The sequence below is a fragment of the Helianthus annuus genome, chromosome 17, assembly GCF_002127325.2.
Source record: "Helianthus annuus cultivar XRQ/B chromosome 17, HanXRQr2.0-SUNRISE, whole genome shotgun sequence".
NCBI classification, from domain to species: Eukaryota; Viridiplantae; Streptophyta; class Magnoliopsida; order Asterales; family Asteraceae; genus Helianthus; species Helianthus annuus.
The window spans coordinates 168,578,844-168,723,022 of NC_035449.2; positions in this window are offsets into that span (position 1 = coordinate 168,578,844).

Consider the following 144,179-nt stretch of genomic DNA (forward strand, 5'->3'; position numbering starts at 1 on the left):
CAAATCTGGTTTCTAACTCTCTTAAGCAACTCTAGGGGCAGCCCATAGATTCTAAAAAGTGGTTTAACACCTGTCCTAATCTGATTACATGTCCCCGACACTTGTCGCGATCATATGAAGTTCCGAAAAGCATAAATAGGTGAGGAGTTCACTTGTTACTTCACTTGCATTGCAAATTCTGAAGCTCTCTGATCAACCTCAGGCCTTCTAGTGATCTCTAATTGTAACTAGGACTCTTGTAAGTGTTTATAACCCTTTCGATTTCGTTTTAGCTTAGTTAATTAGCTATTAGTCAAACCGTCGTAATTTAAATTTGACTTTGCGATTAATTAAAATCCGCTCAGTCATTTCTTGAATTGAAAGTACCTACAAGTAGGTATTTATGTGGGTAACAAACCCTTAAAAGGGTATTTTCAGATCCCCACTCTAAGCATGATGATTGTCGAGTCAAAGCTTTTCTTAAAAAGTCAACAGAATGGGTTTTTACAAAATTTAGCATAATTAACAGTATAGATCACATGCAACCTGTTTGATCATCAAAATAACTTTGTAAATAATGTAAGAACATGTTTCATCATGATCAACTCGACAAATTTTCAGTTTGAACCCGGATCGGAACCGAAAGTCTCGTAAAATGACTTTTTCTTTGACTCTCAATTCGGATCCGTGCATGCATGTTTGAGATCTGCCTTAGAGCTTATTTTGGACCATTTTTATACATGTACAACTCTCTGAGTTTTTACAAACTTGGTTCAACACTTATCCGATTCATATGCATGTTACCGGTTTATGCTTAAATATGACTATTTTGCCCTTTTGACTATAAAACGTGATTTTTGAAACAGTGAAAGAATAGAAACCTTAATTATTGATTTATAAACTTGCACCTAAAATTTGACATCAGTTTGAGGTCTAGATTAGAAGTTATGCTCATTAGCGTAATTTTAAAGCTTTATGTTACTTAAACGGCGTAATTAGCGTATAACCTATTTAAACCCACTTTTTGATATCAAACTTTTTACCCACTGATGTTATATAATATTTTGGGATTTTTAAAGATTTTTATTTAATTTTTGGCTGAGCATAACATAGGTCTCTAAGTCTAATTCGGTTAATACCGATTTTGTCCTTTTCGGCCATAAAATGAGTTCTACAAGTCCTTTCGACCCCAAACCTTTTTCTACTGATTTTATTTGTTAAATAAAATATTTTGGGCCTTCTGGAATTATAAAAATATCTGCTTTCTTTTAAAAACCCGGAAATGGCTCCAAATCGGCTTTTTAAGCGTTTTTAACGCATAGTATGCACTATAATCACATTAGACACATAAGGTTAATACCTACTGATGTTTTTAGTATATTTTTATATAATAACAGTAAGCACAAGTTTTTGAACTCAGGTTTCCAATTTTGAGCATTTGAGCCCTTGTGAAATTACCAAAATACCCCTAAGGGGCATAGTTTGGTTTTAAATAATAAGTTTCACATACGGGTCATAACCTACTGTTATAACATGTCAAATTAAGTGTATTTACTGTATAAATCAGACCTGTAACTCAGATTACAAATTTAACTCTTTTATAATCTTTTAAATGACCAAAATGCCCTTATAAGGCATAAATTGAGTTTAAATTCATTCGGGGCGTAATAGAACATAACTTGCCGATATTATGACATATTTAGAGCATATTATCTCAGGGAACTTGCATATGACTCTTATGGTTACCCGTAACGCTCTTTTAGCGTTCGGTTCGGTTTATGTAACTAGTTTGCATAAATTGACCGAAACGGGTCAAACATCATCATTTTTGTCTCAAAATCCAGAATGTATTTAGCATACCCATATTATGCAAGTATCCAAACTTGTCGGGTCTAAATCACGTTCTATCCGGTCTTCGCTTAATCGTGCGCTTGAACCGTATCGTCCTTAAAACTAACCAGTCTAAGCTTAGGCTTAAATAGAGACCAGTTAGGAATCTAATAGGTTATTAAAAACCTTTGTTCTAGAATAAGAAGAACCAGTAAAAGCTATCTGTACTTGCTTGGTGGTATACGGCTGAGATTGAATTTATATTTAGCTCAGGTACTACACGTAATAGGCTAGCTGTCTTCTAGAGCGTCCACAATAAGTCTCGCAAGCTTGGATGACAATAAATCTGTTGAACAATATCTTATTTTACTTTTGATCCGCCTGTGGATCCTTTACATGCCGTTTGTAATACTTGATATTACTTTATATCGGTTTGTAATATATTTATCTTTTGCTTCCGCTGTGCAATTAAATATTGTGTTGTTTGACTATGATGATGTCAACTACGTCACTATACTCCCCACCGGGCCCACCGGTGACACGTGGAAAATTAGGGGTGTGACAGCTAGTGTCCTAGCTAGACGATAATTTCATCATCATCTATATTTTCATTAAAAGTATGCATACCGGTTTTATCAAATGTTTTTAAAGTTTCATTTTTGTTATTTAAACATGTGAACTCACCAACAATATATTAACGCTTTTAAGTATGTATTTCAGGTAAGTGAGCAATGTCTCACGACTTTTGGAACAAGGATAGTATGCATTGTGACGATTCCATTTTGTGGGTTTAACTTGTATTTCCTGACTTCTTATGGGATATACTTGTCAAAGCCTTGATTTTATAAACAATGTCTTTTGTTTAAGTGTTTTAAACTAGTTGTTTATTTGGGCCGATGTATGCCTAAACTTATTTACCTGGGTTAGTATCTTTAAAACACACTTTTTATCATTGATCATTTATATTCACGTAGACGTTTGCTAATCGAATGCTTGAAAACCTTTCATGGTCTCGTCTCACGTTTCTGCCTCCGGCGGGGTGTGAAACATATCTCATCAGACCATTTGGAGTTGTGTTGCTCAAAACATTTGTGTGATGGACCTAGACTTGTGTTTACAAACTCCTTTGAAGAGATGGATTGAATTTCACTTTGAGTTTTGGGAGTGGGATCACTTGGTCCTTGTGTGTGATTGTATTCTAAACCAAATTTAACATTGCTTTGTATTTGCTGGTTTAGCAAAATCTCAAAGCCTTTGCATGATTCTACCCATTTTTGGCAATTACATGGGTAGATTCAAGTTCCTTTTGACATGTCGTATATTTTAAAAGAAGTAACCCTAATTGAGCAGAGTGAACATTGGCTTCATGTTTAAATTTTGAATAATTTAGTTATTTTCTTTGAGAGCTTCTTTGTGAGAAATAAAGGCTTGACTCAAAAGTTTTTCAGATTTTTCTCTTAACATGATGTTCATAGCTTTCATATCCCCAAATACCTCAATGCATTGCTCATAACAAAGATCTTTTAGTATTTCTAGGGATATCAACTTTCTATAAAGGATTCACCGGTTGTTGATCCAGCTTATGGAACAATACAAAAACCAGCAGTTTCATTAGTGCTTTGGTCAGAAGTCTCATTAAGGTTTCTATTGCAACAAGTGCTTGGTTATTGTTACCCTGATCCACTACAATCATGCCAAAATGTTCATCATTCAAATCCTCATGCAAACTACTCCAATCTAAAAAACTTTGAGTGAAAAAGCTTTGTTGAGTAGTTTCTAGAGCATGAGAACCAGTAGTCTCAAACTACTGGTATATGAGTCTGGGATTGAACTTGAGATTCTGCAGGGGGTTGGACATGTGCTTGTGGCATATGAACATGTGCAAATTGATATAGTGGTGACCCATTCGCATATTGATATGCCATTTGAACTGGTCCATGTGCAAGATGTGTAGTGCATTGTGTGGATGGATCAAGGGCAATCTGGGAAGAATGCTGATATGCATTTGATAAATTTGATAGTTGTCTAGTAGTTGAGGCAAAATAATTCATTTGGCTAGGATATGTTATGATGTGGGATTCTGTGTAGAACCTCTACATTCCCTAGCAAAACGTCCTAGTTTATGACACTTCTAATATTTAACCGTGAACTTGTCCTTTTCAAATTTACCCCAACCCTCCAAACCAAGAAATCGTCTACCAGTTTTATTATATAATTTTTTTGTTCTAATACTTGGATCCGTGGGTTTTTGGTCATTCATCATTAATGCAAACTTCTGGTTTCCAAAAAAACGACGAGTTAGATTTGGAATTAAAACCAATAGTTATGTCAACAAAATGATCATAACTATGATAAATCATACTATTAGTTGATGATTATCTATCATGACTCATCCGGGTTGTGTTCACTAATAGTGTTATTATCAGCAATCTTGCTAGATGACATCAACTTCTGTTTTTGGTCTAGTTCTCTCTCAAATGTGAGGAGTTTGCCATAAAGTTGTGTCAGAGTCAACTCTTTGAAGCCAACATAATTTCTCAAAACTATTGCAAGTGTATTCCACTTGGTAGGGAGAGATCTAAAAAAATGTGACTTAGAGCAGCATTTGTATATGTTTGATCAGCAAGACTTAGCTCACTGATTTAGAAATTGAATTGCTCAAACTGTTGAGTCAGAGATTCCCGCTTGATATGAGTGAACGTTTCATAATGTTGGTTCAAAATTTCCTTGTTATTCTCATGTACTTCATCTGTACCACCAAACTGTTCATTCAAACCATCCCACAACTCTTTGGCATTCTCACAGTGTAGTAATCCAACATATATTTCATTGGATAAAGCCATGACCAATATTCCGAATGCCTTAGAATCGAGTTCCAGTTTCTGGAAATCTTATTCAGATTGTGGGGTTCTAAGGAATAATTGCGTTTGGTCTTTCAATACTTGGTACAGAAGAAATATAAGGACCATAAACCACCAACCTCCAGTAACCAGTTTTCCTGCTGAGATAGGTGATGACACATCCTTGGAAGCCAAATCTTGAATTCATGGTGAATGAGCTTCAGAGGCTTGTTTGCGGGTCCAGTATTATGAGGATCATGAGTGATTGACATATATCTAAATCCTATTGAGTTTTTCTCAGAAAAACAAAGTATCAGAAACACATTAATGTTTAGATTGGTCTAGTTCTTCTCAAGTCCTTTGATCACTCAATCAGTTATCAATATGAGTATAGTTTATCCACTGAATCAATGTTTAAGTCAACTCAACGTAACCAGCTCTGATACCAATTGTTGGATCTGAAAGTGTGTGTTTTTGATAAAGCAGTTGAACGAATTCGAAAATTCAATTAAATAGAGATAATAAATGCATCATCATAAACACAACTTGATTAGGGAGTGATTGCCGAATCTTCTGGTCTCTTGATTGAACTTCAACTTATTCCATCAGTCAGGGAAGATGGTTCACTTAGATTTTGGCTTTCATCACCAACATATCTTATATAACCCAACAACAGTGTCACACCCCTACCGCGTAAAACAACAAACCGCGACAGAAACATTGGAGAGTGGAGCGACAGAATTATTGTTTCACAACCATGGTAATTAAAGTTTTGTTTTATTAAGTAGGGTGTTTACATTGTCTTTGCATTAACGAAAAAACATAACATAATTAAACTGTCTTTTAAGTCACTAAGGCCTGAGTCCGCCTAAGTGTAGCATGATCAACCTCAAACATTAGCACCTAAAACACATGTGAAAATAGGTACGTTAGCATAAAAATGCCTGTGAGATACATAGGTTTTTGATGATGAAGGATTCATGACTTGTAGTTAAAAGAAATGTTTAACAAAAGTAGTCATGAACCTTTTAAAACTGTTTTCTTTTATAAAATCATATGAAAATCGAAGTGAAAATCAAATGATAATAAAAGAAAAATGCATGGTGAAATAAATAACCAAGTAGAAATGAATTTGTGTAAAACGTGTCGTTTGTAAAACAATGTCTTGTAAAAAATATGTTGTTTGCATAAAAATGTGTCATGTCTTTGATTCTGTCGAAGTGGTTTAGATAACGTTGCGATATGTAATATCATAAAAGCACGTATATATAAGAAGTACCAGCGGCGTATCCACCATGCTTTTATAATATTACACACGCCTCGTTATGTAAATCACTTATCAATAACCACAAAAAATGTCTTGTTTAAACAAATGTCAAAATGTTTATGTGTAAACCATGTCCAATGTCAAGTGTAAACTATGTCATGTATAATCAAATGTAATGTATGGCAAGTAAAAAGTATCTACTCAAACCATATGTGTAATGTTAATGTGTAACCAAATGTCAAGTATGGTGAATAAAAAGTATTTACTCAACCCCATATGTAAAATGTACAAAACAATGTTTTTGAATAAACCTAAGTTTAAATCAAAAGTTATGTTTTGCAGAAAACAATGCTTTATGATTACAAACATCTATGCAGTAATGTTTGTCGCATACATTCAAGCCTTGAGACTGTCGGATAAACCCTTAACAAGTTAAAAGTTCATCAATTATGTATATCGGATTCTGTCATTCCCTACTTCCAAACAAACCTAGGAAGTCGGGAACGGGATTTGTCAAGTCCTATGGTACCATTACATACTACCGAGCGGCGTGATCAATATTAATGAATGTATTATTGTCCCGTTAAACATACCAAATGTCATAACCAATGTAAGCATGCTATGTTAAAATCATGTACTAAGTGTGCTAAGTAAACACACAAAGTAGAAATGTCCATGAAATCAATTTGCTAGCATGCTCAGTAAACATACATAACAAAAATGTACTGTAAATCAATGTGTTCATATGCTGAGTAAACATATGCAACAAAGTGTCTTTGAAATCAATGTGCTAGCATGCTCAGTCAACATACATAACAAAACATAATTGAAATCATGTACTATATGTGTACTAAGTGAACATAGCATGTTTATGTCATAAAAAGCAATGAAAGCAATGAAAGCATGAAAGTAACAAGTATGCACATGTGTATCACCTCAAAATAATTGAAAGCGGTAAAAGAGGGGACTATGTACTCACTTGGGATTGCTTATTAGTCTTGAAATAAAGACCAAATAAAGCTTCAAGGATCACAGAATCAAACGACACCTAATATAGGTAACTACGTTAATAATCGGATCCTAAATCGGGAGATAGGATAGAATGAAGTTCTATAAATCAAATGAGTATTGGAACTCATATGGCATGATTTAACAGACTTAACATTCTTATTAGAAAGTTATCCTAAGTGCTTTTGACCCGTTTCGACCCGTTAAGGTAGTTTAAGCTACTTTAACGTGTCGTTTGCGTAAAACTAAGGTCGGATGGTTATATATGTCCTATGTTAAGTCTTACATGCCCAAACATGTTTAAATATGTTATTAAATCAGTTTAGATGTCAAAAATTTAATCACATATGCTAAATGTGAATTTATGCTCAAAAAGGGCATTTTGGTCATTTTTAATGGGCATGTAAGCGACTTAACGAATAACTAACCAACCTAAGTGATTATAAGGTATAACCTCAGTAGGTTATTCCCTATGCAACTATGATCACTAAATAAGTTTGGTCGGATCCTAATGATCGACCAAACGGGTCGGGTTCGAAAGTCTAAGCGGTTGTCAAGATCGCTTGACTTACGACCCTAAACAAGCACTAAAGTAGTAGTGACGAGTTAAACATGTTTAACTAAGTTAGAAAACTGATTTGGTATCAAAACAAAGTGTTTTGATACCCGAAAATAGTTCCGTCGCAAAATGCGCATAATTACCCATTTTGACCGAAATTTTGACTCGTCACTACGCCTAGTCAACGTGGTAATCAGTAGGTATAATCGCTAAGGATTATAACCATCGTGATTACAATCACGTTGCAAAGTTCAATTGAACTTTGATTTGACCAATTGATGGTCAAAACCGAAAGTCAAACTGTTAGTCAAACTGTTTGACTTTCAGCTTTAAATAGCTGAAAATAAAGACTAAGCCATGAAAGAACACTTACAAGGCTCTATGGCTGAAAGATTGAACTATAAGAACTCAGGTAGGTGGCTTCCAATGATGGTTGCCTCCACTTAGAGTCCAAGAAGTAAGAAAAGAATGGATGTGAGCAATGAAGGAGGTGAAATGGATGGGTATTTATAGTTGTGGAAGTGTTCTAAGATCATTACATGTGGTTATGTATTGCCCAAGCAATGAATCGTGACCCTACAAGTGTTATGGACAGCTAGCATTACTTGGAGAGGTGTTAACTTGGTGCCCAAAACAAGAAAAATTGCATAAAAGCCCCTAAAAATCAAGCTGACAGCTGAAAACCAAACTTTCTGTCGACAGGGGGCTGTCGCGCCCTGCCACAGATACCGCTTAGGCGGTCGCGGCCCGCGAGCGCAGTATAACAGTTTCAAAAATTACCATTTCAGTCCCTGCACACACATTCAAGCATGTTTGACGTATTTAACCCCCGTTAAGGCATTTTCAAGGCTCTATAAGGACGTCAAAGTATAGGGAACTTGAAATATGCTTGGAAATATCATGGATGTCGGTTCGTTTGGTCGTACGGTCGCGTTATTCGGTTAATTACAACGAAACTCGAACAGACGTGAAAACGATCCAAATTAAGCGACAAATGGTATTCTTGCATTCCTATCACTAAAATAAAATATTTTAGTGACTACAAAAATTTTTGGATGTCCGGATGTGGTCAGAACGTAAGATATGCGCGTAAATGCAAACTTATACATGTCTTGACGTTTTTAGTCCCTATGATCAAATAAGCGTATTTTCGCATACCGAACCACTCAAAGCTTATTTATAGGCTATGTTAAGGTTATTTATGGTATGTTTAGCTTATGATGTTGTTCCGGAATGTACGTTGCCATACGAAACGGCAGACTTTTGCAGTTTGACGCAAATAGTCCCTGTGAGCGAATAAACTTGTTTTTGCCATTCCAAACCCTTTAAAACTTATTTCTAAGTTATGTAAAGATTATTTAAGGTATGTTAAGCTAATGTTGCTGTTCTGGAATGTTTGTCGCGTTAAACTGATTACGTTTACGCATCAGTTTGCGTATAATATTCCAGAAAGCGATATAGAGTTTTAAATCGAACAAAAATCAAAACGTGCAAAATGTCAAACATAAATAAACAAATATTGGGATCAAAACACATTGTTTTATTGATATTTGAATTGTTCAGATTTGTACAATGATTACACAAGCACAGATGTCACAATCACATATTATTAGTTCTAATTTATGATTGGTCTTCATATTGGTATTCACATATTATTAGTTCTAATTCATCATTCATGATTGGTTTCATATATTATTGTTGTATTAAGATTTTGTTATTGTTTTATTAGACACATACTATTTTTGTGTTATTTTTAGTGTTAAAACCTCCTTGTTACAATACGTAATTAATAACATGCTTATTTTTATCAACATTTCTAGGTGAATTTTTTTCACATGGTTGATATTGATATATGATTACGATTTGTTTAAATTACAAGGTAGTTTTGCATCGTTACGTTTCGATGTTTAGAGCCCAGTCGTAGCTACAACGAACCAACACATATAGATATTATTTTTGTTAATGTTACGACTTTATTTGGTTTTCTTTATCTCTTATCATAGCGTGTGATACCGATTGTACTCTTACCATGTCCCTGTTGCAATGCCGTTTAAATTTAAGCTGTATGCATGATCTATATTAACTCCTCATACACCATGTAACAAATTTAAATATTCTTTTTAACCTGTTATAGTTAAAGCTAACTTTTAACTATATACATGTTTTCTTAACTATGTTGTTTGCTTATTGTCACACCCCGATTTCCACGTGTCTCACCGGTGGGCCCGGTGGGGGATTACCGTGACGATGTTGGTAACAATATAGTCAAACCACACAATTATATAATGCACAGCGGAAGCATAAGATAAATATATAAACTTCAACCTTTGGTTGTAATATCAAATGTATTACAGGGGTTGAATATATCCACAGTGGATCGTAAATAAACATAAAGTATTTGCTCCATCAGATACTGCAATCAAGCTTGCGAGACTTATCACGACGCTAGGGAGCTAATACCAGCCAATTTTCGTTTAGGTACCTGCACTTAATCTTTTTGGGGAAAATACGTCAGTTTACACTGGTAAATACATTCAACTGACACATTTGAAAATGTTTATTAAAATTGATTTGAATGCACAAGGCACAAACTCTTTTATAACTTGGGAAAATTATAATAAAATCTTGTGAACGTTTTACATGTTCTTTTATGCGTTCAGTAGCCCGGGTCGTGCCGGGTTAAAGATTTATAGACACACCACGTTTGCGTAAAACCGTAGTATAAAAACCAACGGCTACGTCTTTTAATTTAATGTCGACACTTTATACCGGGTGTACGCCTACACCGGGATGTCGATGGTCGTGGCCATTTCGTAAAATGATGCCAAGGATATCCGGGACAACGGTCATTAAACCCCCCAAAGGCTTATAAGCAACAAAACTGTTTAAATGAGCCGATCATATTAAATCAATTAACCACCTAAGCGATGGAATTATATAATGCTCAATCAAGCGGTATTAATATACCGTAACCCAAGCCCATATAGGGGAAATAAGTTAAAGTATTTACCTTTGCAAGTATATTTCCTTAATTGGATTAAATCACCGATAGCTTTTACTGGGGCTCCTAATCTGGAACGAAGGTTTTAATTAACCTCTTAGAATCCTAACGGGTCGTTATAATGGCCGTAGCCTAGACCGGTTGGTTCCGATATATATAGATATGGTTTAATCGCGCGAAAAGGCGAAAACCGAGAGTGGAGTGTGATTCTGACCCAACAAGTTCAGAGACTTGTTTTATATGGGTTAATGGTTCATACTCTGGATTTTGGGGTTCAAATGATAATATTTGACCCGTATCGGCTAAATTATGAAAACTAGTTTCATAAGCCGAACCGTGCGCTCAATAGGCGAAACGGTTAACCATGAGAGTCGTACGCTTATTTCCTAAGTCAATATGCCTTAAATAGGTTGTGGTATCAGTAGGATACCTTCCGTGACGCCCGTAACGAGTGTAGGTTGATATTATGCCCCGTAGGGGCTTTTCGGTCATTTTAAAGACTTTTAAAAGGGCTTTTCGAGTTCTACAGGAAATCTGAGTTTCCCGAACAGCTTATAAAGCTTAAAATACTTTATTTATTATTTAAAACCAGTAGCAACTGGAATCGGGTCAAAAGACCTTGTAGAACTCATGTTTTGGCCGAAAAGGGCATATTCGGTATTTACCGAACCGTAGCCATAACCGCAGGTTATGAGCGAGGTAAAAATTATTAAAAATCTTTAAAATTCCCAAAATATTATTTTAATACAGTGGGTAAAAGATTTGGTGACGAAATCTTGGTTTAGATAGGTGTTATGCTAATTGCGCCGTTTATTACAAAAGTTTATTTAAATTGCGCTAATTAGCATAACTCTCATTCTAGACCTCGGATTGACGTGAAACTTTAAGGACATGCTTATAATTTAATAAGCAAGGTTTTGGTCCGTTCACGTGTCCGAAATACTCGTTTTAATTTTGAAAGGCCGTTACGGTCAACTTTTAGGCGAATGACGGAATTGCGCAAAAGACTCGGATAACTCATGAACCGACCACAGAGGTTTATACCAACATGTGACCTGGTCCTAAGAGAGTCCTAAGGTATATTTATACCTCACTAAAACGGGTCAGAACTGAAGTCAAAGCAAAAGTCAAACTTTTGCGACTTTCGGCTCCGAACCGGTTCAATATAGCAAATGATCGATTCAAACGAGCGCAAACAAGTTTATTTACTTATTATCATGTTTTATGATTATCAAAACAGGTTCCATAACATATACATTACAGATTATGCATAAATCGCTAAAATAGCTTTCGTTGACTTTTTAACCGCACGTTTGACTCGACATTTGACATAGTTAGAGTGGTAATCAGAGGGAACCCTTTTAGGGGTTTATTACCTCCATTGATACCAACTTATAACCACCTTTGATTCGTCATAAGACAGAACCATCATGGACATGATTAAAAGTCAAACCGTTTTTACGACGGTTTGGTTTTTAGCTAAATACTAAGCATAAACTGAACTACGGATGATCAAGGTAACTTACAGAAGTTAGAACTTGAATATGGAGCAGAGAAGGATGCTTATTAGCTCTAGAGATGATCAGAGAATGTGTCTTTGAGTGTGATGAATGTTATGAACTTACTAGTGCTATTTATAGCAAATGTCATGGCTCAAGATCATTACACACAACTCTACAAGTGCCCTTGGATGAATGGAAGGTGTATTAGAGGGTTATGGGTCGAGTAGGGGGCACCCATGCCTCATTGATTGGTGTTTGGTCGTTCAAATGGTCCAAAGGTCAAGTAGTTACAATGTTTCTGCATCTGGGCGTCCCACGCGGCCCGCATGGGAGTTCCATGCCATTTTAATGCGGGCCGCCTGAGTTCAAGAACTCAGACGCGTAATTGAGGTGGCTCGCGGCCCGCCTCAACTTAAGTCTAAACCTCACGCGGGCCGCCTGAGGTTTATAATTCAGAAATTTTAAATCTTTTGTCATGATTACAGAATCTGGTAATTAATAACGAAATCTTTCGTAATGATTTACCTGACCTTTCGGGTTTGAAGGGGTAACTTTGCGGTTTGGCCCTCGGTTATTTACCGATAGGGGCCTCGTGTTATTTACCCGCGTTATAAAGTCCCCGGTTTATTTATAAATTATTTGGAAAGCCTTAACTTTCACTGTTGACGCTTTTAACCCTTCTTATACGAATTTGAGTATAACTCTTTCATTTTAAGACGGAACTTCGCGGAATTTATACAGTATATTCTAGTGAGCGTATAATACTGTTACGAAGTCTTGGGAACGTTAAAGGGTCACTCAGAGGTAATATTAAACATGTTGACACAGTTAACCCCTGTAGTTCGTAATCTCTCACTTTCTTCCGCGTTTCGCTTCCGTACGATTTATGATTTATTCGTTTGAAGGTACAAGCATTTATTTAGGGTTACTATACAGTATATTTACCCTTGTTGACGTTTACAACCCTCGAATTTATATACTTTCAAGGTTTGTCAAAATTAGTCCTTTATTTATTATAGATGCCACGTGTAAACAAACGACACGTGTTAACACATCATTGGACACAAAAATTCGAGGTGTTACATCCTCACCCCCTTAAAATAAATCTGGACCCGAGATTTACTCAAATAAATAGGGGTACTTTTCTTTCATTGTAGCTTCGACTTCCCACGTATATTCAGGACCTCTACGAGCATCCCATTTGACTTTTACGATCGGTACGTGTTTTCTGTGAAGCTTCTTCACCTGTCGATCTTCAATCGACAAAGGTTTTTCTATAAATTTTAAGCTCTCATCTATATGCACATCTGTGTGTGGAATCACCAATGATTCATCGGCGAAGCACGTTTTGAGATTGCAGATGTGGAACACATTGTGAATTCCATTGAGCTCTTCAGGCAAGTTCAGTTTATAGGCAACTGATCCGACTCGTTCAATGACCTCGAAAGGTCCTATGTATCTCGGACTCAGTTTGCCTTTCTTGCCGAAACGCATCACCCCCTTCCAGGGTGATACCTTAAGTAATACCTTTTCACCCACTTCGAAGTGAAAATCCTTACGCTTTGGATCAGCGTAGCTCTTCTGCCTATCGCGGGCAGCCTTGAGACGTTCCCGGATCTGGACAATCTTGTCCGTCGTCTGGAAAACAATCTCTGGTCCTGATAGTTGGACCTCTCCTACTTCCGCCCAACAAACAGGCGATCTACATTTCCTACCATATAATGCCTCAAAAGGCGCAACCTTTATGCTGGTGTGGTAGCTATTATTGTAGGAGAATTCGATCAGGGGTAGGTTTTTATCCCAGTTACCACCTAAATCGATCGCACATGCACGAAGCATGTCTTCTAGCGTTTGGATAGTACGCTCACTTTGACCGTCCGTCTGCGGATGGTAAGCCGTACTAAAGTTTAAACGCGTGCCCAAAGATTGCTGGAAACTCTTCCAGAAGTGAGATGTGTATCTAGTATCCCTGTTGGAGATAATAGACACAGGTATGCCGTGTAAGGCTACAATCTTATCAACATAAAGTTGGGCTAACATATCGGAGCTATACGTCTCCTTGATGGGTAGAAAATGAGCTGATTTAGTCAGCCTATCGACTATGACCCATATTGTATCGTTTCCTTTCCTGGTTTTGGGTAACTTGGTTATGAAGTCCATAGTTACGCATTCCCACTTCCACTCGGGAAGTTCAGGCTGTTGTAGCAAGCCAGATGGCTTTTGGTGCTCGGCCTTGACTTGAGCACAAGTCAAGCACTTTGCTACGTGGGCGGCTACAGACTTTTTCAAGCCTATCCACCAATAATTTGCCTTTAAGTCTTGGTACATTTTGTCTGCACCCGGATGGACTGAGTATTTGGAACTATGGGCTTCCTGGAGAACAATATCTCGTAGTCCTCCATAAATCGGAACCCATATACGTCCGTTCAGCCTAAGAATTCCATCCTTGCTAAGAGTCAACTGCTCCTCAGTTACTCCCAGCTTTTCATTAGGATAATTAGCTTCCAACACAGCCTCACACTGCGCAGCTAATATCCTTTCCATCAAATTATTCTTAACCTCAATGCTCTTGGCATTGATTCGAATGGGTTTTACCCTTTCCTTCCTGCTCAAGGCATCGGCGACCACATTCGCCTTGCCGGGATGGTACCTGATTTCACAGTCATAATCATTCAGGGTCTCCATCCAACGGCGCTGTCTCATGTTCAACTCTTTCTGGTTGAACAGGTGCTGGAGGCTTTTGTGATCAGAATAAATCACAAATTTAATGCCATAAAGGTAATGCCTCCACAACTTCAGTGCAAATACAACGGAACCCAACTCCAAATCATGGGTGGTGTAATTCTTTTCATGCACCTTTAGTTGCCTTGAAGCATAGGCAATCACCTTGCCTTTCTGCATAAGCACACACCCCATGCATGTGTGTGATGCATCGCAGTAAACTACGAATTCGTCTGTACCTTCTGGTAATGTTAGCACAGGTGCGTTGCTTAGCTTTTGCTTCAGTATTTCGAAGGACTCTTGCTGCTTTGGGCCCCAAATGTACTTTTCTTTCTTCTTGGTCAAGGAAGTCAAGGGCGCAGCAATCCTTGAAAAATTTTCAATAAACCTCTGGTAGTATCCTGCTAACCCCAGGAAACTACGAATTTCGGTAGGCGTCTTTGGCTCTTGCCAGTTCATGACCGCCTCTACCTTAGCGGGATCCACTTGGATACCACGCTGACTCAGAACGTGACCCAAAAACTGAACCTCTCGTAGCTAAAACTCACACTTCGAGAACTTGGCATAGAGTTTCTCACGCTGTAGTAATTCAAGAATGCAACGGAGGTGCTTCTCGTGGTCAGCTTGGTTCTTGGAATAGATAAGGATATCGTCGATGAAGACTATGACGAATTTGTCCAAGTATGGCTTGCAGACGCGATTCATGAGATCCATGAACGCAGCCGGTGCATTTGTGAGCCCGAAAGGCATCACTAGGAACTCGTAATGACCATAGCGAGTCCTAAATGCTGTCTTATGTACATCTTCATATCTGACCCTTAGCTGATGATAACCCGATCTCAAGTCGATCTTGGAGAAGTAGCTCGCTCCTTGCAGCTGATCGAATAGATCATCGATCCTTGGTAAAGGATATCTATTCTTTATGGTAACTTTGTTCAGCTCACGGTAATCAATGCACAACCGCATTGATCCGTCTTTCTTCTTTACAAACAGAACTGGTGCTCCCCAGGGAGATGAACTAGGTCTGATAAAACCTTTCGTCAGCAGTTCATCCAACTGGGTCCTCAGTTCTTTCATTTCCATCGGAGCTAATCTGTAAGGTGCTCTTGCTATCGGAGCTGCTCCAGGAATGATGTCTATTCTGAACTCCACTTGTCTATTTGGTGGCAAACCAGGTAGCTTTTCAGGAAAAACCTCGGGGTATTCAGAAATGACAGGAAGATTCTCGATCTTCGGCTTTGGTTCTTCAATTATCACCTGAGCCATGTAAATTACACAGCCTCTGTTCAAACACCTTGAAGCTTTCAGCATAGATACGTCTTCGGGCAATCCGTAATGCGTATCCCCCCGAATGGTAAGAGATTCACCACTCGGAGTCTTTAAGACTATCTGCCTTTTGCCGCAAATGATTTGGGCCTGGTTATGGGATAACCAGTCCATGCCTAGCACAATGTCAAAACCCGCCAATTTGAAGGGAAGTAGAGATAAAGGAAAAGAATGGTTCCTAATGGACATTTCACATCCTTCTAGAACAGTTGAGACGGTTTCTATCGTGCCGTCTGCTAACTCTACTTCGTATTTCACGTCAAGGGTTTTGATAGGCGTATTTAGTAGTTGGCAAAATTTCTGGTCTACAAAGGACTTATCAGCGCCAGAATCGAATAGTACTCTTGCAAATATATTATTTACGAGAAAAGTACCTGTAAGCACATTGTCGTCCTTAACCGCTTCCTTTGCATCCATGCGAAAAACTCTCGCATTTGACTTCTTAGTCTCCTCCGCCTTCTTGGCATACTTTGGGCAATTACTCTTTATCTGCCCTTTTCGTTACAACCATAGCAGGTTGCATCCTTTATCTTTTTGCACTCCACGGTCTTGTGATCCTTGGACTTGCATAGCCCACAGGATGGAGTCTTTTGTTGCGACTGTGAACCAGACGCAAACCTACACTTCCCGGAGTGAGGTTTCTTGCAGACCTTGCAGTGAGGTCTTCCATCAGCTTGCCCCTCCTTCTTTGCCTCCGACCCTCTCTTGCCTTCACCGTTTCCACGGTGCTTTTTCCCAGACTTTCGTGAGGTATCATCCTCACGTTTTCGCTTTTCAGCCTCCTTGTTCCTTAGTGCCCTCAGACGGACAGCATCAAGTGTAAGAGACAAGGAGAGGTCAGTAACTGACCTGAAGGTCGTCGGCCTAGAGGCCTTCACACTGGCCTTGATCGCCGGCTCTAAGCCCCCAATGAAACGGGCAATTCTTCTGGGTTCTGGTGTCACCAGGTATGGAACTAGACGAGACATGGTATTGAAACTCGTCAAATACGCCTGGCAGTCCAGGTTCGTCATCACCAAAGAGACAAAATCAGCCTCTATCTTCTCAACCTCGTGCTGAGGGCAGTAGTTTTCTTTAATGAGAGCAATAAATTCCTCCCATGTCATCTTGTACAAAGCAGACTTACCAGATGCCTGCACCAACGCCCTCCACCATGCCAGGGCCTCGCCCCTAAAAGACTGGGACACATACTTCACCACATCCCTCGCTGCACACCCGCTGATGTCCACAATCGTGTCCATCTCGTCTAGCCAGGTGATACAGTCAACCGCACCTTTCTCCCCTGTAAATTCCCGGGGCTTACATGATACAAAGTATTTGTAGGTGCAACCCTTAGCACTGGAGGCATCAGTATATTCTCTATCGCGATGAATGCTGTGCTCAGTGGACGAGTGTTTGTCGTCTTCTTTCTTGGGTTCAGAGGGTGGTTTGGAGTGTGTCTTTGGTTTAGAGGGTGGTTTTGACACAGTTCTGCCTTGGGACTCAGTATTTTGACGATCAATAGCTGCCTGAACAGCATTGTCAATCAGAGCCTTCAGTTGTGCGCCTGTCAAATGCACTGACGCATTGTCGTAGTCATCTTCATTTATGTGGCTGTTCTCTCCATTGGGATCCGCCATTGTAACTTGAATCTGTTACAGAAGATAACAAAATTTTATTCAGGAGATTATTATATAATTGTCTTTTATGACAATTTGTCAACCATGGTACAGAGACCATATTTGGTTAACTTATTATTTCTTTAAATATTAGGAATTGAATATATCCTATTTCAGCTATATAAATAGTATTGGCGGCATAAAGCCTAATCATGATGATGTTTTATAATATTAGCCGAGATTTCAGAGAATCAAAGGCATAGAGATTTGAACCGTAGTTCTTTTATCTCTTTCCGACAGAGAGTCATAGACTACCACTGCCTTTTGTCTTTATAAGACAATTATTATGGCCCATAGGCACTACACCTCTAATGGATGTTTTAATATGGTTGGCCCGTAGGCACTACATCTCAAACGGATGTTTTTAATAAGGTTGGCCCGTAGGCACCACATCACTAATGGATGTTTTTATAAGGTTGGCCCGTAGGCACTACATCTCTAATGGATGTTTTATTAATACTGGCCCGTAGGCACTACATCACTAATGGATGTTTTAATAATATTGGCCCGTAGGCACTACATCACTAATGGATGTTTTAATAATATTGGCCCGTAGGCACTACATCACTAATGGATGTTTTAATAATATTGGCCCGTAGGCACTACATCACTAATGGATGTTTTAATAATATTGGCCCGTAGGCACTACATCACTAATGGATGTTTTATTAAGATTAATCACCTTCATTGGTGATTTAACCCACGATTTATAAATCATTTAGTTGGGTTTTGAAATCCTTAAAGGATTATTGTATAAGAATGACGTGCGTGATTTTAACGAATCACATCTGCCATGATTGTTAACATGCGTACAGAGGTTAACAGGGAATCAGAATCTTTTCAATTAGGTCGTACCATCTTGACTGGATCTTAAAAGACACCAAGCTAGGTTTCACCTTTCAAGATTCTTTATTTAGGCAGATCAATATAAAAGGAATTGTTTTGATTTATTTTATACATATTAAAACAAAACTCATAACATACATTCCAAAATCTCAAATACAATTACATATTGCCCTAAACAGGTCTTTCAAATAGTACATACCTCCATAGAGGTTTTAAAATAAGTGACAAGTCCACGCAGGGACTAATACAAGATAGGTGTCCATGCAAGGACTAAGGATAAGTCCACGTAGGGACTGAAATACGATAAGTTGTCCACACAGGGACTTATTTTAAAGTAGAAATTACATTCGTACAACTATTAAGGGCTAATGGTCACGTTTCTTCTTTTTGCCCTTTAGTAGGTTCGCCAAGCCCTTGAGAAATCCTCGGTGGCTTTTCTTTTCTTCCTCGAACTCTCTCCACACGATCTAGTCGATGGAGTATTTCTTCCTGTTCAGGAGGAGAGAAACGTGGTTGTGGCGCTTGATGCGGAACTGGAGGTCTGGGAGGTATTGGATACCCATGAGCTGAGTAATCCGGTGGGCCCATGTTTCCATGTGCTCCGTCAGGGTAGCGCGCATTATATTTAGCCGACACCACATATGGGTCGCGCTCATAGCCGTAGTTGTATTGTGCTTGTGACGGTTCGAACGGGTTGTAAGCCGTCGGACCCGTATAAGCAGGTATGGGTTGGTCATACTCGAATGGTGGCGAATTTCGTGCAGCTGGTGCGGAGTTCGCCTCCTGTATAGGACTTGAAGGTCCTTCTTCTTGTAGTGGCGGATAGTGGCTACTACTAGAATGTCGAGGAGTGCTGAAGTGGATACCCCCACCTCCTCGTGTAGACATACGAGCATTTGTCCTTCTACGCCTTGGCGGATCAGGTATTACTGGTTGTGCCGGTGGCGGAGGTGGTGGCGTAACTGCCTCAAAGCGTGAATCCTCAGAGGGATCCCGTGGATGTCTCGGTTGTTGAGATGTCTGTTGAGGTGGTGTGTAATACCACTCATGTCGGTCAAACATTGCTTGGAAACTGTCTGGTCCTTGATAGGGCGTTCCATGGAAGGATGACCCATCAGAGACTTCTATCGGGTGCGTAGGCGTACCACGCGCTGGTTCAGTAGGATCCTCATCTTCCTCCATGGGATCTTCAGAAAAGTGGTCTTGTGGACCAAGCGGAACAAATCCTGAAGGTTCCTGTATGTAGTCAGCTGGATTAAACTGACCTATGTAGTATGGAGTAGGGTCGTCATAATTCCGGTGCGAAACCGAACGTTGTAGAGGTATGAAGGAAGGTTGTGGGTTGTTGGGATCATTTTCTGAGTCTGGCCCAAAGGAGTGCCGGTAGGATGGCGTCGAGCTGTGCGAAGTGGAATGCCTCGCTGGTTTGTAAAGATCTCTTCGTCGTTGTGGCTCTTCGCTCCTTGTCATCGAAGGATGTCTTGTACCAGATGGTCCAGCTTCGTTATCGTGATGTGTCACGATTTCTCCTCTGCCTCTTCGTCCCCTTCCTCTTCCTCGGAATATAACAGGTGGCATTTTCCTGCTCCAAAACTTATTAAAAATTGAATTGAAAATAAAGACAAAAAGGAGTAATAATCCGAATTTGTCCTAAGTTCTTGTCTAGACTCAAGTATGTGCAATTGTGTTATTGAGATTAAACACAATAGGATAGTGTTTAATTCACTCAATGTTGGCTCTGATACCAACCTGTCACACCCCGATTTCCACGTGTCTCACCGGTGGGCCCGGTGGGGGATTACCGTGACGATGTTGGTAACAATATAGTCAAACCACACAATTATATAATGCACAGCGGAAGCATAAGATAAATATATAAACTTCAACCTTTGGTTGTAATATCAAATGTATTACAGGGGTTGAATATATCCACAGTGGATCGTAAATAAACATAAAGTATTTGCTCCATCAGATACTGCAATCAAGCTTGCGAGACTTATCACGACGCTAGGGAGCTAATACCAGCCAATTTTCGTTTAGGTACCTGCACTTAATCTTTTTGGGGAAAATACGTCAGTTTACACTGGTAAATACATTCAACTGACACATTTGAAAATGTTTATTAAAATTGATTTGAATGCACAAGGCACAAACTCTTTTATAACTTGGGAAAATTATAATAAAATCTTGTGAACGTTTTACATGTTCTTTTATGCGTTCAGTAGCCCAGGTTGTGCCGGGTTAAAGATTTATAGACACACCACGTTTGCGTAAAACTGTAGTATAAAAACCAACGGCTACGTCTTTTAATTTAATATCGACACTTTATACCGGGTGTACGCCTACACCGGGATGTCGATGGTCGTGGCCATTTCGTAAAATGATGCCAAGGATATCCGGGACAACGGTCATTAAACCCCCCAAAGGCTTATAAGCAACAAAACTGTTTAAATGAGCCGAGCATATTAAATCAATTAACCACCTAAGCGATGGAATTATATAATGCTCAATCAAGCGGTATTAATATACCGTAACCCAAGCCCATATAGGGGAAATAAGTTAAAGTATTTACCTTTGCAAGTATATTTCCTTAATTGGATTAAATCACCGATAGCTTTTACTGGGGCTCCTAATCTGGAACGAAGGTTTTAATTAACCTCTTAGAATCCTAACGGGTCGTTATAATGGCCGTAGCCTAGACCGGTTGGTTCCGATATATATAGATATGGTTTAATCGCGCGAAAAGGCGAAAACCGAGAGTGGAGTGTGATTCTGACCCAACAAGTTCAGAGACTTGTTTTATATGGGTTAATGGTTCATACTCTGGATTTTGGGGTTCAAATGATAATATTTGACCCGTATCGGCTAAATTATGAAAACTAGTTTCATAAGCCGAACCGTGCGCTCAATAGGCGAAACGGTTAACCATGAGAGTCGTACGCTTATTTCCTAAGTCAATATGCCTTAAATAGGTTGTGGTATCAGTAGGATACCTTCCGTGACGCCCGTAACGAGTGTAGGTTGATATTATGCCCCGTAGGGGCTTTTCGGTCATTTTAAAGACTTTTAAAAGGGCTTTTCGAGTTCTACATGAAATCTGAGTTTCCCGAACAGCTTATAAAGCTTAAAATACTTTATTTATTATTTAAAACCAGTAGCAACTGGAATCGGGTCAAAAGACCTTGTAGAACTCATGTTTTGGCCGAAAAGGGCATATTCGGTATTTACCGAACCGTAGCCATAACCGCAGGTTATGAGCGAGGTAAAAATTATTAAAAATCTTTAAAATTCCCAAAATATTATTTTAATACAGTGGGTAAAAGATTTGGTGACGAAATCTTGGTTTAGATAGGTGTTATGCTAATTGCGCCGTTTATTACAAAAGTTTATTTAAATTGCGCTAATTAGCATAACTCTCATTCTAGACCTCGGATTGACGTGAAACTTTAAGGACATGCTTATAATTTAATAAGCAAGGTTTTGGTCCGTTCACGTGTCCGAAATACTCGTTTTAATTTTGAAAGGCCGTTACGGTCAACTTTTAGGCGAATGACGGAATTGCGCAAAAGACTCGGATAACTCATGAACCGACCACAGAGGTTTATACCAACATGTGACCTGGTCCTAAGAGAGTCCTAAGGTATATTTATACCTCACTAAAACGGGTCAGAACTGAAGTCAAAGCAAAAGTCAAACTTTTGCGACTTTCGGCTCCGAACCGGTTCAATATAGCAAATGATCGATTCAAACGAGCGCAAACAAGTTTATTTACTTATTATCATGTTTTATGATTCTCAAAACAGGTTCCATAACATATACATTACAGATTATGCATAAATCGCTAAAATAGCTTTCTGTTGACTTTTTAACCGCACGTTTGACTCGACATTTGACATAGTTAGAGTGGTAATCAGAGGGAACCCTTTTAGGGGTTTATTACCTCCATTGATACCAACTTATAACCACCTTTGATTCGTCATAAGACAGAACCATCATGGACATAATTTAAAGTCAAACCGTTTTTACGACGGTTTGGTTTTTAGCTAAATACTAAGCATAAACTGAACTACGGATGATCAAGGTAACTTACAGAAGTTAGAACTTGAATATGGAGCAGAGAAGGATGCTTATTAGCTCTAGAGATGATCAGAGAATGTGTCTTTGAGTGTGATGAATGTTATGAACTTACTAGTGCTATTTATAGCAAATGTCATGGCTCAAGATCATTACACACAACTCTACAAGTGCCCTTGGATGAATGGCAGGTGTATTAGAGGGTTATGGGTCGAGTAGGGGGCACCCATGCCTCATTGATTGGTGTTTGGTCGTTCAAATGGTCCAAAGGTCAAGTAGTTACAATGTTTCTGCATCTGGGCGTCCCACGCGGCCCGCATGGGAGTTCCATGCCATTTTAATGCGGGCCGCCTGAGTTCAAGAACTCAGACGCGTAATTGAGGTGGCTCGCGGCCCGCCTCAACTTAAGTCTAAACCTCACGCGGGCCGCCTGAGGTTTATAATTCAGAAATTTTAAATCTTTTGTCATGATTACAGAATCTGGTAATTAATAACGAAATCTTTCGTAATGATTTACCTGACCTTTCGGGTTTGAAGGGGTAACTTTGCGGTTTGGCCCTCGGTTATTTACCGATAGGGGCCTCGTGTTATTTACCCGCGTTATAAAGTCCCCGGTTTATTTATAAATTATTTGGAAAGCCTTAACTTTCACTATTGACGCTTTTAACCCTTCTTATACGAATTTGAGTATAACTCTTTCGTTTTAAGACGAAACTTCGCGGAATTTATACAGTATATTCTAGTGAGCGTATAATACTGTTACGAAGTCTTGGGAACGTTAAAGGGTCACTCAGAGGTAATATTAAACATGTTGACACAGTTAACCCCTGTAGTTCGTAATCTCTCACTTTCTTCCGCGTTTCGCTTCCGTACGATTTATGATTTATTCGTTTGAAGGTACAAGCATTTATTTAGGGTTACTATACAGTATATTTACCCTTGTTGACGTTTACAACCCTCGAATTTATCTCCTTTATTTATTATAGATGCCACGTGTAAACAAACGACACGTGTTAACACATCATTGGACACAAAAATTCGAGGTGTTACACTTATTTTTACTGTCGTTTAAATTAATGCATAAATGGACTAATATTAATCCATTGATATACCAAATAATAAATACATCCTCGCCTGCATCTTTCTATGACTATGACGTAAAGCGTGAACTCAAATACTAGTTTGATAACAATACAATAATATTCAATTATTCATTTTTATTTAATGATACGACAAACCCAAAAAAGTGAAAATAAAAAAGGAGTACTTGGGCATACCTAACTTAGAAAATGAGTAAAGTTTGTTTTTGCTTTGTCTATATTATGTTACATCTTATCAACTAAATTTCATCGTATTTAGAGCTTTTACATTGGATTCCTTATCCATATTCTTATAATTATGCTAAAAATTATTAATATTTCTCTCTTATTTTCAGATAAACAATATTTTTATACCTTTATGATGATCTTTTCTCTCTCGTATATGAACAGTAACATTTTCTCTCTCCTCTACTCACAACCACTCATAACCACTCACAACCATCCATTATAATATAAGTAACATACTCACAGATATATAAGGGAACCGTCATGAATGCTCTAAGATTGGGTTAATTTGCATGAAACCCGCCTAACTTATTATTATATTTTTCATACTAAGCATATCCTTAATTAGGGCTGCAAACATAACGAACGAACACAAACACAACCTTGCTCATGTTTGTTTGTTAGGGAAATAATGTGTTTATAAACTGTTCATGAATACCTACCGAACGAGATTTTTTGTTAGTGTTTGTTTGTTAAGGAAATGAATATGCTTGTGTTCGTTTGCGTTTGTTCGTTAGTTTTAAGTACCAGACAAAAACTAACACAGACGGATACAAATGAACATTCTTTAAGATATACGAACACAAATGAAGGTAAACAAACACAAACAAGCTTTCATAAAAAAACCGAACACAAACCACCCATATCTTGTACTGAGAATGACGAAGAACACGAGCGCAAAAACCTCAAATTGGAAACCGGAAAGAGAGTGGGGGCGTAGTTGCATCACATCTGCTTGGAAAGGGAGTGGTAACGACAAATTTTAACTAATAGGTGATACACTATATCTAATAAATAATTTATTGGTGGGAATTTTGAAGTACTTAATTAAAAAGATAAAAGTTAAAAACCCTAATTAAGTATCGGACACAAACAAACACGTTACCGAACATTCACGAACATAAATGAATGATGCAATCCCTGTTCATGTTCATTTGTTTAACTAAACGAACGGAATTTCTTGTTCATTCATTTATTAAACAAACTACCTGCCGAATGGTTTACGAACCGTCCGCAGAATGTTTGGTTCATTTGCAGCCTTATCCTTAGTAGTAAGGGTTATTTTGCATGAAATCCACCTAATTCATTATTTTTTTCTTACGGAAAATATTTGAATACATGGCCTCCTAAAGACAAGAAGTCGTAGGAAGGGTGTAACAACCTGTATCTTCGACCCTGGTTAACTATAGAAAGTTAATTATAGAAATATTATGGATTATATTTTGTAAATAATAACAGTGTATAATAGCAAACTATAGCAAACTGTGATTCGTGCAACGTGTCGTTTAAACCGACAACCTTGGCCAAGCGATACTTATTCAGTATATAATATATGTTTTATATATAACATATATATATATATATATATATCCCATATATTCGTTGTATTCGGATTAATAAATAGCTACTTGATATGGTTATAACTATACGAGCAATTATAAGCAAAACGCGAGACACATGATGTTAAGCGGGTTTATGTATGCGGTACGGGCCACTAACCACCTAACCTACCTAAACTCTAGGTATTTAAAACACCTTATCCTCTTAATCTCATATTTTTTATCCACACACCAAACCCTAGCCCCCATCTTTACGTTTCCTTCGAAACACCCACACCCACACACTAACTCTTAGAGAGACAGAGACAGAGAGAACGGGAAAGAGAGAGGGAGAGAGGGAGAGAGGGAGAGAGAGAGAGTGTGTGTTGGGATTGTAATCAGTGTCTGTATGGTTAGTAGTTATAGATCAGTGAATAGAGTTTGTTAGGTTGTTAGATGTCGCTTTCATGGTGACGTCAGCTGAGATGCTTCAGTGATTTGGTTTGCCTATAAATGTAACAGTACCCTGTACTGTTACATTTGATGGACTGAGTAAGTTCTTCTTCTCTGATCCAATCCTTTCATCTTGTGCAATCAACCATAGAGTATCAGGCTGAGGGGGAGTTTAGTTTGTAAGCTTGCTTTGTGTTGGTGCACTACATCTGTTGATTTCGTCTTGGATCGAGTCTTTCATTGTAATGTATAGATTAGGGCGTGTTTTACGAGAAAACTAGAGAGAATATGTGTTGTAGAGAGGAGGTCCGCTTATACGGACATAGGAGATCCTCTTTTGTGTCAGGTCCGCTTATACGGACATGGGAGGTCCGCTTATTCGTCAGGTCCGCTTATACGGACATGTCCGTATAAGGGAACCTACCTGGACTATAAATACCACATAAGAGGACCTCATTGGTAACCTTCTGGATTCCATACCGAGGTGCTGCCGGTGTGAGAACTGAATGTAAACGTTGTCAAATTAATCAGAAAAGAGATTTAAGAGAATATCTAGCTGTTTTTACATCAGGTACTTGTTTTCCGCACCTGTATCTGATCAAACTCCTCTGATTGACTCGTTCGGGTCAGAATCCGATCCTACAATTGGTATCAGAGCTTCAGGAGGAGGAGTTCTTTTGAGATTTGCTGGATTTCATCACATATTCTTACTTCTACACCTTCTTTCTTCGTCAGAGCGAGATTTTACGGTCGGAATTTGCTCAAAATTTCACAGATTGTGTGTTACAGTACATTGTCAAATCCTTGAAAATTTGAGGCTGAAATTCAAAGTAAAAGTGGGTCTAAACGTGTTCCGAATTAGGTCCGCTTTTACGGCATCGTCATAGGTTCGCTCAAAATATAGCATTTGGTTCGCTTTTTCGTCACATTTTTCATAGATGCGCTCAAAAAAGGTATAGGTTCGCTTTAAGAAATCACAGGTTCGCTCCAAATAATTTTCTGGTCCGCTCCATTGTTACATCTTAGGTGGTTCGCTCATCTGGTAAAATCAGGTCCGCTTTTGTGACATCATTGGTTCGCTTCAAAGGTTCTTTGTCATTAGGTTCGCTTTTTGTGACAAAACAAATTAGGTTCGCTCATAGATATACTTTAAATGGTCCGCTTTTCAGTCATCGGCAAAATACAAACAATTAAACTGAGTGATAAAAGTGGGTTGTCGGCCACATTTCATAAAAGGTGATAGTTACAATAAAAACTTAGACAAATTCATTAATAAAGATGTCAGCGATTTCAGTTTTACATGTGAACGGAATCATTGTTACGGCCCAATCAAAGGTGCAAGTCTTTTATGTTTTGCATAAGAATGGTTGTTCGGTCCAATTAAAGCATACCCACTAAAAGTGAAGGCCCAATCAACAAGTGGTAATAATTGTCGGCCATAACAACATTCAATTGTGAATTGTACAATAATTTTGGTCCAATCATTGAATATAGAAGGTGGGGCGGCCCAATTAACAGTTGGTTTGTCAAAGCTGCTTAATAGTTTGAATATTATACATAATTGTCGGCCCATGTTTCAGTTTTTGAAAGTGATCAAATTGTCAGCTTAGTTATATTTGAGTCCCATTTGACAGTTAGTTGGAAATTATAAAAGTTGTCGATTGCAATTGATCCGAGGTCACAAGAGGTGGTTCAGTTCATCTGATTTCAAACTCGGTCAAAACAGTTTGAAGTGTATTCAGGTCGTTTGAAAAGTTCGCTTGAATTCAGTTTAGATTACTTGAAAATCTGTATCAGTTTGTACAGTTTGAAATTCACAAGTTGTCGAAAGTCTATCAGGTCGAATATTCATCAAGTTGTTAAAAGTCCATTAGTTCGTTCACAGTGAATCTGGTCGTTTGAGTTTAATCCGGGTCACAGTAGTTCGCGTGTTTTGACAACCAACTCAATTCACATCAAATTCAGTCTGCATAGTGTGTCAATTCTCAGTCCGCACAGTTTATTCATCAGTTCGAGTGTTTCAGTTCGCACGAAGTATCAGGTTGATTCAGTTGGTTGATAAGTGCTTTTAGAACTGAATGTAAACGTTGTCAAATTAATCAGAAAAGAGATTTAAGAGAATATCTAGCTGTTTTTACATCAGGTACTTGTTTTCCGCACCTGTATCTGATCAAACTCCTCTGATTGACTCGTTCGGGTCAGAATCCGATCTACAATTGGTATCAGAGCTTGGGAGGAGGTTTTCTACAGAAAATAGCTGGAATTCATCATCGTTTCTTACTTCTACACCTTCTTTCTTCATCAGAACGAGATTTAACGGTAGGAATCCGCTCAAAATTTCCCAGGTTGTAGGTAATTGTTCATAGATAAACCCTTGAAAGTTTGAGTTTGAAATTCGAATGAAAAATGGGTGAATTCATCTTCGGAAGTAGGTCCACTTTTTCGAACAAGTAGTAGATCCGCTCCAAATTTCATCATAGGTTCGCTTCAAATCCGCTCCAAATTTCATAGCAGGTTCGCTTCAAAAATCAGATCCGCTCCAAACTTTGGTAGGTCCGCTCCAAATTTCATCCTAGGTTCGCTTAAAAAACTGATCCGCTCCAAAGTTCTTCATAGATTCGCTTCAAAAGTCAGACCTTTCAAGTCCGCTCCAAATTTTGTTAGGTCCGTTTATTGTGACTATTAAATGGTCCGCTTCACTAGGTCCGCTTTTTAGTCAAAATAATCAAGTTCGCTTTAAATGTCACATAATTCAGAGGGTCCGCTTGTGTGAACATCTATGTCATCTAGGTTTGTGTGATCTGTCATTGTGTTGTGACCAAATACAAATATTTGGTCCTATCATCAACCACCATTCTACGGCCAAATAAGGTGAAAGATTAGTGAATTGGTTTAGTAAAGATTCAATCACATTAAAAATTGGTGTCGGCTTAATGGATGATGAGGTCCAATCATAGTTGTTGCATGTGATTTGGGTTTGATCTTTTAGTCAAAAGATATATAGTGGGTTTAAAAAAAAAACAAATTGACGGCCAAAGTTATTGATATTCTGTTCACCACATTTTTTGGTCAAATGAAATTGAATGTTTTGAAAAAAAAATGTCAACCAAATTGAGTCAAGGTCCAATAAAAAGGATTACATGTGAGAAATTGTTTGAGGCCCAATAAAAAGGTTTGCGGCTTTATCATATTTTTTTACCAAAATTTCGGTCAAATCACATTAACGATTAGTGAAATTCTGAATGACAAAGATAGCCCATGTGCTTATGTTAAAATGGGCGGCCCAATAGTTGTTGTAGTACATCAGAGTTGTCGGAATTTTTTTTAAAAAAAGTCACAAGTTAATAAATTGGCCCAATCAGAGTTATAATATTAAAGGTCCAATTACTAATCAATTGTTGAAAATTGTCGGCACATGATTTTAAATTGAAGTGTTCATAAGTGTGGACCTATCAACTAAGTTTTTTTTGGTCACTTTAACCAAAAAGGTGAATTAGTGCATAAGCCCAATAAAGTGTCAGAGCATGTGAAAATTCAAAGTGATTGACCACGGTTCTTTGGTCCAATCAATGATTTTGAATCATTAATTCATTGATAAGGTTGTTGTCGGTCATCTTTAATTGTGTTCCAATCATGTGTTAAACAGATCTTGAAAAGAAAGTGGCCCAATCATTTGTTGGTTTAGTGGATTTTTGGTCCAATCAGTGTGCATGAGAAGTAAGATAAAGTGTCAAGTTGTTTGTGTTGAAATTGTCTAATTGCATGTGATTGTTTCTTTATACATTTAAGAACAATCAAATAATCGGCCAAATCATTGCATTTAAACCATATCACTTGCAGCCCCATCATTTTTGTTTATCAATTGATTGTTTTGTGTGTCACGTGTATTGTTTGATTGTTGTTTGTCGATAGTGAAAACCAAATTCAACTCATATCAGTCTCATTCGCACAAGGTTGCCTGAAATTGATTCAGTTTGTTTGTGAAATTAATCAGTCATTTGAATTCAAGCTCGCTCAAGGTCGTGTGTTTTAGCCAGGTCATTGGAAAAAGTTGTTCGATTTTGATCCGGGTCTGCACAGTTTGTCAAACTTCAGTCCGCACAGAATATTCATCAGTTCGAGTGATTCAGTTCGCACGGAGTATCAGTTTGATTCAGTTGGCTTGATAAGTGTTTTTTAGAACTGATTGTGTTTTGTTTGTTTTTCTACGTCAGGTGATATAGGTGTGAAACATGGATACCGAGTTTTACAACGCATTTGCAACACCGTCTAGTCCAGCCGCGATTGCTCAGGCCATGAATTTAGAAAACGAGACAGGAACCACCCAAAAGCCCCCGAGATTGATGAGCATTGAAGAATATTATGGGTGGAAAGATCGATTTGAGAACTGGGTTCAGGCAAATCATCTTAGATCGTGGGAGTGCATATTGAAGAAATATGTGTTGCCTGAAACATAATTGCACGTTACCAAAGAGTTATCCGAATTCACGGATCAAGAACGTGTTATGTACAAAGCAGAAAAGATGATGATCAGTCTGCTTCAACAAGCTATCAAGGAAGATATCTTTATTCTACTTCAGCATGACAAAACCGCAAAATCAATCTGGGATGCTCTTAAAGTCAAGTTTGAAGGTAGTGAGAATATGGTTAAAAGCAAGAAGGCGTTGCTAAAGAAAGAATTTGATCTGTTTAGCAGTTTACAAGGAGAGGATACCAAGAAGCTGATTGAGAGATACTGTCACCTAGTACGATCGATGTCGATGTTGAGCATTAAGAAAGATCGTGAGGAATGGGTGGACAAGTTAGCTGATGCGTTGCCACAGAAAGAGTGGGGAACCTATCTGATGATTCTGAAAAACACAGGTGTTTATGATGGGTTGACTATATCTCAGTTCATAGAGAAGATCGAGAGTCAGGATCTGGAACAACAGAAGATTGCTAGGATGAGCAGTCCCAGTGGTCAACAGGATGTAAAAATGTACTATAAAGGTAGCATTCCAGTTCCTGAAGCTGAGAGAAGTCTGAAAATTCAAACCGCATTCAGTGCTGGGGATTCATCAGAAAAGGCTGATCAGGGTTCAAACAAGAGTAGTAGTGGATTTTCATCATTTCCGAGTGTAAATCCAAAAGAGACAAATACAAGCTTTCAGTCTTAGGGAACAAAGACTGGAAATGGATATGTGATTCAATGCAACATAGCTCTCAACCTTCTAGAAGGTCAAAGCTTTTCAGAAGACACTGCAAAAGACCACATGACACTTCTTGGTTCTGTATTGTTATCCTATGAAGGTCTTGTTGCTGGTCGGATCGGAAATCCTATGCTTACAAAGGAGGATTACGATCAGATAGACGCCGAAGAGATGGAACTCATGGATATCAAATGGTGTCTTGCAAGTGTTCTTCGACGTGCTGAGAAGTTCAAAGCAATTACAGGGAGAAATGATTTTCTTGATGCTCATGTATCTACTTTATGTTTTGATAAATCTAAAGTTACTTGTTTTTGATGCAGGGAGAAAGGCCATTTCAAACATGAATGCAAGGGAAGAGAAGCTAGCGGTGCACAGAATCCATTCGGAAAAGACGACTACTACCGGAAAGCTATCTATCAGCAAGTTGGTCAATCTCAAGAACCACAGACGGCTCATGGTAGGAAGATTGAAGACCCCAAGAGAGCATGTGTAGTGGATTTCAGCTGGGACAAATACATATCTCCTGATAGCAAAGCCTATTTTGTTGATCAAGATGATGAGAGACTACCTGAAGGCTTCAGCTGGGATATGTTTGTTGATGAAAAAGGAGAGTTCAAAGCATTCATTGCCAAGATTGTCCGAGAGCCAGAATTGTTTGCTACTTGTATGAAATCTATTGGAGTGAATGTAGCTAGTGAGGATGAAAAGTCTGTTACATCTGATGAAAATTCAGAAAGTACTAATGAACTTTCAGAAAGATCTGGAGAAATTTCAGAGAGTTCAGATGAAAGTTTACAGAGTTCATGTGAGAGTGTACAGAATGAGGGTATTTCAGAAAAAGAAGTTGTGTTTGATAAAACACCGTCTGATTCTGGTGTATCAGATGCTGATTCTGAAAAATCGGTTCAATTTGATCAGTCACCAGTTGATAGTAGCAGTGATGTTGAGGAAGAAAAACATATAAATGTTGCTAAATCTCATCTTTCTCCTGAAAGTTTTCATTTCTATTTTGCAGATCGCATGGAGAAACTGAAGGAGAAAAGAGCTGCTAAAGAACGACAAAAGGAATCTGAAAGTGATGTTCAAAATGTTGAAAGTGGTGCTGAAAAGATTACCGAAGTTGTGAAAGATGAAGAAAAGGTGAATGAAGCTGAAAAGGTGATTGAAGTTGTGAAAACAATCGAGGTTGAGAAGATTGTTGAAGTCGTCAAGCCTTGCGAGAAGTGTTTGGAAGCTTGCAAGGAATGTGTAGCAAAAGACGACATTATAGCTGAGTACGAGAAGAAGAAGGAGCAGTTACTGTTCAACCTCAATTATGTGAAAGAGTCGTACGATGTCTTGAACAAAACAGTAACTGGTCTCCAAAAGACAAACTCAGAAAGAGAACAAGCACTGACGATGTTGAATGCAGTCATGATGTCAAAGCAGAAAGCGATAAATTTCTACATCAAAGAGAGTGCTAAATGGAAGCAAGAGTTGGAAACAGAGAAAATAGAGAATGAGAGAATTAGAAGATTACTGCTAAGCTATTCTAGTTCTGATTATCTCATTGATCGTATTTATCCAACTGTTGCAGGTATGGAAGCTTTTCAAGATGAGAAGCCAAAGGAAAAGAAAGATTGTGGTAAGAAACCGACTGTTAGCTAGAACAAGTGCCCGCCTCCAATTTGGGATGGGTATTCTCCTAGGAAACCAAATGAGGAGCAACTTGAGAAAGCAGTCAATATAAAGCTAAAAACCGACACAACTGACGTTTTACCAGATAACATTGATGTCACGTTTACCTCATCCGATACCGATCATGAGTCTGAGTTAATTAAAAAGGTGGTCGATCAGGTGTTGGATACTGATGAGGAGTCCGAGTCAAAATCTAAGTCTGGAGGGTCAAATTCGTCAGTCAACAGTCAAAATTCGTCGGTTAAACGGTCTTACAGTATAGAATTTTTGTTATCAAAAGCAAATTTGGATGATGAAACATTTGAAGTTGCATACACTTTAAATGATTCGGACAAATTATACTATGACAAAGAATTTCCAATAAGAAGTGTTCGCTTTGATATGATCAAAAAGGTTTTCAAAATGACAGAAATCAATATTTCTGAAATAAAAGATTTAAATCTTACTGAAAAACCTAAAAATTACACTTCAAGAGTTCAACAACGTCTTAACAAGAAAAAGGGTTACAATTCTGGTTCTGGTTTTCAAAAGAAACCTAACCAAAATCGTAGCTACAAAAAGAAAGGATTAGGCTTTGTTCCACCAGAAAACTATAAAAATGATAAAAATTCTAAAACAAAAACAGAATTTGTGTCAGGTGGAAGCTCAGAAGATGAACAGAAGAAACCATTCTGGAGACAGTCAAATCAAGAGTTTCTTGCTGAAAGAAAGAAGAATGGAACTGAAGTGTTTTATCAAAGAGAGACTCGAACTTGTTACAAGTGCAATGAAGCTGGTCACATTGCATGGAATTGTTCGACAAATGCAAAAACAAAACAGGGAGTTTCTCAGAAATTAAAAGAAAAAGTTGTTAATGTTGAACCACCAACCAATAGACTTAAATTTTTTGAAAATTCAAAATATGAGGTTGGTGAGTGTTCGAAAAAGAATTTTTATAAAAGGAAAGAGAATGACAACCAAGTGTGGGTTGCTAAAAAGGTTGATGTGAATGTCGGCGATGAATCTGGTTCCACAAAGCCAGAAGAGCCACAGGTTGAGGAGAAAATTTCAGTGAATGATGAAGAGTTTCCATCGCTGAAGTTTGAGGAAGTTAAAAAGAAAGTTGGAAAAACTGAGATTTCAAATCAGTTTTACAATGAGAAAAAAGATTTTGATGTCGAGAAAACATTCAACGGGAATGTTAAAAAGATATTTGGGAAAATGTTAAGTGGAAGGGCAAAGGGGGTTAAAGATTTTTATGCAACTAAAAAGGCGACATATAACCCTACTGCTCAAGAGTTGAAATCCATCAAGTCTGAAAAGACTTGGATGGAAGTTTGTTTTCCATGATAGTCGAAGGACTATGCCGGAGATCCCAAGTTTATATCGTGGATCAGGAATCGGCATCATTCTAATGTTTGAAGATTTTGGTTGAAAGATTTTGATAGTGTTTGAATTTTTACAGGTTGAATGACTACGCCGGAGCTTCCAGGTTGGTAATTGAGAAGCAGGAATCGGCATCTTTCTGAATAATTCGACAAGTGGTAAAAAGGTTTCTGTAGACGTCTCATTCTTACAGTAAAACCTACAAGGGGTATTTTTTGTTCTACAAGTGGTGTTTGTGGTTATACTTTGAAGAGATTATGTTTACAAGTGGTACAGAGGTTTCTGAACTGCAAATGGTAAATCAGGGACATTAAGTTGTACTTGATTTACTATTCATATGAGATTGATAAACAAAATGATGAACCATATCCCCATGCTTCATAAGTGGTAAACTTAAAAGTGGTAAACACAAACTCATTTTCCGGAAAAATCATTTCGATTAAAACAAACTTGAGTGTTTTGAGATCTAAATGAGAAAATGGTTTGTTGAAAGGGGGAGTTCAGATTGTTTATGCCTACTGAATGGCGATTTGATGTGATTCGATGTCAGTTGTCAAGTTTCTGTACAGTTTGTTTTATTTTTCATGTTTCTAGTGGGTCAAGAGTCTAGAAGTTTTCAAAGTTTCTTTGAAATGTGTTTGCATTTTAGGGGGAGTAGGGAAATTTCAGAAAATCCAAAAACATTAGAAAATTTGAAAAAGCCAAAAACATGATAAAATTCAAAAATGAGTTTCGTTGTGAAAAGAGGAAATGATAGTACATCAGTAGGCTGTCACAACATGCTAAAGAAATGTAAAGATAAAATGTGATAAACAATCTCACTGAGGATGTGCCAGTAGGTTTTTACACATTCAGTAAATTGTGACGAGATATAAACTAAATTTCAAACTTGCTTCTTCTGTGGGTTAACACAAACTTGGATATATAGGTAACCCCTGAAATCTTGTTTGAAAGGTCCCTTATTCTGAGATACTAGATCTTTATGCTCAGTGATATCTGGGGTATTATCCCGGGACTTCTGCTGTATGGAAGTACTGACCTAGTCCCCGGATAATGCTTTCCGCAAATGCTTGAAACACAACATCGCCCTCAGCAAGCTGATGAAACAATAAAATTGATAGTCGCTGCTGTTGTAATCAAAAGATCCTCTAAAGGGGACACACCAAAAGTCGAGCCGTCATCTCTCTGCTGAACGGAAGTTCTGACCTGAGCTCTCACGGTTTCGCATTTAACCCCTGAACAGATATCATCTGTGGTATACTCACCTGTAAGACTGAATATTGGGATCTGGATACGGGAGTATATTCAAGTAGTGGGACACACGGATAAGTTTAAGTTCTTAAGACATTAATATCGTATCTCGGATCAATTAAACTTTGTGTGAAAATTTCAGTGGACCAATATACTGACAATCTAGGTGAATTGTTTTGAACTAAAAATGTAATCAAGCTTAACGGTGTTAGTGACATGTCTCATAAACTGATATGATCCTCTTACACGAACTCACAAAAATATTGTCTGTAAATATTTTCTTTACTGCATTTCATGTTTCTTTATTTCAAAATTCAAAAAGATTTTCAGTGTGTTTTAGCATAAACTTTTGAAAAAGTCAAAAAGATTTTCGACAACTGATATTGGAAAGCTGATTTTCAAAATTCCGAGTGCTAAACATGATGAGCAATATTTGAGGGGGAGTGTTTGTTTGGAATTAAATGTTTTCATATTTTAACCTTTCAAGTGGTTCATCAAAATCTGTGTTTGTTTTGAAGGAGAGTCTAAATTGGTGCAAGTTTATATGTTTGAAATATGTATGTGAAAGAAATTTACTTTGAGGTAGAGCTTTTGCAGGATAAGATGAGAAGCTGTTAGATGGAAAGCCATACAACGATCCTGAAGATGTTACTGAAGAACAAAGGAATACCAGTAAATCGAGAGGGGGAGTCTGAAGATAGAGAGAAAGAAAAGCCCAGAGACTGATCAAGACTGTAGATGTGAAGACACAGCATTGTTGTGACTCGATAGTCGACTCCATCAACATCTGAGGGGGAGTCTGTTGGTGCACTACATCTGTTGATTTCGTCTTGGATCGAGTCTTTCATTGTAATGTATAGATTAGGGCGTGTTTACGAGAAAACTAGAGAGAATATGTGTTGTAGAGAGGAGGTCCGCTTATACGGACATAGGAGATCCTCTTTTGTGTCAGGTCCGCTTATACGGACATGGGAGGTCTGCTTATTCGTCAGGTCCGCTTATACGGACATGTCCGTATAAGGGAACCTACCTGGACTATAAATACCACATAAGAGGACCTCATTGGTAACCTTCTGGATCCCATACCAAGGTGCTGCCGGTGTGAGAACTGAATGTAAACGTTGTCAAATTAATCAGAAAAGAGATTTAAGAGAATATCTAGCAGTTTTTACATCATGTACTTGTTTTCCGCACCTGTATCTGATCAAACTCCTCTGATTGACTCGTTCGGGTCAGAATCCGATCCTACAATTTGTAATCTTTTGATTTCCTTTGTAACCTTTTGACTGATGAAAAGCATTTGTTTATCAAACTATTTTCCTATTTGATTGTGTTTACAAAATTTGTATTCATTTCCGCTGCATTTAATCGCAATTCATATCCATTGATTTGTTCAAATTAAACAAACAAACACAATCATGAGAACCTCCGATCCCAACAATTGGTATCAGAGCTCGGACAGTCAAATTCGATCTAACAATCAATTTGACATAACAGTTCAGCTCAAAATTCATTGATACTAAGGTTGATTGTATTTTGTTGAAAAACAGAGTAACGAGTAAGGATGTTCAAAGTTGCTACTCAAAAACTCTGTAAAACAACCAAGATGTCATAAGACACACAAACTTCTTAGAACGAGTGTAACAACTCTCATTAAAATCCGTAATTAGAATAATAATTACTCAATAAGGAAACCCTAATTGAGACACCCAAGTAATTCTGCACTTACCCTAAAATTTTCGAAACAATCGGAATCAGGATCAGGGCCCCTAAAACTCAGGGGGGGTTAAACCCTAATCGATATTATCCTTATTATTCGTTGTCTGAATTGAATTTAATAAAACTGTCAACTCACCCAAGCTACTGGACACGAAACCTACCCTACCCTAAATTGGCATCCCAGGCGATACGCGGGAGGTTCCCCGAATTCTTCCGCGACACGCGGGAGATGCAAATTTTCAGTATAAATAGAGGGCCTTGGGACTTGAATCTGGGAGTTGAAACGACGTAAAATCGTTGTCTGTACGTCGAGTTAAGGTCGTTTTACTACAAATAAACACACACTAATATCGAATCACTGCCGCGGAACAGGGTAATTACTCGATCGCTATTACGATTCATTTTCCGAGATCAATATATCCAAAGAATGTTTAAGTGCCGCCCACATTAGGGTTATACTTTGTCGTTCGTCGTTAATTCGATGAATGAGTTTAAGTATCGCACTTTGTCGTTCATTGTGAGAATTTGATCTTGTGAGTTATCGTAACTGCTGTATTGATCACTAACCCTGTTTTGTGTGCATTATTGTTGAAATTAGGTTAACAGGGCTAAATCATATTCTATCCATACTAAATCTGCAATGTGAGTCATTCTCTTTTTATCAAATGTTTTACAATACTCCAAATCATTTTTCAGAGTTATAATTACAGTGATTAAGTTTATGTAATCACCAAATTACAGCCGGTATGTGGGGTATTGTGCACAGTATTATTATTGTTTCATTCACATTAGGTGGGCGAGCCTAAAAATAAGTGATATACGTCACTCATTGGGACAGCCAATGGTGATATGACCACAGTCACAGAGCTGGTCTGTGACAAATACCTATTCTTGAAAGTTGGTTGATAATAAACATATGTAAAAACTCTTGATACTGTAAATTATAACAAATGTGTCGTTTTCAGTAAATAGAATGATTCGCTCAGTATTTCCCCGCTGACAAAACCTTTTTCAAACATGTTTCAGGTGATCTACTGTAAATCAGGAAAAGTGCTGAGGAGCATTTCAAGCTTAAAATAGTGGCTCAGTATAAAATAAAGAAATATGTTTTGAAATAAGGATTTATCACTAAAACTTATGTATTGTAAATTATCGGGGTTTATCCCGAATTGTGAAATAAAATAATCGGGAAAAGTTTTAGCTTTACAACGATCCTGATGTTAAAATTTCCGCTGCTAAAATCACATAAATAAATATCACGGGATTTCTGTCCCGCGGCTCCTGAAACGGGTCAAACCGGGTCGGGGGCGTGACAGAAATGAGGTGGTATCAGAGCCACTGAGTTAAGCTAATTAAGTATTTAACAGATACTTAATCTTTCCTGATTACTGTTATGTGATTATGTGTTTTTAATTGACTATTTGTTAGTTACAGTATGGGTAAGCAAAAGTTGCAAGATATCTATCTTAAACTAGATAGGTCAGTCTACGAAGAGGGAAGTTCATCCAAAACCAAATATTCAAAGCTCCCTACAATTCCTGAAGAAGGAATATTTGTGCGTAAAGCACAGTATGAAAACCCACTTTCTCCTAGAAAAAGGAGTATGATTATTAAGAAAAGTAAGGAGCAAATCCGAGAAAAGAGGATTAAAAAGGAAACCCAGGAGATAATTAATAAATCACCGTGGGAAGATAAGTTAGATGAAAAATGGACAAATTTGTATATGCTAGCTACTGTAGCGGAAAATGCAAATCTTTTAAGTACTCTAAATCTAGTACTAGTACTTCTCAGTAAGTAGATAAATAAAGCTGAGTGTGTGTTCTTTCTTGTATTTTGTACAAATAATGTGCAATAAAACTTTGATGTTTATTTGTTAAACTTTGTTCCAAAGTTTTAACTTAGCATTTCTGTGCATTTTGCATATATGCTACACAGCATGAGCGAGATATCTGAAGCTTTTCAGAACCTCAATCTTTACCCGGTGAATATAGAAGTTTCCCAAGAGTTTACTGGATACTTTGCTGATGTGGACCAACCTGTAGAATTCCATGCTCCACCTTTGACAAAGCCAAAACGAAAGAAAAAGAAGAATAATGTATGGGGTAGTCGTATTCGTAGGAAAAAGCCAGTTCCGAAACTTCCTAAAATAAACAACCCTTTAGAAAAAGAAAAAGAAATTGTAATCAAGGAGAGTTCTAAACAGCAAGAGATGGAAACTGAAGTTAGGAAAGATTCTAGGCAAATGGAAATACAGTTTGAGGAATATTCTAAGGAAATAGAAATGGAAGTAGGACAAGGTTCTAGACCAACTCAGATAGAAATCGGAGAGAGCTCCAATCAAACCAAAACCAGGGAATAACTTTTCAGGATAAAATAGATTTTCTATTGGCAAACTGTGAAACTATTCAGCCTGTCAATACGAATGTTTTTACCTATCCTAGTGAAAATCCACTCCCTATGAATTTTGCACCAGCAATCCCAGACCCAATAGTCCACGCTCAACCTGTAGAAATGGAAGAATGGTGGACGAATGATTGGCAATTTCAAAATATTGTCAACGACCCTTATTCCTTCTTTCCGCAATTCGATCCAGAACCCCTACCTAATCCACCAATGAGCACTGAGAATATGGCTGAACTTCGCCATTTCGGTGAAGAGTTGATGGATGCAGGGAATAGAATCAGGGAGATAGGGGGACAGATTGCTTGGAAGTATGATGAAAGGGAAATGCGTTTTTAGAACAACAAATGGTGAGGGATAGGAAGATGGTAAAACTATAGTTGTGTAATAGTATAGTAAATAGTGAAATCAGTCTGTAACATAACTCCAAATAAAACTTTGTAAAATATCTGTGTGTAGTGATGCATACTATAACGGATATGAAATGGAATCGAGAAATCGATAGTTTTGACTTTATGTGCATTATGAATTTTCTGAGTGTTTGTGTATAAATTGCTATTTATCAAGATACTAATTAATATATATTATCAGATGGCTAATAATGGTAATGAACCGGTAAATGAAGCTAATCAGTCAGAGCAACATCCAGGGGATCAATATATGACTAGACAAGATATTGAAAATTTGTTGCTCAAGGGATAGCCAATGCTATTCCAGCATTTGTTGCTGCTGTAAAAAGTCCAATCGAACCGCAACATATCATTCCTAGTAAACGTACTACTGAATATAACTTCAGTAATAGTATAAACGGTGGCCATAATCATGTTAATCATGATAATGAATCCCAGCACACGCCGCTCCCTAAGAAACGGAAGGCTGCAACACCTGGTTGCACTTTCAAAGAATTCCTTGCTTGTAAACCCACTGAATTTGCAGGCAATGAAGGGGCAACTGCATCACTGCGTTGGTTAGAGAAAACCGAAGCAGTAATTGCAATAAGTAAGTGTGCCAAAGATGATCAGGTCATGTACGCATCGAATCTGTTTAAAGAAGGAGCACTGGAATGATGGAACACTGTGTTACAAGCTAAAGGAAGAAATAGGGCTTATGCTATGACTTGGGAAGAATTCAAGAGTCTGGTAGAAAGAAAATTCTGTCCTGAGTATGAAAAGGAACAAATGGCAAATAAGTTCCTAACTCATCGGATGATAGGTGTGGATTGTCGTGGTTATACTTTGACATTCTTTGAATATGCTAGAGTAGTACCTAACCTGGCTTCGCCAGAACCGGTACTCATTTCTCGCTATATTTGGGGATTAATTAGAGAAATTCGAAATATCGTTAAGGCTGCGAGACCTCGCACTATTGACGATGCAGTAGAATTAGCTAACACCTTAACTGATGAACTGATACGCACACGAGACGAAGATAGGAAGAAGGAATTAGCTCAGAAAATTACCGAAGGATTTAGGATGGGTAATAGTAGTAATTTCAAGAAAAGAGGAACAGGGCAACCTTCAACTGTGCCATTTTGCAAAATTTGCAAAAAGAAACATTTTGGAAAATGTAACAAACTTTGCAATTTTTGCAAAACAACAGGACATCGGGAAGAAAACTGCAGAAAGAAATCCATAATTTGTTACAATTGTGGGGAAGCCGGACATATCAAACCAGAATGTCCTAAGTTAGTTAACCCAGTAGACAACAAACCCAAGGCAGCTGAAGGAGCTACTAAGAAGAATGCCAGAGCATTCCAGCTAACTACTCAAGAAGCAGAACTCATCCCGGATGTGATAGCCGGTACGTTTTTAGTTCACAACAATTATGCAAAAGTATAATTTGACTCTGGTGCAAACCAAAGTTTTATAAATACTTCATTCTGTCAAGCTCTTAAGTTACCCTTAACTACCGTTAGGCAGATTTTTACAGTCGAAACTGCAGATGGGAATTCAGTCAAAATCCATCAGGTTTTGCAAAAAGTAGAAATAGAACTCTTAGGTCATAAATTTACTGCAAACCTATTGCCTATGAAATTAGCCGAGCTTGATGTTGTGTTAGGAATGGATTGGTTAATAGCCAACCATGCTCAAATCATTTGTGATAGAAATTCTATAGAAATTCAAGCACCTACTGGAGAGATAATTAAGATTTCAGGAGATAAACCTCGAAAGCCACTGAAGTTCATATCAGTAATGAAAGTTGCTAATTATGAACGGAAGCAGGGAATAGTATATATGATTTCAGTTATCATTTGTACTAAAGGAAAAGAACTTAAGGAAATCCCTGTAGTCTCAGAATACCCAGATGTATTTCCCGAAGATTTACCTGGGTTACCACCAGATAGGGAGGTAGAATTTAGGATTCATCTAATTCCAGGAACTACACCGATAGCCAAGGCACCCTATCGATTAGCTCCTACCGAAATGCTAGAATTGAAGAAGCAATTAGATGAATTACTAAGCAAAGGATTTATACAACCTAGTTCATCCCCTTGGGGTGCACCAGTGTTGTTTGTGAAAAAGAAAGATGGATCAATGAGAATGTGTATCGATTATAGAGAGCTAAATAAGGTTACAATTAAGAATCGATACCCATTACCTAGGATTGATGATCTTTTTGATCAATTGCAAGGCGCTAAGTACTTTTCTAAGATAGACTTGCGCTCCGGATATCATCAATTAAAGGTTCAAGAAGAAGACATACCTAAAACTGCATTTAGGACTAGGTATGGACATTATGAGTTTACAGTCATGCCCTTTGGATTAACTAATGCACCCGCAGCATTTATGGACATGATGAACAGGATCTGTAAACCATATTTGGATAAATTTGTAATTGTTTTCATAGACGATATACTTATTTATTCAAAAAGTCAGGTCGAACATTGCCAGCACTTGCATGCACTCTTAACTTTGTTAAGAAAAGAAAAGTTGTACGCTAAATTCTCAAAGTGTGAATTTTGGCTACAAGAAGTGCAATTCTTAGGACACATGGTGAATCACGAAGGAATTCACGTAGATCCTGCTAAGATAGAAGCAATTACCAATTGGAAGGTTCCGCAAACTGCAATGGAAATTAGAAGTTTTATAGGTTTGGCCGGTTATTATAGACGGTTTATTAAGGATTTTTCCAAAATAGCTGTACCATTAACTAAGCTAACCTGTAAAGCCACTAAGTTTGAGTGGGGACATAAACAAGAAGAAGCCTTCAGAATTCTAAAGCAGAAATTAACCAATGCTCCAATCTTAGCCTTATCAGAAGGAACAGAAGATTTTGAAGTATATTGTGATGCTTCAAAATTAGGATATGGATGTGTCTTAATGCAACGCAAGAAGGTAATCGCGTATGCTTCCAGACAATTGAAAAAGCACGAAGAAAACTATACGACTCATGATTTAGAATTAGGAGCTATAGTTTTTGCCCTTAAGATATGGAGACATTATCTGTATGGAAGTAAGTTTACTGTTTATACAGATCATAAGAGTTTAAGGTATATATTTGGGCAAAAAGAGTTAAACATGAGGCAAAGAAGATGGATGGAAATCCTGAGTGATTACGACTGTGATATTCAATATCACGAAGGAAAGGCAAACGTAGTCGCAGACGCCTTAAGTCGTAAGTATCATGAGAAGCAAAGGCGAGTCCGTGCTCTTAGAATAAATCTACAAGTAGATTTAATGGAACAATTGAAGGAAATTCAGGAAACGGCAATCAAGGACGATGCCGAAGGAATGAAAGGTTACCTAAAAGAGTTAGAACAAGGAAAGGATGGAATCTGGAAATTCCATAACAGCAGAATTTGGGTACCTAAACAAGGAAATTTAAGATCAAAGATTTTAGAGGAAGCTCATAAATCTAGGTATACTATACACCCAGGAAACAATAAGATGTACCAAGATTTAAGAAAGAATTTTTGGTGGATAGGAATGAAAAAGGATATAGCTGAATACGTATCTAAGTGTTTAACCTGTTCACAAGTTAAAGCCGAACATCAAAAACCCTCAGGTCTACTACAACAGTTAGAAATACTGGTATGGAAATGGGAACTCATAACAATGGACTTTGTTACTAAGTTACCCAAGACCAGAAAAGGTAATGATGCCATTTGGGTAATCGTGGACCGATTAACCAAATCAGCTCATTTTCTACCAATAAAGGAAACCTTTAGCATGGAAAGGTTAGCCAAATTGTATGTAGATGAAATAGTATCCTTACATGGAGTTCCACTCTCCATTGTATCGGATAGAGATAGTCGTTTCACTTCCCGTTTCTGGACAAGTTTCCAAGAATCAATGGGAACCCGACTCAATCTAGGTACTGCATATCATCCGCAGACAGACGGACAAAGTGAAAGGACGATCCAAACTCTGGAAGACATGCTCCGAGCATGTGTAATTGACTTTGGAGGTAATTGGGATAACCATTTACCATTAATCGAATTCTCCTATAACAATAGTTATCACTCAAGTATCGAGGCCGCTCCATTCGAAGCACTGTATGGACGCAAGTGCAGAACTCCCGTATGTTGGGCACAAATAGGAGAAAGTCAATTATCAGGTCCGGAAATTGTGCAAGAAACCACAGACAAGATAACTCAAATTAAGGAAAGATTGAAAACAGCCAGAGATCGCCAGAAAAGCTATGCAGACAATCGTCGCAAGCCACTCGAATTCCAGATAGGAGACAAAGTACTTTTAAAAGTATCTCCTTGGAAAGGAGTAGTACGATTCGGTAAGAAAGGAAAACTGAGTCCAAGATATGTTGGACCATTCCCAGTGATTCAACAAATCGGACCAGTTGCTTATCGCTTACAACTACCAGAAGAATTAGCTGGAGTACATGATGTATTTCATGTATCCAATCTCAAGAAATGTCTATCAGACGAATCCTTGGTAGTACCTCTTCAAGATGTGGAGGTAAATGAAAAGCTGAAATTCATAGAGAAACCTTTACAAATAGAAGATAGGAAAATCAAGTTTCTCAAACACAAGCGACTAGTACTGGTGAAAGTCAAATGGAATTAAAAAAGGGGACCAGAATATACTTGGGAGCTAGAGTCAGAAATGAAGCGGAAATACCCTCATCTATTTCAGTGAATCTCGAGGACGAGATTTTTCTTAAGGTGGGGAGGATGTAACAACTCTCATTAAAATCCATAATTAGAATAATAATTACTAAATAAGGAAACCCTAATTGAGACACCCAAGTAATTCTGCACTTACCCTAAAATTTTCGAAACAATCGGAATCAGGATCAGGGCCCCTAAAACTCAGGGGGGGTTAAACCCTAATCGATATTATCCTTATTATTCGTTGTCTGAATTGAATTTAATAAAACTGTCAACTCACCCAAGCTACTGGACACGAAACCTACCCTACCCTAAATTGGCATCCCAGGCGATACGCGGGAGGTTCCTCGAATTCTTCCGCGACACGCGAGAGATGCAAATTTTCAGTATAAATAGAGGGCCTTGGGACTTGAATCTGGGAGTTGAAACGACGTAAAATCGTTGTCTGTACGTCGAGTTAAGGTCGTTTTACTACAAATAAACACACACTAATATCGAATCACTGCCGCGGAACAGGGTAATTACTCGATCGCTATTACGATTCATTTTCCGAGATCAATATATCCAAAGAATGTTTAAGTGCCGCCCACATTAGGGTTATACTTTGTCGTTCGTCGTTAATTCGATGAATGAGTTTAAGTATCGCACTTTGTCGTTCATTGTGAGAATTTGATCTTGTGAGTTATCGTAACTGCTGTATTGATCACTAACCCGGTTTTGTGTGCATTATTGTTGAAATTAGGTTAACAGGGCTAAATCATATTCTATCCATACTAAATCTGCAATGTGAGTCATTCTCTTTTTATCAAATGTTTTACAATACTCCAAATCATTTTTCAGAGTTATAATTACAGTGATTAAGTTTATGTAATCACCAAATTACAGCCGGTATGTGGGGTATTGTGCACAGTATTATTATTGTTTCATTCACATTAGGTGGGCGAGCCTAAAAATAAGTGATATACGTCACTCATTGGGATAGCCAATGGTGATATGACCACAGTCACAGAGCTGGTCTGTGACAAATACCTATTCTTGAAAGTTGGTTGATAATAAACATATGTAAAAACTCTTGATACTGTAAATTATAACAAATGTGTCGTTTTCAGTAAATAGAATGATTCACTCAGTATTTCCCCGCTGACAAAACCTTTTTCAAACATGTTTCAGGTGATCTACTGTAAATCAGGAAAAATGCTGAGGAGCATTTCAAGCTTAAAATAGTGGCTCAGTATAAAATAAAGAAATATGTTTTGAAATAAAGATTTATCACTAAAACTTATGTATTGTAAATTATCGGGGTTTATCCCGAATTGTGAAATAAAATAATCGGGAAAAGTTTTAGCTTTACAACGATCCTGATGTTAAAATTTCCGCTGCTAAAATCACATAAATAAATATCACGGGATTTCTGTCCCGCGGCTCCTGAAACGGGTCAAACCGGGTCGGGGGCCGTGACAACGAGTGTTTACAAATATGATTTCAAAGTGTTGATATGAAGTTTGTGCTGTTTCCATCATGTCTGATACTAAGGTATGAACCTCTGGTCAACAAAAACCTAGTTTCATAAAAACATTAGTGTTTTTTGTTAACATAAAAAGAGGGAAATCAAAACTTTTGTTATTAGATCTTATGTGTTGAAAGACAAGTTGAGAATCCTGTTGAAAAGGGTCAAAATCAACTTTGTTAAGAACACATTAAGAAAATCAGATGTAAAATAGCCTAAATCATATGTAATGTAAGATTTGACATAAGCATATGCAAAAATGTCCAAAGTCTCTCCAAACATTGCTGAAAAATGATTTGGGTCTAGGTATTTCTTGAATAAACACCTCCCAGTAAGTATTTTTGTACTTATGAATGGAAAGGGTAAAAAGGGAAAAAGAAAAATCACAAAACTCATAAGTGTGTTTATCTCAAAACTTTTGAAGTCAAAAGAAAAGATTATAAATGAAAAACACTTAAGAGTTCAAAATTGGGTAAACAATGGTTATCAAACAGATGTGTGTATTTATTGATCCAGGAAAGTTCAGGTAACAATAGTGTCACCAGTGTTTCAACTCAAAAGAGGACTAGGCAAGTTTTTCAGTGTCATCACATGGTAACAAAGTCTATGACAAGACTTTCAAAACTTATGTGTACATGTCTCCTCATTTTTTTGCAATTAATTAACAAAGAAGTGGTCTCAAACAATTATCATCATTGACTACTTTCTTAAAACTTGAAGAATGATGTGACCACGTGTCTTTATTGAACATATACCAGATCCTTTTTGATGTTGTTTTCAGAATAACCTTTAATTTTTTTTTGAAAAGGTGTTTCTCAAATAAAACAGGATATATTATTCATTATTTTTCCTTAGAATGATATATTTTGTACTTTTACTTGTTTTTGATAGTAAAAGTTTCAATCTCCTGTCAGGATATAAAATCTTTATTTTTGTTGGTGATACTATCCTTAAAAACAGATCAAAAGGTAATGGTACAAGCATCAAGGTCATGTCAAATTCAAGTTTTATTTTAACACAGATCAAAAGTTGATTGCTAACAGAACTTAAAATAGTTGGATACTCATGTCATAATTAAAATTTTGACTCAAAATGAGTAACCATTATAAAAGAGTTTTTATCATCTGGGGTACTAAACCACTGTCAGGAATTTATAAAGGCTTCAAATCTGGAAATTGACATGTGGCAAAACCTTGAATACCAATTCCTGTAAAATCTGCTGACATATTAAACCTGACAATGTGCACCTGAAATGTATTTTGTTAAGTATAGCATTCTTGCAGACACTTCACAAATCACTACCAACAGATGTTGGACATGATATTGTGGTAACACAAGTCAAAATCATTTTCTTCATCTGTGCTGCAAATGCTAAAAACTTTTGTCAAAAGCTATACCTCTGTTTCTTAACAACTGCTCTACTAAAATGTCTGTTCCCTAAAGCACTGTCCACTGCCGAAAGTCAACCCCTGTTCTCTCATTCTCTTGATAAGCACTGGTGTTCAAAATCAGTGTTGTGTCCACTGATGTGCTATCTACTGATAGTAAAAATCATCCACTGTCCACAATTATTACCGTTGTAACCACTAATCTTATTCATCAGTGGCTTCTTAAAACAACTGTTCTCCATCATCCATCTTTTCATCAGAGGTTGGCACGTGGTCAGTTTTTAGCCATCAGATGATAATAACCGCTGCCACATCAGTATTCACTTTTTCCCTGAATAAAACCCTGATCAAAACCCCAAACAGGGTCACACACTGTCGAATTGAATTCCAAAATTCTCTTCTCAAAGCAGTTTCCAACCTTCCATCCCAAATCATTCTCTGTTCTTCCTCATCAAAATGACGAAATCAAAATCAAAATCAAAATAAAAATCATCCTCATCTTCCAAAGAGGTCACTCAAATGGCCGCTGAACCCATTGAAATCCCATACAAATCCCCTCACAATTACTTAGGTCTACTCACAAAACCCACTACCACCAACACTTTCGACTCCATCATCGACATCATGTCTGCATCAAAGTACAAAACTTTGCTAACAGCAGATGCTCCAATCTATCAACAAACCCAGAGAGAGTTCTAGAAAAATGCTACCCTTGTCAAACAAGACGAGAATATCATAGCCATCAACTCTTCCATACAGGGTAAAACGATTCAAATCACTCCGCAATCCATCTCAGAAGTCTTTAAACTCGATGATCAGCAAGGTAAAACCTCTTTTTCTAAAAGCGAGTTGAAAACTGATTTTCTGGGAAGGGGGTATGCAGAACAACCAAAAAGAGATACCTTACAAAAAGGTTTCTTCCCTTCTACACCTAGGTTTTTATTTCATACACTTTTGATGTGTGTTTCAAATAAAACAACTGCTTTTAACGAAATACCATTAAAGATCCAATGTCTAGGTTATGCTATTTTACATAATGAAAATTATAACTATTCCCAGGAGATCTTTGATGACTTGGTAAAAAACTGTTGATAGCAAATCATTTTTACTTTTTCCAAGGTTTCTAAGCTACTATTTCAAACAAAAATTTGGAAAGGAAGATGAAAATTTGCTCAAACAAGGTGTTTATTTTCAAATAAATGGTTTAACACCTGAAACATTCTCTAGAATGTTAACACATTCAAAAACAAAAGCAGAGGTGCCTGAGCAGAACTTAGCAGCTGCCACTGCTCCTCAGGTATCGGCTGCTGAGCCCACTGCTCCAGGTGATCATAGCAGCACAACCACTGCTTTGAAACCCACACTTGCCATTACCAAAAATACCAAAAAGAAAATATCCAGAAAGCCCCCCAAACCCAAAACAAAGGCAACTATGGAAGATGAGATCCCAGAGCCACTGCCAGTGACAACACAAATGTCACCTACAACCACTGCTGCTACTTCCTCACAGCAGATGGAAGAAAGATCTCCACCTTTGCGTCAAACTCCTCCTACATTCTCACAAAAGGATTAGGTTGTAAACACAGGGACCCCACAATATGAAGCTCTAGACCCAATCAGATCCATCTTCCTCAGTCCTGATCCCAAGGATATGTCTCTTTCAACACCCTTATCTTCACCCCTCTCATTACCACAAACCATAATACCTTTGTTGCATGTAGTTGATACAGTTCAGAAACAAACCAGTTCCTCTCAAACACCTATTACTGAGAGTATACTCTCACAAGTGACTGGGTCTGATACTTGTACCTCTGCTATCCCAGCAACAATTGAGGAGGTTACACCCCTTGAGTTACAAGTAACTCTTGGTAGTAATCCAAGTGAAGCAGCCACTACAAATGTTGAACCTACAGGTTTGTATTTGGACAGTGGTTACATCAATAAGACTTCCTTGGAGGCAATTCCTTCTATAGCACCGCTGAGAACCACCAGTGAGTCTGTTATGACCACTGGTACCTTCAAAAGGCTATCAAGTGCTAAAGGAAGAAGACCCCAGTACCGAGAACAAGGGGCATCAATGAATGATTTTTGGGACTCAGTTCCTAAGTCATACATTGGTACAACCACTGCTGGTGGGGAATCAGATGATCCCATTAAATTGGGTGATGATTTACATCAGGAATTGACAGGGTGAATTGACAACCTTGAAACATCTGTTGCTGAAATAAAGGATATGGTGCAACAGCTGTTAAAAGCTCAAAATGCACAACCCACTGCTGTTCCAGCTGAAGCACTTGCACAACCTGCACCTGCTGCAAATGAGCTATGGAATTTATTTCAACCCCTGCTCGAAAAACAAAGACAAATGGCAGACCAGCAACATGCAATATACGTGCAAGAATTGAGAAACATGATGGAGTCATGGTTTAGAAACACACAAGCAGACATCAAGGCTATAAAAGCCCAAATGTTTAAAGCCACTGGCACTGCTCCTTCAAATGTTCTTTTCGTTGATCAATTTCCTCCAGATAATGCCAAAAAGGGGGAGAAAATTAAGGAATTGAGGAAAAAGGGAATAGATGATGGCCTCTATGTTGAAGGTGAAAAAGAAAGCAGGCTTCTAAACCCTCCACCCAAACAGCTGATGGAACTCCTGCTGTCTCAACAATTGTTGATACTTCAGTGGTTTCACCAGCTATTAAAACCATCATTCCAACACACACCACTCCAACACACACCACAACCACTGTCCTACCTTCACCTAAAACACCTCTCCACCAAAAAGCCATCACTTCAACTACATTACCACCCATCAAACCACCACCTGCTCAAAAGCAGAAGACATCTACTCACACATCAGTAGTTGTAATGACAACAGTGGTTGAAACACCAGTTGTTTCAACAACTGCTTGCCAATCATCCACCACTGCTCTCTCCATACAACCCATTCTCACATCACAAACAAAACCCCCTTCACCCAAAAAGCTTTACACAAGAAAAAGGAAATCTCAAAAGAATAATGATGATATACCAGCGCCCACTCAAATATCCTCCACTAGAATTGTATCTGTTGCTGAAACATATCCACTGGAATTAGAAGCTGTAAAGGATGAAATAAAACAATTTTATACGATAGATGATCCTTGGGAAAGAAGATTTCCTTCTCTCATTGGCTTCAGGAATCCATTAAACATGAGCGATGATATAAAACTCAAAGCCAGGCAAGCATATATAAGAGCTAGAATTGAATGCAAAGATCAAGGTGATAAAGCCATTTCTGAGAGAATAGAGTTTTTACTCACTAAGGTCAAACAAATGGAAGATTATGCAAAAGACCTGAGCAAAGACATGTCAAATATGCCACCTGATGCTACCCTACAAAAGGTAACGAGAAAGGAGTTTCTTGAATTCATCATGAAGGAAAAGTTCTATTCAGCTAAAGAGGAACAATTCAGTGAATGGCCACTCATTGCACTAAAGCATGAAGTAAACAGGATCAAGAGAATCAAGAATGATCCTAGTAAGAAAAGAACAACTCCAAACTGGAGCAAATACAAGCAGGCCATTGATAAACTTACATCAAAATATAAAAGAAAGAAGGAGGAGTTGGTGGATGCAAAGGTGGATACTGCTAAAGCCATAGCAAAATGGACAAAGCATGAGGCTTATGAAAGGCAGAAAAGAAGGAAAATGGCAGATCCTAATTTACCAAAGAAGCCTGAACACAAAGAGCCAAAACAGGTCATTGATCCTAAACCACTGTTCATATCAGCAGATACCCCTATCGTTGTGATAAACCAAGAAAAAGGGAAACTGTTGACCAATGAAGAAGAAAAAGAAAAGGAAACAGAGTACTTTACAGAAGCCATCAAGAAAATGGATTTAAATGAAGATAGCTCAGCAAAACTTCAAAACCTTGTCAAAAAGGTAGTAAACAAACCTGCATCACCAAACACTTCAGCAGATATGACAGCCATTGAGCTAGATCAAAAGAAGAGACAAGAGCTGATTGAAAAAGAGACTGCAGAAGATATAGCTGCAGCAAATGATGTCATAAAAATGGCCTTCAAACAAATGTCTGCTGAAAGTTCTCAATTCTTCACAAGGCCAATATCTCCAAACTCTTCAGTGAATAAATCTCTCCCAAGAAACCCATTGAGTTCAAAAGTACTAAAATGGATGTCTGATCAAAAGACCCATGTATTGACCCTGATCAGATCCAATGGAGAAGTTAAGCACATATCAAGGGATCAAGCACTAGGCCTGGGTGTTGAAGATCTATAAGATCTCCTTGAGCTTACACTGTGTAGGGATGAGGGTGATACAAGTTCTCAGGATTTTGAGCTTCAATTTAAAGAACAAGTTAGGGAACTTCTGATGAGAAATAAAAATCCAGAATAATGAAGGGTTTTGGCATTATCTGTTCCAAGGGGAGATTGTTGGGATTGAACCCTACCAGAGGAACAGATAATGAAAGCTAAAACTGGTTCACTACAGTGGATTCATCATAAGCAGCTGTTTGCATTAAACTTTCCCCTTGACAGTGGTTATCTGGCAACTGACAGACTTCAAAGCACTGTTCAATAAGACAACTGTTACTAAAGTACCGATGAAGATTAAAGACTGAAGCTCAATCTACTGACGGAATCCAAACACTGCTGAAGAATTAAAGCACTGCCCATTCAAGGTCTGATCATCCTTTGAAGAAAGCACTAATGCTCAACATCAGTGGTTGACTACATCAGTGGAATTAAGAATCAGTGTTTATACATCAGTGCTTAAAATGTAATCAGTATCTGTATGGTCAGTAGTTATAGATCAGTGAATAGAGTTTGTTAGGTTGTTAGATGTCGCTTTCATGGTGACGTCAGCTGAGATGCTTCAGTGATTTGGTTTGCCTATAAATGTAACAGTACCCTGTACTGTTACATTTGATGGACTAAGTGAGTTCTTCTCCTCTGATCCAATCCTTTCATCTTGTGCAATCAACCATGGAGTATCAGGCTAAGGGGGAGTTTAGTTTGTAAGCTTGCTTTGTAATCTTTTGATTTGATTTGTAACCTTTTGACTGATGAAAAGCATTTGTTTATCAAACTATTTTCCTATTTGATTGTGTTTACAAAATTTTTATTCATTTCCGCTGCATTTAATCTCAATTCATATCCATTGATTTGTTCAAATTAAACAAACAAACATAATCATGAGAACCTCCGATCCCAACACACACACACACACAGAGAGAGAGAGAGAGAGAGAGAGAGAGAGAGAGAGAGAGAGAGAGAGAGAGAGAAAGAGAGAGCCGTGAGAGTAGAAGTGGGAAGCCGACCCTTCACCGACGAGTCACAAGCTCCGGCGACAACCATGAAATCCGGTGGTTTCCCTTCAAACTCGACACCCATAGAAAACTGCCCAATTTTACCTCTCACGACCCAACCCCGTCTCCTTCTTCCTCGGTGGATGTAACCAACGATTGAACGCCACCATGGCACATCGGTGTGGTTGTCAAGGGGCGTGGAACATGGTTCGACTCAGATTTGGTCAGATCTCGTTCTGTTGAACCTACATTGGTAGTGACATGGCGGATCAGTCGTTCCCTGACGACAACAATGGCAGGTCTTGTGGGGGTTTGGGCATGTGTGGACTCCAGTGACTAGACTTGACAACACACGAACTCTGGTAAGCCTCCATGAAACTCCTGTGGTAGATCTGAGTTTATTTCTGTTTTCTTGGATGTGTAATGATTGAGGTGGGTTTCGACTTGTTAGGTGAATTTTAGAGGTGGTTTGGTAAGGTGGCCAGCGACGGAGGTAATGTCCGACCGCTAGATAGTGGGAACGGATGGTCATGGTTGTTTGAGGCATACATGTGGTGCATTCAGAATCGGTTTGGTGAGTTTGGAGTTGTTCGGTTCTCGGTCAATGCAAGTTAAATGCAGTCAACTTAGGTTTGACTGGTCAAAGATTTGTCATGGCAGCCAACAAGAGTTAAGTGGTCAACGGCAGTCGACAGGTAAATATATAATGATATTTATTTTAAACAATTGTAAGTAATATGCAAGTGCGCCCTTGACTTATTATATAGCTTCGTGTGTCGTACGTGTAATATATATCTACACACACACACTTTATGGGAACATGATAAATTTGCTTTATTCAAATTAATTGTTAGTATGTATGACAATTATTTGGGAAACCATATTAATATATTACCCAATTTTAAATCGTGTGCTATTCTAATACAAGCACACACATACATACACGTAACACGATTTTATGAATACTTTTAAATTTATATTTAGTCATTCGAGAACTAAGTTCTTAAGACCTAGTTTGTATATGGGATTAAACGAACCTAGGATTATTGTTTGCATGACAGTAATAACCTTACCAACGGGTCATGTCATGAGCGAATCGATAGAACTCGACCACACGTGAAACAAGTTTACCCTAGTATTGATTACTTATGTTGTGCTAATATTATTAGGGATGCCTTATTGAATATTGGCATGCTATGCTAGTTTGTATCGCTGACACATAGTACATTTGGATATAACACGCACTCTAAGGTGAGTTCACAGCCCCTACTCTCTTAAATGTTTTTAAAACACAATGGGAGAAAGCATGCGCTACATTACGGTAAAGTAATGTCACACTACGGCAAAGTAATGTCATAATGTTACCGTAAGGTAACGTCACAACGATTAAGGTTTTTGTTATATTAGTTATGGCCACAAAGTAGCATTTATCACATAAAGTCCTCACAAACCTCGGATCGTTAGTATTGGTGGATAGCGGGGGAATTTTGAATAGTATTACTGGGCCCGACAAGCCCCACTCGAGCTAGTCGCGCTAGCTAGACCGGTAATGGTCAACGGGTATAGAATTGGCCTAACTTATCGCCATGGTTAGTGATAGACCTGGTAAGTAGAGGCAACAACAGTCTGCTTCGATTTTGAACTCTTTCGTGACGTAACTTAGGTTAGCTACCTACAAATATAACAAGTAACTGCTAAACGCTTCAACTTACTGTTTCGGGTTTGAAACAGTGGAAAGCTCTTGAGAAACAACTTACTTTATAACTATAACCTAAAACTTGTGAACTTACTCATCATTAGGTGTTGACACTTGTTCTTGCATGTCTTTCTAAGGTTGCTAAGGTAGCACATGTCAGGACTAGAATGCATTATGGAGCCGCATTGATTTTATCAAACATTTAGACTCAGCTTTAAATTGCATTAGCTATTTTGGTTTTGTAATTGTTTACGCTTCCGCAACTCAATTGTATAAACAATATTTTCTTATGAATGCACAAACAGAAAATTTTTTAAACTCACATAGTGGTCGCTCAATATGACTAATGACTGTGATCCTGGTTTGTCACATGCCTTGCGGTAGGACTCCGCATGTGAAATTTGAGGGTGAGACAAAGGGTACCAAATGGAATCCAATAGAACCCATTCTAGCGGCATTGGAATCGTCTCATCGAACTCTACGATCTCAGATTTTAAGTTTTCATTTTTGGATTTTTAGTTTGTTGATTTTAAAATTTTTATTTTAATCATTGTGTCTTTTTATTTAGCACTGTATTTTTTTTTATTTTTGCCATTGGGTCTTTTTGGCGATTAATTGTGACGTTTTTCTCGGCATTGTATTAAATTTTGCGATCCATTGTGTTATATTTTACGATCCATTTGTAAGAGACTTTGTAGAACAAATTTACCCTTTTTCATACTACACATATCCTTAGGGGTGTTAATAATAACACATGGAAAAATCTTGTTTTAACATGGTTTATACGGGCCGTATAAGGTTATACGACCAGTATAGAATAAAAAGAACTGACTTTGTCAGTTTATCTTATATTATACGGGTCGTATAACCTTATACGGCCCATATACACCTTGTTAAACCAAACGTTGGTTGTATACAACGTATACGATAGCTTTATACGGGCCGTATAATGGTATACGACTCGTATAGATAGGATATTCTTTTTTATGAGTTAATATTCACACATTAGGGTTTCGATCTGGCATTATATATAGTGTTCACAACCATCAAATCGAACTGGCATTTGCTATCAAGGAAAACTGGTTTCAGTTTTCTTTTTACTTTGAAACAAATCCCATTTACAAACGACCATTTGATAAACATAAAGCAAGCATGCAAGACTTTTAACTGTCAAGGAAAATGGGTTTGAGTTTTCTTTTTTACTTTGAAATAAATCCCATTTCATCAAAGAGAAAGAAACCTCAGACAAATAACCCGCTGTTTTCCTTTTTTACTTTGAAACAAATCTCATTTCATCAATAGCAGCAGTTGAATCATTATTGTTGTATAGTTTCAACCTTCTTTTCCTTCAATTTCCAGAACATTTTCCCCAAACGAACATTCTCGATATCAGAACATCGTTTAAGCAAGAATCTAGACTCAAGGAGATTTTAGTTGGGTTACAAATGGGCTGTATCGGTTATTCAGATATCTATTCGGTCATCTTTGCAAACTGTAACACACGAATATATGGTTCCCAATTTGTAAGATATCATCACAAAGCCACTGTGTTTACATGAATTGTACAATGCTCTAATATCACCATGTTCAAGTATTCTGAACCCTAGCTACAAACAACCCAACAAACTCCGGATACTGAAAACGCTATCTAAAGAATTACTAAAATTTATTAAACGGTTGTTCGGTTTTACACACAAAAAAACTTATATACAAGTCGTATAACTGTATACAACCCGTATACATTTAAAACAAAAAAAGATTCATGTACATATATTTCTGTGCAAAATCATTCTATACGTAGTAGTAGACATTTTTTTTCTTCTTGGTTCTCAAAAACAATATTCACCATGTTATAGTTGAAGCTTTTTACTCGTACGTAGTGACAATTTGATTCAGTTTTCCTTCATTTAGTCTTGAATCTCAAACTCAGATAGTATTCATCTTCTTCTAGTTGAGACTAATTAGAATTATACCTTGAAATTAAATAATTGATGCAAGTTGAAACCCTACAACCGACAATTTTCCAGGACCTTGATGTCTCCGTCCAAGAAACACGTCAATTTTAATTGCAAAAACAAAAAAATTCTCGGAGGTAAGTGTTTTGGTCAAAAATCACACAAGGATAATGCAACCAAATCTGATTTTTTGAGGTATGATGCTTGGTTTATTGGTCAAATGTATGAACAACAAATATATGAAATGAATGGTGAACACAAGGATTTGTACGAGGAAAAAGCCCTTGATCAATGAATGATCTCCGGCATAAAAAACCTCGGGTGATGGAAACTACCGATCACCAACTATATTAAATAAACAATGTTTACAAATCGGGATGATAACAAGCTTGGTACAAGGATCACTAGTGTGCAAAAGTGTGTAATTGCAGAGAGTTTGCAGAGAGTTCGAGAGCTCTTTGTGTGTGCTTCCAATAATTACTAAATCAAGCTTGTATCCCCATTTAAAAATAGAAATTAACTAGCCTAACTAACTATCCGCAAATGGTGCAAGCTCCCCACGATCACCATAATGGTCGAAGAGTTCAAGCACATGTAGAATCACCAAGCATATTCCCCTAGAATCTCGGTTGGACCAAGTCCTATTCGAATACACCTGCAAAACAAGTTCAAAAATGATGGAAACAATTGTTAGTGTTAGGATAAAAATGAGGATCCTGGATCCTTAGTCTTGCAACATCTTCTGAGGATCCTTAATTCAAACTGAACTGAGGATCCATGTTCCAAGCTGCACTTGAGGATCCGTGATCCATAAGCTGTAAAATTCTATCCCTAACAATTGCCCCCAAACATGACTAGTTGATATCCAATTAGATAGTCATGTTTCAATTTAATTCGAACAAGCCGTTACTTATGAATATAGCCGTTGCGATTCTGACATCAGCGATAAGACTTCCTGCAACAATCATCATTATAAATAGGGTTAGAGATAAGGATGAAAATTGCATTTAAATTCGAGATGTAGGATCGTCGTACGACCAAAAACGAGTCTATCAGAAGAGTTCTCGGTCTAATCAGAGGCGGAATTAATTGATTAGACTTTGTAACAGCTTGATTCACTCTTAATTGTCTTGTATTATTGATTTGACACGATTACATATTAAACGACACGTGGCAGCACTTCGGTACCGGAATCACGAACGTTACAAATGACTTGACACACCAGCTATATATAGGCATGGTATTTCACGCGGAATGACCAGGGTTCATTTCGTGCGAAATAGCTAGTTGCTATTTCGTACGAAATGACCAAGTGTCATTTCGTGCGAAATTAACTTTCTACACTATTCCTCATTTTTCGTACCCTGAACAATCTAACTAAATACAAGACTCGATACAAGACGAAGTCGACAGACGTATGAACCAACAAACTCCCCCTCGGATGTTGACGAAGTCTTCAGTGTCGAGTCTTCACAGTCTTCAGTCTTTATCAGTCTTCGTACTCTACCAACGTATCTAACAGTGTAAGTATCCACAATCTCTGACCCTTCTCTTTATCAACTAATCTCCCCCTTGAATGTTGATCTAACAATCTCTTGCATTTTCCCTTGGATCAAACTCCTGGATTTATCCTCTTTATCTTCTCTTGATCAGATCTCTTGATTTCTTAAGTTCATCAGCATCATCGACTAGCGTGAACCTCAGAAATTGAATCTGGCTCTTGTGTCTTCAGAATTCCTTTTACTATCAGACTCCCCCTTAAGTTGTGCTGGGATCGTAGTCTTGCTTTCACAGGTTCTGGGATCGAAACCTAGCTCTTACTCTGCTCAGGATTCAAAACCTGGCAAACCTGCACATCTTCTAACTCAAAATAAGATTTACCGATTTAACAATTTGACAAATTTTATTCTTTGCTCATCACTTGTAGAAACAAACTTCTAAACATGATTTAACATTCACAATCTCAGATGACCACTTGTAGACAAAACATTTTTCTAACAACACTTTCCCAAACTTGTTCGTCATGTTTAGCACCTGAAATTTTGAAAATCAGCTTTTCAACATCAGTCGTTGAAAATCTTTTTTGAATTTTTCAAATTTTATACTAAAACACACTTAAAATCTTTTTGGATTTTAGTTACAAAATGCAGTAAAGATATATATACAAACAATATTTTTGTGAGTTTGTCTAAGAGGATCATATCAGTTTTTGAGACAAATCACTAACACCATTAAGCTTCAAACATTTTAAGTTTTAAACAATTCACTTAGATTGTCAGTATACTTATCCACTTAAATTTTCACACAAAGTTCAATTGTTTCGAGATACGAGATTTAGTGTTTTAATAGACTTGAACTTATTCGCGTGTCCCACCTCAGAATATACTCCCATATCCAGACTCCTATATTCAGTCTTACAGGTGAGTGTACACTAATGATATCAGTAAACGGGTTAAATGCGAAACCATGAGAGCTCAGGTTAGAACTTCCGTTCGTACAAAGAGATGATGGCTCGTCTTTAGGTGTGTCCCGTTTGGGGATCTTTTCTTCAACAGCGCATGATTAGCATTTTGCAATGTTTCATCATTTTTTGTACCGAGGGTGTGCTTTAAGAATAAAGCAATGCAAAGCATTATACGAGGACTAGGCTATTGCTTCCGCAAAATCAGAAGTCCAGGTATAATACCCCACATATCATCACGTACAAAGACCTAGTATGTCAGAAATAGAAAGCCTTTCAAACAAGATTTCAGGGGTTACCTATATATCCGAGAGATGTTCCCCACGAAATAAGCAAATAATGCATATTTATGTTTATATCTCGAAAACAATATACTAAATGTGTAAAAACCTACTGGCATAACGGCAGTGAGATCGTTTATTACATTTTGACTTTCCAATTCTTTAGCGTGCTGTGATAGTCCACTGATGTACTATCATTTCCTCTTTTTCACAACAAAACTCATTTTTGAATTTATCATGTTTTTGGCTTTTCAAGTTTTCTAATGTTTTGACTTTTCTGAAAATTACTTACTCCCCTAAAATTCAAAATCATTAAAAGGAAATTTGAAAACAAACTATACAAGTAAAATGACAACTATTGTGAATTGCTTTAATTCTCCATTCTCTTGGCATGAACAATCAGAACTCCCCCTTTCAACAAACTATTTTCCCATTAAGATTTCAAAACACTTAAGTTTGTTTTAATCAAAATGGTTTTTCCGGAAAATAAGTTTCGTTGATTTTACCACTTGTAAAGTTGGGGTTCATATCATCACCTTGTACTTTCATCCACTTGAAACAATTTAACATTTTTAGTTTCTAACAACAATACCACTTGTAGGAAAGATAAATCAAGTACAACTTAATGTCCTTGATTAACCACTTGTAGGTCGAAATCACTTTCGTGAATTTCTCAATTAAGATGCCGATTCCTGCTCCACGATTACCAACTTGGGAGCTCCGGCAAGTCAGGGTTTTAAGTAGAAAACTCTGTCACCCGAGCCTGACCAGCCTTGGGTGATTGTTCATCTCTATCCCACCATCTTTTTGATTTGTAAAAATCTTTTATACCCTTTACCTTCCCGTCAACCATCTTCCCAAAGATATGTTTGTCTTTCCAATTGAAAGTTTTTTTAGCATCAAATTCTTTCTTACCAACAAAGAATTGATCTGAAATCTCAATCTTACCAACTTTCAACTTAAAATTTTCTTTTAAAAATGGCGGAAAGTTTTCATCGTTCATTTCTAGAACGGAATTCTCAACATTTTTTTCAACAGATAGCTCCTCTGATTTTCTGGAATCAGATTCATCGCTAGAACTTTCACCTAAACTTTTGACAACCCATTTTTGTTTGTTTAGATCAACTTTCCTTTTGTAAAAACGTTTTGAAACATCACCAGTTTCGAAAGTCGAATTTTCAAACACCTTAGATTTCTCAGTTGGTTGTTTCTTTTCAACAACATGTTTTTCTTTCGATTTTGAGTTAAAAGAAACTCCCTGTTTTGTGTTGTTGGACTGTTGGCAATTCCAAGCAATGTGTAACTTTTTGACATTTGAAACATGTTCTTCTGTCAACTCTTGGTACAGATTTCTTCAAATTCTTCTTCCTTTCAGCAAAAAACTCTTGGTTTGATTGTTTCCAGAAAGATTTTTTTCTCTTCTTCTACTAAACTTGTACCTGAAACAAATTTAATTTTTGATTTATAATTTTTCTCATTTTTATAATTTTCTGGGGGAATGAAACCTAATCCATTCTTTTTGAAATTACCATTATGGTTTGGTCTCTTTTGAAAACCATTACCAGAACTATTGAACTCTTGAAGTGTATCTTTTAGGTTTTTCATGAAGATTTAAATCTTTTATTTCAGAAATATTAATTTCTGTTAATTTGAAAACCTGTTTGATCTGTTCAGTTTTGACATTTCTTATTGGGAATTCTTCATCAGAAAATATTTTGTCAGAATCCTTCAAAGTATATGCCACTTTGATTGTTTCGTCATTCAAATTATTCTTTGATAGCAAGAATTCTTTATTGTAAACCCGTTTTACCAGTGAACTCGGACTCTTTTCTGATGAACTCGAACTTTCAGATTTAGACTCCGACTTTGACTCTTCATCCATATCCAACACCTGATCGACTACTTTCTTTAACAACTCAGACTCATGATCAGTGTCGGACGCTGTGAATGTGACATCAATTGTAACAACTGTCACTAAAATCCATAATTAGGATGGTAATTAGCTATTAAGGAAACCCTAATTAAGAAACCCAAGTAATTCTGCACTAACCCTAAAATTTCCAGAACAATCAGAATCAGGATCAGGGCCCCTAAAACTCAGGGGGGGATAAACCCTAGCCAACGATTATCTTAATAACTGTCTGTCAAAATCGAATTTTAAGAAACTGTCGACTCATCCAGCCTATATGCACGAAGGGCTACCCTATGAAGTAGGGTGACCCCTCGCGTAGCGCGACGCCCATGGGGGTACCCCTCACGCTACGCGACGGGGGTCAAATTTCGTATATAAATAGGGGTGTCTGGGACTTGAATTTGAAAGTTGAAACGACGTAAAACGTCAAAATACACGCTGAGTTATCAGCTATATACTACACAAACACACACAGATCTCGAATCGCTGCCGCAATCAGGGTAATAACTCAATTGCTATTACGATTCATTCTCCGAGATCAATATATCCAAAGAATGTCTAAGTGCCGCCCATTTTGGGTTATGCTTTGTCGTTTGTCGATAATTCGATAAATGAGTTGAAGTATTATACTTTGTCGTTTGTCATTTTGATAAACGAGTTGAAGTATTGCACTTTGTCATTCATTGTGAGAATTTGATCTCGTAAGTTATCGTAACTGCTGTATTGATCACTAACCCTGTTTTGTGTGCATTATTGTTAAAATTAGGTTAACAGGGCTAAAATCCTATTCTATCCGTAATAAATCTGCAATGTGAGTTATTCCTCTTTTGTAAATTCTTTTCTCACAGTTTGTGAGTTATTCTTCTTTTATAAACTCTTTTCTCACCGTTTGTGAGCTGTTAAATGTTTTACAATACTCCAAATTATTTTTAGAATTATAACTTACAGTGATTAAGTTTATGTAATCACCAAGTTACAGCCGGTATGTGGGGTATTGTGCACATTACTTGATTATCGTCACCATTGGGGCAGCCATTGGGTGATATGACCATAATCACAAACACCATTGGACGTATGGGCCAATGGGTCAAGTGGTAAAGTACTGTGGGTAGTTGGTTGATATCAGAAACATTGTAAAAGATCTTACCACTGTAAATTATAATAAATGTGTCATTTTCAGTAACTAGAATAATTCACTCAGTATTTCCCCGCTGACAAAATCTTTTTCAAACATGTTTCAGGTGATCTGCTGTAATTCAGGAAAAATGTAGGGGAAGCATTTCAAGCTTAAGATAGTGGCTCAATATAAAATAAAGAATTATGTTTTATTAATAAAATCTTATTATTGTAAATTATCGGGGTTTTATCCCGAATTGTGAAATAAAAATAAATCGGGAAAAGTTTTAACTTAGCCGATCCTGTGAATAAATTTTCCGCTGCTGAACTCACAATAAATAAAGTACCGCAGGATTTCTGTCTAGCGGCTCCTGAAGCGGGTAAAACCGGGTCGGGGGCCGTGACATCAATGTTATCTGGTAAGTCATCAATGGTTTCAGACTTTAATTTGATGTTGACTGCCTTTTTTAACCATTCCTCATTAGGCTTTCTGGGAGAATAACTATTCCAAATCGGAGGCGGACACTTATTATACTTGACCTTTGGTTTCTTACCAGCATCCGTATCTTCCGTCTTTTTATCTTGAAATGCTTCAAGACCTGCAACAGTAGGATAAACTCTATCAATCAAATAATCACAAGTTGTATAACTCAATAGTAATCGTTTGATTCTTTCACTCTCAATCTTTTCGAGTTCCAAATCCTGCTTCAATTTTGCACAATCTTCGATATACTCATTAATGACCTTCTGCTTCGTCATTAATGTTGAACTCATCATTGTCATAGCAGCATCAACTTCTAAATTTGTCTTGTTTAGACCATCAACTGTTCTGTTCAGCACATCATATGATTCTTTCACGTATTTCACATCAAACAATAAATTTTCCTTCAACTCTTCAAGTTCACGGATCTTCTTGTCTTTTTCTTCACAATGTTTGCAAGACTCCAAACATTGTAGACAAGGTTTCACGACTTCAACAATTTTTTCAACTTCAACTATTTTTTCAACCTCGACGAATTTTTCAACTATTTTCTCCACTTCTACAATTTTCTCCACTATCTTTTCAATCATTGGTACTTCATCAAATACTATTTCAGCTTTCCATCCTTCAACTTCAACCTTTTTAGTTGAATTGTCTTCAACTTCTACTTTCTCAGCTTCCAATTTTGCCTTTTCTTCAGCAACCCTTTTTGTCTCCAATTATTTCTCAACCATCTTTCTTGCTTCCATTTCTTCCAATTCTTTCTTCAGACGAGCAGCTCGTTTTTCTTTCAACACTTCAATTTATCTGCAAAAAACAAATTAAAACAGAATGAGTCTAAATTTTTTCTAGCATTATTAATGTATTCTTCCTCATCATCAGTATCTTCATCACTCTCTGATGATCTGAAAGTCTTTGTTCTTTTTGGCTTAGTTTTGACTTCTCCTGCTTCCAAGATTTGAGCAACTAGACCTGAACCAGCCGGAATGTATTTGTCCCAGCTAAATCCTTCTGCTACTTTTTCATCATCTTGATTAACAAGAAAAGCTTTCTTCTTTTCAACTTCAATGGCACGAGATGATGACGGCTGTTGATCAATTTGATGAAAATTTGATTTTTTATATTAATCATTCTTTTCTTGTCTTCCGGTTGCTTCTTGATTTTTGCATTCTCGTTTAAAATGTCCCTTTCCTTTGCAACGAAAACAGATGACCTTTGATTTGTCAAACCCTATCGGAGATGCACTCATTTCACGAAAATCATCTCTACTGGTGATTTGCTGAAATTTTTCTGCTCTTCTTACAGCACTCGCTAAACACCACTTGATGTCCATCAACTCAAGTTCTTCAGAATCAATTTGGTCATAATCCTCTTCGGAAAGCATCGGATTTCCAATTCTACCATCAACTAAGCTTTCATACGATTCTAACATAGTAACAAGTGATGCCATGTGTTGCTTAGCTATTTCTGGAGAAAGATTTTGACCATTTTGAATGTTCAAAGTAACATTGCATTGCAGATTTGTTGAATTTTGTCGTTGAGGACTTGGTGTTGTGAAATTTGGATCAAACTTGAATATGATGAAGAATATCCACCACTCTGAGTCACAGTACTAGTAGTTGTTCCAGAAGAACTATCAGCACTGAAAGCAATTTTAACCTTTGGACTCGGAGTAACTTCAAATTTGTTTCCTCTGTAGTATAAACTGACATCTTGTTAAGCATTTGGATTATTCATGATGGCTGTTTTCTGGATATCCAACTCATGTTCTTCGATTTTCTGAATAAACTTCGTCAGATTCATATTTTTAAATTTTCTCATATGTTTCAAAATCAGCAAATATGTTCCCCATTTTTGCTGTGGTAACGCATCTGCTAATTTATCCACCCATTCATCATCATCTTTCTTGATTTTTAATATTCCCATTTCCAGAACAAGATGACAATATCTATCAATAGTCGCTTTTGTTGACTCTCCTTCTAATGCTACAAACAAATCAAATGATTTCTTTAATAAAGCTTGTTGTTCTTTATCATATCAGTGCTTCCCTTAAACTTGTTAATCAACGCCAACCAAATTGATCTAGCAGTTCCTTCATGTTGAAGTAACACAAAAATATCTTCTTTTATGGATTGTTGGAGAAGACTAATCATCATTTTTTCGCTGGTGTATTTTAATTTTTCACCATCTGAAAAGTCACTAAATGTTTTTTCATTCCCACGTTCATTTTTCGGTTTAGTATAATCCACATCTAGCGAACACCATGCGTCAAACTTATAAGCTTGCACCCAGTTTTCAAACCAACTTTGCTAACCTTTGAAATCTTCAATGTACATTAGCTTTGGTGGTTTTTGGTGAGTTCATGTTTCATTCTCACTGTAAATAGTTTCAGCAGCTGTAACTGGAGCAACGGGTGTAGCAAACGCATTGTAAAATTCCTCTTCCATGTTTTGATAAAATTTTTCACAAATACAACTTTCAAACGAAATCAAAATTCACACGAAATGATGCTTTGATGCGAAATACTCTCTTCAAGCGAAATAATTTCTGGTGCGAAATACCACTTTGGTGCGAAATGACTACTTTCACGCGAAATAAACTGTTCAAGCGAAATGACAACTGGTTTCGTGCGAAATAAGGTGATTTCGTACGAAATAGGTAATTTCGTGCGAAATGAGTTTCAAGCAGTTGATTTCGTGCAAAAACAAAGTCTATTCCGTCCGAAATGATGCTGACGTCATACAATCCGAGAACACTTTCAAACGAAATGACCAATTTTACCAGGTTTTAGATCGAATTAAGGTCCAATTCTTTCAAGGATTCATTAAAACACTATTTCGCTTGTTATGTGTGAAATTCAAATCATTTTGAAACTTTAAATCTTGTTTAATTTTGAAAAGAAGGTGTAGAAGTCAGAAATTATGGTGAAATCGGGCTGATTTGACAAGAACTCTTCCTCCTGAGCTCTGATACCAGTTGTAGGATCGTCGTACGGCCAGAAACGAGTCTATCAGAAGAGTTCTGTTGGTGCACTACATCTGTCGACTTCGTCTTGTATCGAGTCTTAGTCTTAGATTGTTAGATCAGGGCACGTTTTACGAGAAAACTAGAAAATGTATATTATTAGAAGAGGGTTTCGCTTAGAGGAACATAGGGGATTTCACTTATTTGGTCCTTGTAGTTTCGCTTATGTGTCAGTTGGAGGTTTCGCTCATGTGTACATGACCATTGGAGCGAAACCTCATGCACTATATATAGGGACAAAAGAGCGAAATCATGTAACATTCTCTTGTAACTCATACCGAAGTGCTGCCGGTTTGAGATTTGTATGTAAACGTCAGATATCAATACCGAAAGGTGATTAAAGTGATTTGCTAGCTGTTTCTAAGTCAGATACTTGTTTTCCGCACCTGTATCTGATCAAAACTCCTCTAAACGACTCGTTCGGGTCAAAACACGATCCTACAAGTGGTATCAGAGCTTCAGGAGGAGGAGTTCTACAGAGAATAGCTGGAATTCATCGAGATTTCTTACTTCTACAGCTTCTTTCATCAATTCAGAGAGTTTTACCGGTCAAATTTCGTTCAAAATTTCACAGATTGTGCGTAATTGAACATAGACAAATTCCTGAGAGTTTGACGTTGAAATTCAAATTAAAAATGGACTAAAATTGATTCCGAATAGATTTGCTTTTACGGACATCAAGAGGTTTCGCTCTTGTGACAGTATTAGTTTCGCTCATAGTTACATAAAATCAGGGTTTCGCTCTTTTGGTCCATCATATTTCGCTCTTGTGTCATTATAGTAGAGGTTTCGCTCTTCTGACCAAGTAGTTTCGCTTTTGTGAACAACTTTAGTGGTTTCGCTCTTTTGAACATAGTGATTTCGCTCACAAGGTCATCATCAGTCTGGTTTCGCTTTTATGAACACTTGGTTTCGCTCCAGTGAACAATATCAGAGGTCTCGCTTTTGTGAACATTGATGTTTGGCTTTTAAGGACTGTTGAGAGAAATTCTTAAAATTTGAAAAATGGACGAGGAATTTTTACAACGCATTCGCTACTCAAGTTACCCCGATCACTGTTGCTCAAACCACAATGCTTGAAAACGAAACGGGAACAATGCAAAAACCACCAAACTATTGAACATTGAAGAATATAAAGGATGGGAGGGTCGTTTCGAGAACTGGTTACAAGCTAACTACCTAGATGCATGGGAATGTGTGGAAATAAAGTATGTGAGACCGTTAAATGATGATAAAGAGGAAGTTGCGATCAAAGAGATGAGTGCCGATGACAAAAAGAAATATAAGAATGAGAAAATGATGTTAAGTCTGCTACAACAAGCTGTGAAACAGGACATTATGGTCTTGTTACAACACAACGGAAGTTCATATTCAATCTGGAAAGCGTTGCGTTCAAAGTTTGTTGGTAGTCAGGAAATGGTGAAAAATAAGAAGTCGTTTTTGAAAAAGGAATTTGATTTGTTTAGAGAATTAAAGAATGAGAGTACAAAACAAATCATTGAAAGATATTGCAACTTATTGGTGAACATGAAGAGGTTAAGCATCAACAAAGACAATGAAGAATTAATTGAAAAACTTGCAGATGCTTTACCACATGAAACTTGGGGAACATATCTAATGATGCTCAGGAACAAAAAGGGTTTTAGCACATTAACCTTGAGCAAATTCATTGAAAAATTGGAAGCTCAGGAAATGGAGCAAAGAAAGATTGTCCGGATGAAAGATTTTGATGGTGAACAGGATATTGGGTTGTATTACAAAGCAGGAGTGAATGAGAAGTCTACAAATCTATCTCCAAAAATAGAAACGGCTTACAATGCCAAGAATTCTTCTGGAGGTTCATCATCTGGATCAAACAGCAAAACAAGTTTCACATCATTTTTGTCTTTTGATCCGAACATCTCAGCAACAAAAAATGGGAGAAAACTTCAGTGCAAGATTGTCTTAAATCTTAAAAATGATCAAGATTATTCTGAGGAAGTTGCTAAAAACCACATGTCTTTATTGGGAATGGTTTTAGAATCTTATAGTTGTTTTGTTGCAGGTCGTATCGGAAATCCAATGCTAACCAAGGAGGATTACGACCAGATAGATGCTGAAGAGATGGAGCTGATGGACATAAAATGGTGTTTGGCAAGTGTGTTACGGAGAGCTGAGAAATTCAAGCAGATCACGGGGAGAGATGATCTTCGTGAAGCTAATGTGTCTACTTTAGGTTTTGACAAATCTAAAGTCACTTGTTTTCGTTGCAGGGAGAAAGGACACTTCAAGAGGGAGTGCATCAATCGTGAAGCAAGTGGAGCTTAGAATCCTTTCAACAACAATAATGATTACTATCGAAAAGCCATCTATCATTAAGTTGCTCAACAACCGTCTCAACAGCATCAACATCAAGCACAAACTGCACATGGAAGACCCATAATTGAAGATTCTGGAAAGTAGGCATGTGTGGTTAATCAAGAAGAAAAGAAATCATTCAACTGGGATAAATATGTTTCAGCTGATGGAAAAGCTTGTTTGATTGATCAAGATGATGAGAAATTACCTGAAGGTTTTAGCTGGGAAAATTTCACATGGGATGATTATATTCCTGATCAAGCTACAGCTTACACAGCTTTTGTTGCCAAAGTTGAAGAAGAAAGTGATGATGATACTGAGTATTATGCCAGACAAATGGAAAAACATCTGAAGATGATGGCAGAAAGCGATAGTGAAGATGAGAAGGCAAAGAAGAAAAAGAAGAAGGTAAAAACACCGGTTAGCAGCGATGATGAGACAATACCGGTAGTGAGAAGAAAAGTGAAAGAAACTCCAAAGTTTGAAATTAGTGAAGAAGCCATTGCAAAGAAAAGTCCAATAACTTGTGAAAATTGTGAAGCTGTAAAGAAACAGAACAGTTCATTGATCCACAACATGAACAGATTGAAAGAATCATATGATGTGTTGAATAAGGCAATGAATATGTATAATGACACAAGTGAGGAGCAAGCTACAGCAATGAAGACACTTCAAGGAGCACTCATGGTTAAGCAAAAAGTTGTGAACAATTATATTGAAAAGTGTGCTGCTCTTGAACAAAAACTGGAACTTTAGAGAATTGAAACTGAAAGAGTTAATAGATTGTTGAAAAGTTACTCATGTTCGTCTTATGTTATTGACAGGATTTATCCGACAGCTGAAAGCCTAAAGGCATTTGAGGACAATGATGTAACTAAAGAAAAGAAAGTCTCAGAAGAAAAGATTAAAGAAAAGACTCAAATGAAAAAGACCAAAAAGAAGAAAGGCACTGTAGAGACGACATCTGGTAAGAAACAAGGTGTCAGTTACAACAAGTGTCCACCCCCTTTGGAAAATGGATATTTGGCTAGAAATCTGTCACACCCCCAAAATTACCACCTAGGGAGTGTCCCTGTTAGGCGTGTGACGACTAGCAATGAGCCACCAATTACATTGAATCACAAGTTTGAAATAAAACTTCGTTATTTAAAGATACTAAAATCCCAACATACGTTATTCAAAACCATACGTTTAGCGGAAGCGTTAATGTAGCGTAATATAAACGTTATCCAAACAAACATAGTAAATAAAAGTCTGATAATATATCCCTCGAGCAACCATGACCACTCGCGCCCTCCAGCCAGCAAGTTCCTGCTTTCAAAGTACCTAAGGACCTGCGAGCATGTAACACACGTATCAGACAAAGCTGGCGAGTTCACAGTTTTAGAAAACGTTTGTTACCCGGTGTATGTAAAACAGTTTAATACCCAATGCAAGTAATATTGTTAATATCTCATTTCCAAACACGGACGGCTCACGGACTGCCCTTCCCACGTACTCCTATCTAGTACTGGGCCAGACTGGGTCATTAGTTCACCTCCGTCCTCTACAGGCACGGGGTGAGGGTGCCAAACCTAAGTAGCGCTACTAACTAATACCCGATGAGGGACTTACAAAAGATGATAGGTGAGAATATTAACCAATATACCCGTTTTTACCCAAAGACTTATCCCCCCCCATGGGATACCCACTGACTGTCCCCAACCACTGGGACGCATGCTCGAATGTAGTGAACTCACCTGGGATTGCTCGGTAGAATTAATTATTCGTTTAACCACGGTGATTTACCAAGCCCTATGATATTCACATTTAACAGTCAGTTGCATACAAGCACATCACATATCGTTTCACATTGATCACAAACTAGTGCACACAAGTATCATCTTTCGGTTCATATTTCTATTCTACACAACAACCATCTTTCGACACACTCATCTTTCGACACATAGGTTATCATTCGACACATGACCTATCTTTCGACAACCACAGTTATCTTTCAACAAACCCCGTTATGTTTCGACAAACCCAGCTATCTTTCGAGCACAACAGATATGTTTCGACTAACACAGTTATCTTTCGAGCACAACAGATATGTTTCGAACTCACTGTTCATCTTTCGACTATGCCTGTTATCCTTCGACTACTACAACTATCCTTCGGTTACAATTACCAATTAACAAACGGTTTCAACATTTTTCGGTTACAGAACCCTAATCATACGATCTAACTGCTAACATTCAGTTCATACGATTTCACAAGGATTTCCACAATTCATGTATAACCAAACAAACAATTAAGAAATAACAGTTAACCGCTTTATCATGTGATCGCTATACGACTTCTAACCCATTCCGATAACCCCAACCATGTTACGAAACGCACAAACGCCACTAACAATCGGTTAACACATACTTGTATAGGTATCGCAGAGGTTAATAGTTTCGGATCATTGAATCTAATTACACAGTTATCACGACATACAACACAAGGGTTTCACATAGACGCACAATCTCAAAAGTAACATAAAACACTGACCGAATGACGGATGATACGATGATGATGATCACACAGAGAGTTCCTGATTCCTGCCGTCGCCCACAGGTTTCTAGGGTTTGGAATTTCGAGTGGTTCTGTGCGTTACTACGTGACTGCCGTTTAATATACGTAATGTTTTGGGCCTGGGCCGAAGGTTAAGGCCTTTAGTCGAAAGACTGGGCCTTGGCTCGAAGGATCTCCGAAAGATAGAGTTTCGGATCGAAGGTTATCGAAAGTTAGTTCCTATGCTTCGTGATCCCTCGAAGGTTGGATCCTTCGAAGGTTGGATCTTTCGGTTCCAGGATCCTTCGGTCGAAGGATCTTGGGTTGAAAGATGTCTTAGTATAACTCAAATATTCCAATACGTTACTCATAAACAAATACAAGTTTGCACATATACCCACTAACACAAAGATCTAGGATATGTAAATACAACACGGGAGTTGGAAAATAGGATAATACTAACCTCAAGAAGTCGGGTTGTCACATCATCCCCAACTTGAAAGAAATTTCGTCCCGAAATTTAGCAAGTAGGTACGAGAGGGTGAAGTGACAATTCAAGATTGTTGCGGATTTTCCCCAGGTGTTACATCATCCCCAACTTGAAGGGGAATCTCGTCCCGAGATTCACTAGTTTTGCTTGACTCTGCCTTGTCTTTGGGAAAGAGGTGAGGGTACTTTAGTTTCATCTGATCCTCGCGTTCCCACGTGAACTCCGGTCCACGCCTTGAATTCCAACGAACTCTAACAATCGGAATTCGACTGTGCTTACGCACCTTGACCTCCCGATCCATGATTTCAATAGGCTCTTCAACAAACTGCAGCTTGTCATCCAACGTGAGCTCTTGAAATGGCACAACCAGTGTCTCATCAACCAGACACTTCTTTAGTTGGGAAACGTGAAACACATCGTGAACATTGCCTAATTCCGCAGGTAACTCGAGTCTGTAGGCGACCTTACCGATCCGTTCTAAGATTTTGAATGGCCCAACGTAACGTGGATTAAGCTTGCCACGCTTTCCAAAGCGTACAACGCCCTTCCACGGTGAAACTTTCAACATAACCCGATCATTAACTTCGAACTCTAAAGGCTTTCTACGCTTGTTAGCATAACTTTTCTGACGATCCCGCGCTGCTGCCATACGATCCCTTATCCGAGCTATATTTTGCGAAGTTTCCAGAATGAGTTCAGGACCTGTGAGTTGACTGTCACCTACTTCCGCCCAACAGAGAGGAGAACGACATTTCCGCCCATACAATGCTTCGAACGGAGCTGCCTGAATACTTGTGTGGTAGCTGTTGTTGTAGGAAAACTCTATTAACGGCAAGTGTCTTTCCCATCCCTTCCCAAAATCGATCACACATGCCCGCAGCATGTCTTCAAGTGTCTGAATAGTGCGCTCACTCTGACCATCCGTCTGTGGGTGGTAAGCGGTGCTCATATCAAGTTTCGAACCAAACAATTTGTGCATAGACTGCCATAATTCAGAAGTAAAGTGCGGATCTCGATCTGAGATGATAGAAGTTGGCACTCCGTGTCGAGCAACTACCTCCTTGAGATATACCGCTGCAAGCTGCGAAAACTTATCTGTTTCCTTGATTGCTAGAAAATGTGCCGATTTCGTGAGTCGATCAACAATCACCCATATAGTGTCGTTTCCAGCCTGAGTTCTTGGTAATCCAGTAACGAAATCCATAGCGATCTGTTCCCACTTCCACTTAGGTATTTCTGGCTGCTGTAGTAGACCCGAAGGCTTCTGGTGTTCCGCTTTAACTCTAGCACAAGTTAAGCATTTACTCACGTACGTGGCTATGAGGGCTTTCATGTTCGGCCACCAATACATAACCTTAAGATCATGATACATCTTGTCCGATCCCGGGTGGATAGAATATCGTGACTTGTGTGCTTCATCCATCACAAGTTCTCTAAGATCACCAAACAGAGGAACCCATACTCTTTCCATGATGTAGTAGATACCATCAGATTTCTGCTCAAGCTGCTTTTCCATACCGCGTAAACCCTCAGCTTCGATGTTTTCTTCCTTCAATGCTTCAGTCTGAGCCGTACGAATCCTATCAGGAAGGCTGGAATGGATAGTGAGCTGTAATGCGCGAACGCGTTTAGGTTTCGTTTCTTTGCGGCTAAGTGCATCTGCCACAACGTTAGCTTTACCTGGGTGATATTTGATGGCACACTCGTAATCATTGAACAATTCCACCCAACGGCGCTGTCGCATATTCAATTCTCTTTGGTCGAAGATATGCTGAAGGCTCTTGTGGTCGGTGTAGATTGTGCATTTCGTACCGTATAAATAGTGTCTCCAAATCTTCAGAGCAAACACCACTGCTCCTAACTCCAAGTCGTGTGTCGTATAGTTTTTCTCATGAACTTTCAATTGTCGAGAGGCGTAAGCTATCACCTTCTCGCGTTGCATCAACACGCAACCGAGACCCTGAATCGAAGCATCACAATAAACTACAAAATCCTCAGTACCATCTGGCAGAGATAAGATTGGCGCGCTGCATAACCTTTGTTTCAAAAGTTGAAAAGCATCCTCCTGCTTCGTCCCCCAAGAGTAAACTACTTTCTTCTGTGTTAACGAGGTGAGTGGCTGTGCAATCTTTGAGAAGTTCTGAATGAAACGGCGATAATACCCTGCTAGACCGAGAAATTGCCGCACCTCCGAAGGGTTCTTTGGTGCCGCCCAATTTCTAATGGCGTCAACTTTGGCAGGATCCACATGTATGCCTACCTCATTGACTATATGCCCCAGAAAATGTACCTCCCGTATCCAAAAATCACACTTAGAAAACTTTGCGTACAACTGCTCCCTCCTCAGGAGTTCTAGGATAAGGCGTAGGTGCCGCTCGTGATCCTCCTTGTTCTTGGAGTAAATTAGAATGTCGTCAATAAAAACGATAACGAAGTCGTCAAGGTATGGCTTGCACACGCGGTTCATGAGGTCCATGAAAACCGCTGGTGCGTTGGTTAACCCGAATGGCATAACCAAGAATTCATAGTGACCGTATCGCGTCCGAAACGCGGTTTTGGGAACGTCTTCCTCTCTGACTCGCACTTGATGATAACCAGACCTTAAGTCGATCTTAGAGTAAAAGCTCGACCCTTGTAACTGGTCAAACAGGTCGTCAATACGAGGCAAAGGATAACGGTTTTTGATCGTCATCTTGTTGAGCTCGCGATAATCTATACACATTCGTAGGGACCCGTCCTTCTTCTTCACAAATAAGACTGGGGCTCCCCAGGGGGAAGAGCTAGGTCGGATGAAACCCCTATCCAACAGTTCTTGGAGTTGGTTTGATAATTCCTGCAGTTCTCCTGGCGCAAGACGATAAGGAGCACGAGCAACTGGGGCTGCCGCTGGGGCGAGGTCAATCTGGAATTCCACCTGACGATGTGGAGGTAAACCAGGGAGTTCCTCAGGAAATACGTCAGGATATTCACGAACAACTGGAAGATCCTCAATCTTCCTTTCGTCAGACGGTGAATCGGTGACAAGAGCTAATATAGCAGGATAGCCCTTACGTAAATACTTCTGAGCCTTCATTGCCGAAACAATACTGACTGGGGTCCCGCTGCGATGACCCTGAACTGATAGAAATTCCCCACTGGGAAGGGGAACACGTATGATCTTCTCCTTACAGAGAATCTCCGCTTGATACTTGGACAACCAGTCCATACCAACAATCACGTCGAAGCTTCCAAGAGTAATAGGAATCAAGTCAATGTCGAAGACTTGACCCAGAAGATCGATTTTACACCCAAACAGAACATGTGTAGCTTCGATTCTTTTACCATTTGCGATTTCTACTATGTGTTTCATTACAAGAGGTGTAGGACTTAACCCTAATTGAGAGCTAAACTCTAAAGACACGTAACTCCAGTCGGCACCAGAATCAAATAAAATAGAAGCAATAACACCGTTTACCGAAAACGTACCAGTAACCACGTTGCCGTCGTTCCGCGCTTCCCCAGCTCCCAGCACAAATCCGCGCCCACGCGCAACATTACCCCCGTTGTTCCCCGCATTGTTATTCCCGTTACCACCCCCTGTGTTCTGTCTTAGCTGAGGGCAGTCTCGCTTGAAGTGCCCCTCAGCCCCACACTGATAACACCCTTTCTGATTACCCTGAGTTTGCTGAGGCTGTTGCCTACCCGCCTGCTGCGCTGGCTGCTGCTGAGCTGGAAGTGTGGTCCTACAATCCCTGGCCTTGTGCCCCGGTCGATTACACCGATAACAAACTCGAGTACACTGCCCCTTGTGATGAAGATCACACTTGCTGCACAAGGGTAGCTTCCCCGCATATGATCCCTGCCCTGATCTGTTACTCGAGTTCTGATTTACTGATGCTGTCTGGCTGAAACTGCGGGTGCTGCCAGTATCCGTCTTCTTCTGAGGCGGTGCAGAGTTGGACCCCTTGTCCGCTTCGTTCCACTTACGTTTGCCATCAGCAGCAGATGCAGTGGAAGTAGTGGCAGCTGTGGTAGTGCTAGAAATACGAGGTGGCAATGAGTCGCTCTCCACCTCCTGGTCAACGATTTTATGTGCCAGTCTAACAATCTGGGTTAGGTTATTGAGGTTCGCTGCTGTAACTAAACCCTTCACCCGTGGAGGTAACCCCTTAATAAACAACTCGATTCTTCGGGGCATGGGTCGGGACAAGTTCGGACACAAATCAGCTAACTCATACGACCGCTTCACATACGCCTCGATTTCAGATCCCACCATTGTCAGATGATAGTACTCATTCTCTAACTTCGCTATTTCATCTCGAGGACAGTATTCCTCTCTCATCAGTTCTTTAAAATCATCCCACGTAGTGGCGTTCGCCGCCTCAATACCTAGCAGTTGGACCTGGGCGTTCCACCCGGTCAAGGCACCATCCTGAAGCGTGCCTGCTGCAAATTTTACCCTATCCCCAACTGGGCAGTTACATATCGCAAATACTGACTCCGCCTTTTCGAACCAGCGTATAAGTCCTACAGCCCCTTCAGTGCCACTGAAGGTCTGTGGCTTGCAATCCATGAAAGTTTTAAAAGTGCAGACCGGTGGGTGAGGCTGGTTTTGTGGCGCCGGCTGACCTATTAACGAGAGAAAATAAACCAACAAGTAAGACTCAAGTTCACGATTCAAAGGAAGGAATGTCTGGTACATGTCATACCAGCCTGATAAGCTGCCAAGGCTGCAGCCACCTGGGCATTGAGTAATGCCTCTAGCTCAGCTTGAGTCATATGGATTTCGCCTTGTCCGCCACCGCGGCCTCCACCACGTCCACCGTGTCCACCACGACGACCTCCTCCACGTCCGTTCATGATTCTATAAGTATGGGAAGAAGTAACAAATTAACAGACCATTTCAAGCAGATGTCAAGTATTGCTATAGTATTCACAGTTTTCGAAGTTCTAATACAACACTGACTAACAACGCGGGATTCCTTTTTCACACTAGTCGAGATTTACTGGGACTCACATGCACCTCACGTTGTTATTATGTGTGCACCCATAATAATAACCTGATTTGCATGCTTATCTCAGTTCCTCCCTACTCATGTTAGAAGGTTTCCCCTAATTCATACAGTACGACCGTCGATATCACAACATAGCGCATGCAAACACAAGTAGAGTCCTACTCTTAAAACACGTAGTATAGACAGGTAGCATAGCAATTCATATCGTAGCATCATATGTGCGTTCGAGTGTGATACCAATCATGAGTATATACTAACTATGCCCTACAATAGTAAACAAGAGACGAACCTTGCTGCCTGGAGCTGAGTGTCATGGTCCATGTCGTATCGGTATGTCGTATCAGTTCAGTTATAGTCTGGTTTTATAAAACATTTTTAAAACCAATTCACTATAACCAGTGGCTCTGATACCAAACTGTCACACCCCCAAAATTACCACCTAGGGAGTGTCCCTGTTAGGCGTGTGACGACTAGCAATGAGCCACCAATTACATTGAATCACAAGTTTGAAATAAAACTTCGTTATTTAAAGATACTAAAATCCCAACATACGTTATTCAAAACCATACGTTTAGCGGAAGCGTTAATGTAGCGTAATATAAACGTTATCCAAACAAACATAGTAAATAAAAGTCTGATAATATATCCCTCGAGCAACCATGACCACTCGCGCCCTCCAGCCAGCAAGTTCCTGCTTTCAAAGTACCTAAGGACCTGCGAGCATGTAACACACGTATCAGACAAAGCTGGCGAGTTCACAGTTTTAGAAAACGTTTGTTACCCGGTGTATGTAAAACAGTTTAATACCCAATGCAAGTAATATTGTTAATATCTCATTTCCAAACACGGACGGCTCACGGACTGCCCTTCCCACGTACTCCTATCTAGTACTGGGCCAGACTGGGTCATTAGTTCACCTCCGTCCTCTACAGGCACGGGGTGAGGGTGCCAAACCTAAGTAGCGCTACTAACTAATACCCGATGAGGGACTTACAAAAGATGATAGGTGAGAATATTAACCAATATACCCGTTTTTACCCAAAGACTTATCCCCCCCCATGGGATACCCACTGACTGTCCCCAACCACTGGGACGCATGCTCGAATGTAGTGAACTCACCTGGGATTGCTCGGTAGAATTAATTATTCGTTTAACCACGGTGATTTACCAAGCCCTATGATATTCACATTTAACAGTCAGTTGCATACAAGCACATCACATATCGTTTCACATTGATCACAAACTAGTGCACACAAGTATCATCTTTCGGTTCATATTTCTATTCTACACAACAACCATCTTTCGACACACTCATCTTTCGACACATAGGTTATCATTCGACACATGACCTATCTTTCGACAACCACAGTTATCTTTCAACAAACCCCGTTATGTTTCGACAAACCCAGCTATCTTTCGAGCACAACAGATATGTTTCGACTAACACAGTTATCTTTCGAGCACAACAGATATGTTTCGAACTCACTGTTCATCTTTCGACTATGCCTGTTATCCTTCGACTACTACAGCTATCCTTCGGTTACAATTACCAATTAACAAACGGTTTCAACATTTTTCGGTTACAGAACCCTAATCATACGATCTAACTGCTAACATTCAGTTCATACGATTTCACAAGGATTTCCACAATTCATGTATAACCAAACAAACAATTAAGAAATAACAGTTAACCGCTTTATCATGTGATCGCTATACGACTTCTAACCCATTCCGATAACCCCAACCATGTTACGAAACGCACAAACGCCACTAACAATCGGTTAACACATACTTGTATAGGTATCGCAGAGGTTAATAGTTTCGGATCATTGAATCTAATTACACAGTTATCACGACATACAACACAAGGGTTTCACATAGACGCACAATCTCAAAAGTAACATAAAACACTGACCGAATGACGGATGATACGATGATGATGATCACACAGAGAGTTCCTGATTCCTGCCGTCGCCCACAGGTTTCTAGGGTTTGGAATTTCGAGTGGTTCTGTGCGTTACTACGTGACTGCCGTTTAATATACGTAATGTTTTGGGCCTGGGCCGAAGGTTAAGGCCTTTAGTCGAAAGACTGGGCCTTGGCTCGAAGGATCTCCGAAAGATAGAGTTTCGGATCGAAGGTTATCGAAAGTTAGTTCCTATGCTTCGTGATCCCTCGAAGGTTGGATCCTTCGAAGGTTGGATCTTTCGGTTCCAGGATCCTTCGGTCGAAGGATCTTGGGTTAAAAGATGTCTTAGTATAACTCAAATATTCCAATACGTTACTCATAAACAAATACAAGTTTGCACATATACCCACTAACACAAAGATCTAGGATATGTAAATACAACACGGGAGTTGGAAAATAGGATAATACTAACCTCAAGAAGTCGGGTTGTCACAAAATCCAAATGATGAAAGAGTCAAAAAAGGCAACAAACTTACAATGGGAGTCGGAGTCGTCAGTCAATCTACCAGATAGTATTGATGTCACGTTTACATCATCTGACACTGATCAACAATCTCAATTGATGAAGATAATGGTGGATCATGTGTTAGAAAACGATGAAACGGAGGAGTCAAAGTCGGAGTCCGCGTCAGAGTCAAAGTCTGAGTCAAGCACTCCGGGTCAAACAGAAAAACAGGGCAAAATAGTTTATGATAGAGAATTCCTGTTATCAAAATCTAATTTGGATGATGAACCGTTTAAAGTTGCTTATACTTTGAGTGATTCTGACAAATTATATTCTGATGAGAAATTTCCATTAAGAGGTGTCAAAACTGAACTGATAAAAAAGGTTTTCAAACTCACAGAAATTAATATTTCTGAAATAAAAGACTTATGTCTTAGTGAAAAACCAAAAAAATACACCTCTAGAGTACAACAAAGATTAAACAAGAAAAAGAGTTACAGTTCTGGTCCTGGTTTCCAAAAGAAATCAAACCATAATGGTAATTTCAAAAAGAAAGGATTAGGTTTTACTCCAACAGAAAAACAGAAAAATGAAAAATATGTTCGTAATTTTAAATCCAAAATGACATTTGTTTCAGGAACGTCAGCAGATGAAGAAGAAAAGAAAGACTTCTGGAGGCAGTCAAACAACGAGTTCCTTGCAAAGAAGCAAGATGAAATAAAGAAGATGGCTGAGCAGAAGAACGACACGAGAACCTGTTTCAAATGCAACACTGTTGGACATATTGCCAGAGAGTGTTCTAAGGCAATACAATCAAAACAGGGAGTATCTCGTAAACTCAAAGAGCAAGTGGTTGAGTTTGAACCACCAATTGATAGAATCAAATTGTTTAAAAATTCTACATTTGAAATTGGTGAATGTTCAAACAAGTTTTACAAGAATAGAACTAAATCTGATAATCAGAAATGGGTTGTTAAGAAAGCTGTTGAAAGCTCTAGCGATGATTCTGATAGGTCAAAATCAGAGGAGCTATCTTCAGGCGATGAATCTGACTCCACAAAGTCAGATGAGCCTCTTCTAAAAGTAAAGCTATTTTGAAAGATGAAAAATCAGTTCCGATTGTGAATGATGAGGATTTTCCATCACTTCGGGCTGAAAATTATAAAAAGAAAATTGGTAAAGTTGAAATTTCTAACCAATTTTATAATGACAAACAGGAATTTGATGCTGAGAAGGTCTTTAACCCCAAAGTTAAACATATCTTTGGAAAGATGATTGACCGAAAAGTCAAAGGGGTTAAAGAATTTTATGAGAAGAAGAGGAAAGGTAAGAAACCGAGTGATGATGACTCGGTGAAACCCAAGGCTGGTCAGGCTTGGGTGGATATTTTCTTCTACTAAAAACCTGACTTGCCGGAGCTCCCAAGTTGGTAAACGAGGAGCAGGTATCGGCATCTTTCTTGAAAAATTGGTTATGGTAATGTCTATCATAGAAACGGTAAAGAGGTTTGTTGGTGTTTGTTTTACAAGTAGTTAGAAGATTTGAGTGTGCATACTACTTGCATATGGTAAATCAAGGACATAAATTTGTACTTGAATTTTCCTACAAGTGGTTGAAAGACAAAATGATGAACCACATCCCCGAACCTATTATTGATATACCTATAAGTGGTAAAATCAATCAAACTTATTTTCCGGAAAAACCATTTTGATTAAAACAAACTTAAGTGTTTTGAAATCTAAATGGGAAAATAGTTTGTTGATAGGGGGAGTTCTGATTGTTTATGCAAAGAGAATGGCGATTTGATGCGATTTGATATCGGTTGTCAAGTTTTTGTACAGTTTGTTTAGTTTCTGTGTCAAGTAGGTCAAGAGTTTCGTTTGTTTTCAATTTTTCTTTAATGTGTTTGCATTTTAGGGGGAGTAGAAATTTCAGAAAATCCAAAAACATTAGAGAATTTGAAAAAGCCAAAAACATGATAAAATCAAAAATGAGTTTTGTTGTGAAAAGAGGAAATGATAGTAGATCAGTAGACTGTCACAACATGCTAAAGAAATGGAAAGATAAAATGAGATAAACGATCTTACTGTGGATGTCTCAGTAGGTTTTTGTACATTCAGTAAATTGTGATGAGATATAAACCTAAAAATGAAACTTGTTTATTCTGTGGGTTAACAAAATTGCTTGGATATATAGGTAACCCCTGAAATCTTGTTTGAAAGGTCCCTTATTCTAAGATACAAGGTCTTTATGCTCAGTGATATCTGGGGTATTATCCCGGGACTTCTGCTGTATGGAAGTACTGACCTAGTCCCTGGATGATACTTTCTACAAATGCTTGAAACATAGCATCGCCCTCAGCAAGCTGATGAAACAATAAAATTGATAGTCGCTGCTCTTGTAGTCAAAAGATCCTCTAAAGGGGACACACCCAGAAGTCGAAGCCGTCATCTCTCTGCGTATACGGAAGTATCGACCTGAGCTCTCACGGCCCTCGCACACAACCCCTTTACAGATATCATCTGTGGTATACTCACCTGTAAGACTGAATATTGGGATCCGAATACGGGAGTATATTCAAGTAGTGGGACACACGAATAAGTTCAAGTTCTTAAGACATTAAATATCGTATCTCGGAGCAGTTGAACTTTGTGTGAAAATTTAAGTGGATCAGTATATTGACAATCTAAGTGAATTGTTTAGAACTTAAAATGAAATAAAGCTTAACGGTGTTAGTGACACGTCTCATTAACTGATATGATCCTCTTACACAAACTCACAAAAATATTGTTTGTAAATATTTTCATTACTGCATCTTGTTGTTTCTATACTTTACAAGTGGTGTCAATTTATTTCTTTCACAAAATTCCAAAAAGATTTTGTGTGTGTTTTAGCATAAATTTTGAAAAATTCAAAAATATTTTTGATAACTGATATTGAAAAGCTGATTTTCAAAATTTCAAGTGCTAAACATGATGAACAGATGGTTTGGGAGAATGTGTTGTGTTGATAAGAAAATCGATATAGTTCCAAGTGGTTCATGAGAAACAGGTTGATTAGTTTGTGATTGAATTTTCAAATGATGTGTATATGCTTAAATGTTTATCATAAAACTTATGTTTGTGGTAGAGTTTTATGTAGGAAGAGTCAATATTTGAGGGGGAGTGAATGTTGGTGATGATGAATTTAAAGATGTCAACATTTAAGAGAAGAAGTTTGTTAGTAGAAAAAGAGATGAAGATAGAGAAAGAGAAGCCCAGAGACTGATCAAGACTGAAGATGTGAAGACACAGCATTGTCAAAGACTCGATGAACGACTCGTCAACATCTGAGGGGGAGTTTGTTGGTGCACTACATCTGTCAACTTCGTCTTGTATCGAGTCTTAGTCTTAGATTGTTAGATCAGGGCACGTTTTACGAGAAAACTGGAAAATGTATATTATTAGAAGAGGGTTTCGCTTATAGGAACATAGGGGGTTTTGCTTATTTGGTCCTTATAGTTTCGCTTATGTGTCAGTTGGAGGTTTCGCTCATGTGTACATGACCATTGGAGAGAAACCTCATGCACTATATATAGGGACAAAAGAGCGAAATCATGTAACATTCTCTTGTAACTCATACCGAAGTGCTGCCGGTTTGAGATTTGTATGTAAACTGTCAGATATCAATACAGAAAGGTGATTAAAGTGATATGCTAGCTGTTTCTAAGTCAGATACTTGTTTTCCGCACCTGTATCTGATCAAAACTCCCCTGAACGACTCGTTCGGGTCAAAACACGATCCTACAAGTTCTCAGTCTAATCAGAGGCGGAATTCATTGATTAGACTTTGTAACAGCTTGATTCACTTTTAATTGTCTTGTATTATTGATTTGACACGATTACAGATCAAACGACACGTCGGCAGCACTTCGGTACCAGAATCACGAACGTTACAAATGACTTGACACACCAGCTATATATAGGCATGGTATTTCGCACGGAATGACCAGGGTTCATTTCGTGCGAAATAGATAGTTGCTATTTCGTACGAAATGACCAAGTGTCATTTCGTGCGAAATCAACTTTCTACACTATTCCTTATTTTTCGTGCCCTGAACAATCTAACTAAATACAAGACTCGATACAAGACGAAGTCGACAGACGTATGCAGCAACACGAGACTATTCCCCTTTAAATCCTCATTCGAAGACTTCATCAGGTATCTCTTCTTTCCTTCTCTCTGAATTTTCTTATTTCCGGTGCTCTGTTCTTCATTTGATCCATGGCAAAGATGAATCTCAGATCCTCCCCTGCTAAGGATCCCAAAAAAGAGAGCCCTCCGAAGAGTCAGGGCATAACTAAAAACCCTTCAATGGAACTCTGTCGTTTCACCGATCCTGAGATTGATAAATTACATCATTGTTTTCCAGAAGGCACCATATTCAGACCCTTTGACTCTTCCATGAAGAGTGATTGAATTTCTGACGTCTGGATCACCTTTCCTGCAGCCCTTTCCAGATTGGCTTCACATATCCTTTCCCTTTCTTAACCTAAAGCTTTTTCACACTCACTGGTTTATGCTATGTCCAAGCCATGTTGATGGTGTGGAGAGTCTTGTATACGCTTGAACATATTGTTGAACAAGAAGGGATTGATATAGGCTTATCTGAGTTGAGCCAGTTGTATAATATTGTTAGCCATGGTTCTCATCGTTTTCTTTTTAAGCACAAACCTGGTCAAGCACATCCAATTCTGAAAACCACTAAGAACGACTCCAACTGGAGGAAGCAGTTCTTCTTTGTAAAAAGGGACTCCATCCCAAATAGGAGTCATCTTCCCAAGAAATGGATCACCCAGGGTAGGATATGGGATCCTTGGACCAGGACCATGGTAGGATTCTTCTTTTCTGTTCAGGATAACTGATCCTTCTTTTTGCTTTGCAGCTATCTCATTCTCCCACATCCAAGAGTCACCTGTCACGAGAGAGAGGATTGCTGCTTTCTGGAAGCTTGATCTTGCCATAAGAACATTTCAAGCCAAAGCAAAGGATTCTCAAGAAATCTCCTCCGGTTCCTACACAATGTCGAGTAAGTATCCATATTTTTGTATAAATAAATGTTTAAATGAATACAAGATATGAATACTTATATGTGGACTATATTTGTAGGTGCTGCCAAGTCTTCTAAGTCTGCTTCAAGGTTCAGTGTGGGTGACCTCCAAGAATATGTCTCATCTAGGTCGATTAAGAAGGAGCTGGCTGCAAGCCAAAGCATCCCTGAGACCAAATGTGTCAGTACCAGGGGAAAAGGAACTAAAAGGAAGAAGACTGCTGAACCCACTGAAGGCCTCCCTCTGATGGAACGTCAACTCCAGGAATACGTCTCTGAGGTAAGGATTTCATATCCTAAAATTTGAACTTCTTTTGAGGATATAGGATCCTAAATACTCAAATCTTCTATTATAGAAATTCGCTGAAGTCCAGATCCTCCTTGACCAACATGTAGCTGAAGCTGAACAGAAGAATCTCGACCTCCAAGCCATTGCAGTTGCCAAAGATAAGAAGATCTCCCAGCTTGAGAACGAACAGAAGGCACTGCGAAAGGAGTTGCTTATTGCTGAAATGACAGCCCAAAGGGAGAGGATTGAGGTCATGGAAGGGGCCAAACACTCTGCTGCTGTCATGATGCTGAAGATCTAACTCTAGATGGCTAAGAAGGCTGCTGATCTTGCCTTTGATAGGTCTGAGTGGGATCTGGAAGGATAGACCAAGAGGCTGGCTGAACTCGGAAATGATGAGGAGCCTAAGGAGGTGCTGGTACTTGAAGCCGGTAGTAGTGGAGTTAAGGATCCTGAGGATCCGGCGGCTGGAGGCAGTGGTCAAGGTGGTGATGAGAAGGTGGAGGATGCAGCGAAGGTTTAGGCTGCACAAAATGGGCGATGATGGAAAATTCTAGACGTGGCCGAGCCCGTCTTTTATGGTTTAATAGTTTTTTGGTGATGTTTTGAACAATGGTCTGTAGTAATTTGAACAATAGTTTTAGGGTTTAAGGATCACTGATCCTTTGGACAATAGGGGGTAGCAAAGGTGGATGGGTCCTTCTGTTTGTGGAGGATGAAGCCTTTGATGCCCCTCGCCTTTTATTTCCTGCACTTATCGAACCTTTAGTATGGACACCCTTTGCCAACCCAAGTGGATGGGCCATGTTTTGCTGGTGGAAGCTTGGGTTGGCAATTTTGACAACCTTTAAAAAGGTTTAACTTTGATAAATAAATAAAACTTTAACCTTTTGGCTATCTTTGTGTTGTTTATTTTGCATACGTTTACTTGTCAATTGTTATTGCACAGTCTTAGAATTTACAAGTTATTGATAAAAGTATTAAATGAATATCAAAATCAGTTTTTGTTAAAGAATTTAGGATATGATCAAGAATCACAAATCCCTTAATCAAAAAGTTTGAGAAGTGAGATAATTCAGGATCATATATCCTGTTGTCAAACAATAAGGGTATAAATGAAAAATCAAGAATAAAGTTAAAGTAAATAAGGATCATACCAGAGAATCCAAGTTAGGATCCTGTATCCTTAACACTTACAACTGTGACAATCAAAAGATAAAACCCTTGTATAAAGTTAGGATCCAGGATCCTTAACTGTTTAGCTTTGGAAACCTGAAATAAGACATAACTTGGGACTAAGCCAATTGTAAAAGAAAGAGTTAGTATCTGGGGACAAGCCCAACGATCTGGGGACAAGCCCAATAAACTGGGGACAGGCCCAAAAACTGGGGACAAGCCTAAAGAATCTTGTGTAGACTGGAGTATGGCCCATACTGGCGACTATCCAAACTTAGTGACATGAAAATGCCAAAACCTTAGCTAACGTGAAAATGTTAGAAACCTTAGGAACGGATGTATGGTACGTCTACCATTATACTTAGGATCCTAAATACAGCCAGTACAATGAAATTGTCAGCCCCTAAAGGGGGTACTGGTCCCATTGCCTTTAACTGCACTGGGATAATCATGCGCAACTGGCGAAGGTGTAAGAACCTGATTCGTAGAAGGTAGTAGATACCATAAACTGGGGACAAGCCCAAAAAACTGTGGACAAGCCCAAAAAATGGGGATAAACCCAAAGACTTAGGAGATTTCAATGGATACTTGATCCTTTGTCAAAGATGTACCAACTTCTGCAAAACTCAGAATTTAGTGAAAAGGGATAAAGGATCCTGGATCCTTCTCCTTGTAATCAAATAAATTAAAGGATTAGATAAATAAAAATTAAATCATTACAAGAATGAGGATCATATATCCTCTAAGGATCCTTTATGTGTACCAGATATGAAGACGACCAAGGATCCTGGATCCTTCTTACATGAAGTATCTCTTTAGATGGACAACATTCCAAGCTCTTGGTAATAAATCACCTTCCATTGTTAATAAACTGTACACCCCCTTTCCTGCCTCAGCTTCAATAAGATAGGGGCCTTCCCACTTTGGTGCTAACTTGCCATCAGCAGGATTTGTGGTATTTTGGAATGTTTTCCTCAACACCATGTCACCAACTTGAAACTTTCTGATCCTGACATTTTTGTTATAAGATCCAGCCATCCTTTGTTAATAGCTAGCCAATCTTATCCTTGCTAAATCCCTGAGTTCTTCTATGGTATCCAAATCTTGAACCAAGTTTTCAGCATTTCCTTGAGGATCACAGATGCTTGTTCTTGCAGTAGGGACTACCATCTTTGTAGGGATCACAGATTCAGCTCCAAACACTAAAGAAAATGGAGTCTAGCCAGTAGCATTCTTGGGAGTTGTTCTATCAGCCCATAACACATAAGGTAGCTCTTCTACCCATTTTCCTTTCTTTGATCCAAGCTTCTTTTTTAAGTTGTTGATGATGATCTTGTTAAATGATTCAGCTTGACCATTAGCTTGTGGGTGGACTGGTGTTGATGTTATCATCTTAATCCCCAAGCTGTCACAAAAGTTAGTAGTTCTATTCCCAATAAATTGGGTTCCATTATCACAAATAATTTCAGAAGGTATGCAAATCTAGTAATGATTTTTCTTTTAACAAAGGATATCACTTCCTTTTCTCTGACTTGTGCAAAAGGCTTCAACTTCTATCCATTTGGAAAAGTAATCAGTCATAGCAAGCATAAATACTTATCCTCCTGGTGCTTTGGGAAGTTTGCCAACTATATCCATTCCCCATCTCATGAATGGCTAAGAAGAGGATATAGGATGCAGGAGCTCTGCTGGTCGATGAATGATATTGCTATGTCTCTGACAAGCATCACATTTCTTTGTATAATCCATAGCATCCTTCTTCATGGTAGGCCAATAGTATCCTGTTCTTAGGATTCTTGAGAACAGTGCTCTGCCCCCAATGTGGTTTCCACAATCTCCTTCATGAAAATCCTTTAGAACTTCTTGAATTTCTGGATCCTCAATGCACATTAGATATGGACCTGCAAGAGATTGTTCATATAACATGTTATTTAGTATTGCAAATTGAGATACCTTGACTTTGAAAGCTCTAGGATGTTCTCTAGTAGGGATCTCTCCATGTTGTATATATCTTAGGATTGGAAGGATCCAGGATCCTGAATGTGACTGTGCACCATCACTAGGTATGATTGCAGAATCCTCCACTATCTCCATAGCTGTATGATCGTCAATAGCAGGAGTTAAGTTATGGATAATTGGTTTCCTAACATCCTCCGGAATCTTCAATGATGATCCAAGGTTGGCTAAAGCATCAGCTTCTGCATTTTCTTCCCTGGGTACCTGTGTCAAACTAAAAGAAGCAAAAGAGTCTACCAATTTCATGACTATCTCTAGATATTTGATTAGTCTTTCACCTTAAACAACGTAAGAACCATTAAAGTGGTTAGTGATTAACAATGAATCTACATGTACCTCAAGATACCTGATCCTCATGTGCTTGGCAATTTGCAAACCAGCTATTAAGGCTTCATACTCAGCCTCATTATTAGTAGTTTGAAACTCACAAGCAATTGAGTGGGGTATTATGTCCCACTGTGGTGATTTTAGTAGTATGCCTAGTCCGGTTCCCTTGACATTTGAAGCCCCATCTGTGAAGAGTATCCAAGGATCCTTAGTCTCTTCCAACTGTTGAACTTCCAATTCAGCTTCCCTTTGTAGATCACTACTGAAATCAGCCACAAAGTCAGCTAAGGCTTGGGATTTGATGGCAGTTCTTGGTTCATATATGATATCATAAGCACTAAGCTTGACTGCCCACTTTGGCATCCTTCCTGACATTTCAGGTTTCCTGAGAACATTCTTGATTGGAAAGTTAGTTTTAACAATAATCACATGAGTTTTAAAATAATGGCGTAATTTAGTAGATGCCATGATTTAAACAAGGATAAGTTTTTCTAAATGAGAATATCTGGATTCAGCATCAAGCGAACTTTTACTTATATAATACACAGGATGTTGTGTACCTTCATGATCCTTAACAAGGACTGCACTTACTGCCTTAGAAGAGACTGCCAAATATAAGGATAATATATCCCCTTTTCCTGGTTTCATTAAGGCTGGAGCTGAGGATAGGTAATCCTTAAGGGCCTTGAGAGCATTCTCATGCTTTTCAGTCCACTCAAATTTCTTGTTATTTCTCAGAATGTCATAGAATTCCTTGCATTTCTCTAATGACTTCGAGATGAACCTGTTCAAGGCTGCGATCCTTCCTATCAATCTTTGCACATCCTTGGCATTGGCAGGAGACTTGAAATTCACAATCGCCTTGATTTGTTCTGGACTTGCCTCTATGCCTCTTTTTGTCACCATATAACCTAGGAACATTCCAGCTTTTACACCAAAGTGGCACTTGGAAGGATCCAATTTCATGTTGAATTTATCAAGGATATCAAATGCTTCTTCCAAATCTCTAAGGTGATCCTCAGCTCTCTTGGACTTAACCACATGTCATCAATATAGACTTCCATTGTGTATCCAATTTGTTCTTTAAACATCATATTTACTAGCCTTTGGTATGTTGCACCTGCATTTCTTAGTCCAAATGGCATATCAATATAACAATAGATACCAGTAGGGGTCATAAAGGTCGTATCCTCTTGATCAGATGGTTCCATCTAAATTTGTTGAAATCCAGATGAAGCATCTATAAAGGTCAACAATTCATGACCCACTATAGCATCCACCATGGAGTCAATGTGGGGTAATGGGAAAGGATCCTTGGGACATGCCTTATTTAAATCAGTGAAATCGACATACACCCTCCACTTTCCATTTTTCTTTTGAACAACAACCACATTGGCTAACCACCTTGGATAGTTAACCTTTCTAATCATACATGCTCTGAGCAGTTTTTCTACCTCCTCTTGGATGATGGCATTCCTCTCAGGTGCAAACTTTCTCCTCTTTTGATGTATGGGTTTGAATGACCTGTCAATGCCAAGTTTACGAGTAATAATATCTTTAGAAATACCTGTCATATCCTCGTGCTTCCAAGCAAAGGTAGCTTTTCTCCTTTTCAAGAAGGATACTAAATCCTGTTCAACATTGTCGAGGATCCCGGATCCTATGAAAAATTTGGTTTCAGGATCCTCAGGATCCATGAGGATATCTTTAACATCTTGTTCTCTTACCTCCAGGACATCTCTTGGAGGATACTTTAATTACTATTGCTCCCTAGGTCTTGAGGTTGGCTTTATTGATGAAGTATAACAATTTTTAGCTTCTTGTTGGTCACTTTTGTTAGGGCAGGATTTTTAATGACCTGTGATCCTTACATGATATCCTAACAGTGATCCTTGTTTCTGTGGCAGATAGTGATCCTCAGAAGAGCTTCAGGATCAGGATCATGGATCATCCTAAGGATCCTCATACTAACGATTGTTCTCTTTGAATTTCATGTTGTTTTGCAGGAATTACGAGTTGGACCTGGTCTTGGCAACGTTATTAAGGAATCTTCCACGCTAATCTCGCACATGTATAACCGGAAATAGACGTTGTGGAGAATATGGAAACTTAGCACAAATTACGGATAATTTGTTAGGCTAAATTTACTTCTATTTCTAAAAGGGGTAACGAGCTAGTAGTTAGGTGACTTGCCTAATTTCAACCACACACACTTATATAAACGACACTCTCAAGCATTTGGGGAAGACGACACATTTCTTACACGCTCTAGCATACTACACCATAGTGATCCTTGTACCTAGCTCGTTACTATCCGAAGTTGTAAACATTATTTGTTATATTGGAACTTGGTGATCGGTAGTTTCCATCACCCGAGGTTTTTTATGCCGGAGATCATTCATTGATCAAGGGCTTTTTCCTCGTATAAATCTTTGTGTCACTTGTGCAATTTACATTTAAGTGATCCTTATCTTTATTCATCATTTCAAGCATCATTCCCCGTTACAGAGAGTTTGGTTTCATTATCCTTGTGTGATTTTTGACCAAAACAGTTTGGCGCCCACCGTGGGGCAATTGGTGCTTCATTCATAAGAAAGTTTTTTGTTGGTGATCATTCCGGATCGTTGCATACGAATACATGGCTTCATCGGTGAAGAATACCTCTACTGCGATGTCTGCGGTCAATTCATCTCAGGGCATTCCACCTTTGCCTCCACCACCAGCTGGATCTCAGAAAAATGCTGAGAAGAAACCAACTCCTATTTTCTCTAAACCTCCAACTTCTTCTGCTTCCTATACTCCCACTACTAGTGACATATTTACTTTGATTTTGCAGATGAGAGATCATATACAGCAACAGGACAAGACCAATGACAGGATCCTCAAAGAAATCGGAGATCTCAAGAAACAAAAGAAAGCGGCAGAGGGTCGTTCTCCACTGGTGCCCAAATCTTTGAATTTTGATACTCCGGTAGTTACTTCTCAGCCATCAGAGATTCCAGATATTCAACATGTGGGTGGACCAAGAGGAGTGCACTTCAGTTCAGCAATAGTGACTCAGGCATCAGGTTCATATTTCCAGCCAGCAAGATCCTATCCTCAGCATATAGGATCCTTCATGAATTCAGGAGCCTACTTAGGAGCACAGCAGGTTCAAGGATCCTCCTTTGTTCCAGGATCATCCCAAGTTCAAGGATCCTCCTTTGTTCCAGGATCATCCTAGGTTCAAGGATCCTCCTTTGTTCCAGGATCATCCCAGGTTCAAGGATCCTCCTTTGTTCCAGGATCATCCCAGGTTCAAGGATCCTCCTTTGTTCCAGGATCATCCCAGTTTCAGGGATCCTTCTAGATGCCAGGATCCTTGAAGAGTTTGCAAACAGGGAGTTCAGATGTCTATCAGGGAGATTTTATTCCAATGCAGACCATTGCTTCCACTGGTCCCTCCATCATCCCAGAGTCCTAGCAATATGGATTCACATCCAATGTTCCTAACTTGAACCCAATGGGAGGTAACACTTTGAATAATTCTCTTACCACTAACCATGGATTCATGCAGGATGCAGGTATCAACCATGCTATGGCCAAAGAGCTGCAAAAACTGAAGGATATGATATCAAGTGTTCCAGGGGTGGTCAAACCTATCCCGGAGATTACAGATGGAAGCCATAAGATATCTCGTTTTGCACCACCAATTTGTGATGCTGAGATACCCAAAAGATTCCATATTCCAACTATGAAGCTGTATGATGGTTCAACGGATCCTGAGGAACACATAGCACAATACAGGGAGAGGATGGAGATCAATCCGATTCCAGAAAGGTTAAAGGAAGCTTGCCTATGCAAGGGATTTGGATCCACTCTTACTGGATCAGCTCTCAAATGGCTGCTAAGTCTTCCCCCTTACTCTATTACTTCATTTGCCAATCTAGTTAACTTATTCAATAATCAATTTTCTTGTAGTAGAAAATTTGAACGATTAACTAGTGATTTATATAGGATAACTCAAGGTCATAATGAATCATTAAGGGATTATATAACCATATTTAGTAAAGAATCCTTGGACATTCCCAACTTGGATATAGCCACGGCTGTTGAGGCCTTCAAGATGGGATTGCTTAAGGATTCATTATTCTATGATGATCTTGTTATGACACCATGCAGGAACCTAGATGAAGTAAGGACTCGGGCACTCAGGTTCATCCGGCTAGAGGATGACAAGAGGATCCAGGAGAGACTAATAGGATCCTCAAAACAAGAAAAGCAAGGATCCTCGTTCTAGAACAACAAATTCAAATCCTATAACAGAACTGACAACCAGAACGTGCATGCTGTTGACCAAGAAGATGATGATGAGGATTATCCTCCAATTTCTGAATATTGTTTTTCCGTTGATAACCATGAACTAATCCTTGCGATGCAGAATCTAGGAGAAAAAGCCAGATGGCCCTGAAAAAATGACAAACCGGTCGCAACTAAAGACAAATCAAAGTGGTGTGCATACCATGAGGATTTTGGGCATTTAACAGAGGAGTGCATCGCATTGAGAAAGGAAATTGGATATCTGCTGAGCAAGGGGCACTTAAAGGAGTTGCTGGGAAGAAAAAAGCCAAGGACTCAGGATCCTGAAAGGATCTCTGAAAAAGCTCCAGCCCCTCCGGCAGATGCACAAGTGATAAACTTTATTTCTGGAGGATCAGACAGCTGTGGTACATCCTTCTCAGCAGCTAAAAGGCATGCCAAGGAGGCTAAAATGGATAATGGAGAAAGACCTATTCGAACATCGAGTGTTTCGGAAGGAAAAGTCATAACCTTTGATGAGGATGATCGTGTTGACATCCAGGATCCTCATCATGATAGTTTAGTTATTACTCTTTTTATTTCTAACCATTTTGTCCGCAGGATCCTTATTGACGGAGGAAGCTCAGTAAACATTATTCAGCTAGATGTTCTGAAGAAAATGGGTATCCCTGAATCAGATATCACACCAAGAACCTCCGTGCTTGTGGGATTTAGTGGCGAAACTAAGAGAACCCTGGGGGACATCAAACTACCAATTTATGTGGAAGGATTACATAATTATCAAAAATTTTGTGTTATTGACTGTTTATCTTGTTGTAATGTTATACTTGGCAGACCCTGGATACACGATATGAAGGCAGTCCCATCCACCTACCATCAATGTGTGAAGCTCCCTAGCCCTTGGGGAATAGTCAAGATCGATAGTGATCAGCAGTAGGCTAAGGATTGTTACACCTCATCAATGAAACAGCCTCGAAATCAAGGGAGCAATAGCAATTAAAGTATCCTCCAAGGAATGTCTTGGAGGCGAGAGAGCAGGGTGTGGTCGAAATCCTCATGGATCCTGATGATCCTGAATCCAAAATCTGTATCGGATCAGGGATCCTTGGCAAGATGAAAGAAGACCTTGTATCCTTCCTCAAAAGAAGAAAGTCTACCTTTGCATGGAAACATGAGGATATGACAGGTATATCTAAGGATATTATCACTCATAAACTTGGCATTGACAGGTCATTCAAACCAATCCATCAAAAAAGGAGGAAGTTTGCACCAGAAAGAAATGCCATTATCCAGGAAGAGGTAGAGAGATTGCTACGAGCAGGTATGATTAGAGAAGTAAAGTATCCAAGATGGCTGGCCAATGTGGTTGTTGTTCAAAAGAAAAATGGAAAGTGGAGGGTATGTGTCGATTTCACTGATTTAAATAAGGCATGTCCCAAGGATCCTTTCCCATTACCCCACATTGACTCCATGGTGGATGCAACGGCGGGTCATGAACTGTTAACTTTTATGGATGCTTCATCTGGATTCCAACAAATTCAGATGGAACCATCTGACCAAGAGGATACGGCTTTTATGACCCCAACCGGTTTATATTGTTATATTGCTATGCCGTTTGGATTAAGGAATGTAGGTGCAACATATCAAAGGCTGGTGAATATGATGTTCAAGGATCAGATTGGACAGACTATGGAAGTGTACATAGATGATATGGTGGTGAAATCCATAAAAGCTGAGGATCACCTAAGAGACGTGGAGGAAGCATTTGATATCCTTGACAGATATAACATGAAGCTTAATCCTTCAAAATGTCACTTTGGTGTTAAAGCAGGTAAATTCTTAGGATATATGTGAAGCAAGCCCGGAACAAATCAAAGCATTGGTGAATATCAAATCTCCTGCCAACGCTAAGGATGTGCAAAGGCTAACAGGCAGGATAGCAGCTTTAAACAGATTTATATCCAAATCCTCAGAGAAGTGTAAAGATTTCTATGATATCCTAAGGAAGAACAAGAAATTTGAGTGGACTGAGAAGCATGAGAGTGCTTTACAAGCCCTCAAAGAATACCTATCTTCAGCTCCAGCGTTGATTGTTAGGGTAGGATTTTAATGACCTGTGATCCTTACATGATATCCTAACAAGTGATCCTTGTTTCTTTGGCAGATAGTGATCCTCAGAAGAGCTTCAGGATCAGGATCATGGATCATCCTAAGGATCCTCATACTAACGATTGTTCTCTTTATATATTTAATGTTGTTTTGCAGGAATTACGAGTTGGACCTGGTCTTGGCAACGTTATTAAGGAATCTTTCACGCTAATTTCGCACATGCATAACCAGAAATAGACGTTGTGGAGAATATGGAAACTTAGCACAAATTACGGGCATTTAGTTAGGCTAAATTTACTTCTGTTTCTAAAGGGGTAACGAGCTAGTAGTTAGGTGACTTACCTAAATTCAATCACACACACTTATATAAAGGGCACTCTCAAGCATTCGGAAGACACAACACATTTCTTACACACTCTAGCATACTACACCATAGTGATCCTTGTACCTAGGTCGTTACCATCCAAAGTTGTAAACATTGTTTATTATATTGAAGTTTGGTGATCGGTAGTTTCCATCACCCGAGGTTTTTTATGCCGGAGATCATTCATTGATCAAGGGCTTTTTCCTCGTATAATCCTTGTGTCACTTGTGCCATTTACATTTAAGTGATCCTTTACTTTATCCATCACTACAAGCATCATTCCCCGTTTACAAAGAGTTTGGTTGCATTATCCTTGTGTGATTTTTGGCCAAAACAGTTTGGCGCCCACCGTGGGGCAATTGGTGCTTCATTCATAAAAAAGTTTCCCGTTGCTGGTCATTCCGGATCATTGCATACATGGCTTCATCGTTGAAGAATACCTCTACAGCGATGTCTGCAGTCAGTTCATCTCAGGGCATTCCACCTTTGCCTCCACCACCTGCTGGATCTCATAAAAATGCTGAGAAGAGACCTACTCCCATTTTCTCTAAAACTCCATCTTCTTCTGCTCTAACTTCTTCTGCTCCCAGTACTAGTGATATATTTACTTTGATTTTGCAGATGAGGGATCGTATTCAGCGGCAGGATGAAACTTATGACAGGATCCTTGAGGAAATCAGAGATCTCAAAAGACAGAAGAAAACGGCAGAGGATCATTCTCCACTGATGCCCAAATCTTTGAATTTTGATACTCCGATGATTACTTCTCAGCCATCAGAGGTCCCAGACATTCAACATGTGGGTGGATCAAGAGGAGTACACTTCGGCTTAGCAACAGTGACTCAGGCATCAGGTTCATATTTCCAGCCAGCAGGATCCTATACTCAGCATATGGGATCCTTCATGAATTCAGGAGCCTACTCAGGAGCACAGCAGGTTCTAGGATCCTCCTTTGTTCCAGGATCATCCCAGGTTCAAGGATCCTCCTTTGTTCCAGGATCATCCCAGGTTCAAGGATCCTCCTTCGTTCCAGGATCATCCCAGGTTCAGGGATCCCTCCAGATGCTAGGATCCTTGAAGAGTTTGCAAACAGGAAGTTCAGATGTCCATCGAGGAGATTTTATTCCAATGCAGACCATTGCTTCCACTGGTCCCTCTATCATCCCAGAGTCCCAGCAATATGGATTCATATCCAGTATTCCTAACTTGAACCCAATGGGAGGTAACACTTTTAATAATTCTCTTACCACTAACCATGGATTCATGCACGATGTAGGTATCAACCATGCTATGGCTAAAGAACTGCAGAAACTGAAGGATATGATATCAAGTGTTCCAGGGGTGGTCAAACCTATCCCGGAGATCGCAGATGGAAGCCATAAGGTATCTCGTTTTGCATCACCAATTTGTGATGCTGAGATACCCAAAAGATTCCATATTCCAACTATGAAGCTATATGATGGTTCAACGGATCCTGAGGAACACATAGCACAATACAGGGAAAGGATGGAGATCAATCCGATTCCAGAAAGGTTAAAGGAAGCATGCCTATGCAAGGGATTTGGATCCACTCTTACTGGATCAGCTCTCAAATGGCTGCTAAGTCTTCCCCCTTACTCTATTACTTCATTTGCTAATTTAGTTAACTTATTCAGTAATCAATTTTCTTGTAGCAGAAAATTTGAACGATTGACTAGTGATTTATATAGGATAACTCAGGGTCATAATGAATCATTAAGGGATTATATAACCAAATTTAGTAAAGAATCCTTGGACATTCCCAACTTGGATGTAGCCACAGCTGTCGAGGCCTTCAAAATGGGGTTGCTTAGGGATTCATTGTTCTATGATGATCTTGTTATGACACCATGTAGGAACCTAGACAAAGTAAGGACTCGGGCACTCAGGTTCATCCGGCTAGAGGATGACAAGAGGATCCAGGAGAGACAAGTAGGATCCTCAAAACAAGAAAAGCAAGGATCCTCTTTCAAGAACAACAAATTCAAATCCTATAACAGAACTGACAACCAGAACGTGCATGTTGTTGACCAAGAAGAGGATGATGAGGATTATCCTCCGATTTCTGAATACTGTTTTTCCGTTGATAACCATGAACTAATCCTTGCGATGCAGAATCTAGGAGAAAAAGCCAGATGGCCCAGAAAAAATGACAAACCAGCCGCAACTAAAGATAAATCAAAGTGGTGTGCATACCATGAGGATTTTGGGCATTTGACAAAGGAATGCATCGCATTGAGAAAGGAAATTGGATATCTGCTAAGCAAGGGGCATTTAAAAGAGTTGTTGGGAAGAAAAAAGCCAAGGACTCAGGATCCTGAAAGGATCCCTGAAAAAGCTCCAGCTCCTCCGGCAGATGCACAAGTGATAAACTTTATTTCTGGAGGATCAGACATCTGTGGTACATCCTTCTCAGCAGCTAAAAGGCATGCAAAGGAAGCTAAAATGGATAACGGAGAAAGACCTATTCGAACATCAAGTGTCTTGGAAGGAAAAGTGATAACCTTTGATGAAAATGATCGCGTTGATATCCAGGATCCTCATCATGATAGTTTAGTTATTACTCTCTTTATTTCTAATCATTTTGTCCGCAGGATCCTTATTGACGGAGGAAGCTCAGTAAACATTATCCAGCTTAATGTTCTGAAGAAAATGGGTATCCCAGAATCAGATATCACACCAAGATCCTCCGTGCTTGTAGGATTTAGTGGAGAAACTAAGAGAACCCTGGGGGACATCAAACTCCCAATTTATGTGGAAGGATTACATAACTATCAAAAATTTTGTGTTATTGACTGTCTGTCTTGTTGTAACGTTATCCTTGGCAGGCCCTGGATACACGATATGAAGGCAGTCCCATCCACCTACCATCAATGTGTGAAGCTCCCTAGCCCTTAGGGAATAGTCAAGATCGATAGTGATCAGCAGGAGGCTAAGGATTGTTACACATCATCAATGAAACCAGCCTCGAAACCAAGGGAGCAATAACAATTAAAGTATCCTCCAAGGAGTGTCTTGGAGGCAAGGGAGCAGGATGTGTACGAAATCCTGATGGATCCTGATGATCCTGAATCCAAAATCTATGTCGGATCAGGAATCCTTGGCAAGATGAAAGAAGACCTTGTATCCTTCCTCAAAAGAAGAAAATCTACCTTTGCATGGAAACATGAGGATATGACAGGTATCTAAGGATATTATCACTCATAAACTTGGCATTGACAGGTCATTCAAACCAATCCATCAAAAAAGGAGGAAGTTTGCACCAGAAAGAAATACCATTATCCAGGAAGAGGTAGAGAGATTGCTACGAGCAGGTATGATTAGAGAAGTAAAATATCCAAGATGGCTGGCCAATGTGGTTGTTGTTCAAAAGAAAAATGGAAAGTGGAGGGTATGTGTCGATTTCACTGATTTAGATAAGGCATGTCCCAAGGATCCTTTCCCATTACCCCACATTGACTCTATGGTGGATGCAACGGCGGGTCATTGATGCGTGTGTAGTGTAATATTATTTTGATGAGTATTTAAGCCCTTTTTACACTTTTAGCCAAGTTTTAAATTTATAAAACACGATATTCACTAACACTAAACACACATATGGGCAAGTGCACCCATCGTGGACGTAGTATAGTGTTGGTAAGATACCGAGGTCGTCCAAGGACACAAGAGCTTTTAATACCGGTTTATCCTCAACGTCTAATCAAATCAAAAAGTTAGAAAAATGTTTTAAACTAAGAAAAATAAAAACTAACTAAAATGCTGAAAATAAAAATAAAATAAAAACAGATAGACAAGATGAATCACTTGGTTCCGACACGTGTATTAGTATAACCTTTGATTATTTTCGCACTTTTGCACTTGTTTAAGAGATTATCTTAGTTATTGTAGTAGGCCCCTCTTTTGAAGGCGACGTTACCCTCAACCCAGTAGTTTGAGTCAGCAAGGATACAATCCTAAAGGGTCGGATTATTGAAAGATAATGAATTAAGTTATTAATGCAAATTATGGTAGGCCCCGCTTTTGGCGGTGACGTTACCCTCGGCTAAGTAGTCTGAGTCAGCAGGGATACAGTCCTAAATAGCCGGGTTATAGTATTAATAGTAGTTAACCTATGAGGGGGTCAAAGAGTTTGGATCCCCGCCATCCAATACCTATGGGCATTGAAGGAGATCCTACTATATTTGACCCAGGTCCCAAGCAGGACCTCTAAACGCTGAACAAGGGCAAGACCCTTACCAAACCGTTCCCTTAACCCCCGACCAGGTAGCCAACATACCTCCATATAGACCGTGGAGATATGAATGGTGAAAATCTTTTATTTTATATAGACAGTAAAATAACGCCAAGACACCACGGACAAACGATAAGGAAAGATCACCTTCAACATAAGTAACTAGTTATTAAAGTCATTAATACAAAACCAAATAAAAAGTGCAAAAGATTAAAAATAAAAAGTATTATACTAAACACTTATCTTCACCAAGTGATGTAAGAGACTTAGGTAAACATGGCCTTGATTGTCAAGAACTCTTACGATCAATCTTGGATCCCGAGACGACTCACACACTCTATGATGGACAATGGATGATGGTGGTGGATGATGGTGTTATGGTGGTGGTGGGTGGTGGATGAAGTGTGAGAGAGGTGGTGTGCCAAGGGATGAGTTGAAATGAAGCCAAGCACTCCTATTTATAGGCTGAACAGAAGCCTGGGCACGGCCCCGTGTCCGCTGGACACGGCCCCGTGCCCGTCTGACACTCTCTCTCTTCATTAATTGTAATTCGCAATTACAATAAATGCACCTGCAGCACTCTGACCACGCCCCCGTGTCCGCTGGGCACGGCCCCGTGGTGGGAATAGAAGCTTCTACTACTTTGTCTTTTGTGCCAGGGCTGACCATCCTGGACACTGCCCCGTGCTCGCTGAGCACGGCCCCGTGTGGAGCTGGACACGCCCCGTGTCCGCTGGACACAGCCCCGTGTTCAGCTGGGCACAGCCCCATGCTCAGCTGGGCACAGCCCCATGCTCAGCTTTCTTCTTGTTTTTGCTTTGGGAGATGCTGTCGAGGAGTCGGGCATGCCACGTTTCTTCCTTTTCTTTGTATTTATGTTGGATTTGGCTGCATTTTTGCTTCTTTTGTTCATTTAAGCTCTTTTAACCCTGAAAATACAAAAGGAAGACAAAAGTACACTTTTTTCCAACATTAGTACTTAAAAAGGGTTAGTTTTATGGCTCATTTGATGTAATTTATATGTTGCATTTTACTCACATCAGTCATGAACTGTTAACCTTTATGGATGCTTCATCTGGATTCCAACAAATTCAGATGGAACCATCTGACCAAGAGGATACGGCTTTTATGACCCCAACCGGTTTATATTGTTATATTGCTATGCCGTTTGGGTTAAGGAATGCAGGTGCAACATATCAAAGACTGGTGAATATGATGTTCAAGGATCAGATTGGAAAGACTATGGAAGTATACATAGATGATATGGTGGTGAAATCCATAAAAGCTGAGGATCACCTAAGAGACTTGGAGGAAGCATTTGATATCCTTGACAGATATAACATGAAGCTTAATCCTTCAAAATGTCACTTTGGTGTAAAGGCAGGTAAATTCTTAGTATATATGGTAACCAAGAGGGGCATTGAAGCAAGTCCGGAACAAATCAAAGCATTGGTGAATATCAAATCTCCTGCCAACGCTAAGGATGTGCAAAGGCTAACAGGCAGGATAGCAGCTTTAAACAGATTTATATCTAAATCCTCAGAAAAGTGTAAAGAATTCTATGATATCCTAAGAAAAAACAAGAAATTCGAATGGATTGAGGAGCATGAGAGTGCTTTACAAGCCCTCAAAGAATACTTGTCCTCAGCTCCAGCGTTGATGAAACCAGAAAAAGGAGATGTGTTATCCTTATATCTTGCGGTATCCTCAAAAGCAGAAACCAGAGATGTCCGGAAGGATGGCTAAGTGGGCAGTAAAGCTTAGTGCCCATGATATAAGATATGAGCCCAGAACAGCAATCAAATCTCAAGCATTAGCAGACTTTGTGGCTGATTTCAGTAGTGATTTACAAAAGGAAGCTGAACTAGAAGTCCAGCAGCTGGATGAGACCAAGGATCCTTGGATACTACATACTGATGGATCCTCAAATGTTAAAGGCATGTACTACTAAAATCGCCACAGGGGGACATAATACCCCACTCCATAGCTTGTGAGTTACAAGCCACTAACAATGAGGCTGAATATGAAGCCTTGATTGCTGGTTTGCAAATCGCTAAGCATATGGGGATCAGGTATCTTGAGGTATACGTGGACTCATTGCTAATCACTAATCACTTTAATGGATCCTATGCTGTTAAAGGTGAAAAACTAACCAAATATTTAGAGATAGTCAAAGAATTGGCACTCTCCTTTGTTTTCTTTAGTTTAACACAGGTACCAAGGGAAGAAAATACGGAAGCTGATGCATTGGCTAATCTAGGATCATCCTTGAAGATCCCAGAGGATATAAGTATCCCCATCATCCATATCCTAACCCCTGCTATTGAAAATCAAGTGACCATGGAAATAGAAGAAGATTCTGCAATGATCCCTAGTGAGGATACTCAATCCTGCCCAGGATCATGGATCTTACCAATCATGAGATACTTACAACACGGGGAGATTCCTAAGGGAGAAAACCCTAGGGCTTTCAGAATTAAGGTATCTCAATTCACAATCTTATATAATATATTGTATAAGCGATCTCTTGCAGGACCATATTTGAGATGTATCGAGGATCCTGAAGTCCAAGAAGTTCTAAAAGACTTCCATGAAGGAGATTGTGGAAACCACACTGGGGGCAGGGCATTGTTCTCAAGGATCTTAAGGACAGGATACTACTGGCCAACTATGAGAAGGGATGCTGTGGAGTATGCTAAGAAGTGTAATCCTTGTCAAAGACACAACAATATCCTTCATCAGCCGGCTGAATTTCTACATCCTATACCATCCTCTTGGCCATTTATGAGATGGGGGATGGATATAGTTGGCAAGCTCCCTAAGGCACCTGGTGGAAAAGTGTTCATGCTTGCTATGACTGACTACTTCTCCAAGTGGATAGAGGCTGAAGCTTTTGCCCAAGTCAGAGAAAAGGAAGTTATATCCTTTATTAAGAGAAATATTATAACTAGATTTGGCATTCCTTCTGAAATTATATGTGATAATGGTTCCCAATTTATTGGGAGCAGAACTACTAACTTTTGTGACAGCTGGGGGATTAAGATGATAACATCAACACCAGTCCACCCACAAGCCAATGGTCAAGCAGAATCATCCAACAAGATCATCATCAACAATTTGAAGAATAAACTTGGATCCAAGAAAGGGAAATGGGCAGAAGAATTACCTTATGTGCTTTGGGCTGATAGGACAACCCCCAAGAATGCTACTGGTCAAACACCATTCTCTTTGGTATTTGGGGCAGAATCAGTGATCCCAACAGAAATGGTGGTTCCAACTGCTAGAACAAGTACCCGTGATCCTGAGGAAAACGATGAGAACCTGACTCAAGACTTGGACACTATTGAGGAAATCAGGGATTTGGCTAGGATAAGGATGGCTAGCTACCAACAAAAAATGGCTGGTGCTTACAACAAGAATGTCAGGATAAGGAAATTCCAAGTTGGGGATATGGTATTGAGAAAAGCATTCCAGAATACCACCAATCCTGCTGATGGGAAATTGGCACCAAAATGGGAAGGCCCTTATTTGATTGAAGCCGAAGCAGGAAAGGGGGCATATAGACTGCTAACCATGGAGGGTAATTTGTTACCAAGAGCCTGGAATGCTGTCCACTTGAAGAAATATTTCATGTGAGCAGGATCCTCCTGGCACATATGATCCTTACATTAGAGATATCCTTGAAGGATCCTTGAGGTGTCAATGATCCTTACTCCGGTAATATCCTAGTCTTGAACTATTTTATTTTCTTATTTTATTATTTAAGGACAAGGATCATGTACCCTTAATCCTTCTCTCATAAGATTTCAAGTTTTGATAGTCCAGGTATCCTTAGCATATTGTCGACAATCTTCAGAAGCAATTCAGATCCTTGGGTTTAACCCCAGTTGTTTGGGCTTGTCCCCAGTTATCCTTGGGCTTGTCCCCAGTTTCGCCTGTAGCGCACGATGATCCTGGTATAGTTCAAGTCTTTGGGACCAGTACTCGCTTTAGGGGCTGATAATTCCATCGTACTGGCTATACCTAGGATCCTACGTATAATGGTAGACGTACCATACATCCGTTCCTAAGGTTTCTAACGTTTTCACGTTAGCTAAGGTTTTGGCATTATCATGTCACTAAGTTTGGATAGTCGCCAGTAAGGGCCATACTCCAGTTCACCTATGATCTTTGGGCTTGTCCCCAGTTATCCTTTGGGCTTGTCCCCAGTTATCCTTTGAATTGTTGGGCTTGTCCCCAGTTACTAACTTGTCTTTTATATTGGCTTAGTCCCAAGTTATATTCTATTTTCAGGTTTTCGAAGTTAAACAATTAAGGATCCTCAATCCTTATTATCCATTAAAGTTTTTCTTATGGTTATCCTGATTAAAGGTTAGGATCCTAACTTGGATTCTCAGGTATGATCCTTAACTGTTTTGATTTCATTCATTATTTTGAATAACCCTTACACTTTGACAACTGAACCTATGATCCTTAAAATTAACTACTTTTTGGAAGTTTTCGACTATAGGATATTTGATCCTGGAACATATCCTAAATTTCTTAAACATAATTTGCTTAACTTTTCTTACTCAGACAAGTATAAATCAAAACAATTGAGAGTTTAAAGGATATACAAGGATAACATCACAAGATAAGTCAAAAGTTAAAGTTTTATTCATTCACAAAATATTTGACCCTTTAAAGTTGTCAAAATTGCCAACCCACGTTTCTACCAGCAAAACGTGGCCCGTCCACATGGGTTGGCAAAGGGTGTCCATTGTTCATGCGGTCATAGCAGTGCAGGAAATAAAGGTCGGCAGGATAACAAGTGGCTTCATCCCCCAAACAGAGGATCCTTCCACCACCTATTATCCTACCTATTGTTCAAAGGATCCACGATCCTTACCCTAAAAACTATTGTTCAAAGTACAAACCATCAAACTATTCAAACAAACAACCACCAAACAAAAAAATTGGGCTCCGGCTAAGTCTCGAAATTTCCATCATCGCCCAATCCTGCAGCTCAATCCTTCGCTGCACCATCACCACCAGCTCCGCTTGCCTCACCACCTTGGTCCTTGCCTCCACCCTCAAGCATCGGGATCTCCTCATCCTCCTCATCATCCTCCAGCTCAGCCAGCCTAGCCTTCCATCCTTCAACATCCCAGTTGCTCTTATCAAAAGAAGGATCCTGGGCTTCCATGGCCATTTGCAGCTGGATCTTGTACATAGCTATGGCGGCAGAGACCTTGGCATCCTGGGTGATCTCGTGCTTCTCATAGTCAAAGTTGATCAGCATCTTGGCAGCATCATTCTTGGTGGCCTGGAGCTCCTTCTGAAGATCGGCTATCTTGAGATCCTTCAACACCCCAACCTGTTGAAGGTCAGCAATCTGGCGATCCTGATCCTCAACATGGCCAACATATGTCTCTACCTCAGCAAATTTCTACAAGGAAGACAAGGAATAATGTCAGAAACCAAGTGATCCTTAGACTAGCAGGATACACAAGCAGGACAGTGATCCTTACCTCGTTGATGTAATCCAGACACTGTTGGCGGAGCAGGGGCAGACCTTGCAAATCCTCAGCTTCAGAGGCCTTTCTCTTCTTGCTTCCTTTTCCCCTGATAGGTGCTTTAGGGGCCGAAGCAGTTGGGCTAGCAGCAGGGGTCTTCTTCTTAGAGGATTTGACGTTAGTAAGATCAGTGATGCCGAACTTTGAGGAAGATTTGGTGGATTTTCCAGCGCCTGCACAACCAAAACAAGATAAGTATCTTAATTTTATTTGACTCTCATTATATAAATATTCCTTAAATAAAGATACTTACTTGACATTGTGACAGAAGCAGAGGATACTTCCTGAGAATCCTGGGTGGTAATCTTGAAAGTTCTGACTTCAGGATCAAGCTTCTTAAAGGCCGTGAGTCTCTCTTTTGCAGCAGGAGTCAACTTCAGATGTGAAACGGAGATAGCTGCACAACAAGAAAACAACAGAACATCAGTGATCCTTATACTAAAGGACAAGTTCTACGGTGATCCTTCCCAGGATCCTCTATCCTACCATGGGTAACCCACTTCTTGGGCAAATCCTCCCCATCAGGGATGGTATCTCTCCTTACAAAAAAGAACCGCCGCTTCCAATTAGTATCATTCTTGGTAGCCTTGAAGATCGGATGCTCCTCCCCGGGTCTACGTTTAAACAGATAACGATGGGAACCAAAGGTGGTCAGATCGTATAGCTCACCCAACTCGGCCATACCTAAGTCAATCCCCTCTTGCTCGATGATCCTCTCAAGGGTAAACAAAACCCTCCAGATCATCGGCATGGCCTGGATGTAAGATATGCCGGTCAAGGAGAAGAAGGCTTGGGTGAAGGCTGGAAAGGGATACGTATAACCTATGGAAAACGGGATCACAGGAAAGGCAACCCATGAATCGGAGGTGTGGTCACTCAGGGCAGAAGGATCATAAGCTTTGAACACCGTATTTGCAGGAAAACAGCACCGAATCCTGTCAATCCGAGGATCAGCAAATATACAACGTTCTTTAGCAGAGTTTGTGATGATCTCTTGGCTCTTAAAAGGGCTTTCTTTCTGCTGATCCTTGGCAGGAGAATTCCGGAGCAACATTTTGAACGAAATAGACACAAGAAGAAAAACAGAGCAATCGAGAGAGAAGATGAAGGGTATACCTGTTCAATCCTCTGGTTGCGGTTATAAAGGGAGAAGTTCTTGATTTTAAATGCAAACGATCATATCCCTATCTCTATTTATAATCATGATTTGTGCAGGGCTGTCACCTCCGTGACGTCAGGATTGCAACGGATAGTTCGTTCACAACGGCTATATATCCGTTGAGTTAGTTACATATAAGATCAGCAAAATATAACTCGTTAATATTACATAATTACTCCTTATATTTTGGGGGCAATTGTTAGGGCATGATTTTAATGACCTGTGATCCTTACATGATATCCTAACAAGTGATCCTTCTTTCTTTGGCAGATAGTGATCCTCAAAAGAGCTTCAGGATCAGGATCATGGATCATCCTAAGGATCCTCATACTAACGATTGTTCTCTTTATATATTTAATGTTGTTTTGCAGGAATTACGAGTTGGACCTGGTCTTGGCAACGTTATTAAGGAATCTTTCACGCTAATTTCGCACATGCATAACCATAAATAGACGTTGTGGAGAATATGGAAACTTAGCACAAATTACGGGCATTTAGTTAGGCTAAATTTACTTCTGTTTCTAAAGGGGTAACGAGCTAGTAGTTAGGTGACTTACCTAAATTCAATCACACACACTTATATAAAGGGCACTCTCAAGCATTCGGAAGACACAACACATTTCTTACACACTCTAGCATACTACACCATAGTGATCCTTGTACCTAGCTTGTTACCATCCAAAGTTGTAAACATTGTTTATTATATTGAAGTTTGGTGATCGGTAGTTTCCATCACCCGAGTTTTTTTATGCCGGAGATCATTCATTGATCAAGGGCTTTTTCCTCGTATAAATCCTTGTGTCACTTGTGCCATTTACATTTAAGTGATCCTTTACTTTATCCATCACTACAAGCATCATTCCCCGTTTACAAAGAGTTTGGTTGCATTATCCTTGTGTGATTTTTGACCAAAACATTGATGAAACCAGAAAAAGGAGACGTGTTATCCTTATATCTTGCGGTATCCTCAAAAGCAGTAAGTGCAGTCCTTGTTAAGGATCATGAAGGTACACACTATCCTGTCTATTATGTAAGTAAGAGTTTACTTGATGCTGAATCCAGGTATTCACACCTTGAAAAGCTTATTCTTGCATTAATTATGGCATCTACTAAGTTAAGACATTATTTTGAAACTCATGTTATTGTTGTTAGAACTAATTTTCCAATTAAGAATGTCCTCAGGAAACCAGAGATGTCCGGAAGGATGGCTAAGTGGGCAATAAAGCTTAGTGCCTATGATATAAGATATGAGCCTAGAACAGCAATCAAATCCCAAGCATTAGCAGACTTTGTGGCTGATTTCAGTAGTGATTTACAAAAGGAAGCCGAATTGGAAGTCCAACAGCTGGAGGAAACCAAGGATCCTTGGATACTACATACTGATAGATCCTCAAATGTCAAAGGCACGGGGCTTGGTATACTACTAAAATCGCCATTGGGGGACATAATACCCCACTCCATAGCTTGTGAGTTCCAAGCCACTAACAATGAGGCTGAGTATGAAGCCTTGATTGCTGGTTTGCAAATTGCTAAGCATATGGGGATCAGGTATCTTGAGGTATACGTGGATTCATTGTTAATCACTAATCACTTTAATGGATCCTATGCTGTTAAAGGTGAAAAACTAACTAAATATTTAGAGATAGTCAAAGAATTGGCACTCTCCTTTGTTTTCTTCAGTTTGACACAGGTACCAAGGGAAGAAAATACAGAAGCTGATGCATTGGCTAATCTAGGATCATCTTTGAAGATCCCAGAGGATATAAGTATCCCCATCATCCATATCCTGGCTCCTGCTATTGAAAATCAAGTGGCCATGGAAATAGAAGAGGATTCTGCAATGATCCCTAGTGAGGATACTCAATCTTGTTCAGGATCATGGATCTCACCAATCATGAGATACTTACAACACGAAGAGATTCCTATGGGAGAAAACCCTAGGGCTTTCAGAATTAAGGTATCTCAATTCACAATCTTAAATAATATGTTGTATAAGCAATCTCTTGCAGGACCATATTTAAGATGTATCGAGGATCCTGAAGTTCAAGAAGTTTTAAAAGACTTCCATGAAGGAGATTGTGGAAACCACACTGGGGGCAGGGCATTGTTCTCAAGGATCTTAAGGACAGGATACTACTGGCCAACTATGAAAAGGGATGCTGTGGAGTATGCTAAGAAGTGTGATCCTTGTCAAAGACACAGCAATATCCTTCATCAGCCGGCTGAATTTCTACACCCTATATCCTCCTCTTGGCCATTTATGAGATGGGGGATGGATATAGTTTTGCAAGCTCCCTAAGGCACCTGGTGGAAAAGTGTTCATGCTTGCTATGACTGATTACTTCTCCAAGTGGATAGAGGCTGAAGCTTTTGCCCAAGTCAGAGAGAAGGAAGTTATATCCTTTATTAAGAGAAATATTATAACTAGATTTAGCATTCCTTCTGAAATTATATGTGATAATGGTTCCCAATTTATTGGGGGCAGAACTACTAACTTTTGTGACAGTTGGGGGATTAAGATGATAACATCAACACCAGTCCACCCACAAGCTAATGGTCAAGCAGAATCATCCAACAAGATCATCATCAACAATTTGAAGAAGAAACTTGGGTCCAAGAAGGGGAAATGGGCAGAAGAGTTACCTTATGTGCTTTGGGCTGATAGGACAACCCCCAAGAATGCTACTGGTCAAACACCATTCTCTTTGGTATTTGGGGCAGAATCAGTGATCCCAACAGAAATGGTGGTTCCAACTGCTAGAACAAGTACCCGTGATCCTGAGGAAAATGATGAGAACCTGGTTCAAGACTTGGATACTATTGAGGAAATCAGGGATTTGGCTAGGATAAGGATGGCTAGCTACCAACAAAGAATGGCTGGTGCTTACAACAAAAATGTCAGGATAAGGAAATTCCAAGTTGGGGATATGGTATTGAGAAAAGCATTCCAGAATACTACCAATCCTGCGGATGGAAAATTAGCACCAAAATGGGAAGGCCCTTATTTGATTGAAGCTGAAGCAGGAAAGGGGGCATATAGATTGCTAACCATGGAAGGTGACTTGCTACCAAGAGCCTGGAATGCTGTCCACTTGAAGAAATATTTCATGTAAGCAGGATCCTCCTGGCACATATGATCCTTACATTAGAGGTATCCTTGAAGGATCCTTGAGGTGTCGATGATCCTTACTCCGGTAATATCCTAATCTTGAACTATTTCATTTTCTTATTTTCTTATTTAAGGATAAGGATCACGTATCCTTTATCCTTCTCTCATAAGATTTTGAGTTTTGATAGTCCAGGTATCCTTAGCATATTGTCGACAATCTTCAGAAGCAATTCAGATCCTTGGGTTTAACCCTAGTTGTTCGGGCTTGTCCCCAGTTATCCTTGGGCTTGTCCCCAGTTTCGCCTGTAGCGCACGATGATCCTGGTATAGTTTAAGTCTTTGGGACCAGTACTCGCTTTAGAGCTGATAATTCCATTGTACTGGCTATACCTAGGATCCTACGCATATTGGTAGACGTACCATACATCCGTTCCTAAGGTTTCTAACGTTTTCACGTTAGCTAAGGTTTTGGCATTATCATGTCACTAAGTTTGGATAGTCGCCAGTAAGGGCCATACTCCAGTTTACATACGATCCTTGGGCTTGTCCCCGGTTATCCTTGGGCTTGTCCCCAGTTATCCTTCGGCTTGTCCCCAGTTATCCTTGGGCTTGTCCCCAGTTACTAACTCTTATCTTATATTGGCTTAGTCCCAAGTTATGCTCTATTTCAGGTCCTTGAAGTTAAACAACTAAGGTCCCTGATCCTTATTTCTCTCTAAGGTTTATCTTATAGTTATCCTGATTATGGTTAGGATCCTAACTTGGATCCTCAGGTATGATCCTTAACTATTTTTATCTTATTCATTGTTTATTTGAATAACCCTTATACTTTGACAACTGAACTTATGATCCTTAAAACATACACTACTTTTTGGGATTTTTCGACTATAGGATATTTGATCATTGATCATATCCTAAATGCTTTCAATCTGAGTTATTCAAAGTAACCTATTTAATAAGTATACATCAAGACAATTAAAAATTAAAAGAACTTAAAGTATAACAACACAGGATAAGCGACAAAAGTTAAGATTTTATTTATTAAGCATAAAGACTAACCCTTCATAGGTTGTCAAAATTACCCCGAGCATCTACCAGCAATACGTGGCCCGTCCGCTGGGGTAGGTAAAGGGTGTCCATGATAATAGTTTTCAAGTTGTGCAGGAAAATAAAGGCGGCAGGATCACAATGGTTTCATCCCCCAAACAGAGGATCCCTCCACCATATGCAATCCTACCTATTGTCTGAAGGATCCTTGATCCTTAACCCTAAAACTATTGTTCATAAGTACAGACCATAAATTGTTCAAACAACCACCAAACAAACAAACAAAAAATTGGGCTCCGGCTATGTCTAGAAATTTCCTTCATCGCCCAATCTCGTAGCCCAATCCTTCGCTGCATCATCACCACCAGCTCCACTTGCCTCACCACCCTGATCCTTGCCACTGCCTCCAGCCTCAAGCGTCAAGATCTCCTCAGCCTCTTCATCGTCCTCCAGTTCAGCCAGCCTTGCTTTCCAGCCCTCCACATCCCAGGTGCTCTTGTCAAAAGCAGGATCCTGAGCTTCCATGGCCATTTGCAGCTGGATCTTGTACATTGCTATGTCGGCAGAAACCTTAGCATCCTAGGTGATCTCGTGCTTCTCATAGTCAAAGTTGATCAGCATCTTGGCAGCATCATTCTTTGTGGCCTGGAGCTCCTTCTGAAGATCGGCTATCTTGAGATCCTTCAGCACAGCAACCTGTTGAAGATCAGTAATCTGGCGATCCTGATCCTCAACATGGCCAACATATGTCTCTATCTCCGCAAATTTCTGCAAGGAAGACAAAGGAATGATGTCAGAAGCCAAGTGATCCTCAAACAAGCAGGATATGTAAGCAGGGACAGTGATCCTTACCTCATTAAAATAGTCCAGGAACTGTTGGCGGATCAAGGGAAGGCCTTGCAGATCCTCAGCCTTGGAGGTCTTTCTCTTCTTGCCTCCCTTTCCTCTGAGGGGTGCTTTAGGGATCGAAGCAGTTGGGCTAGCAGCAGGAGTCTTCTTCTTAGAGGATTTGACGTTAGTAAGATCAGTGATGCTGAACTTCGAGGCAGATTTGGTGGATTTTCCAGCACCTACACAACCAAAACAAGATAAGTATCTTAATTTTATTTGACTCTCATTATATAATTACTCCTTAAATAAGGATACTTACTTGACATTGTGACAGAAGCAGAGGATACTTCCTGAGAATCCTGGGTGGTAATCTTGAAAGTTCTTATTTCAGGATCAAGCTTCTTGAAGGCCAAGAGTCTCTCTTTTGCAGCAGGAGTCAACTTAAGATGTGAAATGGAGATAGCTGCACAACAAGAAAACAAAAGAACGTCAGTGATCCTTATACTAAAGGATAAGTTCTATGGTGATCCTTCCCAGGATCCTCTATCCTACCATGGGTAGCCCACTTCTTGGGTAAATCCTTCCCATCAGGGATGGTATCTCTCCTCACAAAAAAGAACCGCTGCTTCCAGTTAGTATCATTCTTGGTAGCCTTGAAGATCGGATGCTCCTCCCCAGGTCTACGTTTGAACAAATAACGATGGGAACCAAAGGTGGTCAGATCGTACAACTCACCTAACTCGGCCATACCTAAGTCTATCCCCTCTTGCTCGATGATCCTCTCAAGGGTATACAAAACCCTCCAGATCATCGGCATAGCCTGAATATAAGATATGCCGGTCAAAGAGAAGAAGGCTTTGGTGAAGGCTGGAAAGGGATACGTGTAACCTATGGCAAACGGGGTCACAGGAAAGGCAACCCATGAATCGGAGATGTGATCGCTCAGGGCAGAAGGATCATAGGCTTTGAACACAGTATTTGCAAGAAAACAACACCGAATCCTGTCAATCTGAGGATCAGTGAAGATACAGCGTTCTTTAGCAGAATTTGTAATGATCCCTTGACTCTTGAAGAGGCTTTCCTTCTGAAGATCCTTGGCAGGGGAATTCCGGAGCAACATTTTGAACGAAATAGATACGAGAAGAAAAACAGAGCAAGCAAGAAAGAAGATGAAGGGGAGAATACCTGTTCAAATCCTCTGAATGCGGTTATAAAGGGAGAAGTTCTTGATTTTAAATGCAAACGATCCTATCCCTAACTCTATTTATAATCATGATTTGTGCAGGGCTGTCACCTCCGTGACGTCAGGATTGCAACGGATAGTTCGTTTACAACGGCTATATATCCGTTGAGTTAGTTACAGATAAGATCAGCAAAATATAACTCGTTAATATTATATAATTACTCCTTATATTTTGGGGGCAATTGTTAGGGCATGATTTTTAATGACCTGTGATCCTTACATGATATCCTAACAGTGATCCTTGTTTCTGTGGCAGATAGTGATCCTCAGAAGAGCTTCAGGATCAGGATCATGGATCATCCTAAGGATCCTCATACTAACGATTGTTCTCTTTGAATTTCATGTTGTTTTGCAGGAATTACGAGTTGGACCTGGTCTTGGCAACGTTATTAAGGAATCTTCCACGCTAATCTCGCACATGTATAACCGGAAATTGACGTTGTGGAGAATATGGAAACTTAGCACAAATTACGGATAATTTGTTAGGCTAAATTTACTTCTATTTCTAAAAGGGGTAACGAGCTAGTAGTTAGGTGACTTGCCTAATTTCAACCACACACACTTATATAAACGACACTCTCAAGCATTTGGGGAAGACGACGCATTTCTTACACGCTCTAGCATACTACACCATAGTGATCCTTGTACCTAGCTCGTTACTATCCGAAGTTGTAAACATTATTTGTTATATTGGAACTTGGTGATCGGTAGTTTCCATCACCCGAGGTTTTTTATGCCGGAGATCATTCATTGATCAAGGGCTTTTTCCTCGTATAAATCGTTGTGTCACTTGTGCAATTTACATTTAAGTGATCCTTATATTTATTCATCATTTCAAGCATCATTCCCCGTTACAGAGAGTTTGGTTGCATTATCCTTGTGTGATTTTTGACCAAAACAACTTTCTATATTCACCACACCCCATGGAGTAGGGAGTTTCACACACTGATGATATGTAGATGGAACTGCTTTCATGTCATGTATCCATGGCCTGCCAAGAATAACATTGCAACAAGATAAGCAATCTATGACACAAAATTTCTGAAAAGAATTAACTCCCTCTATGTAAATGGAAAGTTTAATGTCCCCCAATGTGTTCTTGGTTTCTCCACTGAATCCTACAAGAACCGATGATCTTGGGATAATTTCTGATTCAGGGATGTTTACCTTCTTGAGGACATCAAGTTGAATGATGTTCACCGAGCTTCCTCTATCTATGAGAATCCTGCAAACAAAATGGTTAGGAATAAACAATGTAATAACAAGACCATCATGATGAGGATCCTGTATATCTAGGCGGTCGTCCTCATCAAAGGATATGACTTTGTCCTGTGTAAGGATTGAGGTTCAAATAGGCCTATCCCCATTCTCCAGCTTTGTCTCTTTAGCATGCCTCTTGGCCGCTGAATAGGAAGTGCCACATATGTCTGATCCACCAGAAACGAAGTTAATAATTTGTGCATCAGCTGGAGGAGCTGGAGCTCTTTCTGGAATCTTTTCAGGATCCTGGATCCTTGACTTTTTCCTTCCAAATAGCTCCTTCAAATGTCCTTCGCTTAACAAGTAACCAATCTCTTTTCTGAGTGCTATGCATACATCAGTGAGATGACCGAAATCTTCATGATAGGCACACCATTTGGATTTATCTTTTGTAGCAGCTGGCTTATCACTCTTTCTGGGCCATCTTGCTTTTTCACCTAAATTCTGCGTTGCAGGGATTAGTTCATTATTATCAACAGTAAAGCAATATTCAGAAATGGGTGGATAATCTTCATCATCCTCTTCTTGCTCCACTGCATGCCCGTTTTGATTATCAGACTTGTTGTATGATTTGGATTTGTTGTTCCTGAAATAGGATCCTTGCTTCTCCTGCTTTGAGGATCCTGACAGTCTCTCTTGGATCCTTTTATCATCCTCTAAACGGATGAATCTAAGGGCCCTGGTTCTTACTTCATCAAGATTCCTGCAAGGTGTTTTGGTCAAAAATCAGACAAGGATAATGCAACCAAACTCTTTGTAAACGGGGAATGATGCTTGTAGTGATGGATAAAGTAAAGGATCACTTAAATGTAAATGGCACAAGTGACACAAGGATTTATACGAGGAAAAAGCCCGTGATCAATGAATGATCTCCGGCATAAAAAACCTCGGGTGATGGAAACTACCGATCACCAAACTTCAATATAATAAACAATTTTTACAACTTTGGATGGTAACGAGCTAGGTACAAGGATCACTATGGTGTAGTATGCTAGAGTGTGTAAGAAATGTGTTGTGTCTTCCGAATGCTTGAGAGTGCCCTTTATATAAGTGTGTGTGATTGAATTTAGGTAAGTCACCTAACTACTAGCTCGTTACCCCTTTAGAAACAGAAGTAAATTTAGCCTAACTAAATGCCCGTAATTTGTGCTAAGTTTCCATATTCTCCACAACGTCTATTTCTGGTTATGCATGTGCGAAATTAGCGTGAAAGATTCCTTAATAACGTTGCTAAGACCAGGTCCAACTCGTAATTCCTGCAAAACAACATTAAATATATAAAGAGAACAATCGTTAGTATGAGGATCCTTAGGATGATCCATGATCCTGATCCTGAAGCTCTTCTGAGGATCACTATCTGCCAAAGAAACAAGGATCACTTGTTAGGATATCATGTAAGGATCACAGGTCATTAAAATCCTGCCCTAACAATTGCCCCCAAAATATAAGGAGTAATTATGTAATATTTGTTAGGGCTGGATTTTTATCATACGTGATCCTTATACGTGATCCTAACTAGTGATCCTTGTTTCTTTGGCAGACAGTGATCCTCAGCAGGATTTCAGGATCAGGATCATGGACCATTAAAGGATCCTCATGCTATCAGTTACCTTCGTTTAATACAACATTATTTTGCAGGAACATCTAGCAGGATACGCTCTTAGCATCATAATCAAGGGACGCGTCTTGACAATTATAGCATGAGCTTAATCAGAGATAGACGTTGCAAAGGATATGGAAACTTAGCTTGATTTAAGGGCGGCAATTTAGGCTAGATTGTCTTTTATTTCTAAAGGGGTAATGAGCTGATTATTAGTCTTTTTACCTAAAATAGGTCACCTACACTTGTATAAATACCACTCTTCCTCATTTGGAAGAACACACGACAAAACACAACACAATTCTCACACGCTTAGACACTCGAAACTATAAGTGATCCTTGTACTCAGCTCATTATCATCCGAAGTTGTAACTATATTTTTCTTATATTGAAGTTGGTGATCGGTAGTTGCCATCACCCGAGGTTTTTTATGCCGGAGATCATACATTGATCAAGGGCTTTTTCCTCGTATAAATCATTGTGTCTTTGCATATTTCTCATAAAAGTGATCCTTTACTTTTATAATTAACCAAGCATCATACCCCGTTTTACATAAAGTTTGGTTACATTATCCTTGTGTGATTTTTGACCAAAACAGTTTGGCGCCCACCGTGGGGCAATTGGTGCTTCATTCATAAGAAAACCTTTTGTTCGAAATCATTTCAAAGAATTACATGGCTTCATCATTGAAAAACATGTCCACGGCAATGTCTGCAGTCACCTCGTCTCAGAACACTCTGCCTCCTCCACCGGCAGGATCCCAGAAGAATGCTGAGAAGAGACAAACTCCTACTAATTCTAAAACTCCATCTCCTTCTGCTATGAATTCTTATATTCCCAGTACTAGTGACGTATTTACTTTGATTTTGCAGATGAAGGATCGTTTGCAGCGGCAGGATGAAACTAATGAAAGGATCCTCAGGGAAATTGGAGATCTCAAAAGACAAAAGAAAACGGCAGAGGATCATTCCCCACTGATGCCCAAATCCTTGAGCTTTGATACTCCAATGATTACTTCTCAGCCATCAGGAATTCCAGACGTGCAAATTATGGGAGAACCAAGAGGATTGCACCTCGGATCGACAGCAATGACTCAGGCATCAGGCTCACACTTTCAGCCGGCAGGATCCTATCCCCGGCATATGGGATCCTTCATGAATTCGGGAGCCTATCCGGGAGCACAGCAGTTTCAAGGATCCTACTTTATTCCAGGATCATCCCAGGGTCAAGGATCCTCCTTCGTTCCAGGATCATCCCAGGTTCAAGGATCCTCCTTCGTTCCAGGATCATCCCAGATACCAGGATCCTTCCAGATGCCAGGATCCCTAAAAAGTTTGCAAACAGGAAGTCTAGATGTCCATCAAGGGGACTTCATTCCAATGCAGACCATTGCTTCCACTGGTCCCTCCGTTATCCCAGAATCCCAGCAATATGGATTCACTAACTTGAACTCAATGGGAGGTAACACTTTAAATAATCATCTTACTACTAACCATGGATTCATGCAGGATACAGGTGTCAATCATGATATGGCCAGGGAATTGCAGAAGCTAAAAGATATGATCTCAAGTGTTCCAGGGGTAGTCAAGCCTATCCCAGAGATTGCAGATGGAAGCCACAAGGTATCTCGCTTTGCACCACCAATTTGTGATGCAGAGGTACCCAAAAGGTTCCATATCCCTACTATGAAGCTGTATGATGGTACAACGGATCCAGAGGAGCACATAGCACAATACAGGGAGAGGATGGAGATCAATCCTATCCCAGAAAAGCTGAAGGAAGCATGCCTATGTAAAGGATTTGGATCCACTCTTACTGGATCAGCTCTTAAGTGGCTGCTAAGTCTTCCCCCTTACTCTATTACTTCATTTGCTAATTTAGTTAATTTATTCAATAACCAATTCTCTTGTAGTAGAAAATTTGAAAGATTAACCAGTGATTTATATAGGATAACCCAAGGTCATAATGAATCATTAAGGGATTACATAACTAAATTTAGTAAAGAATCCTTGGACATTCCCAACCTGGATATGGCTACGGCTGTTGAAGCCTTCAAAATGGGACTGCTTAAGGATTCATTATTCTATGATGATCTTGTTATGACACCATGCAGGAATTTAGATGAAGTAAGAACTCGGGCACTCAGGTTCATCCGGCTAGAGGATGACAAGAGGATCCAGGAGAGACAAGTAGGATCCTCAAAACAGGAGAAGCAAGGATCCTCCTTCCAGAACAACAAATTCAAATCCTACCATAGAAATGAGAACCAGAATGTGCACGCTGTTGACCAAGAAGAGGATGATGAGGATTATCCTCCAATCTCAGAATATTGTTTTTCCGTTAATAATCATGAACTAATCCTTCCAATGCAGAATCTAGGTGAAAAAGCTAGGTGGCCCAGGAAGAATGATAAACCATCCGGGACTAAAGACAAGTCAAAATGGTGTGCATACCATGAGGATTTCGGGCATCTAACTGAAGAATGCATAGCTTTAAGAAAAGAGATTGGATATCTGTTAAGCAAGGGGCACCTAAAAGAATTATTGGGAAGAAAAAAGCAAAGGACTCAGGATCCTGAAAGGATCCCTGAGAAGGCTCCAGCACCTCCGGCAAATGCACAAGTGATCAACTTTATTTTCGGAGGATCAGACATCTGTGGTACATCCTTCTCGGCGGCCAAAAGGCATGCAAAGGAATCAAAAATGGATAATGGAGAAAGGCCTATTAGAACATCAAGTGTCTCAGAGGGGAAGATAATAACGTTTGATGAGGATGATCGCGTCAATATTCAGGATCCTCATCATGATAGTTTAGTTATTACTCTCTTTATCTCTAACCATTTTGTCCGCATGATCCTTATCGATGGAGGAAGCTCAGTGAACATTATCCAGCTTGATGTTCTGAAGAAAATGGGTATCCCAGAATCAGACATCACACCAAGATCCTCCGTGCTTGTAGGATTCAGTGGAGAAACGAAGAAAACTCTGGGGGACATCAAACTCCCAATCTACGTGGAAGGATTACATAATTATCAGAAATTTTGTGTTATTGACTGTTTGTCTTGTTGCAATGTTATCCTTGGCAGACCTTGGATACATGATATGAAAGCAGTCCCATCCACCTACCATCAATGTGTGAAGCTCCCTAGCCCATGGGGAATAATCAAGATCGACAGTGATCAGCAGGAGGCTAAGGATTGTTATACCTCATCTATGAAGCCAACCTCGAAGCCAAGGGAGCAATAGCAATTACAGTATCCTCCGAGGAATGTCTTGGAGGCAAGGGAACAAGATGTGGACGAAATCCTCTTGGATCCTAGTGATCCTGAATCAAAAATCTATATCGGATCAGGGATCCTGGGCAAGATGAAAGAAGACTTAATATCCTTCCTCAAAAGAAGAAAATCTACCTTTGCTTGGAAACATGAAGATATGACAGGTATATCTAAGGATATTATTACTCACAAACTTGGCATTGACAGGTCTATCAAACCAATCCATCAAAAAAGGAGGAAGTTTGCACCGGAAAGGAATGCCATTATCCAAGAAGAAGTAGAGAGACTACTTCGAGCAGGTATGATCAGAGAGGTAAAATATCCAAAATGGTTAGCCAATGTGGTCGTTGTCCAAAAGAAAAACGGAAAGTGGAGGGTATGTGTCGATTTCACTGATTTAAATAAGGCATGTCCCAAGGATCCTTTCCCATTACCCCACATTGACTCCATGGTGGATGCAACAGCGGGGCATGAACTGTTAACCTTTATGGATGCATCATCTGGATTCCAACAAATTCAGATGGAACCATCTGACCAAGAGGATACAGCCTTTATGACCTCAACAGGTTTGTATTGTTATATTGCCATGCCTTTTGGATTAAGAAATGCAGGTGCAACATATCAAAGGCTGGTGAACATGATGTTCAAAGATCAAATTGGACAAACTATGGAAGTATACATAGATGATATCGTAGTCAAATCAAAGAAAGCTGAGGATCACCTAAGGGATTTGGAGGAAGCATTTGATATCCTTGATAATTATAACATGAAGCTTAATCCTTCAAAGTGCCACTTTGGTGTTAAGGCAGGTAAATTCCTAGGATATATGGTAACTCAGAGAGGCATTGAAGCAAGTCCGGAGCAAATTAAAGCACTAGTAAACATCAAGTCCGCTGCCAATGCTAAGGATGTGCAAAGGCTAACAGGCAGGATAGCAGCTCTAAACAGGTTCATATCAAAATCCTCAGAAAAATGTAAAGAATTTTACGATATCCTAAGGAAGAACAAGAAGTTTGAATGGACTGAGAAACATGAGAATGCTTTACAAGCCCTTAAAGAATATATGTCCTCAGCACCAGCATTATCAAAGCCCGAAAAAGGAGATGTGTTATCCTTATATTTGGCGGTATCCTCAACCGCTGTAAGTGCTGTCCTTGTTAAGGATCATGAAGGTACACAATATCCTATCTACTATGTAAGTAAGAGTTTACTTGATGCCGAATCCAAATACTCACACCTCGAAAAACTTATTCTTGCATTAATCATGGCATCAACTAAGTTAAGGCATTATTTTGAAACCCATACTATTGTTGTTAGAACTAACTTTCCAATTAAGAATGTCCTCAGGAAACCAGAGATGTCAGGAAGAATGGCTAAGTGGGCAGTAAAGCTTAGTGCCCATGATATAAGATATGAGCCAAGAACAGCCATTAAATCCCAAGCATTAGCTGACTTTGTGGCTGATTTCAGTAGTGATCTACAAAAAGAAGCAGAATTGGAGGTCCAGCAGCTGGATGAGACCAAGGATCCTTGGATACTACACACTGATGGATCCTCAAATGTCAAGGGCACATGGCTCGGGATACTACTAAAATCGCCACAGGGGGACATAATACCCCACTCCATAGCCTGTGAGTTCCAAGCAACTAACAATGAGGCTGAATATGAAGCCTTAATTGCTGGCTTACAAATTGCTAAGGATATGGGGGTGAAATATCTTAAAGTATATGTAGACTCATTATTGATCACCAATCACTTTAATGGATCCTATGCTGTTAAAGGTGAAAAACTAACCAAATATTTAGAGATAGTCAAGGAATTGGCACTCTCTTTTGTCTCTTTCAGCTTAACACAGGTACCAAGGGAGGATAACACGGAAGCTGATGCATTGGCCAACTTAGGATCATCCTTGAAGATTCCTGAAGATATAAGTATCCCTATCATCCATATCCTGGCTCCCGCTATTGAAAATCAGGTGGCCATGGAAATAGAAGAAGATACTGCAGTGATCCCTAGTGAAGAAGCTCAATCTTATTCAGGATCATGGATCTCACCAATTATGAAATACTTGCAACACGGAGAGATTCCGACGGGAGAAAATCCTAGAGCTTTCAGGATTAAGGTATCTCAATTTACAATCTTAAATAATGTGCTATATAAACGATCCCTTGCAGGACCATATTTAAGATGTATTGAGGATCCTGAAATTGAAGAAGTGTTGAGAGATTTCCATGAAGGAGATTGTGGAAACCACACTGGGGGCAGGGCATTATTCTCAAGGATCCTTAGAACAGGATACTACTGGCCAACCATGAAAAGGGATGCTGTAGAATACGCTAGGAAATGTGATCCTTGTCAAAGACACAGCAATATCCTTCATCAACCAGCTGAATTGCTACACCCCATACCATCCTCTTGGCCATTCATGAGATGGGGGATGGATATAGTTGGCAAGCTCCCTAAAGCACCTGGTGGAAAAGTATTTATGCTTGCCATGACTGACTACTTCTCTAAGTGGATAGAAGCTGAAGCTTTTGCTCAAGTCAGAGAAAAAGAAGTTATATCCTTTATCAAAAGAAACATTATAACTAGATTTGGCATCCCCTCTGAAATTGTATGTGATAATGGTTCCCAATTCATTGGAAGCAGAACCACTAACTTTTGTGACAGTTAGGGAATTAAGATGATAACTTCAACACCAGTTCATCCACAAGCCAATGGCCAAGCAGAATCATCCAACAAGATCATCATCAACAATCTGAAGAAGAAGCTAGGATCCAAGAAGGGAAAATGGCAGAGGAGTTACCTTATGTGCTATGGGCTGATAGAACAACTCCCAAGAATGTCACTGGTCAAACACCTTTTTCTTTAGTATTTGGGGCAGAAGCAGTGATCCCAACAGAGATGGTGATCCCAACTGCTAGAACAAGTGCTCATGATCCTGAAGAAAATGCTACAATCCTGACTCAGGATTTGGATACTATTGAGGAAATCAGGGATCTGGCTAGGATAAGGATGGCAAGCTACCAACAAAGAATGGCTGGTGCTTACAACAAAAATGTTAGGATAAGGAAGTTCCAAGTCGGAGATATGGTGTTAAGAAAAACATTCCAAAACACTATTAATCCTGCTGACGGGAAGTTAGCACCAAAGTGGGAAGGCCCTTACTTGATTGAAGCTAAAGCAGGAAAGGGGGCATACAGATTGCTAACCATGGAAGGAAACTTGTTACCAAGAGCCTGGAATGCTGTTCACTTAAAGAGATACTTTATGTGAACATGATCCTTCAAGCATGTGATCCTTATATTGAAGTATCCTCGAAGGATCCCGGTGATGTCAGTGATCCTTACTCTGGTAATGTCCTTATCTTAAAACTATTACATTTTCTTACTTTTTACCAAAGGATAAGGATCCTGTATCCTTCATCCTCTTCTCACGAACCATTTGAGTTATGATAGTTCAGGTATCCACAGCATATCATCAAAGATCTTCAAAAGCAACGCAGATCCTTGGGTCTAACCCCAGTTATCCTTGGGATTATCCCCAGTTTCCGCCAGCAGCGCACGATGATCCTGATATAGTTCACGTCTTTGGGACCAGTACCCAGTTCCGTGGCTGACAACCTCATCGTACTGGCTATACCCAGGATCCTCCGTATAATGGTAGACGTACCATACATCCGTTCCTAAGGTTTCTAACGTTTTCACGTTAGCTAAGGTTTTGACATTTTCATGTCACTAAGTTTGGATAGTCGCCAGTAAGGGCCATACTCCAGTTTACATACGATCCTTTGGGCTTGTCCCCAGTTATCCTTTGGGCTTGTCCCCGGTGATCCTTCGGGATCATCCCCAGTGATCCTATGGGCTTGTCCCCAGTTATCCTTTGGGCTTGTCCCCAGTTACTAATTTATCTTTTATATTGGCTTAGTCCCAACTTATATTCCATTTTTTCAGGTTTTCGAAGTTAAACAATTAAGGATCCTTAATCCTTATTATCCATTAAAATTTTACTTATGGTTCTCCCGATTAAAGGTTAGGATCCTAACTTGGATCCTCAGGTATGATCCTTAACTATTTTTAATTTCATTATTCATTTGAATAACCTTTAGACCTTGACAACTGAACCTATGATCCTTAAAATAAACTACCTTGAAAATTTTCAATTATAGGATATTTGATCCAGGATCATATCCTAAATTTCCTAAACATAATTTGCTCAACTTTTCTTACTCAAACAAACATGTGTCAAAACAATTGAAAATAAAAAGGATAATAACACAAGATAAGCGACAAAAGTTTAAGATTTTATTTATTAACGAAAGGATTAACCCTTCAAAAGTTGTCAAAATTGCCAACCCACATTTCTACCAGCAAAACGTGGCCCGTCCACATGGGTTGGCAAAGGGTGTCCATTGTCTATGCGGTCTTAGCATGTGCAGGAAATTAAAAGCGGCAGGATCACAAAGGCTTCATCCCCCAAACAGAGGATCCCTCCACCATTTGCAATCCTACCTATTGTCTGAAGGATCCTGGATCCTCAATCCTAAAACTATTGTTTAAGTACAGACCATCATTGTTTGAAAACACCAACAACCACAAAAACTACTACCAAAATTTAAAAATTGGGCTCCGGCTATGTCTAGAAGTTTCCATCATTGCCCAATCTTGCAGCTCAAACCTTCGCTGCACCATCACCACCGGCTCCACTTGCTTCACCCTGATCCTTACCAGCATCTCCACCTTCAAGCATAGGGATATCCTCAGCATCATCATCGTCCTCCAACTCTGCCAGCCTTGCCTTCCAACCTTCCACGTCCCATGTGCCTTTGTCAAAGGAAGGATCCTGAGCCTCTGCAGCCATTTGCAGCTGGATCTTATACATGGTTATCGCAGCAGAGACCTTAGCATCCTGGGTGATATCATGCTTCTCGTAGTCAAACTTGATCAATGCTTTGACAGCTTCATCCCTGGTAGCACGGAGCTCCTTCTCAAGATCGGCTATCTTGAGATCCTTCAGCACACCCATCTGTTGGAGGTCGGCAATTTGGCGATCCTGATCTTCAACGTGGCTAACATAAGTTTCTATTTCAGTAAGTTTCTGCAAAAACAACAAAATATGACGTCAGACATAGGTGATCCTCAAAAACCATCAGGATAACCAACAGGGGGAGTGATCCTAACCTCGTTGACAGAATCAAGAAACTGCTGGCGAATCAGGGGAAATCCTTGGAGACCCTCAGCATCAGAAGTCTTTCTCTTCTTCCCTCCTTTCCCTCTCACAGGTGCCTTGGGGACAGAGGTACTCGGGCTGGCCGGATTCTTCTTTCTCACAGATCTGACATTAGCAAGATCATCGATACCAAACTTGGAGGCAGACTTAACAGACTTAGCAGATTTCCCAGCGCCTACACAACCAAAATAAGATAAGTATTCTGACTAAATTAAAAATCTTACATAAAACTACTTTTTAAATAAGGATACTTACTTGACATTGTGGCAGACGCAGAGGATACTTCCTGTGAATCTTGGGTGGCAACTTGAAAACTTCTGGTTTCAGGATCAAGCTTTCTGAAGGCTAGAACTCTCTCTCTTGCAGCAGGGGTCAACTTGAGATGAGCAATGGATATAGCTGCACACAAAAAACAAAGAAAGTGTTAGTGATCCTCAGCCTAAGGAACAAGTCTGATGGTGATCCTTCAGGATCCTCTACCCTACCATGAGTAGCCCACTCCTTGGGCAGATCCTTCCCATTAGGGATGGTATCCCTCCTAACAAAGAAGAATCGTCGCTTCCAATTCGTGTCATTCTTGGTGACCTTAAGAACAGGGTGATCCTCTCCGGCTTTCCGTTTGAACAAATATCGACAGGATCCAAACGTTGTGAGATCATACATCTCAGCCAGCTCCGCCACTCCTAAATCAATCTCTTCTTGCTCAATGATCCTTTCCAGGGTATACAAGACCCTCCAGATCATCGGCATAGCTTGGATATAAGATATGCCGGTTAAAGAAAAGAAGGATTGGGTGAAGGCTAGAAAAGGATACGAATACCCTATGGTGAACGGAGTAGCAGGAAAGGCCACCCAGACGTCTGAAACAAAGTCGCTCAAAGCAGTAGGTGTGAAGGATTTGAAAACTGCATTCGCCGGAAAGCAATGACGAATCCTATCTACATGAGCATCGGTAAAGCAACATCTCTCCGTAGGAGAGTCCTTAATAATCCCTTGGCTTTTCAGGGGACTGTTCTTCTCGTGATCCTTATGGGGAGAGTTTCGGAGCAACATCCTCACAGCAGAATAAAAACAGGGGAGCAGAAAAACAGAGCAAGAGAAGAAAAGAGAATACCTGATCGATCTCCGGTAGCGATTATAAAGGGAAGATATCTCGAATTTAAATGCAGAGTGATCCTAACCCTATCTCCTATTTATAATCATGATTTGCAGGGATTGTCGCATCTATGACGTAAGGGTTGCAACGGCTAGTTCGATATTAACGGCTAGTTATCCGAGTCATTCGTTGCAGATAAGATCAAAGCAAAATATAACTCGTTTATTTACAATAAAATCCTTATATTTTGGGAGCAATTGTTAGGGCTGGATTTTTATCATACGTGATCCTTATACGTGATCCTAACCAGTGATCCTTGTTTCTTTGGCAGACAGTGATCCTCAGCAGGATTTCAGGATCAGGATCATGGACCATTAAAGGATCCTCATGCTAACAGTTACCTTCGTTTAATACAACATTATTTTGCAGGAACATCTAGCAGGATACGCTCTTAGCATCATAATCAAGGGACGCGTCTTCACAATTATAGCATGAGCTTAATCAGAGATAGACGTTGCAAAGGATATGGAAACTTAGCTTGATTTAAGGGCGGCAATTTAGGCTAGATTGTCTTTTATTTCTAAAGGGGTAATGAGCTGATTATTAGTCTTTTTACCTAAAATAGGTCACCTACACTTGTATAAATACCACTCTTCCTCATTTGGAAGAACACACGACAAAACACAACACAATTCTCACACGCTTAGACACTCGAAACTATAAGTGATCCTTGTACTCAGCTCATTATCATCCGAAGTTGTAACTATATTTTTCTTATATTGAAGTTGGTGATCGGTAGTTGCCATCACCCGAGGTTTTTTATGCCGGAGATCATACATTGATCAAGGGCTTTTTCCTCGTATAAATCATTGTGTCTTTGCATATTTCTCATAAAAGTGATCCTTTACTTTTATAATTAACCAAGCATCATACCCCGTTTTACATAAAGTTTGGTTACATTATCCTTGTGTGATTTTTGACCAAAACAATATTAACGAGTTATATTTTGCTGATCTTATCTGTAACTAACTCAACGGATATATAGCCGTTGTGAACGAACTATCCGTTGCAATCCTGACGTCACGGAGGTGACAACCCTGCACAAATCATGATTATAAATAGAGATAGGGATAGGATCGTTTGCATTTAAAATCAAGAACTTCTCCCTTTATAACCGCAACCAGAGGATTGAACAGGTATTCCCTTCATCTTCTCTCTCGATTGCTCTGTTTTTCTTCTTGTGTCTATTTCGTTCAAAAAGTTGCTCCGGAATTCTCCTGCCAAGGATCAGCAGAAAGAAAGCCCCTTTAAGAGCCAAGGGATCATCACAAACTCTGCTAAAGAACGCTGTATCTTTGCTGATCCTCAGATTGACAGGATTCGGTGCTGTTTTCCTGCAAATACGGTGTTCAAAGCTTATGATCCTTCTGGCCTGAGTGACCACACCTCCGATTCATGGGTTGCCTTTCCTGTGATCCCATTTTCCATAGGTTATACGTATCCCTTTCCAGCCTTCACCCAAGCCTTCTTCTCCTTGACCGGCATATCTTACATCCAGGCCTTGCCGATGATCTGGAGGGTTTTGTTTACCCTTGAGAGGATCATCGAGCAAGAGGGGATTGACTTAGGTATGGCCGAGTTGGGTGAGCTATACGATCTAACCACCTTTGGTTCCCATCGTTATCTGTTTAAACGTAGACCCGGGGAGGAGCATCCGATCTTCAAGGCTACCAAGAATGATACTAATTGGAAGCGGCAGTTCTTTTTTGTAAGGAGAGATACCATCCCTGATGGGGAGGATTTGCCCAAGAAGTGGGTTACCCATGGTAGGATAGAGGATCCTGGGAAGGATCACCGTAGAACTTGTCCTTTAGTATAAGGATCACTGATGTTCTTGTTAGGGCTGGATTTTTATAATACATGATCCTTACATGTGATCCTAACCAGTGATCCTTGTTTCTTTGGCAGATAGTGATCCTCAGCAGAGTTCCAGGATCAGGATCACGGACAATCATAGGATCCTCATGATAACAGTTGCTTTCATTGAACTTAATGTCATTTTGCAGGAATGTCTAGCAGGATCCGCTCTTAGCATCACAATCAAGGGACGCGTCTTTACAACTTTGGCATATGCTTAATCAGAGATGAACGTTGTGAAGGATATGGAAACCTGGCATGATTTAAGGGCGATAATTTAGGCTAGATTTACTTTTATTTCTAAAGGGGTAATGAGCTGATTATTAGTTTGTTTACCTAAAATAGGCCACTCACACTTGTATATATAACACTCTTCCCCATTCGGAAGACACACAACACAATTCTCACATGCTTAGACACTCGAAACTATAGTGATCCTTGTACTCAGCTCATTATCATCCGAAGTTGTAACCATTTTTCTTATATTGAAGTTTGGTGATCGGTAGTTGCCATCACCCGAGGTTTTTTATGTCGGAGATCATACATTGATCAAGGGCTTTTTCCTCGTATAAATCCTTGTGTCACTTGCATATTTCTTACTAAAGTGATCCTTTACTTTTTCTACAAACCAAGCATCATTCCCCATTTACTTAGAGTTTGGTTGCATTATCCTTGTGTGATTTTTGACCAAAACAGTTTGGCGCCCACCGTGGGGCAATTGGTGCTTCATTCATAAGAAAACTTTCTGTTCGAAATCATTTCAAAGAGTTACATGGCTTCATCATTGAAGAATACATCCACAGCGATGTCGGCAGTCAATTCATCTACTGGCATTCCACCTTTGCCTCCACCACCAGCTGGATCTCAGAAAAATGCTGAGAAGAGACCAACTTCTATCTCTTCTAAACCATCATCTTCTGCTCTAACTTCTTCTGTTCCCAGTACCAGTGATATATTTACTTTGATTTTGCAGATGAGGGATCGTATGCAGCAGCAGGATGAAACTAATGACAGGATCCTCAGAGAAATCGGAGATCTCAAAAGGCAAAAGAAAACGGCAGAGGATCATTCCCCACTAATGCCCAAATCTTTGAATTTTGATACTCCAATGATTACTTCTCAGCCATCAGAGGTCCCAGACATTCAATATATGGGTGGATCAAGAGGAGTGCATTTCAGCCCAGCAACAATGACTCAGGCATCAGGATCATATTTCCAACCGGCGGGATCCTACGCCCAGCATTTGGGATCCTTCATGAGCTTAGGATCCTCCTTCGTCCCATGATCATCCCAGGTTCAAGGATCCTCCTTCGTTCTGGGAACATCCCAGGTTCAAGGATCCTCCTTTGTTCCAGGATCATCCCAGGTTCAAGGATCCTCCTTCGTCCCAGGATCATCCCAGATTCAAGAATCCCTACAGATAGCTGGATTCTTGAAGAATTTGCAAACAGGAAGCCTAGATGTCCATCAAGGAGATTTTATTCCAATGCAGACCATTGCTTCCACTGGCCCATCCATTATCCCAGAATCCCAGCAATATGGATTCACACCTAATGTTCCTAACTTGAACCCGATGGGAGGTAACACCTTAAATAATTATCTTACCACTAACCATGGATTCGTGCAGGATACAGGTATCAATCATGCTATGTCCAGGGAGTTACAGAAGCTGAAGGATATGATCTCAAGTGTTCCAGGGGTAGTCAAGCCTATCCCGAAGATTGCAGATGGAAGCCATAAGGTATCTCGTTTTGCACCACCAATTTGTGATGCAGAGGTACCCAAAAGGTTCCATATCCCTACTATGAAGCTGTATGATGGTACAACGGATCCTGAGGAGCACATAGCACAATACAGGGAGAGGATGGAGATCAATCCAATCCCAGAAAAGTTAAAGGAAGCATGCCTATGTAAAGGATTTGGATCCACCCTTACTGGATCAGCTCTTAAATGGCTGCTAAGTCTTCCCCCTTACTCTATCACTTCATTTGCTAATTTAGTTAATTTATTCAATAACCAATTCTCTTGTAGTAGAAAATTTGAAAGATTAACTAGTGATTTATATAGGGTAACTCAAAGTCATAATGAATCATTAAGGGATTATATAACTAAATTCAGTAAAGAATCCTTGGACATTCCCAACTTGGATATGGCCACGGCTGTTGAGGCCTTCAAACTGGGACTGCTTAAGGATTCATTGTTCTATGATGATCTTGTTATGACACCATGCAGGAACCTAGATGAAGTAAGAACTCGGGCACTCAGGTTCATCCGGCTAGAGGATGACAAGAGGATCCAGGAGAGGCAAGTAGGATCCTCAAAACAGGAAAAACAAGGATCCTCTTTCAAGAACAATAAGTTCAAATCCTACCATAGAAATGACAACCAGAACGTGCATGCTGTTGACCAAGAAGAGGATGACGAGGATTATCCTCCGATTTTTGAATATTGTTTTTCTGTTGACAATCATGAATTAATCCTTGCAATGCAGAATCTAGGAGAAAAAGCCAGATGGCCCAGAAAGAATGACAAACCATCCGGGACTAAAGACAAGTCAAAGTGGTGTGCATACCACGAGGATTTTGGGCATCTAACTGAAGAATGCATAGCATTACGAAAAGAAATTGGATATCTGTTAAGCAAGGGGCATCTAAAAGAATTGTTAGGAAGAAAAAAGCAAAGGACTCAGGATCCTGAAAGGATCCCTGAAAAGGCTCCAGCCCCTCCGGCGAATGCACAAGTGATCAACTTTATTTCCGGAGGATCAGATATTTGTGGTACATCCTTCTCGGCAGCCAAAAGGCATGCAAAGGAAGCAAAAATGGATAATGGAGAAAGACCTATTCGAACATCAAGTGTCTCGGAAGGAAAGACGATAACGTTTGATGAGGATGATCGCATCCACATCCAGGATCCTCATCATGATAGTTTAGTTATTACTCTCTTTATTTCTAACCATTTTGTCCGCAGGATCCTTATCGACGGAGGAAGCTCAGTAAACATTATCCAGCTTGATGTTCTAAAGAAAATGGGTATCCCAGAATCAGACATCACACCAAGATCCTCCGTGCTTGTGGGATTCAGTGGAGAAACGAAGAAAACTCTGGGGGACATCAAACTCCCAATCTACGTGGAAGGATTACATAATTATCAAAAATTTTGTGTTATTGACTGTTTATCTTGTTGCAATGTTATCCTTGGCAGGCCCTGGATACATGATATGAAAGCAGTCCCATCCACCTACCATCAATGTGTGAAACTCCCTAGCCCATGGGGGATAATCAAGATCGACAGTGATCAGCAGGAGGCTAAGGATTGTTATACCTCATCCATGAAGCCAACCTCGAAGCCAAGGGAACAATAGCAATTACAGATTCCTCCAAGGAATGTCTTGGAGGCAAGGGAACAAGATGTGGACGAAATCCTCTTGGATCCTAGTGATCCTGAATCAAAAATCTATATCGGATCAGGGATCCTTGGCAAGATGAAAGAAGACATAATATCCTTCCTCAAAAGAAGAAAATCTACCTTTGCATGGAAACATGAAGATATGACAGGTATATCTAAGGATATTATTACTCATAAACTTGGCATTGACAGGTCTATCAAACCAATCCATCAAAAAAGGAGGAAGTTTGCACCAGAAAGGAATGCCATTATCCAAGAAGAAGTAGAGAGACTACTTCGAGCAGGTATGATCAGAGAGGTAAAATATCCAAAATGGTTAGCCAATGTGGTTGTTGTCCAAAAGAAAAACGGAAAGTGGAGGGTATGTGTCGATTTCACTGATCTGAATAAGGCATGTCCCAAGGATCCTTTCCCACTACCCCACATTGACTCCATGGTGGATGCAACGGCAGGGCATGAACTGTTGACCTTTATGGATGCATCATCTGGATTCCAACAAATTCAGATGGAACCATCTGACCAAGAGGATACAGCCTTTATGACCCCAACCGGTTTATATTGTTATACTGCCATGCCTTTTGGACTAAGAAATGCAGGTGCAACATATCAAAGACTGGTGAATATGATGTTCAAAGATCAAATAGGACAAACTATGGAAGTATACATAGATGATATGGTAGTCAAGTCAAAGAAAGCTGAGGATCACCTAAGGGACTTGGAGGAAGCATTTGATATCCTTGATAATTATAACATGAAGCTTAATCCTTCAAAATGCCACTTTGGTGTTAAAGCAGGTAAATTTCTAGGATATATGGTAACTCAGAGGGGCATCGAAGCAAGCCCGGAGCAAATTAAAGCACTAGTGAATATCAAGTCCCCTGCCAATGCTAAGGATGTGCAAAGGCTAACAGGCAGGATAGCAGCTCTAAACAGGTTCATATCAAAATCCTCAGAAAGATGTAAAGAATTTTATGATATCCTAAGGAAAAACAAAAAATTTGAATGGACTGAAAAGCATGAGAATGCTTTACAAGCCCTTAAAGAATATATGTCCTCAGCACCAGCATTAATGAAACCCGGAAAAGGAGATGTGTTATCCTTGTATCTGGCGGTATCCTCAACCGCGGTAAGTGCAGTCCTTGTTAAGGATCACGAAGGTACACAACATCCTATCTATTATGTAAGTAAGAGTTTACTTGATGCCGAATCCAGGTACTCACACCTTGAAAAACTTATTCTTGCATTAATTATGGCATCAACTAAGTTAAGACATTATTTTGAAACCCACACTATCGTTGTTAGAACTAATTTTCCAATCAAGAATGTCCTCAGGAAACCAGAGATGTCCGGAAGAATGGCTAAGTGGGCAGTAAAGCTTAGTGCCCATGATATAAGATATGAGCCTAGAACAGCCATTAAATCCCAAGCACTAGCTGACTTTGTGGCTGATTTCAGTAGTGATCTACAAAAGGAAGCAGAATTGGAAGTCCAGCAGCTGGATGAGACCAAGGATCCTTGGATACTACACACTGATGGATCCTCAAATGTCAAGGGCACAGGGCTCGGGATACTACTAAAATCGCCACAAGGGGACATAATACCCCACTCCATAGCCTGTGAGTTCCAAGCAACCAACAATGAGGCTGAATATGAAGCCTTAATTGCTGGTTTACAAATTGCTAAGGATATGGGGGTCAGATACCTTAAAGTATACGTAGACTCATTACTAATCACTAATCACTTTAATGGATCCTATGCTGTTAAAGGAGAAAAACTAACCAAATATTTAGAGATAGTCAAAGAATTGGCACTCTCTTTTGTTTCCTCCAGTTTAACACAGGTACCAAGGGAGGAAAATACAGAAGCTGATGCATTGGCCAACCTAGGATCATCCTTGAAGATCCCAGAGGATATAAGTATCCCCATCATCCATATCCTAGCTCCTGCTATTGAAAATCAGGTGGCCATGGAAATAGAAGAGGATACTGCAATGATCCCTAGTGAAGAAACTCATTCAGGATCATGGATCTCACCAATCATGAGATACTTACAACATGGGGAGATTCCTATGGGAGAAAATCCTAGAGCTTTCAGGATTAAGGTATCTCAATTCACAATCTTAAATAATGTATTATATAAACGATCTCTTGCAAGACCATATTTAAGATGTATCGAGGATCCTGAAATTCAAGAAGTGTTGAGAGACCTCCATGAAGGAGATTGTGGAAACCATACTGGGGGCAGGGCATTGTTCTTAAGGATCCTTAGAACAGGATACTACTGGCCAACTATGAAAAGGGATGTTGTAGAATATGCTAAGAAATGTGATCCTTGTCAAAGACACAGCAATATCCTTCATCAGCCAGCTGAATTTTTGCATCCAATACCATCCTCTTGGCCATTCATGAGATGGGGGATGGATATAGTTGGCAAGCTCCCTAAAGCACCTGGTGGAAAAGTATTTATGCTTGCCATGACCGACTACTTCTCCAAGTGGATAGAAGCTGAAGCTTTTGCTCAAGTCAGAGAAAAGGAAGTTATATCCTTTATTAAGAGAAACATTATAACGAGATTTGGCATTCCCTCTGAAATTGTATGTGATAATGGTTCCCAATTCATTGGGAGCAGAACCACTAACTTTTGTGACAGTTGGGGAATTAAGATGATAACGTCAACACCAGTCCATCCACAAGCCAATGGTCAAGCAGAATCATCCAACAAGATCATCATCAACAACCTGAAGAAGAAATTAGGATCCAAGAAGGGGAAATGGGCAGAGGAATTGCCTTATGTGCTGTGGGCTGATAGGACAACTCCCAAGAATGCCACTGGTCAAACACCCTTCTCTTTAGTATTTGGGGCAGAAGCAGTGATCCCAACAGAAATGGTGATTCCAACTGCTAGAACAAGTACTCGTGACCCTGAAGAAAATGCTGCAAACCTAGCTCAAGACTTGGATACTATTGAGGAAATCAGGGATCTGGCTAGGATAAGGATGGCAAGCTACCAACAAAGAATGGCTGGTGCCTACAACAAAAATGTCAGGATAAGGAAGTTCCAAGTCGGGGATATGGTGTTGAGAAAAGCATTCCAAAACACCATCAATCCTGCTGACGGAAAATTGGCACCAAAATGGGAAGGCCCTTACTTGATTGAAGCCGAAGCAGGAAAGGGGGCATACAGATTGTTAACCATGGAAGGAAATTTGTTACCAAGAGCCTGGAATGCTATTCACTTAAAGAAGTATTTCATGTGAACAGGATCCTTCAAGCATATGATCCTTACATCGGAAGCATCCTCGAAGGATCCCGGCGACATCAGTGATCCTTTACTCTGGTAAAGTCCTTATCTCAAAACCTTTTTCATTTTCTTATTTTTACCTAAGGATAAGGATCACGTATCCTTCATCCTTCTCTCACGAGAATTTGAGTTATGATAGTCCAGGTATCTTCAGCATATCGTTAAAGATCTTCAAAAGCACCACAGATCCTTGGGTTCAACCCCAGTTATCCTTGGGCTTGTCCCCAGTTTTCGCCAGTAGCGCACGATGATCCTGGTATAGTTCACGTCTTTGGGACCAGTACCCACTTTCGGGGCTAACAACCTCATCGTACTGGCTATACCTAGGATCCTACGTATAATGGTAGACGTACCATACATCCGTTCCTAAGGTTTCTAACGTTTTCACGTTAGCTAAGGTTTTGACATTTTCATGTCACCAAGCTTGGATAGTCGCCAGTAAGGGCCATACTCCAGTTTACATACGATCCTTGGGCTTGTCCCCAGTTATCCTTTGGGCTTGTCCCCAGTGATCCTTTGGGCTTGTCCCCAGTTATCCTTTGGGCATGTCCCCAGCTACTAATTTATCTTTTACATTGGCTTAGTCCCAAGTTATGTTCCATTTTTCAGGTTTTCGAAGTTAAACAGATAAGGATCCTTAATCCTTATTATCCATTAAAATCTCATCTACGGTTATCTTGATTAAAGGTTAGGATCCTAACTTAGATCCTCAGGTATGATCCTTGACTATGTTGATTATACTCATTATTGTGAACAACCCTTGCACTTTGGCAACTAAACCTATGATCCTTAAAATAAATTGCTTTGAAAATTTTCAATGATAGGATATTTGATCTAGGATCATATCCTAAATTTATTAAACATGATTTGCTCAACTTCTGTTATTCTAACAAATATATTTCTAAAATAATTGGACAACAAGAGGATAAATAAAGGATAACGAAACAAGGTAAGCCAGAAAGATTAAAGTTATTTTATTAACAAAGGATTTTAAACCCTTCAAAGTTGTCAAAATTGCCAACCCACGTTTCTACCAGCAAAACGTGGCCCATCCACATGGGTTGGCAAAGGGTGTCCATTGTCTATGCGGTCATAGAAGGTGCAGGTAATTAAAAGCGGCAGGATCACAAAGCCTTCATCCCCCAAACAGAGGATCCCTCCACCATTCGCGATCCTACCTATTGTCCAAAGGATCCAGGATCCTTAACCCTAAAAACTATTGTTTAAGTTACAGACCATAAATTGTTTCAAACATCACAACCACAAAAACCACTACCAAATTTTAAAAATTGGGCTCCGGCTATGTCTAGAAATTTCCATCATTGCCCAATCCTGCAGCTCAAACCTTCGCTGCACCATCACCACCAGCTCCACTTGCTTCCCCCTGATCCTTGCCAGCATCACCACCTTCAAGCATAGGGATCTCCTTGGCCTCATCATCATCCTCCAGCTCTGCCAATCTTGCCTTCCAACCCTCCACGTCCCATGAGCTTTTATCAAAGGCAGGATCCTGAGCCTCCGCAGCCATCTGCAGTTGTATCTTATACATAGCTATTGCGGCAGAGACCTTGGCATCCTGGGTGATCTCCTGCTTCTCACCATCCATGTTGACCAGCATTTGAGCAGCTTCATCCTTTGTAGCCCGGAGTTCCTTCTCAAGATCAGCTATCTTGAGGTCCTTCAACACGCCCATTTGTTGGAGGTCGGTGATTTGGCGATCCTGATCCTCGACGTGGCCAAGGTAGGTTTCTATTTCAGCAAGTTTCTGCAGAAAGGGAAAAAGGTAAGTTCAGGACCAGGTGATCCTCAAAGAAGCAGGATATACAGGCAGGATATTCAAGCAGGATATTCAAGTAGGATAACCAACAGGGGCAATGATCCTTACTTCATTAACATAATCAAGAAACTGCTGGCGGAGCAGGGGAAATCCTTGAAGATCCTCAGAAGCCTTTCTCTTCTTTCCCTTACCCCTAATAGGAGCTTTAGGGGCTGAAGCAGAGGGACTAGCAGCAGGGGTCTTCTTCCTTGTAGACTTGACATTGGCAAGCTCGTCAATACCAAACTTGGAGGCAGACTTGACAGATTTCCCAGCACCTACACAATCAAAATAAGATAAGTACTTTAACTAATTTAAAAATCCTACATAGAACTACTTTTTAATGAGGATACTTACTTGACATTGTGGCAGATGCGGAGGATACTTCCTGTGAATCTTGAATGGCAACTTGAAAACTTCTGGTCTCAGGATCAAGCTTTTTGAAGGCTAGAACTCTCTCTCTTGCAGCAGGAGTCAACTTGAGATGAGCAACGGATATAGCTGCACAAAAGACAAAGAAAACATTAATGATCCTCATCATAAGGAACAAGTCTGATGGTGATCCTTCTAGGATCCTCTATCCTACCATGAGTAGCCCACTCCTTGGGCAGATCCTTCCCATTAGGGATGGTATCCCTCCTAACAAAGAAGAATCGTCACTTCCAGTTCGTATCATTTTTGGTAACCTTAAGAATAGGGTGATCCTCCCCAGCTTTCCGTTTCAACAAATATCGACAGGATCCAAACGTTGTGAGATCATACATCTCAGCCAGCTCCGCCATTCCCAAATCAATCCCTTCTTGCTCAATGATCCTTTCCAGGGTATACAAAACCCTCCAGATCATCGGCATGGCTTGAATATAAGACATGCCGGTCAGGGAAAAGAAAGATTGGGTGAAAGCTGGAAAGGGATACAAATATCCTATGGTGAACGGAGTTGCAGGAAAAGCTACCCATGTGTCAGAAATAAAATCGCTTAAAGCAGTGGGAGTGAAAGACTTGAAGATAGCATCCGCCGGAAAACAGTGACGGATCCTATCGATGTGAGCATCGGTGAAGCAGCACCTCTCGGTGGGAGAGTCTTTAATGATCCCTTGACCTTTCAAAGGGCTATTCTTCTTGTGATCCTTGTGAGGAGAATTCCGGAGCAACATATTCGCGGTGGAATGAAAAGAGAAAGAAAAACAGAGAAAGAGAAGGAAAGAAGAGAGGAAGAATACCTGATCGATCTTTTGGACGAGATTATAAAGGGAGTAGCTCTTGAATTTAAATGCAAATTGATCCTAACTCTATCTCCTATTTATAATGATGATCTGCAGGATTGTCACTTCAATGACGTAAAGGTTGCAACCGCTAGTCCGACTTTAACGGCTAGTTATCCGAGTCGCCCGTTGCAGATAAGATCAAAGCAAAATATAACTCGTCAATTTACAATATAACTCCTTATATTTTGGGGGCAATTGTTAGGGCTGGATTTTTATAATACATGATCCTTACATGTTATCCTAACCAGTGATCCTTGTTTCTTTGGCAGATAGTGATCCTCAGCAGAGTTCCAGGATCAGGATCACGGACAATCATAGGATCCTCATGATAACAGTTGCTTTCATTGAACTTAATGTCATTTTGCAGGAATGTCTAGCAGGATCCGCTCTTAGCATCACAATCAAGGGACGCGTCTTTACAACTTTGGCATATGCTTAATCAGAGATGAACGTTGTGAAGGATATGGAAACCTGGCATGATTTAAGGGCGATAATTTAGGCTAGATTTACTTTTATTTCTAAAGGGGTAATGAGCTGATTATTAGTTTGTTTACCTAAAATAGGCCACTCACACTTGTATATATAACACTCTTCCCCATTCGGAAGACACACAACACAATTCTCACACGCTTAGACACTCGATACTATAGTGATCCTTGTACTCAGCTCATTATCATCCGAAGTTGTAACCATTTTTCTTATATTGAAGTTTGGTGATCGGTAGTTGCCATCACCCGAGGTTTTTTATGCCGGAGATCATACATTGATCAAGGGCTTTTTCCTCGTATAAATCCTTGTGTCACTTGCATATTTCTTACTAAAGTGATCCTTTACTTTTTCTACAAACCAAGCATCATTCCCTATTTACTTAGAGTTTGGTTGCATTACCCTTGTGTGATTTTTGACCAAAACAGTTCTGTTGTTTTCTTGTTGTGCAGCTATCTCCGTTTCACATCTGAAGTTGACTCCTGCTGCAAAAGAGAGACTCCTGGCCTTTAAGAAGCTTGATCCTGAAGTCAGAACTTTCAAGATTACCACCCAGGATTCTCAGGAAGTATCCTCTGCTTCTGTCACAATGTCAAGTAAGTATCTTTATTTAAGGAGTATTTATATAATGAGAGTCAAATAAAATTAAGATACTTATCTTGTTTTGGTTGTGCAGGCACTGGAAAATCCACCAAATCTTCCTCAAAGTTCGGCATCACTGATCTTACTAACATCAAATCCTCTAAGAAGAAGACCCCTGCTGCTAGCCCAACTGCTTCGGCCCCTAAAGCACCTATAAGGGGAAAAGGAAGCAAGAAGAGAAAGGCCTCTGAAGCTGAGGATTTGCAAGGTCTGCCCCTGCTCCGCCAACAGTGTCTGGATTACATCAACGAGGTAAGGATCACTATCCTGCTTGTGTATCCTGCTAGTCTAAGGATCACTTGGTTTCTGACATCATTCCTTGTCTTCCTTGTAGAAATTTGCTGAGGTAGAGACATATGTTGGCCATGTTGAGGATCAGGATCGCCAGATTGCTGACCTTCAACAGGTTGGGGTGTTGAAGGATCTCAAGATAGCCGATCTTCAGAAGGAGCTCCAGGCCACCAAGAATGATGCTGCCAAGATGCTGATCAACTTTGACTATGAGAAGCACGAGATCACCCAGGATGCCAAGGTCTCTGCCGCCATAGCTATGTACAAGATCCAGCTGCAAATGGCCATGGAAGCCCAGGATCCTGCTTTTGATAAGAGCACCTGGGATGTTGAAGGCTGGAAGGCTAGGCTGGCTGAGCTGGAGGATGATGAGGAGGATGAGGAGATCCCGATGCTTGAGGGTGGAGGCAAGGACCAAGGTGGTGAGGCAAGCGGAGCTGGTGGTGATGGTGCAGCGAAGGATTGAGCTGCAGGATTGGGCGATGATGGAAATTTCGAGACTTAGCCGGAGCCCAATTTTTTTGTTTGGTGGTTGTTTGTTTGAATAGTTTGATGGTTTGTACTTTGAACAATAGTTTTTAGGGTAAGGATCGTGGATCCTTTGAACAATAGGTAGGATAATAGGTGGTGGAGGGATCCTCTGTTTGGGGGATGAAGCAACTTGTTTTCCTGCCGACCTTTATTTCCTGCACTGCTATGACCGCATGAACAATGGACACCCTTTGCCAACCCATGTGGACGGGCCACGTTTTGCTGGTAGAAACGTGGGTTGGCAATTTTGACAACTTTAAAGGGTTAAATATTTTGTGAATGAATAAAACTTTAACTTTTGACTTATCTTGTGATGTTATCCTTGTATATCCTTTAAACTCTCAATTGTTTTGATTTATACTTGTCTGAGTAAGAAAAGTTAAGCAAATTATGTTTAAGAAATTTAGGATATGATCCAGGATCAAATATCCTATAGTCGAAAACTTCCAAAAAGTAGTTAATTTTAAGGATCATAGGTTTAGTTGTCAAAGTGTAAGGGTTATTCGAAATAATGAATGAAATCAAAACAGTTAAGGATCATACCTGAGAATCCAAGTTAGGATCCTAACCTTTAATCAGGATAACCATAAGAAAAACTTTAATGGATAATAAGGATTGAGGATCCTTAATTGTTTAACTTCGAAAACCTGAAAATAGAATATAACTTGGGACTAAGCCAATATAAAAGACAAGTTAGTAACTGGGGACAAGCCCAACAATTCAAAGGATAACTGGGGACAAGCCTAAAGGATAACTGGGGACAAGCCCAAAGATCATAGGTGAACTGGAGTATGGCCCTTACTGGCGACTATCCAAACTTAGTGACATGATAATGCCAAAACCTTAGCTAACGTGAAAACGTTAGAAACCTTAGGAACGGATGTATGGTACGTCTACCATTATATGTAGGATCCTAGGTATAGCTAGTACGATGGAATTATCAGCCCCTAAAGCGAGTACTGGTCCCAAAGACTTGAACTATACCAGGATCATCGTGCGCTACAGGCGAAACTAGGGACAAGCCCAAGGATAACTGGGGACAAGCCCAAACAACTGGGGTTAAACCCAAGGATCTGAATTGCTTCTGAAGATTGTCGACAATATGCTAAGGATACCTGGACTATCAAAACTCGAAATCTTATGAGAGAAGGATTAAGGATACATGATCCTTATCCTTAAATAATAAAATAAGAAAATAAAATAGTTCAAGACTAGGATATTACCGGAGTAAGGATCATTGACACCTCAAGGATCCTTCAAGGATATCTCTAATGTAAGGATCATATGTGCCAGGAGGATCCTGCTCACATGAAATATTTCTTCAAGTGGACAGCATTCCAGGCTCTTGGTAACAAATTACCCTCCATGGTTAGCAGTCTATATGCCCCCTTTCCTGCTTCGGCTTCAATCAAATAAGGGCCTTCCCATTTTGGTGCCAATTTCCCATCAGCAGGATTGGTGGTATTCTGGAATGCTTTTCTCAATACCATATCCCCAACTTGGAATTTCCTTATCCTGACATTCTTGTTGTAAGCACCAGCCATTTTTTGTTGGTAGCTAGCCATCCTTATCCTAGCCAAATCCCTGATTTCCTCAATAGTGTCCAAGTCTTGAGTCAGGTTCTCATCGTTTTCCTCAGGATCACGGGTACTTGTTCTAGCAGTTGGAACCACCATTTCTGTTGGGATCACTGATTCTGCCCCAAATACCAAAGAGAATGGTGTTTGACTAGTAGCATTCTTGGGGGTTGTCCTATCAGCCCAAAGCACATAAGGTAATTCTTCTGCCCATTTCCCTTTCTTGGATCCAAGTTTCTTCTTCAAATTGTTGATGATGATCTTGTTGGATGATTCTGCTTGACCATTCGCTTGTGGGTGGACTGGTGTTGATGTTATCATCTTAATCCCCCAGCTGTCACAAAAGTTAGTAGTTCGGCTCCCAATAAATTGGGAACCATTATCACATATAATTTCAGAAGGAATGCCAAATCTAGTTATAATATTTCTCTTAATAAAGGATATAACTTCCTTTTCTCTGACTTGGGCAAAAGCTTCAGCCTCTATCCACTTGGAGAAGTAGTCAGTCATAGCAAGCATGAACACTTTTCCACCAGGTGCCTTAGGGAGCTTGCCAACTATATCCATCCCCCATCTCATAAATGGCCAAAAGGATGGTATGGGATGTAGAAATTCAGCCGACTGATGAAGGATATTGATGTGTCTTTGACAAGGATCACACTTCTTAGCATACTCCACAGCATCCCTTCTTATAGTTGGCCAGTAGTATCCTGTCCTTAAGATCCTTGAGAACAATGCCCTGCCCCCAGCGTGGTTTCAACAATCTCCTTCATGGAAGTCTTTTAGAACTTCTTGGACTTCAGGATCCTCGATACATCTCAAATATGGTCCTGCAAGAGATCGCTTATACAATATATTATTTAAGATTGTGAATTGAGATACCTTAATTCTGAAAGCCCTAGGGTTTTCTCCCATAGGAATCTCCCCGTGTTGTAAGTATCTCATGATTGGTGAGATCCATGATCCTAGGTAGGATTGAGTATCCTCACTAGGGATCATTGCAGAATCTTCTTCTATTTCCATGGTCACTTGATTTTCAATAGCAGGGGTTAAGATATGGATGATGGGGATACTTATATCCTCTGGGATCTTCAAGGATGATCCTAGATTAGCCAATGCATTAGCTTCTGTATTTTCTTCCCTTGGTACCTGTGTTAAACTAAAGAAAACAAAGGAGAGTGCCAATTCTTTGACTATCTCTAAATATTTGGTTAGTTTTTCACCTTTAACAGCATAGGATCCATTAAAGTGATTAGTGATTAGCAATGAGTCCACGTATACCTCAAGATACCTGATCCCCATATGCTTAGCGATTTGCAAACCAGCAATCAAGGCTTCATATTCAGCCTCATTGTTAGTGGCTTGGAACTCACAAGCTATGAAGTGGGGTATTATGTCCCCCTGTGGCTATTTTAGTAGTATACCAAGCCCCGTGCCTTTAACATTTGAGGATCCATCAGTATGTAGTATCCAAGGATCCTTGGTCTCATCCAGCTGCTGGACTTCTAGTTCAGCTTCCTTTTGTAAATCACTACTGAAATCAGCCACAAAGTCTGCTAATGCTTGAGATTTGATTGCTGTTCTGGGCTCATATCTTATATCATGGGCACTAAGCTTTACTGCCCACTTAGCCATCCTTCCGGACATCTCTGGTTTCTACTTTTGAGGATACCGCAAGATATAAGGATAACACATCTCCTTTTTCTGGTTTCATCAACGCTGGAGCTGAGGACAGGTATTCTTTGAGGGCTTGTAAAGCACTCTCATGCTTCTCAGTCCATTCGAATTTCTTGTTTTTTCTTAGGATATCATAGAATTCTTTACACTTTTCTGAGGATTTAGATATAAATCTGTTTAAAGCTGCTATCCTGCCTGTTAACCTTTGCACATCCTTAGCGTTGGCAGGAGATTTGATATTCACCAATGCTTTGATTTGTTCCGGACTTGCTTCAATGCCCCTCTTGGTTACCATATATCCTAAGAATTTACCTGCCTTTACACCAAAGTGACATTTTGAAGGATTAAGCTTCATGTTATATCTGTCAAGGATATCAACTGCTTCCTCCAAGTCTCTTAGGTGATCCTCAGCTTTTATGGATTTCACCACCATATCATCTATGTATACTTCCATAGTCTTTCCAATCTGATCCTTGAACATCATATTCACCAGTCTTTGATATGTTGCACCTGCATTCCTTAACCCAAACGGCATAGCAATATAACAATATAAACCGGTTGGGGTCATAAAAGCCGTATCCTCTTGGTCAGATGGTTCCATCTGAATTTGTTGGAATCAAGATGAAGCATCCATAAAGGTTAACAGTTCATGACCCGCCGTTGCATCCACCATGGAGTCAATGTGGGGTAATGGGAAAGGATCCTTGGGACATGCCTTATCTAAATCAGTGAAATCGACACATACCCTCCACTTTCCATTTTTCTTTTGAACAACAACCACATTGGCCAGCCATCTTGGATATTTTACTTCTCTAATCATACCTGCTCGTAGCAATCTCTCTACCTCTTCCTGGATAATGGTATTTCTTTCTGGTGCAAACTTCCTCCTTTTTTGATGGATTGGTTTGAATGACCTGTCAATGCCAAGTTTATGAGTGATAATATCCTTAGATATACCTGTCATATCCTCATGTTTCCATGCAAAGGTAGATTTTCTTCTTTTGAGGAAGGATACAAGGTCTTCTTTCATCTTGCCAAGGATTCCTGATCCGACATAGATTTTGGATTCAGGATCATCAGGATCCATCAGGATTTCGTCCACATCCTGCTCCCTTGCCTCCAAGACACTCCTTGGAGGATACTTTAATTGCTATTGCTCCCTTGGTTTCGAGGCTGGTTTCATTGATGATGTGTAACAATCCTTAGCCTCCTGCTGATCACTATCGATCTAGACTATTCCCCAAGGGCTAGGGAGCTTCACACATTGATGGTAGGTGGATGGGACTGCCTTCATATCGTGTATCCAGGGCCTGCCAAGGATAACGTTACAACAAGACAGACAGTCAATAACACAAAATTTTTGATAGTTATGTAATCCTTCCACATAAATTGGGAGTTTGATGTCCCCCAGGGTTCTCTTAGTTTCTCCACTAAATCCTACAAGCACGGAGGATCTTGATGTGATATCTGATTCTGGGATACCCATTTTCTTCAGAACATCAAGCTGGATAATGTTTACTGAGCTTCCTCCGTCAATAAGGATCCTGCGGACAAAATGGTTAGAAATAAAGAGAGTAATAACTAAACTATCATGATGAGGATCCTGGATATCAACGCGATCATTTTCATCAAAGGTTATCACTTTTCCTTCCGAGACACTTGATGTTCGAATAGGTCTTTCTCCGTTATCCATTTTAGCTTCCTTTGCATGCCTTTTAGCTGCTGAGAAGGATGTACCACAGATGTCTGATCCTCCAGAAATAAAGTTTATCACTTGTGCATCTGCCGGAGGAGCTGGAGCTTTTTCAGGGATCCTTTCAGGATCCTGAGTCCTTGGCTTTTTTCTTCCCAACAACTCTTTTAAATGCCCCTTGCTTAGCAGATATCCAATTTCCTTTCTCAATGCGATGCATTCCTCCGTCAAATGCCCAAAATCCTCATGGTATGCACACCACTTTGATTTATCTTTAGTTGCGGCTGGTTTGTCATTTTTTCTGGGCCATCTGGCTTTTTCTCCTAGATTCTGCATCGCAAGGATTGGTTCATGGTTATCAACGGAAAAACAGTATTCAGAAATCGGAGGATAATCCTCATCATCCTCTTCTTGGTCAACAGCATGCACGTTCTGGTTGTCAGTTCTGTTATAGGATTTGAATTTGTTGTTCTTGAAAGAGGATCCTTGCTTTTCTTGTTTTGAGGATCCTACTTGTCTCTCCTGGATCCTCTTGTCATCCTCTAGCCGGATGAACCTGAGTGCCCGAGTCCTTACTTCGTCTAGGTTCCTGCATGGTGTCATAACAAGATCATCAAAGAACAATGAATCCCTAAGCAACCCCATTTTGAAGGCCTCGACAGCTGTGGCTACATCCAAGTTGGGAATGTCCAAGGATTCTTTACTAAATTTGGTTATATAATCCCTTAATGATTCATTATGACCCTGAGTTATCCTATATAAATCACTAGTCAATCGTTCAAATTTTCTGCTACAAGAAAATTGATTATTGAATAAGTTAAATAAATTAGCAAATGAAGTAATAGAGTAAGGGGGAAGACTTAGCAGCCATTTGAGAGCTGATCCAGTAAGAGTGGATCCAAATCCCTTGCATAGGCATGCTACCTTTAACCTTTCTGGAATCGGATTGATCTCCATCCTTTCCCTGTATTGTGCTATGTGTTCCTCAGGATCCGTTGAACCATCATATAACTTCATAGTTGGAATATGGAATCTTTTGGGTATCTCAGCATCACAAATTGGTGGTGCAAAACGAGATACCTTATGGCTTCCATCTGCGATCTCCGGGATAGGTTTGACCACCCCTGGAACACTTGATATCATATCCTTCAGTTTCTGCAGTTCTTTAGCCATAGCATGGTTGATACCTGCATCCAGCATGAGTCCATGGTTAGTGGTAAGAGAATTATTAAAAGTGTTACCTCCCATTGGGTTCAAGTTAGGAACACTGGATATGAATCCATATTGCTGGGACTCTGGGATGATGGAGGGACCAGTGGAAGCAATGGTCTGCATTGGAATAAAATCTCCTTGATGGACATCTGAACTTCCTGTTTGCAAACTCTTCAAGGATCCTGGCATCTGGAGGGATCCCTGAACCTGGGATGATCCTGGAACGAAGGAGGATCCTTGAACCTGGGATGATCCTGGAACAAAGGAGGATCCTTGAACCTGGGATGATCCTGGAACAAAGGAGGATCCTAGAACCTGCTGTGCTCCTGAGTAGGCTCCTGAATTCATGAAGGATCCCATATGCTGAGTATAGGATCCTGCTGGCTGGAAATATGAACCTGATGCCTGAGTCACTGTTGCTGAGCCGAAGTGTACTCCTCTTGATCCACCCACATGTTGAATGTCTGGGACCTCTGATGGCTGAGAAGTAATCATCGGAGTATCAAAATTCAAAGATTTGGGCATCAGGGGAGAATGATCCTCTGCCGTTTTCTTCTGTCTTTTGAGATCTCTGATTTCCTCAAGGATCCTGTCATTAGTTTCATCATGCCGCTGAATACGATCCCTCATCTGCAAAATCAAAGTAAATATATCACTAGTACTGGGAGCAGAAGAAGTTAGAGCAGAAGAAGATGGAGTTTTAGAGAAAATGGGAGTAGGTCTCTTCTCAGCATTTTTATGAGATCCAGCAGGTGGTG